This window comes from Oreochromis aureus, linkage group 6, assembly GCF_013358895.1.
Source record: "Oreochromis aureus strain Israel breed Guangdong linkage group 6, ZZ_aureus, whole genome shotgun sequence".
Taxonomy (NCBI): Eukaryota; Metazoa; Chordata; class Actinopteri; order Cichliformes; family Cichlidae; genus Oreochromis; species Oreochromis aureus.
The window spans coordinates 19975982-20118806 of NC_052947.1; the positions used below are offsets into that span (position 1 = coordinate 19975982).

At 39.7% G+C, this 142825-nt stretch overlaps 11 protein-coding genes across 13 annotated transcripts; 5 read left to right on the forward strand and 6 right to left on the reverse strand.

Moving 5' to 3' along the window:
- Positions 1-3042: 3042 nt before the first annotated feature.
- Positions 3043-7342, reverse strand: myoz2b (myozenin 2b). 2 transcript variants are annotated; one of them, XM_031752260.2, is made up of 6 exons: positions 7124-7342; positions 6047-6163; positions 4992-5158; positions 4532-4625; positions 3670-3832; positions 3043-3587 (listed from the first exon to the last, which is right to left on the reverse strand). In XM_031752260.2, the coding sequence occupies exons 2-6, from the start codon at positions 6126-6128 to the stop codon at positions 3362-3364; spliced, it is 732 nt and encodes a 243-aa protein (XP_031608120.1). In that variant the 5' UTR covers positions 6129-6163; positions 7124-7342; the 3' UTR covers positions 3043-3361. The 2 variants fall into 2 exon arrangements, with proteins under 2 accessions (XP_031608120.1, XP_031608121.1); XM_031752261.2 differs by lacking the exon at positions 6047-6163.
- An 837-nt stretch (positions 7343-8179) lies between these two features.
- Positions 8180-17850, reverse strand: synpo2b (synaptopodin 2b). The gene is made up of 3 exons (XM_031752295.2): positions 17181-17850; positions 14267-16341; positions 8180-9482 (listed from the first exon to the last, which is right to left on the reverse strand). Exons 1-3 carry the CDS (start codon positions 17848-17850, stop codon positions 8973-8975), a joined length of 3255 nt encoding a protein of 1084 aa, XP_031608155.1. The 3' UTR covers positions 8180-8972.
- Positions 17851-24725: 6875 nt separating this feature from the next.
- LOC116330097 (solute carrier family 22 member 7-like) lies at positions 24726-29642 on the forward strand. The gene is made up of 10 exons (XM_031752294.2): positions 24726-25156; positions 25400-25503; positions 26699-26853; positions 26990-27158; positions 27250-27373; positions 27499-27608; positions 28088-28302; positions 28486-28594; positions 28681-28887; positions 29101-29642. Exons 1-10 carry the CDS (start codon positions 24776-24778, stop codon positions 29129-29131), a joined length of 1605 nt encoding a protein of 534 aa, XP_031608154.1. The 5' UTR covers positions 24726-24775; the 3' UTR covers positions 29132-29642.
- Positions 29643-44916: 15274 nt separating this feature from the next.
- Positions 44917-52924, forward strand: LOC116334492 (solute carrier family 22 member 7-like). The gene is made up of 10 exons (XM_031757922.2): positions 44917-45406; positions 45498-45601; positions 46904-47058; positions 47240-47408; positions 47520-47643; positions 47735-47844; positions 48718-48932; positions 51935-52043; positions 52132-52338; positions 52449-52924. The coding sequence occupies exons 1-10, from the start codon at positions 45026-45028 to the stop codon at positions 52522-52524; spliced, it is 1650 nt and encodes a 549-aa protein (XP_031613782.1). The 5' UTR covers positions 44917-45025; the 3' UTR covers positions 52525-52924.
- A 1583-nt stretch (positions 52925-54507) lies between these two features.
- Positions 54508-60001, forward strand: LOC116334489 (solute carrier family 22 member 7-like). Its single transcript, XM_031757917.2, has 9 exons — positions 54508-55089; positions 55207-55310; positions 55392-55546; positions 56259-56427; positions 57374-57497; positions 57712-57821; positions 57925-58139; positions 58807-58915; positions 59027-60001. Exons 1-9 carry the CDS (start codon positions 54709-54711, stop codon positions 59235-59237), a joined length of 1578 nt encoding a protein of 525 aa, XP_031613777.1. The 5' UTR covers positions 54508-54708; the 3' UTR covers positions 59238-60001.
- LOC116334494 (pre-mRNA-splicing factor ATP-dependent RNA helicase DHX15) lies at positions 59806-69876 on the reverse strand. The gene is made up of 14 exons (XM_031757925.2): positions 69688-69876; positions 67391-67733; positions 67021-67214; positions 66761-66920; positions 65671-65889; positions 65393-65560; positions 64652-64738; positions 64326-64475; positions 63514-63622; positions 63228-63419; positions 61631-61753; positions 60717-60907; positions 60384-60553; positions 59806-60284 (listed from the first exon to the last, which is right to left on the reverse strand). The coding sequence occupies exons 1-14, from the start codon at positions 69750-69752 to the stop codon at positions 60167-60169; spliced, it is 2289 nt and encodes a 762-aa protein (XP_031613785.1). The 5' UTR covers positions 69753-69876; the 3' UTR covers positions 59806-60166.
- A 1614-nt stretch (positions 69877-71490) lies between these two features.
- LOC116334485 (extracellular superoxide dismutase [Cu-Zn]-like) lies at positions 71491-73380 on the forward strand. The gene is made up of 2 exons (XM_031757914.2): positions 71491-71641; positions 72184-73380. The coding sequence occupies exons 1-2, from the start codon at positions 71622-71624 to the stop codon at positions 72815-72817; spliced, it is 654 nt and encodes a 217-aa protein (XP_031613774.1). The 5' UTR covers positions 71491-71621; the 3' UTR covers positions 72818-73380.
- Positions 73376-82532, reverse strand: LOC116334491 (coiled-coil domain-containing protein 149-like). The gene is made up of 12 exons (XM_031757921.2): positions 82342-82532; positions 80986-81147; positions 80833-80871; positions 79485-79592; positions 79151-79267; positions 77812-77984; positions 77119-77191; positions 76931-77015; positions 76637-76784; positions 76067-76143; positions 75676-75750; positions 73376-75580 (listed from the first exon to the last, which is right to left on the reverse strand). The coding sequence occupies exons 1-12, from the start codon at positions 82390-82392 to the stop codon at positions 75036-75038; spliced, it is 1653 nt and encodes a 550-aa protein (XP_031613781.1). The 5' UTR covers positions 82393-82532; the 3' UTR covers positions 73376-75035.
- A 2659-nt stretch (positions 82533-85191) lies between these two features.
- Positions 85192-89480, reverse strand: LOC116334481 (leucine-rich repeat LGI family member 2-like). Its single transcript, XM_031757910.2, has 8 exons — positions 89156-89480; positions 88910-88981; positions 88630-88701; positions 88351-88422; positions 88147-88218; positions 87684-87853; positions 87059-87223; positions 85192-86048 (listed from the first exon to the last, which is right to left on the reverse strand). Exons 1-8 carry the CDS (start codon positions 89326-89328, stop codon positions 85213-85215), a joined length of 1632 nt encoding a protein of 543 aa, XP_031613770.1. The 5' UTR covers positions 89329-89480; the 3' UTR covers positions 85192-85212.
- Positions 89481-98303: 8823 nt separating this feature from the next.
- LOC116334488 (uncharacterized protein C4orf54 homolog) lies at positions 98304-111314 on the forward strand. Of its 2 annotated transcripts, XM_031757916.2 has the most exons (3): positions 98304-102180; positions 102271-102661; positions 107122-111314. In XM_031757916.2, the coding sequence occupies exons 1-2, from the start codon at positions 98355-98357 to the stop codon at positions 102639-102641; spliced, it is 4197 nt and encodes a 1398-aa protein (XP_031613776.2). In that variant the 5' UTR covers positions 98304-98354; the 3' UTR covers positions 102642-102661; positions 107122-111314. The 2 variants fall into 2 exon arrangements, with proteins under 2 accessions (XP_031613776.2, XP_039468913.1); XM_039612979.1 differs by having other exon boundaries at positions 98304-102661.
- Positions 111315-122984: 11670 nt separating this feature from the next.
- Positions 122985-137751, reverse strand: LOC116334484 (microsomal triglyceride transfer protein). The gene is made up of 18 exons (XM_031757913.2): positions 137691-137751; positions 136245-136432; positions 135921-136064; positions 133412-133519; positions 133206-133322; positions 132969-133108; positions 132738-132888; positions 131972-132129; positions 130909-131077; positions 130610-130717; positions 130246-130458; positions 129954-130165; positions 129747-129844; positions 129470-129591; positions 129154-129381; positions 127877-128001; positions 124635-124805; positions 122985-124547 (listed from the first exon to the last, which is right to left on the reverse strand). The coding sequence occupies exons 1-18, from the start codon at positions 137749-137751 to the stop codon at positions 124400-124402; spliced, it is 2661 nt and encodes an 886-aa protein (XP_031613773.1). The 3' UTR covers positions 122985-124399.
- Positions 137752-142825: the final 5074 nt, after the last annotated feature.

Below are 142825 nucleotides of genomic sequence, written 5' to 3' on the forward strand. Positions count from 1 at the left end.
CAGCACATGCAGTCGCTAAAAGAAATCGGGGCAGATGGAGGGCCTGGCAGGGGAAAAACTGCCCAGCTGAGCAGGTTATAAGTGTACACAGGAAGACTCAAAGAGACTGATGGTGCATGTAAGCTGGAGTCAGCAAAAGTGCCACTAATTGGTTGTGTCTTTCCCACATAGGTTACAGTGCATCTTTCCTGCACAGGAGAAAGTTTTGGCGCTTAACTGTAAAGCAAACTAAAGGAGAAAAAAACTGACTTAAAATCTTGCCAAGTGCTCATGCTGTTTTCCTACTCTGAATATTTACATTTGTGTATGTGAGTGTATACATGTTTGTGTGTGCGCGCTTGTGTATCCACAGCATGAGGTGCCAGCCTGTGGAAAAACAAGTGAATCACTGTTTATGAGCTGTTACACTGAGGAGTCCTTGTTGATTCTGAGTCCAAGAATGAAATCTGTTCAGGAATATTAAACAGGCACTTTGTCCTGTGGCTCGCAGTCACACGCAGAACTATCCCAGTGACTCACTGTAACGCTCACTGTAAGAATCGACACCTTCGGCAGTGATATTTCAAGTTTGACCCTGGATGCTGTGACGCAAATCAGGCATTACTACTTTTTACACATGATCCTGAATATATTTAGCTCCATAGTCCTAAACAGATATATAGATAGAGTTGTGCAATCTTATCTGAAAATACCTTTAAGACATTATGTGTATTCTTCCAGTGAAATAAATTCTGCTGTTAGTCTTTTCCAACATTAGCACTGAAACCTCCCATGGGAGACATGAAAAAGTGTTATTTATAAATACATCTGAAAAAAACCCAACAACATAGGCTTCAAATTTATCCTGCTGAATGTTAGTTTGCTGATTTCGGCTCAGATGTGCAGTCAAACACATCTTAAATGTTCTTAAGGTTATTTTTGGAGTTGGATGAACCCATTTTTCTTTCTTTTTCTGTTTTCTGCATGTGGTGTTATAACGCAGCCTTCCTGCAGCTCTTAACTCTGTAGCATTGCCACCACAATGAGTGGTTATTAGAGGGAGTTGCGTTTTTGCAATACTTGTAGTTTTTTCCCATGACAGTCAGGTTTTGAGAAACAAAGACTGGTCAGCTGAACCAGATTTATAATTTCTAATCAACGTCACGCATGCTTACACGTGTGTAACACTTTTTGTTTTGTTTGTACATGTACATACATGCTCAACCATGACAACAAAACATCACTTTTATTTAAAACACAAAACATGCACAGCGTGTGTCATTTCAGGAATGAAACAAGATTTCAAAACTTGCTTTAACAAATTCATTAGACCACCATCCAATCTAATTACCATTACCAAAACCATTTTTATGTTTCTTAATAATTACTGTTGTTATCCATTGATTTTCAATTTTATTGTTTTACAAAAGAAAAGAAAAGAAAATAATATAAAGCCCATTTTTTCTGATGTTATTAAGATGCCAAATCACAGTTATTTGCTTGCATTTCTGGACAGAAACATTTTAGTGGTTGAATGTTATCTTTGATTAATGTGTGAGCTCTCATAGAAATCCAGTGATATAAAAATGTGAAATCACAATTTTTTTGTTGTAAACAAGTTTTTGATAGACTTCTAAAATATTTGTATTTTCTTGTTTTTTTTATAAGAAGTGGTCTAATAACTTTGTTAAGCACTGTAAGTAAAAGATTCTGATGTGATGAACTGCTCGCACATCATTCTGCAGAGACCATTCGACCTACTCTGGAGTTCTGAGATTTTAGAGAAATCTTGTGTGATGTTTCTTCTTGTTTTCTCACCTCGCTCTCTTCCATATATTTTGCAGTTGTCTGGAAGACACCGCTTGTTTCTGTTTCTTTTCCACTTTGAAATTAATTAATAGCACACAATAATATTCTTTGGAGTAGTTAATAACTATAGAATAAATAAGGAATAATGGTACATGTCTGATTCTTCGGCTCAGTATCAAACACCTGTACAGTGATTCATTGCATTACTATATGTATTTGTACAGTATATGTTACGATGCTGTAAAGTTACAACTTCTGTCTCTTCTTTCTATGATGAGAAACAATAAAACACAACAAATACATTTTTTCCTTTAGTGTTTTTTGTTTTTTCCCTTCAGGCAAGGTAGATGTAACTATGGTTGTTTGTGTGTGTGTGTGTGTGTGTGTGTGTGTGTGTGTGTGTGTGTGTGTGTGTGTGTGTGTGTGTGTGTGTGAAAGAAAAGTGTAACTTTTATACAGTAGTTACAATCACAGAAAAAAATATGGAATTCAAACAGCTTAAATATTTTTATACATACACTCAGTACTTTTTTTTTTGGATGAAACTTTTGGATGAATTTGGATTAGACCTCAGTTTATTTATAACTGTTGATTTATAATTGTTTCCCTAGTGGTTTTTTTTTTAATCTAAATTTACACTCACTCTGGCCTTTAAACAATGCTCAACTGATACTAAGGAACCCAAAGTATGACAACAAATCTCCCACCATTACCATCCTGATCCTAACCCTGGTCCTCATAGTGTTCACACCAAATTCTGACCCTACTATTCACATGTGGAAGCAGACTCATACGTACCTTGGATGCAACTTTGAGTTGACTATTTGAGTTATCGTTGCTTCCTATCATCTTGAAGCAGTCTGTCCATTCTCCCTTGACCTCTGGCATCAGCAAGTTATTTTTCCCAGAGAACTGATAGATATTTTCTCATTTCTGGACAGTTCGCTGTGAACCCTAGAGATGGTTGTGTGGGAAAATCTCAGTAGATCGGCAGTTTCTGAAATACTCAGACCAGCTCATATGGCACCAATAACCATGTCACATTCAAAGTCACCTTTCTTCTCCATTCTGTTGCTCAGTTTGAGCTTCACCAGGTTGTCTTCACCATGTCTATGTGCTCATGTGTGACGAGTCGCTGCCATGTGATTGGCCATTTAGATATTTGTGTTAAAAAACAAATGAACAGGTGTACCTAACAAGAAGAATTATGAATATTACCTAAATAACTTGTTACATGGCCATTTTTTTCTTGCACCACCAATAAATATATTTTTTTTATTTACAATTTATATTCATCACTTCATTCATTTTTCAAAATCTTTGTAATTTACAGATATATTTTCAGTATCTCTAGAGACTCCAGAACATGTAGGGGTACATTCCTTTTACTATTTACATTGTTTTCTTTGACACATGTCTTTAAAGGCAGTAAACATTCTAGTTAAAAGGGTGTCAAACACATGAAACCCTCTCTGTCCATTAAAATCTCTTTTAAAAAAAAAATCAGTGTTACTAATTGGCTGTTTTCTTGTCACAGGCAGCACCAAGCTGGCATCATTTTGCATAAAATCATCTACAGGTCATCAGACTCTGGCACTGAGATGGGCTCCAGGGTAATAGTGGGTAAAATCAGATGGGTGCCCTCAGATATCCATCCTTGGGCTGTCCTGTTGAAGGTGGGTCGCTTCAACCCCGCGTCCTGGAGCTCTGGGTATCTGGGGGGGTTCAGGTCCACCTCAGGTAGTTTAAATGTGATTCCTCTGGAAACTTTCTCAAATCCACCAAATGGAGTGGCAACCCTGTAATTAAGATCAGTTTATGAATGTCAGTCTTTGTTGTGCTCAGCTCTAATTGATTAAAACAGACTTGTAGTTTTCTCACCGGTTGAAGCATTTGTATTCAGGAAGCTCTGGCCGTGGGTCTGCAGCCGGCATTTTTAGTTTGAGAGTTTCAGCGAGGGAAGGGTCACGGAGCAGGGCCTCCTCCCATGGGGAGTGATAGGACTTGTGCGTAGCTGTGGGATTTAACTTCTCAGTAGTCGTTACTGTGAAGGAGGAAACCAGAATCAGTCAAGGGCGATCATAACCTGGGCTATTGTTTGAACAGAATGATCCGTCAGCCTGCTTTGCTTTTACGTGTTAACTCTGAGCTGTTTTCTTGAGCCTTAACGTTTTAGAGTGGACAGGCTTATGAATAGATACTGTGCTTAGACAACACTTAACACAGGCACACTGAGTTGTCCATCAATATGATCTGAGGGCTTAAAAATAGCACATAGTTGAAGCGTGTGCTCATCATGTAATGTGTCGACATGAGATGATATTGTGCTCAAGGGTTTTTAGAGGAGGCACAGGACTCTGTTTGCTATCAAAATAATAAAATTAAATAACGCTTTTAAAGCTGCCCATAATTAATCATAGTTACATTTAGTACATGGTGTCCTGTTCTGGAAATCGGTTGCCATAAGATAAGACCAGCTGTTATGAATCTATGATACCAGTTGTTATTATTATGACATCATTACATAATCAGTAGCTTATATTTGACTGTGCAGTCTTATCGACTGAATTTCAGACTCATGTACAGCGGAGGAAATGTAAAACAGAGTAATCCATCTCAAAACTACATCTTTGATTATGATTGTTTTATTTATTAATTTTTTTGCATTACCATATTTAGAACCTTATTTAATTCACTGTTGGATAAAACAAGAACAGCCTCACTTACTAAGCTGAATAATTACCTGAATCTTTTTTTTCAGCATTAGCAATATTTCCATTGGCTGGTGGCTCCACTTTTATTTCCACAGTGTGTGTATTCACATTCAAAATATCATTCTGCAAAACAGAATAAAGTGCATCACTGGGTTAAGATATCAGTTGTGTAGCTACATGTTGAACTGCTAACATCTATTGCTGCTTTTTGTGTCACGCACATTAACACACACTAACATGCACTGAAATAAAGGGAAGCAGCTCCTCAGTAAAGTGCCCGAGCAGCCTCTCAGAAGACTTGCCCGCAGGATGCAAAAGGCACGAGGCACATGTCTCTGTTATCATCCATGTCTTACTACACTCTTTGTTAAGAGCAAATATCCTGATAAATGTGTGCAGGCACCTTTACAGATTTTCTTTAAACCAAATCCCGGAACTTCAGAGAGAGATAATGAATAAAATGTAAGTAAAACAAACAAGTCGACTTACACTGAGCAGCGCATTTGCTTCGTTTTGAATACTTTCAAACGTGTATTTGTCAGATCTTCTCTGGCGCATTTTGAAAAGCCGAGAACCTCTGTTGGAAAGCAGAGATAACTCCTCCAACATGATGTCTTTAGGAGTGCTGAGCTTCTTTCCAAGGTCCATAACGTAACCTGCCCAACAACAAAGTTGAAAAGATGGGAAAAAAAGCAGTCTGTTATGTAGTTAAATGTATTCATTACATTTTGCATAATAGTGATGAGGCAATACTTGATATTTGATATTTCAGTATTTTACTGTATGTACTTTAAGTTTCAACTTTGAATTTTAATTTTCACTGATAACTGATGTTTTGCTATAAATGAGGGAGTGCAGGCAAAGGTTCCTGGTTTATGTCAATGCCACAATAAAAACTACATTCATGAGTACATAAATAACAATATTAGTTTGTATCTATGTTAGATGCATATTCCTGCAGACATCTGTGTACTAAAGTGGGAATGGGTGGGATTAACAGTGGCCACTAGCTCGTTTTCCCATAAACCCGTCCAGTAGATCATTGCAGCACTGGTTTTAAAGGTGAAAATCTGGGACCAAAAGTATAAATATACACAACGTAATGTCATGCGGTATCAGTTTATCGGCCTGGCTAGGTTTAGGCAAGCTCATAAGATAACATTATATGAGTCACAAAATGTATAATTTCAATTCTGTGAGCTCTGCCATGGAAAACGAGTGGTCCCCATTGTGCTTGTACTTGTACAATAGTTTTGGCTGTACGTGATGCTCCGTCATCCACGTGTACAGACAGAATGTACCCCAGCTGTCACAGACCTTCACGTTTCCCAAGCAGCAGTTGGCCCTCACAACCTCCCTCCCCTCTGACACCCACCCAAAAATAGACCTTTGGAAATGACAAAGACATAGCCACCATAGGTATAAATCATCCCATTAGCTGATTTATGGCAGTCGCTGGAGAGCAGCCTTGACATTTTGAACTCTGATAACAACGAATTTTCTCTTGTGTTTTTGTCTGCCGAGCCTCAGCTCTAATATCATACCGCTGGTACCCTGGACCTCTCGGCATATAGCTGTGGCACACTTCTTCCTCTCTCCAGCAGGCATTGTACAGAATTGTGACATTGTGGCTTTGGCGAGATGGGAAGAACTCAGGAGGACTGGAAACACATACAGGACACAGGATGTAGTTGTTCTGCCAGAATCATAAAGTTTTATTTTTTGCTCATAGGTTGATGAGTTTATAAATATAAGGCCACGTATGAAATGGAGAGTATTTAAAGATCTCTAAATAAAACTCAAAATATATTCATTCAGTGTTCGTTCTGTTCCTGTTTTGGTACATAATAAAATTCACAGACATGAGACGTGTATAGTTTTTGAGTCTCTAACGTCTGTGTCCCATTTGCTGTTTGCATATCGATGATTTGAACAGTATACTGCACATGTCATTTTATAATAAACTCTGAAGGTCTCACATTTAAAGATTACAGCATATTGCATAAGCTATAAAGCTCCATTGTACATCCATTAGTGCCATACACGCAATTCTTAAATCTCTGGTGGTCACTGCACCAGTTTTTCAGTATGTGAGCTAACATTAGTGGCATCCCTTTTAATGCTGCGTAAAGGTCAAGGATGAATATGTGTCCTAAGTTTGCATGCGTAGCTGGACACAATCATTGTCCCGCAGAGCCAAATAAAACTGCTCAAACATGAGACCAAAAATATTTTTCTCTGTAGCTCGTGTTTTGTGTATTTTTAGGTTTACTTTGTTGTTAAATTCAGAATGAGATCAAAGATGGTACAGCTCTAAAAATACTTTTTAGAAACTCTGAAATGTTGAATAACTCCGCTGTGCCCTATGCTGTTGACTTTGGAAGAACTGTATTAAAACAAAATGTTAAAAGTAAAAAGAAAGACGATCAATGGGATTCTCAATGCAAAGATATATCCAATGCTCTGATAAACTCATAAACACACATGCAGCCATTTAGAAAACATAAATGTTAGATGGTGTCAAATTTAATTTTCCAAGAAGTGCTGTGTTAATGTTATTACAGCATAATTAAAAATACATCACATATTCACAAAATAAGCTTGATAAGGCTTGTCCATACCTGTGATGGTCGTCCTGTATCCTTGAAGAGGAGACACGGAGGCTCAGGGGTCAACCTACAGTAGGTAGTTTGATCTTCCCTGATCTTCACACTCCTGGACACTAAAGCCAAACTGTGAGTGTGTCTCTGGGTCTGTTGTGACTGGAATGCAGCTTACATCAATAGGCTAAATTTAACCTGCCAAACACTCAAAACCAATCTCAAACACCATGGGGCAAGGATCGCTATCATAGAGAGAGGGGGGAGGATGGACAGCACACACACACCCACTCAGTGAGATTTTGTTTGGTGCATCTCCTGTCTCTCGACGCCTTATATTCGACATGTCTCTGTGGGCTGACATAACCTCTGAGGTACCATGCCTTCATGTTAGGGAAGCTGTTAATGCTGCGTGTGCACTTCTGTCTCCAAACTGAGTTGTGTTACTATCATTATGTGTAATTACTGACTCTGGATAATGATAAACAGATAAGAGAGGGGAGTTAAAGGGGTGATGGTGTTTTGCCAAGAAGGGTTTTATATCAAAGTCATTATTCTGGCAGTTGAAGCTGTTGCAGTGCTGCAGATATACTGACCGTTAAATCTTTTGCAAAGTCTGTGAAGTTTAAAATAGGAATAAGGCTGAAACCCTGTCAACTCTGTATTTTAACCCTTTAAAGCCTGAACCATGAAATAATTGCCAGAAAATTCTAATCTAAAAATGGAGAGTTTATTGAACCATCTGACAAAATTGTTTAAAAAATTAATTACATTTTATTTTCCATATATAAATTTGTATCATATTTGCTAGATCTGGCTTTAAAAAAAAAAATGCTTAAAAATGTATCTTGCAATTTATACCATTTTTTCAGGGGGAAAACCAGCATCAGCTGCGTGTGATATTATCCTATAATCTGAACTTAAAAAGGCAAAACAGAGAAATGAAAAATACTATATCTATTCTTCAAGAGTCAAATTTTACAATAAAAGATTGATATCAGAAACTACAATCTTCTCAGAAACGAATTAAATTCAAATAACGACACTTAAAGTGTGTTTTTAATCTGTTTTATTTCTTGTGTTTCAAAAGTGAAAACAATGACATTGTACATGGTAAGAGCCCAACTTTAAATTTGCACGCGTCACGTGGAAACTCTGGCACTCAAGGACAGCATCTGCTTCTGTTAACACTTAAACACCACACAGTGTCTGATCAAAGGTGGGAAACTTTGTGAATTTATTCATGCATGCAGGATTCATTCCTATTAAAAGATCAACAAAATAAAAGCAAATAAGCCAACACACAGTTTGTCACTTTAAATAACACTTTCCTTAAGGCACACACACTGATTGTAAGCTTACTACTTTTCTGGCAATGCATGGCAAAAGATAAAATAGGAACCATATGACATCTGAAAAACACACACGTCAATAAAAAGTGAATGAAATAATTGGAAATGTTCACTTGTGTAATTGCCACTGCATTACTACTGAGAAAAAATCTGATTATTATAGGATGAGTGATATAATACTGTTTGGATGACACTCTGGTGGCACAATAGCAAAATTTCCCATGGAAGCTGAGCTCATATCTCACACAATCGTCACAGTACGTTCTTGCTTTAAACCAAATGATTTTTTCATGCAGTCAACATAATTATCCATCCTGTCATAAATGCAAAACCAACATAACAAATGGCTTAAACTGTGCCAAAGCCTTACCCTCATTTTTCGACATACAGTACTCCATCTCCTAGTGACAAATACAATTCTCTCCATTTCATGTTTCCTATACTCTGAAGGAAAATCTGTGCCTTACAATGTTAATATCGTTTATTACTTCTCTTTCTCTGATATCTGACTTCATCTATTAACTTCGCTGAAATGCACTGTACACAGGAGAGCACTTTGTTGGACTGAAGCCTTGTGCCATTTGCCCAATACTGGCCCTAAGAGGCTGGGCAGGTCTGAAGGGAGGCCCATAGAAGGCTGGTTTCTCAGGTGAGAATGTCCTGCTCTTGGTAAGAATGTGAAAAGCTGGGGCCTCATGATGATAATGACTCTTACTGACAGGTGCAGGATCAAGAGACACCCTGCGTTTCCATTCTTCTGGAGGCTCTGGCAGAGATCCCCGGTGCTTTGCAGCTTTGGCATTAGTAGCTGCAGATGAGGGGAGAAACAAAAAGGCGTCATCCACAGAGCCAATAGGGCTTCTTGATGCTGCCTCCCATGGTGTAAGTGGTTTGCGGACTTTTTCTTGGAATGATGTTTGCCTCTGTATTGGCAGTACCCCGGGTGTGCTCACTGGTGACAGATGTCCAGGAGAAGGCATTGAATTCAGTCTCTGAGGCAGGCTCAGCGAACGACTTCTACCAAATCCCTAAAAGAAAAGCACAAACTTGTTGGCTGGAGTAACAGCAGTATGCAGACTCTGCTGCCACCCTCTGGCTTCTCTGAAACCTGGAGAGCTAATACTTTTGAAGTGTATTCATATTTTAAGTTTAATAAAATGTATAATATCTTTTTTTTCAGTTTTAATTGTTTTTCAATTTTATTTTGAAAGCCTTTAATGCTTTCCAATTCCAAATTAAATATGGCAAAAAATATCCAAATCCAGGGACTTAAGCTAGATTTGGAAACATAATAAAAGCCCTTATTTTACTGGTCCAAAAACACTGAAAATACTGTGTTGAACGCAGTGGTGGTTGTTCCTATGTAGAGCTTACTGAATAAAGATTATCCTTGAATTGTCCTATGACAAAACATTACCATTATGTGAATGTTTGAGCCCTAAGAGTGTCAGGTATTGAAACTATTAGTTTCGATGCTAGAGGTGGGAATACTATCAAATGCCTCAAATAAAGAACATCATGTAGGATTGAGTTGCACCAGTTACCCTGGTATAAAAGTCTAAATAAGGACTTAGACCTCTGATATTTCTTAAGTCACTACCTTTGCTCGAAATTAGGAACCCCGTTTTTGTGATTCACTTGAGTTGACCTATAACGCTGTCTTTCATTGTTGTATATTTGATATTGTTGTGGCTTCACTCTAGCTGTTCTGTTCTGAGTCGTTTTAAACCTTTATATTTCTTGCGTCTGTCCTTGCTTAGAAAAGTGTTTTAACAGCCCATGACAGCACTTTGTACTTCGTGGGTGATGCCTCAACAGAAATTGTTTACTCAATATTGCCTGTAGAGGCTAAAGAAAGCAATGCATGTATTTGATGTTGCACACCTGTGGTAAGTGTAGCTATAATTGCTCTGCTGGTATGTTTGTGTCTCTGCACACAGAAGAAGGAATACATTGATGCATTTGAAATCTTGTTCATGTTAATGTCTTTATCTCTGTGAAATAAATAAAATAAAGATCCTTTATTACTTTACCAAATCCATCTTGACTGCCAGTTCTTTGATTTTGATTTTGATTTTTTATGTCATTTTTTTGTCATTTTATTTCATTTTCCTTTTTACACTTCCACAGAGCAAGGGCAGATGGAGGGCAGAAGTAGTGTTGATGTTTTGGGGGGGGTTTTTTCCCATTTTTTCCATCTTGTTTTGATTGATTAAATATGCCTTACATTGTCTTTTGAAAAGTGCAGATTCCACATTACAAAGCAATTTCAGATTTGTAGAATATTTTGAGGTTTTATTTTTTTTTTCTGTGAATCCTGTTAAAATGTTTTAGTAAAAACAAATGGACATGGAAAATATCAATATCAGTAGCAAATTGACAATTTCCCTTGTGTGAAAGTCATTTATCTGAATTTTAGGAATTATTCAGACTAAATGAAGAAGATTTCCGAACTTACCTGCTGCTGGTTCAAGCACCTTGAAACAAGTACAGTGTTAATGCCATTGAAAAGACGGGGAAAAAACTTGGAACTACTGGAACTATTTCCTCTGCCTCTAGAATTTGCATAAGAATTGCAATTTTTTTTAACTACTTATTTTATGTTTTTATTTTATTTTTTTTTAGTTTGAACAAGTATTTATGTTATGGGTCTATTTCTAAAGGCACTCTAAGAGCATTTTTAATGCAATAAAAATAAACAAAACATTTAGCTACATGTAAGTATTTCAAAATTTCCATTTACTAACTTTTCTGGGAAAAAAAACAACAACTTGAAACTGAGAAAATAACTTGAAATTTTAAGTTATGAAATCAAAATTTTGAGACGATAACCTGTAATTTTGACTATAATTTTTTTTTTTTGAAAAAAAGTAAAACTACTTTGTTTTTGCTTTTTTCAGTGGCAGAAACAAACTTCTATATGGCTCCCATCAGATTAAAGGTAGACAGAGTCATGCTGTAAACTGTGTGACTGGATAACTCTCTAACTCTCTTTTTCATTGTCACAAACTCCTGAAGTCAATTGAATGTAGCATTTTTCATATTGCCTGTAATCTGCATACTATAGTATTTAGCAAGTTTGCGAGCTTATCCCAATACACTTTCCCTCTCACACACACAGGACAAGGAAAAAGAAAATTCTTAAGAGAAAGAAATGTAAACTTAAATGTGCAATTTTACATGTGACCTGTAGAGGTCCACAGAATTGGGATGAGCTTGGAAGCACTTTAAAAACATCAATATTTTTCAGTATGTAAACAAACTTATATACAACAGCTGCTACTAAAAAATGTTTGTTTCTGAACCTTGTATAGCAAGGATCTTTAAAAATCTGCAATAGCACTATATTTTAAGTTCATACTTTAATAAACTACTTACTTTATATACTTTAATACCATTATCATGTGCGACTGTCTACGTGTGTTAGATTAGTGTTACTAATATGACGATATTTGAATTAATAAGACATTGTATGTTAGAAGGTCGTGTTTGCTTTTCATGATCTTTTATTTATCCAGGTAAAAGTTTCATTGAGATTAAAATTTCTTTTCCAAGTGAGACTTGGCCAAGAGGACAAATGTATATTTTTCATGCATATCATCTGATGCCTGGGCCACTATTTAGTCCAATTTCATAAATAACTATTTTACATGTTGTCTTTTTTTTACTTATATTTTAAGCTGACTTGTGAATAAACTAAACTGAATTTAATTTAATTGAACTGGTAACTATAATAAAGGTGTTTGTTGCATAATTATGGCTGTAACTAGACTAAGTGAGAGAGAGAGAGTGATGTCAGTCAAATGTTATTTCTACATGAAATAAGCAAAAAGAGTTTATTAATGTGTATAGTTTCTCAATAGAAAAAAGGGAACACTAAAAAGGTAAGGAAATGTTTTGTGATTGCTGTATCTTTGAATACGTTATCATTCCAGTGATAAAAAGTTAGGGGTATATGAAACCGCTGAAAATGCTCAAAGCTTTAGTTAATTCTACTCTGTCTCTAGTTATACATTTGAAAAAAATGCCTCTTTGCTGTATACAGATAATATATTATTTATCATGACGGAAGCTAATGACTTGCTGTCCATGAATGTTTAGAATAGCAAAATTGAATTCTGCTTCCAAAAGTGTGCAAAAAATATTTTTGGGGCTGAGATTATAGTTCCAGACTTTCAACATTCAGAGCTTAAGATGGAAAAGCTGTGACACACAAATACAGTTAAGTTTGAAAGATGAGGCCGTGATTGCTAAAAGTGCAACAAGATTGAGCCACTTATGTGCGAAAGTGTGAGGCAGTGAGAAAGACAAAGGAGAAAGGAAATAGGGAAATTGTTCACAACACACATATGAAGTACACAAGTAGGAGGAAAGAGAAATTTAATAGCATGATAGTGCCGAGTACAAGAAGTGCAAACACTGACATGTCAGAAAGATGAAGGGATAAAGATTTGCAGTAGATGGTTTCATGAAACCGTAGCAGAACATTCAAATTTCTATGATATTTTGCGCATTTTTTCCATCAAGGATGAGGATATAGAATTTCTGATGAAATTTCTGACAGTTGAATAACTGGCCATAATGAAAAATATCCACATAAAAACATTTTTAGAACATTTTAGTCATCAGATCACAACCAAAATTAATGCTTTTTGCTGCTCTTATACCATCAAAGTCTGGAATGAGGCTGAAGCAAATGCAAATTGTTTCCCCAAACACACAAAAGTATTATAAGTATAAGTTGTACAAGTCAGTTATCATTATCTTGAATAAAAGATGAAACAATCTAATTTGATAAGGGTAAACGTATCTATCTAGATAGATAGATAGATAGATAGATAGATAGATAGATAGATAGATAGATAGATAGATAGATAGATAGATAGATAGATAGATAGATAGATAGATAGATAGATAGATAGATAGATAGATAGATAGATAGATAGATAGATAGATAGATAGATAGATAGATAGATAGATAGATAGATAGATATAATAAACATTATGTGTTTGTTTTGTATTGTCTGGGGTTTTATGGGTTACAATCTCAACATACAAATTTGCAGGTGATATATTTGCTTAAAAAAACAAAAACAAAAAAAACTAGATATTGTGGCAGAACAGGCCTCTCTGCACACATTATTGCACATGACATAGCACATCACGAGAATCTACATTATTTTGTTTTGCTTTTCCTTTTTTCTCCAGTTGTCAGGGGCATTATGTCATGTGCTAATGTGTTTATTTGTTGTACTTTATGTTGAATTTATCTCTCACAGTTTTAAAAGAGCTTAACTGTACCTTGAGTTGTTTCCTTACATTGCCAGCTAAACAGATCTCTATAGCTGCAAATTATTCCAGTTGAGGCCTACATTTAGTGCAAAAGACTCTATATTTCCACCTGTTAAGACACATTAGAGGCTGCCAAGTTGCAGATAACTATGTAATTACTGTCTCAGTCAGTGTTGACTATACCAAAAGAAGACCATATACAGTATAAGAATTAATGTAGCATGGCTACAGGCTTCCAGTGCTTGCTTGTCACCACTGGCTTCTTAGCAGAAAATTTTGGCCAAGGAGCCAATTGACGTGCGCCTCTAGCAATAAGAGATGCAGGAGAGAAAGCTGAAGCTATGCTGTCAGCAGCAGATGGCTGCTGGGAGGATGTGCTTGCAGGTCTGGCGCTGTGTGCTGGCTTTTTGGTTAAGTGATGGGCTGCAGGTGCTGCAGTGTGCTTTTCATCCACGTGCTTGTCAATTGCAAGAGGTTCAGCCGATCTTGTGTTTTGGGCAGAAGAACTTTGGGAACTTACCGATCCAGGTGACTTAGTTGGGACTTCTGCCTTGCTTTCAACAGCAAGCTCAGAGGAATTATAAGGAGAAGTGGCAGAGGCAACTCTAAGTTTAAGGTTTTTGGTAACCTCAAACTTTGACACTGGGGCTGGTTTGGGACTGGGGCTGGGGCTGGGGGTGGGGCTTTTGGTTCCAGGGACCACATTATATTTGAACAATGATGAGTTCAACTGGTAAGGCTGATGTTTCATTATATCTAAAGAGTTGAGTTGCTTGGGAGCTGATTTAGATTTCTCTTTGGTCTTGACTTTTGGGCTTGTGGAAGGGGGTTGTTTGGCTGCAGCATAGAAAGGAGAAAGAAGGGGATTGTAGGATAATGGAGGCGGGGCACGAATATTCGATGAATACCTCCAAGAGTTGGGGAGGGACGAGGTCGGGGAGGGGGATCTGGTTTTGTTTGCTTGCACTGTTTCAGCATCAACAACGAACTTCTCCATACGGGACTGTCTTTTGGCAAACAATTCTGCACCTTTTCCAGTCATAGCTGGACCATCACCAGCCCAACTGGTACCTCTGTCTGAGACCCGACCCTTTGGAGAAAACTGTGGTGCTTTTGACAAGTGGATATATGACTTCCCTGCTTGTGGTGGGCAAGAGGCAATTGAGTGTGAAGTGCTGTCTGCCTTGTTCTTTGAGCGTGAAGTTGGATACTGTGGTCTGTAAGTAGGACTGTGGGCCTGCATACTCACAGGGGATCGTTGCTGCTGTTGACTCCAGCTATTTGTGGTTGGCTGCAGATGAAGCTGAGAAGAGCTGTCCGGAGCCCAGGCATTAGTAGGTGTTTGAAGTGTTGCCTGAGTTTGATCTGGTGCCCAGCGGTTGGCCATCTGTTGAAGCTGAGCCCAGTCTTGTCGCTGTAAGTAATTCTGACTATGAGGACCCACGGGACTGTGCGAAGGTTGTGAAACCGGACTTCTTGGCGGAATATTGGGCTCGCTGGAGGGGCTCCTTCTCATCCACGGTGGACAGTTTGGGTTGATGGTGGGTTTTGGGGCTACTGGAGGGGGATTCTTGAGTTTTATTGTTCTGGGTTGCATGAAATTACAAGCTTCAGCACCTAGACTAAAACAGTCCTCCTCCGACTCAATATAAGACCTCCTTTCCCCCTTGTTTTGAGTGTGAAGATCTGAATATTGTGCCGGCACAGATGACTGTTTATTAGTGGCTTTCCGTTTTGATTCTGGTAGGATGCCAGTTTTGATGGCTGGCACAGATATTCGCTCATCTCTTGAGGCTATGATGTCTCCAGTTGGAGACCAAACCTGTGGGTTAGTGTTAATAGGCACAGGTACTTTAAATCTTGTTTCATGTTTCTTTGTAACTGGAACAACACTCCCAGGTATGGGGGTAGAACTTGGGCTATCTTGAAATCCTAGAAAAGGCCTTGCAGTTCTGTTTGGTACCAAGGGTTTTGGCACATTGGACACATGGTTCATGTCCTGGAAATCTTCTTGGTATTCTCCATGCTGCTTGAGATTTGCATTCATATAACTCTGATCTGCCTGATCAGCATGCACGTACATTTCCTTAGTGTTGTAAATATTCTGTGCTTGTCCACATTCAGGTTCTGTTAATACTTCCACAGGTAATCCTTTACTCCTCAGTTTTTCATGCTCGGACACAATTTCATCTATTCGTTTGCGCCGCTGAGCAAACATCAAAACTCCCTTCCCTTTTGTCTCTGGTAGAGCATCCATTTCTCGAACACTTCCCCAATTCAGACTCAAATTGTGCTGCTGCTGATAAAGAGAATACTGCTCCTCTAACTCTGAATCACTGGTGGCCACAAAGTTATACCCGGCTGATCTAACTTCTTCAGTCCCCTCCTCTATTTGGTCTTCACTGTCAACCTTGTTGTCACCAGTTCCGTAACTCACAAGCGTAAACTTCTTGACTCTCTGCCGGCGTTTTTTGAACAGCAGGGCTCCCTTATTTTGGGGGTTTGGTGCATCGGTTAGAAGCCGAGCAATTCTCTTGCATTTAGACTTGGTCTCCTTGACATGCCTTTCTGACTGGCTCTCGCTGCGACTGAGCCCTGAGACAAAGAAAAAAATGGAGGGAGGGACAGAAAGAGAATGAGGGTGAGAGGAGAAGGAGGAGGAGGAAGGAGAGAGATTAAAACAAGAACTGAAGCATAAAACATAGGAAAATGTGGATTGTAATGTTTTTAGTTTACACGGTACTTAATTGGTCAATTTTCAGTAAAGTAAAAAAAACTATGGGACTGATAATGCCATTAGTATAAGCAACTAATGCAAGCATGACAGGTAAGACACAATTTCAGATCCCCCTGCTGAAGCAAGCACACTAATAAAAGCATCATATTTACTTACAGCTAACTTAGGGGGCATCCATAAGGCAAGAAAAGTGAGGAGCTCATTTTCCACTGCAGTCAAGGCTTACGATCGGAAAAGGGATCGGGTGACAGGCCAGGGTGACACATGCTGGTGTCTGTCAAATTTGTTTCTGCCAGCCTCATCATATGGTCATATTTTATTCTTATCCTGCTCTGACTAATAAAGCCATGGGTATTCTCCCTGTAAGTCCACTTCAAATAGACCCTGTGTTACAGCATGAAAAAACAGCAGCACCCATTGTGCTTTGTCAAAGTTATTTATCAATTAAGTTAGGTCTTTTGATTCACATACCAACTACAGTAAATACAGCCAAAGGTAACTTTTTAAAAACTTTATTCACTGACTGTAACGTGTGCCTCAGCTGGCTGAATTTAAAGTAACAAAAGTATATCTTAACTGTTCACAAATCTTGTTAAATCAATTTAAATCTTGGACAAAAACAACCCTTCTGCTGCTGTGCAGTTTGCAGTACTACCTTGACTGACACATAAAAGGAGGGTAGAAGATCGATACTTACGTGTGTACCTTGCCCTCTGCCTGTCTGGTCTGCACAGATCTGTGTCAGACTCCGAGTTCCACTTCTCTGCCTGCTCAGCACCCTCATCTGAAATTCCAAAGGAGACAGAAGCAGGAGGTGCTTCACTGCTCCCTCCTTCCTCTGAAGATTCAAGCTTGCTGTTTCCAGTCTCCGGGCCTTTTCTATTACTGGCTCCCATGGGCTGTCCTGTGGTCAGGGTCAAGGCCATGGTCATATCAGCAGCACAGCCAAGAGAGGAGAAAGAAGACTGGGAATGTGGCCGTGATATCTTGCCAGCATGATCCTCTGAGTCTGTGCACTCTGGATGCAGGGATGTTTGTGAGGTTTGGATGTGAGGAGACTCTCTCGACTCACTAAGGTAGATGTCATCCTCTTCCTGATATGAAACTTCTTCTTCACTTCCACTAAGTTCAGGCGGGGACTGTTGCTCACCTGCAGCTTCCCATTCTTGAAGGTGTTCTGGGGAGTCAGGGTCATACTTGGAGATATAAGTACTTTCTGGCTCTAACGGGTACTCTGCTTCGCTGACTTCATCTTCATTGTGGGACTCTACCACAGACCCAGACACATAAATCTCCTGGGACCCATCTGAACCTGACCAGGGGGCCAAGTTACCACTCTGCTCTTGGTCTTCCATTTCTGGTTCCATCTCTAGTAGTGTTTCACAATATCCCAGGTTTCACCAGCAATACCTTCATTAAGACAAGGACAAACAACTTAAGGCTAATTAATCTTTTCCCTTTAGGTATATATATCTCAATATAACAAACTATTTCAGCACACATATAACTATATAGCATGCCCCTGAAGGTCAACCCTTGGCTACAATTCATGTTTTCTGTTCAGCTCAAGAGATTTTTAGCATTCAGTGACCTTTGTGACATTAGTGGTTACCATGTTATTTCCTAAATTATTCCTATCCCCAATAGGAAGTGCAGCTCTGCTTTGGCAGTTTCAACAGGGCTGCCATTGCTGTAAATGGAATGGTATGTATTATCATGAGGGAAACAGCATTCACATCCAAGAGCATAAGCAAAACAATTGGTGGCTGTTTTCCGTACTTGTGTTTATACAGAGATTTCTTTTCCCTCTGCTGCCGTCATCTGTCACAACAACCGAAATCTCTGTCAGCCTCTCCATGTAAGAACTAAATCCAAGACACCAGTCCTCCTTCCCTTCCTTCAAAGACATTGTTTATTTTGTCACATGCTTTTTTTGTTTGTTTGTTAGCTTGTTTTTTGGTAATCAGTTGTTATATCACAACTGAGAAAATGACTATGAAGAAAAATCTGTCCTTTTCAAAACAGCTGTAAAAGACAGTCAGAGCAGGGCTCAGACAGGGGGAGAGCTGTTTGTAGAGCAGGAGGGAGCACTAAAAATAGTTTTTACTGAGAATATAAATCTTTTATTGTAAATTAAAACATTTCCTGACATCCACCAAGAGGTGGCACTCTAACACTGTGACTCAACATCCATACTCTTCAATAAGCCTTTGTTTATTCAAATTAAAGTCAGTACGAGCTGTAGAAACTTCACACTGTGTAGTCCCACGCTGTACACTATGCATCCAGTAAGTGGAGTGTTCATCTAAAACAAACAAACAAACAAAAACCACCCAGGTTCACTGATAATAATCTCGTTACCATATATGTCACTATAAGGAACCCAACTTTCTCTTATACACAGGAAGAGTTTATATGAAAGGGTATAAGGCTATAGAGTACTGCTTTGTTTATGTACATTTAAGTGGACCAGGCAAACCAGAGTTTTTGCCATTATTAAAATATGGTGTTAGAGGAGATAGATGTCTTGCTTAGTACAAGAGATGGTTCTCCCAGGAGGATAAGGTCAGTAAATCTTACATCAGTCAGTTAATATTACCATAATGACCCAAGGATGACACCAGAGAAAAAAATATGTGGTCTCCAAAAAGAATTAACTCTTTAATCTTTTTTGGTTTTCTGGGTTCTTTGCTTGTTTGTTTTTCAAACACTTCTCTACACTTTTGATTTTAAATAAATGTATATTTTGGTTTGATAGCAGCTGTGGAGAAATGATCAGGTCATCACTAAAAAACACATCAGTATCAAAAGATAATAAATGTCCAACTCAAAGCCTTTTGGAGCTGGCTAAGAGGACAGGTAAGTCTATTACCTGATGTGATAATGACAATGACATTAAACCGCAGCTGTGTTTGAATTGTGTTTGCATATGGTGTTTCAACTTTAACTCATTTTCATAGTGATGTGACAGAGATCATATCTTTTGATTTTTCAGCTGATTAGCTTTGAATTGCTTTAAACATATTTCAGGTACACCCTCTCCTATGAAGACAATACAAGCTGAAAATTGATGATTCACTACTGTCATTAATTATTACTTTTTCTTGGGTATTTGCATGTGTTAGGGGGGACCTTTATCGTTTCTTCTGTTTACTATAACATTTTATTGCTTGTGGTTGCTAGTAAGTACAAATGGAAATTCTGGAGGAGGCTCCAAAACATGCTGGAAATTATGTTTCCCAAATGGCTTGGGAACACCTCTGTGACCGACTCGATGAGCTAAGGGAGGTGGCTATGGAGAAGGGAGGTCTGGGTATCTCTGTTTAAACAGTCGCCTCCATGACTCAGACCTGAAGCAGAAAAAAGGCAGACAGATGGATGGAACTGCACCATCCATCCATCCACAACTGGTTCTATCAGAGTTTAGTTTAATTTTCAGATACAGTACACATACACTAATCATTGCTTTAAACTTACTTAAACTTTAAACTTACTTACTTTGTAAGTTTAAAGCAATTATTTAAAAACTAAAAATTTGGTGCACAAGCTTGAATTTATTTTGTTTTTTTCTCCAATTCATACAGGCTCAAATATATACATATACTCACTTAAATCTGCTTTAACCTTGACATGACCAAGGCCTCCTAAATTCTCAGCAGTCATCAAGATTGATGACAACTTGTAGTTTCTCTTTGCCAGCATAAAAGCTGCAAGCAGGAATTCAGTGAAGGTCTGGGAAGGGATTGTAGCTTTACATTTACTTCAAACAGTTGTACATTAGTACCAATTATTCAGATGTGTCTACACTTTGCCAACTTCTCTAAGAGGACCCAAACTGTCACCTTCAGATGAGACGAAATTGATTCAGATGTTCAGGAAAAACCTAGCAACAACCAAGACTGAAGCGTGCCATGAACTGGAAACTGCTGGAACACCAGTGTCACTGTTCACATGTTTTACATCGCCATGGACTGAAAGTGTGCCAACCAAGAAACACCCCCTGTTCCAAAATCAACACCTTCAGTCTCAACTGAGATTTATTTTAGCTGCCCACCTGGATGAGCCAGAGGCTTTCTGGAGAAAAGCTTTATGATCCAATGAGACAAAGATTAAGCTATTTGTTCACACTGACAAGAGGAATAATTGGATGAGTAAAGGTGAGGCTTTCAAACCTAAGAACACTGTACAAGCTTTCAGGCATGGTGGTGGTAGCATCAAGCTCTGGGACTGTTTTGCTGCCGGTGGTAATGGTGCATTTCATAAAGTGGATGAAACAATGAAGAATAAATACCTGCAATTTCTTCAACTTCACCTTAAATCAACTTGCATGAAAACTGGAACCTTGGAATGATAAAGCAAGATAACTTTAGGGTCTGCAATGACATTCCCAAGGCCCCGACTTTAAACTCCCTTTTTTGTCCATGATTGAAAGCTGGCTCTGCAAATACGACTGGTCAAATATCGAGCTAGAACAGTTCAAAGAAATCATTAAAAGCCCCAAATTATTACAACATTCACGCTCATAATGAGTGGATGTAAACCTCTGACCACATATGCAGCTGGGGGATTACTAAAACTGAAAGACCTCTTGCACACTAGCCACGTTTTGTACAAACACTGTCGCATGCCACTGGCTTATCTTCACACTTGGTTCCACTCTACCACCAGCAAATCTGACTGTGCTGCAGCAGGGGTTTCTTTTTCCAAGTATGGCAGTAACCTCAGTCTATTGACTTATTGCCATGGAAACAGAGAGTCAGCATCCTTGACAAAGGAGTGAACTCTTGTTCTGAAGGGCAACCCCCATGAGGACTGAGCTCTAGCGGATTAGATGTTTCCATGTTCTTACATAATTAGACAGTGTAAGCTCAACCATAAGAAACATGTGGACACATTTTCAGCAATCTCTGCACACAAAGTTTTATTGCTCATTCCAGGGGCCTTGTGACAGAACAAAACCCACAGAACCCACAAAAATCAAAATCAACCTGAAAATATATATTTATTAATTCACATATATATTTTAAACTCATGCCACTGCATTTAGGAAACTGTAGGTTTCTCGAGCAGTTTCTGGTGCAGAAAAGCACAGAAATTCAAGCAAAAGGTAAAACACTACATGACATGATAATAAATTACACTTTTTGTATTGTTATCAATAGAGATGTTAATCAAAGTCAAAGCTAAAAATGAAATGAATGAAATCGAATCAGTAAGAGTTAAACATCTGTAAGAGACCCTAAAAGAAGATAATTTGCCAAACATCAGGTACTTACATTATATATCTCTGCACTTGATATCCAGCACAGGCAGCTTCACATCCTGTCTGCTAAAACAAAATGATCCTGAGTGTTATCCCACTAACTGCTCATATGTAGCCTTGGTCATTCATGTATGCAGCTGTATTTAAAGAGGGAGAAGAAGAGGTGTTCCTAACCCATCCCCATGTGCCACCTACACAGTTCAGCTGATGCAGGGGCAGTGAGTTGATAATGAACATGTCCTTTGAGAAGCTTCAAAACATTTTTAGATTCATTTGAAACAAGCTTTGAATTTAGTATCTGTGCTTGGTTTTGATTAATTACATAATTAAAATACTTCACCACTTGAAAGAAACTAACTGCAATAATAGTAACAGACTCTTATATTCAGATTCGAGCAGATATATACTACATAGTGCTTTAAAATACCTATACCTTTATGGTGATTTGCTCATCATAATGTACCTTTAATTAGGGTTAATATAATTAAAAAATTTGGAGGAAACTTGCTTATCTCAGCAGAATGGTAAACCGGTTATGTAAGACTGCTGTTCTCTTTGAGGGGATGACCGTAAATGGAATTCAGTCTGGTTTTGAAAGTGCGGTTTGCTGAAGTAAAGTGAAAAGGGATAACGTATCACTCGGTTAATCTTTAAGAAAACAATGTTTATTATTAGGAGTAAAAAAAAACATATTAAGGTCTTAAACTCTGTTGGAAAGCAATTCAGGTATCACAGTATCTTTTTTTGTGTTTGTTTTTTGTTTATTTTACAGTCATGGTGACAGTTTCTCCATATATACTGTCATGTGGGAAAAAAAGAGTTTTAACACAAAACTATGTAGCCCTGTGAAGTTATCATGTTAAATGTTTTGGAAGGGTTGCCAGGAGAAAGCCTCTTCTTTCTAAAAAAAAAAAAATTAAAAATGGGGCAGCAGGAAAAGGGGTTACAGACATTTTTATATGCAGTCCCCATTTTGGGAGGCTCAAACAAATTGGACAAACTACTGTAATATAAATTTAAATATAAGACTTTTTAAAAAATACTTGGATACTGAAAATTCTTTACAGTTGTTTGTGGGCTTTTCTGCCCACAGTTTTGTATTTAATAACTGAAACACATCCTCTGTTCGATTGATATCAGATGAGTAACTTGGTCATTGAAGAGTATCCCATGTCTTTGCCTTGAGAAACTCTTAAGTTGCTTTTGCAGTTTGCTCTGGGTGATTGTCCATTTGCACAGTGAAGCACTGTCCAAGCAGTTTTGCAGCATTTGGCTGAATCTGATCAGAAAGTATACCCCAGCACACATCACCAATATTCCTGCTACTTCTATCAGCAGTAACATCATCATGTGACCCATTGCCTCCACCATGTTTGACCATGATGATGTTGCATATTTTGTGCTCCATTGTATTTTTTCTTCGCATCATTAGCATTAACTTTAGCAATGACACAACTACTTCCTTGAATTAAAACCGAAAGTCTGCATTCTCCCTCTTTTAAAATCCACTGCGGTGGTATGTAGAGGAAAATTTACAAAAAAATGTTTTCCTAGTGTGTCACACTCACTTATGGTTCATTTTTGTGCTACTCAGCATACTCTTTGTTTCTTGTCTCCATTAAAACACAAACACTGAAGTCTTATGTGTCACTTGGTGTCACGGTTAGCGCTGGCAGACCGTGGGGATGTGGGGAAAGGAGGACCTAAATGCTGGACTCTGTGTGGTGAACAGTGCGTTTATTTACAGTGCAGTAAATATTCACACAAACAATCCCCGTGCACTCCCCTGACTCCCGTGCCGTGTCTTCCTTAAATAGCTCCCCCGACGAGCCTGATCAGCAGCAGGTGTGTGGCAATGGTCTTCAGGTGTGGCCAGCCCCCTTGCAGGGCCAAACCCACCAGGCCTGAAGGTACCTGTCACTTGGCCTACAGGAAACAGCTGCACATACACGCACACCTGCCTACATACAAATGTGGACACAGAACAGCAGCACAGTGCAGCTAAAACACATATAATATAATAAGAGTTCATACTGCTCATGGACCCTGGGTCCCCACACCCAGGTCCCCAACACTTGGTAGTTCTTTTTTTTATTTCCACACAGCATGTCATTTTAAGTGCTGTCCAGTGGGAGGACGTGCTGAGCTTGGCAGACATCTGTAAATGACTTTAACTAACATCGTCATTGTGCCAAGGGAAGCCACCTCAGTGCTACCTGTTTCCATAGCACAGCTTTGCCAAATATTAAACCATATATATCTGCAAAAGGTTTGTTAATGATAAAATCAGTTTAGTTTTTTGTGGGGGTTTTGTATTGAAAAATGTTGTAATTATGTTGGTTCTGTTGTAAAGGGAGCTCTTGCTTCTGTCTGCCAAATTTTCAGAAATGCTTTTATTTGTTATGTTCTCATCCAAGTTTTTATTGTGCAGATTGTAGCAGATTGGTTTAGTCTTCCTATAGTTCATCTCATCTTTGTGGCTGTTTATCTTGGTGCAGTTGCTACATGAAGAAATCCTGCGTGACTGTATATTTCTCTGGGCTGTGTACATGATACGGTGCTAAAATGTTAAGTTGCCTGTGGGTGTGATGTGTTTGTTATTAAATTTAAGTCCTGCCAGAGCTGATGTCTTAGAACTTTACATTTGTAAAATAAAACATTACAAAACCATCTGATTCCTTTGCATGTTGCACTGCAGCTGCATTGTGGGATAAGAGTGCTTTCTTGAGAACTGAGATCAATTTTAGATCACATTCTTGCTTTCTCTACTATGAGTGCTAATTTTCAATTATAAATCCTGACTATTAGAGCATTTGAATAAACATATCAGCCTTATAACTGATCAAAGCAAAACCAGTGTTTGATTGAGTAACTGGGTACAGTTAAGTTACATTATTAATACATTCTTTTGGTATTCATTTTAATTATTAACATTGTGCTGGTGAATGTGTCCTTTATAGTGAGTGATACTCTACTTCACTTGACTTTTAGAGCATTTGTCCTCCCGGAGATACAGGAAGCACAGCAAAATGAAATTTGACAACATTCTTGCAGAAATCAATGGATTTGGAAAATTCCAAATTGCTCTATTCTTGATTCAGATCCTGTCTCGAATTACTCTGCCATGTCACTTTCTGCTGAATAATTTCATGGCAGCTGTTCCTTTGCATCACTGCAACATCGATGCTCTGGATAATGGAGCTGTCTTTGGAAATTTAACTTTAGATCAGAAATTAGCCGTTGGTATTCCAGCAGAGCGGGATGGGACTCCAAGCTCCTGTCAGATGTTTTCAGAGCCCCAATATGAATATCTGTCAGGCTCAAACAGTAGCAAAGGCTCACTTACAGTTCAGTGTCAAAACGGCTGGGTGTATGACAAAAGCACCTTCAAATCTACTTTGGCAACAGAGGTATGTGAGAATCAGTTATGTTGATCAGAGACATTTTACACAGTCATTTGGATTTTTTTTATGAGAACAAATTTTCTTTTGCTAACATTAAGGATATAATTTTCTATCCAGTTTATTATCTACAGAAAATAATCCAACTAGCTAAATGTAATTTCCCAGGCATCATTCATTTAATTATTATTTATTTTCCAGAAGATGCTGCTGTAAAATCACATATTGTAATATTTTAACGATTATTTGCAGTGGGATCTGGTGTGCAGCAGAAAAGGTATGAACAAGGCAACTGCAACCATTTTCTTTATTGGTGTTATGGTTGGAGCCCCAGTTTTTGGGTTTCTCAGTGACAGGTAAGGGTTAAATGGTTAAAAATACTAGTTCTTCTCATATACACTGTACATTGTGAAATATTTGAAACCATTTATGTAATAATTTTGATGATTAAGGCTTAAATCTCATGAAAATCACTTATCCAGTAAGTCTGAGAAAATTAGTATTAAATCAGTATAAACACAGTGCATTTCTCGAATTAGTTCAGTACAGAGATTCACAATGAGTCGACTGAGGCTGTTACAAGTGCATATAGAAAATGATTTTCAGATTTCATCTGTAAATCAATGAATCTGAAGAAAAACTGGAGGAGCTCAGATTTCAAGATGTTTGAAGTCCTTAGTCTGTTGATTTGGGACGCTGTATCATCGGCTCGTGCTGGTGCTGCTTGGTCATCTGCAAGCAGATTTTAGAGTACTGCATGCTTCCTTCTACTGAGAAGCTTTATAGAGATGACAATTTTCCTTTTTCCAGCAGGACATAGACACTGCACCTGCTACGCACTCTGATTGGGCAACCAATTTACTGATTGATCTGAACCCCACATATAATCTGTGAGGTACTGTCAAGACGAAGTTGAGAAATACTCAATTCAAAAAAACTAAAGCAAAGTAATCTAAACTTCAATAACATCTCAGTAATGCCACAAGCCGATCACGTCCATGCCAAAAGTTGGGCATTCCTGTCTTGTCAGTCCTTTTTTGTGGTTGGTAGTAAATATGAGATACTAGATTCATCATTTTCATTAGATAATAAGCTATAATATCACACCTTTAAAAAAAATAAAGAAAAGAGGAAGACTTGAAATATTTCCCATCACCTGTAATGGATATAGAACATGGTTGATTTAATTCAAAAATTTTCCTGCTTTAAATGAAATTATATTCCATAATATTCCAGTTTTTTTTTTTAATGTACTAGTATAGTGAACAAAATGACCTGAAATTTATTATTTTCTTTTTATTTTCCAGGTCTGACTTGTTTCAATCTCTACCAGTACCAATGCCAACAGACATTATATAGATAGATAGATAGATAGATAGATAGATAGATAGATAGATAGATAGATAGATAGATAGATAGATAGATAGATAGATAGATAGATAGATAGATAGATAGATAGATAGATAGATAGATAGATAGATAGATAGATAACTGGAAAAAAAATAACAATGAGAAAAAATAAAATAAGATGCTTTTTCTGTTCATGACCAGGTTTGGGCGACGTCCTCTTCTGCTCGTGTCTTATCTGTCATCCTTGATATTTGCAGTGCTGAGTGCATTCTCCACCTCGTATGTAATGTTTGTCATCTTGAGATTTTTTACGGGCATGTCACTCGCAGGAATAAGCATCATCTCCATTGTTTTGAGTAAGCAGGATATTGTTAAAACTATGCTAACCTATGACTGAGACATTATAGCCTGGTTCATGTTTACAGGCATATTCTGTTTCTCTCTCAAGAATTTGCTCAATTTTTTTTTTAACCTGTGCTAATGTTTCTGCAGATGTTGAATGGTTTAGCATTGAACACAGGACTTTCTCTGGTGTGATCATAAGCCTGGATTGGACAATTGGGAACTGGATCCTGGTTGGCATTGCATATTTTGTAAACGAGTGGAGGAAGCTGATTCTAGCAGTTACCTCCCCCCTGATTCTGTCTATCATTGCTTGGAGGTATTTAAGTTTTATTTGCTGACTTTGCAAGATATCCTTAATCTCATTGGATTTTGATCAGATGCTAAACTCACCATGTTTGTTGATTTAGGTGGCTTCCAGAGTCTGCTAGGTGGCTTGTAGCCAAAGGAAAGACAGATGCTGCTCATCATTACATAATGAAATGTGCCAAGATGAACAACAGATCCAAGTGCATGTCCACCATCACACCAGCGGTACATCTCAAAATGTTTTTGTTTCTTTTGTTTTTTTTATTAGCCGACAGTCTTACTGTAAAATAAGACAAAAAGGGTTCTTTGTAAATGAACATTCACATTATGTTTCCCTGGCTTTCTCACAGACATTACTGGAATCTGCAGAAACTGAACATGGCGCTAAGAAGTACACTTTTGTAGATCTTTTCAGAACCCCAAATATTAGAAAACTTGCTATAAACTCAGGAATGCTATGGTAAGTTTCGGTTTAATGGTTTGGTGTTAGGAGATAGTCAACTTTCTGGGAAAAGGCAAATTGATTTCTTCCAGATATTCATCATATGTGTGCATTTTCTACCAAAAGCACTTTAAAAAGAAATAACTGATTTTTCTCTGTGTGTGTGTTTGTGTGTGTATTTTTGCTATCTTAAGTGACAGTTATGGGTGGATTATTAAATAGACAAATGGGCCAAATTGTATTTGGGACAAAGATGTTAAAGCCTTTGAGCTATCTCACGGATATAAAGCAATTGTTATTTTTATAGCTATCATTTTTGACACTGGGAAATTTACACAGCTTTTGATTTTGTTCTAGCATATAATGTGAAAAATCCTCTCATGTGATATGATATTTAAATGAGAGTTGCAATCATGTTTGGGGTTTTTTGAGGAAATTTGTATTTACCCCTTTATTTATCAGCCTAAGTTTAAGTGTTTCTTCTCCCCCTTTTCTAGGTTTGGTGTTGCATTTACATACTATGGAATAAGTCTGAATATCACAGGATTTGGACTGAACCCATACCTAACACAGTTCATATTTGCATCCATTGAAATGCCCATGAAGATTGGCGTCTATTACTTCCTGGAGAAAGTTGGGAGAAAGCATGGCCAGATGGGTTCCATGCTATTAACTGGTCTCTGTCTCTTCATCAACATCTTTGTTCCAAAAGGTCATTTCTCTTACATTTCTCGTACATCTAGCAGTTTATTTCTGTCACCGAGAGTTGATATGAATGAATGCGTTCATTTCTGGTGGTAAGCAGGATCACTCTTTAGAAATTATAAGATACAGCATTGGTCTTTGGTGGATGTGTTCTCTCACCTGAAAATTTTCTTTATCCTGTTCTCCTTAGATAAATGGACTGTTCGTACTGTTGTGGCAGTTCTTGGAAAATCTATGTCAGAGGCCTCGTTCACTATCATGTATCTTTACACAACTGAGCTTTACCCTACGGTCGTACGGTTAGTCCACAAAAAACTTTCTTCTGCCTCGTTTTGATTATTCGTATGAAAGGTTTGCATTAACCTCAGTGGTTTGATCTTTTTAGACAAAATGGCTTAGGCTACACCTCATTTCTGGCACGACTGGGCGTGTCCATTTCTCCACTCATTGTACTATTGGAAGATCTGTGGCATCTCCTCCCTGCAGCCACTTACTGTGCAGTGGCAGTTGGAACTGGTTTAGTTGCTTCACTTCTGCCCGAAACATTAAACACCCGACTGCCAGAGTTCATCGAAGATATTGAGAAACCAAGGTAAAGAGAAGAGAGTGTTAAAGCATCACAGCATGTAATTCAGTATCCAAACTAAAGCTAAAGGATTAACCATTAACAGAAACTCCCCACGAAACAATAATCCAGTAAACTGCAGTTTACTGTTTATCAAAGTCCAAAATACACATTACATTCTATGTCCTGATGTCTGCATGTGAGGTCAAATGACTAACTGAAGTCTTATTTATATTGCAGGAGACAGTCACCAAGGAAGGAGATTCAGTAAGAAAAACACAGTCATCAATAAAAAGACTGTTATAATGACTGGATCATTATAACACTGATTAACTGATTTTTAAATAGTAAAGTTACCATGTTACAACTTCAAAGATCACCATCGTTGAAATGCTCAACGAGTGTCAATAAACATAATGTTAACATCACTATTACTCACTTGATTTTTGTTTTGTTTTTTCATTTTTGTAATGAGACAGCTCGTAGCAAAATGCTTTCTAGTCTTGTCATGTTTCACTGTATACGACACATTTCATTAGCAAATGAAAAGATAGGCTGGTATTGATAGTGAATCGATGGTGATGCTTACTTTACTTTATTAAGTTTATTTACTTCCACGGGTGTCAGGAGTTTTCCTGTTATGCAACTCAGGTCAGAATAAAACGCTCAGACAGGTTTAACGTGTACACGGTCGAGGCTCAGGGAGAGACTCGCCTCTGCAGCAAAAAGAAGCAGTCTTTTATTAAAAGCACATACAGGAAGAGATAAAATAGCTGCTGCGTGCAGGCTTCCTGTGGAGTACAGAGTGTAACTTCCCCATTTAGGAGTCTGCACAAAGTGTGACTTACTGAAAGAGCAAACATAAACATAAAGAGCAACAGATAAAGTAATAAAATAAAATAATAATAAAAATCCCAAAATCCTGAAATCTTTTGACAACGGGCATGCTTTTTTTTTTTTTTTAATTTGGATATTTCCATCCTACCATCCTCAGCATGAAGTAAATGTTTGGCCTGTTAGGTGCACACAAGTTATTGGTTTCCACCACCTTCAAATCTACTCTGGCTACAGAGGTGAGGTTCAATATTTCCATTTAAAAAACAGGAAATGAATACCAGTCCTAAACAGTGTTGGGACTAACGCGTTATTAAGTAACGCGTTACAGTAACTACGTTATTATTGTGGTAACGAGCACGGTAACTAGTTATTATGCCAAAACCAGGAACGCGTTACTCGTTACTGGGATTTAGATAGGCTCGTTACTCGTTACTTCGTGTGGTGGATATCGCGGAGCTTCCACAGATTCAATAACATTAGCAAGTGGTGGAAGCCAGCAGGTGGATGAAGGAAAGGGGAGGCAAGAGCAGAGACCCGAAGCGGCCGCCGGTCCGAGTGTCAGGTGAACTGAACTTCAGGTAAGAAGTTATGACCTGCAGTCTATCAGTCAGATATAAACCAAGTTTAGGTGGAGTTTATTTTCGGTATGCTGACATTTTCGGTATCTGCGTGCTAGCTAGCATGACGGAGTTTCTATACAGCTGGGTGGGTGCTATGTTACTGATGTTGAACTTTATTTTGTTCATACGGTTAATTATTAGAGTTGCCAACCGTCCCCTAAAAAACAGAATCGTCTGGTATTCAGAGAAAATATTACGCGTTTCGTACTGAGGTGAAAAGGAACACAGCTTGTCCCGGACTTCAGCTACAATGAAAAAGACACAAAGCTGAAGCTGCACAGCTGCCTCTTCTTCTCTCATTCTCTCCTCTCCTGTTTCTACTTCAATCACGAAACTGATCAATGATCAGCTGATCGGCTTTTCTCTCTTGTTTATTTATCGCCCACTTTGCGCCAGAAAGAGGAAACCAGCGGATGTCGCGTTAAACAACAGCAGCAAGTTTAAGCTTGATCAGCTGTTGTTAGAATTTATTTAATATTAATTTCTAGTATCAGCTGATGTTTGCTGGAGCCACAGCTGTAAAAGCTGCTGGTCATGATATCGGTTTGTATATCTGGTGAGAGGGAAACATGCAGATGAAACCAGGAGATGTCCTTACTGAATCATCAGAGCTGAACTGGTGATGGAGAAACAGGTTTACCTTTTAGGTGACATGGATGAGTTGAAGGGAAGTTATGAACTGTTTCTGAGAGACAAATAACACCAGGATCCTTTTCTATGTAGCTGACAGCTGGTAACTGTGCAGGGGCGGATCTAGCAAAGTGTTGCCAGGGGGGCAGGTAGGGCATTAACAGGGAAGGGGGGGCACAAGGAAATATTTTTCTTTATTATTCTCATTTAAAATGTCTCGCTATAAAAAAAAATAATTATCTGAGTCTTACAACAAACAATTGATAGATTGATACATATATACCATCAGAACAGTGTACATCACTGTCACAACAGTGTTTATTTTCATTCAAAGGCTTTATGATTTTTCCTATAATGCCCGGGACGATTTTTTTGTCCCAGTCCAGCTCTGTATGCAGTTCATCTGCAGTCTGGTGTTACCTACATCTTCCGATTCAGAAGGCAGAATTTCCAAGTTCTGAGTACTGTGAGATTATTCGGTTATCATATGTTACCTTATATATGTAATCAAAGTAGTTGAATTATGATACTGCTGTAGATCATATTATACCCCTTAATATAGAGTGTGTGATCAGTATGTAGTTTTAGTTTGCATTATACTTCTGACTTAAAAGAGTGTGAAAACCATTAGATCTTTTGGATTGACCTGTACTACTCGACACTGTTGAACGTGTTACATGGTTTCTTGACATTGCATACTGCTGAATCATGAAGAGAATGTTGGGTGCAGAAGGCCTTGTTGTTCTGATAGCAGAAGAGACAGACCACATTCCATACCCCCACCTTTACAGAGAGCAGAAAGACAGGGAGCCGAGGTCATAACTTAGGCGCCGTGTGAGAGAAAGAATGTGAATGTTTAGGCTTTTACGACTAGGTGGGGGCCACTAGAGGCTATAAGAAGCTGAGTAACCCGTCACCATTTTGAGACTTGCTGTGACCCTCTGCAGGCAGGTCTCCCCATCATGATGGTTCTTATGCTCTTAAGTGTTGAATTGTATGGAAATAAAGTATTGTTGATTGAGCATTTATACACCAAGTATTGTCCTTCCTTCAGCCCAAAGATTAAAAGAATTGGGAGATTTTAACAGTACAATCAAAAGCACCACGACTGCAGTTTTTGTGTTGGATGTAAAAAGCAGGCTAGAATCATGGCGGCGGTCAACGACGGTCCAGGCGTGGGATTTCTCTCATGGAAATGTGCACATTATTTTTTCCTTTCTATTGGTAGGTGGCACAGTGCACTTGTGGCAAGTAAGCAAGATAGAAGACTGGCAGTCTGGCTGGGTATCCAGTTACAGAAGCAACACATTAACAAGAGAATTCTGAGTAAAACCAAAGTTACTTTCCCTAGTAACTAGTTACTTTGAAAGTAACGAGTAACTTGAAGTAACTGAGTTACTTTTTTAGAGTAAGTTACTAATTTAAAGTAACTTACCCAACACTGGTCCTAAATCAGCTAAAGTTCTTCTTTTGGCCATCCTTCCTTCATAGTGGGATCTGGTTTGTGATAAGACACACACAGCTACCATTGTCTTCTTTGGGGTCATGGTTGGAGCAGCAGTTTTTGACCGTCTTACTGACAAAATAGGTTGAAGATGGATTCGAGGTGGGTTGTTCCTGGTGACTGGGATGTTCATATTCTGCAGCATGTTTATCCATCCAGTTATATGATCCTTTCAAGTACCTTTGATGAAATTAAGAAGTATTATTTTTAGTTTTCTATTATTATTATTATTATTATATTTTTGTTTTGTTTTTGCTTCTGTTTAGCTTTATTGGTTGTCTAAATATATTCTAATATTAGGTCATTTTTCAGGTCATGTGTGTTTTGGAAGTCATGTAGGTATTGCAATATCCAGCTCAATACACAAACAGTACATAAGTTGATGTGAACAAACTAACAAAGAATAGAGATAAAATTATGTGTTAGTACACAGCATCATTTCATAGTCATTTTAATTCATGTCTAGTCCAGTTCCTTTTATTATATCAGTGCTGTTACATCATTTTTTCATACTTTTTAGATACATGCAATAACCTTGCAAAAACTTTAGGTAAAAAACGACATACATTTCTATAGTTCATTTCTAAGAAGAATGAAGTACATTTCAAAGCAACATTAACTCTGCTCTACTTAGATGCTACATTTTAAACCACACTTGTTAGAATTATAGTTTCTATGTTATACAGCTTTTTGTCAGTTCATCTACAGAACTGAAGAAGACTCTCCAGGTGGGTAAAGTCTGCACATAAGCATATTAGGTCATGATAGGTGCACTGCTACAAATGCCTACATGCCTAAGAATTATCTGTATGTCACAAGTAATTTGTGTTATCACAAACTATTCATTGTCAGCTGGCCTTAGATTGTAACCAGTCATTCTCATTATAATTAATAACATGACTTCACATCTGTATATGTGTGCAAGTGTCATTTTGGCAACTTTCACTGATTGAGTTGCTGAATAATTCATCAGTCTAGAAGAAAGAGGCCTACAAGCAGCTGGAAGCAAACAAAATGTCAGCTCTGTATCAAGTTTTGTCAAAAGCATATATGTAATTTTAGACCTTCTGTTCTGTGAGTTTGTTGAGAAGGGTTAGGGAATGTATGTATACCTATATACAAGCCCTGGTATCTGTCAATTTGTAAAAATATGAGCTAATCAAAAAAACAAAAAAAACGAGGCATTAAATAATGCAGATTTGCGGGCTTTTTAAATGAAAATTCTAGTTTGGCTTTATATCATTTAGGAAAAATATGATGTATCTACTCTGGTCAAAAGAATCCACGCTTCGTACTGATGTCCACAATACTTTTATTCCGCTCACAATCATGGAGCACCGTGAAAACTAGAAACAAGTAAAATAATGTCAATAGCACATATGACATACAACTCAGCCACTTATTTCCTTTCACAAAGTGCACAAGTGTTAAACGAATAACAGATGTTTTTACCGTGTACACCTCATAAACCAGCAGTAGAAAAGATGTATATTCCGAAAAGTCCGCCGTGTTACCGCTCTGTCTTGTCTCTCCACAAGACAACTTCCGGTTCCCCGCGACTCACAGGAAGTGACTACTTCACAATAATTTTATCAGAAACATTTCTTATAAGAAAGGTGTATCACTGGATTCACAGGTTATCTTTTTCCTACTGCAAATGTACACAAACATCAATACCAAATAAAGAAAACAACGAGAAAACAACATAACGATCTCAGATGCGCTACTGGTGTTGTCATGGCAACCAACACAAACATTTCAGCGTCAGCTACACTCCCACCAATTACCTTTGATTATTACAATTGTGAATGTAAATACACTTGCATTGTTCATTAAATCAATGGTAATTCTCAAGCACCATGTTGTTGTTTTAAACACTCTTGCATTGACATAAGCAATATTCTTTTCTCAACAATGAATTCAACAATTTGAACAGTAGAATTTACATCTCCATAACATGTGCATGAACTACAGCATAACAACAAGTTCTATTTTGGAAGGAAAATGTAATCAATCAATGACATTTTTCCCAATTTTAGCTGTTTTTTACCAGGACCACTAACTTCTGAATGGGTCTTTGAATGATGGAGGGTTGGACGAGGCGTTCGCCTCCTTTTCCTAACCTCCGATCACCAGTCTGGATTGTCACCTTCCGAACAAGTCCATCATCATCCTCATGTGCTTCCACAACCCTAGCGAAGTTTCCATTCATTACGAGGAACATCTTCCTCTTTGAGAATCACAATGTCACCCACCTCCACATTACGTCTTGGTGTATGCCATCGCTGTCTCAGAGCAATATTGGCCAGGTATTCCTTTCTCCATCTGTGCCAAAATTGCTCAGTCAGATACTGGACCCTTCTCCACCGTTTCTTAGCATACAGGTCCTCCTTGACAAATTTACCTGGAGGTGGAAGTGGGATTGAGGATTTCATGGTGATCAAGTGGTTCGGTGTGAGTGGCTCCAAGCTTTTGGGGTCGTTGATGTTATCAACAGTGAGTGGGCGGTTATTCACGATGCACATAGCTTCATAAAGGAATGTCCTCAATGAGGCATCATCCAACCTTCCCACACTGCAGGCAAGGACCGTGCTCAGTACGCTTCTCACTGTCCGGTTTGACGCCCCATGCACCTCCAGCATGACTAGAGTGGGCGTATTCATCTGGAAGTCGCACTGATTTTCTGCTAGGTATGCAGTCACTCTTTCCTTATCAAGTTCTTTCAGAGCTTTTGCCATCTCGTTTCTTGCCCCATGAAGTTAGTTCCCTGATCGGACCTAATGTGCCTAACAGCTCCACGAAGGGCAATGAAGCAGCGCAAAGCATTGATGAACGCGTCAGTCGTCAAATCCTCCAACATCTCTATATGCACTGCCCTTGAGCAAAAACATGTGAAGAGGAGGCCGTGCCGTTTTGATCTTTGCGACCTTGTTTGGTGTGAAAAGGACCAAAGCAGTCCATACCACAATAAGTGAATGGTGGTGTGGGATCAACACGGTCACTAGGTAGATCTGACATCCGTTGCTCCTCTGGTGGTGCGTGGGCTCTCCTGCACTGTACGCACTGCCTGATGTATTGGGCTACAGCCTTACTTCCACCAGCAATCCAGTAACCACTGGCTCTCAGTGCATTGAGGGTTTGTCCTCTCCTTGGTGTTGTATCTTGCTATGATGGTGTGCAATGATGAGGTTTGTAACAGCACCATCCTTAGGAAGGATCACTGGGTGTCTTAACTCGAGAGGCACAGATGCCTTCCTCAACCTTCCTCCTACTCTCATTATGCCATCTTGGAGGTATGGGTCAAGCTGAAAGAGTTGGTGGTTGCAAGGCAGCCTTCCTGGTTTCTGGCTGAATGTGTTTAACTCCTCTTGAAAGGCATCTTGTTGTGCCAGCTTGACGAGAGTCTGTGCAGCTTGTTTTCTCTCTTCCACGCTTAAAGGCTCAGCGGTCCTGATCCTCTTTGCCAGCCGCTGGATACGAGCAATGACGTTGACAGCTGTAGTCCATCTTGAGAACCGCAGCAGATGCTTCTGGATATCAAACTGCCTTGCTACATCAACCTTCAACACCTGAGTATTCCTCACCTCTGGGTCTCCCACCAGCAAATCTGAAGTAGCCTGTTTTGTGGCTATCTCTCTTTCCCATAGAAAGCTGGGACCAGAGAACCAATTTGACTTGATGAGGTCAGCTACTTTGAGGCCTCTAGAGGCATGATCAGCAGGGTTTTCTCCTGTGTCAACATAATACCATTTCCGTGCATCGGTGGTTTCTCGAATTCTCTGAACGCGGTTTGCCACGAACACATGGAACCTTCTTGCTTCATTATTAATGTAACCAAGCACGACCTTTGAGTCTGTCCAGAAATATTAGTCGTCAATCTTGAGCTCCAGCTCCTCCCTTAACATGCTACTCACAGCTGCCGAGGTTACTGCAGCAGTTAACTCAAGTCTCGGTATGGTAACTATTTTGGTTGGTGCAACCCTTGCCTTGCCCATGACCAAGGAGCAGCATATCCTTTCTCTGCTTACCACTCTGATGTAAGAGCACTGGCCATACCCTTGACTGCTTGCATCAGAGAAATGATGAAGCTCGGCTCTCTGAATCTCACCAAGGCTGTCAGGTATGAAGCATCTTGGAATTTCAATTCTTTCCAGGTTCTCCAAATCCTTCATCCAAGTCTCCCACCTTAACTTCAGGTCCTTGGGTAGTGGCTCATCCCACCCTGTGCCTCTCTGACACATCTCTTGCAGCACTCTTTTCCTTCAAGAATGACTGGGGCTAGAAACCCTAAAGGGTCATACAAGGAGGCCACAATTGAGAGAATCCTCGACGCGTTGCTGGTTTCTCCTCAAGCGACACCTTGAAGGAGAAGCTATCATTTTCGACGCTCCATCTTATACCTAGCACTCTTTGGACTGGTAAATCATCGTGATTAAGGTCAACATTCTTTACCTCTGTAGCACGCTCTGCAACATCAACGGAGTCAAGGACCTCTCGGCTGTTGGAGAGAAATTTGTGAAGGTGCAGCTTTCCTTTAGCACACACAGCTTGGGCTTCTTTGACCAGTTCAATTGCCTTACCCACCGACTCCACACTTATGAGACCATCATCGACGTAGAAATGTTTCCGGACGAAAACTAGCTGCGGAGGGTACTCTTTCTCACATTGACTGGCAAGGTGTTTCATCCCATAATTGGCGCAGCCAGGGAGGATGATGCTCCAAACAGGTGAACCTTCATGCGGTACTCTCTGGGTTCAGAGTTTGTGTCTCCATTTTCCCACCAGAGAAACCGCAGTAGTCTCTATCATCCTCACTCACATGAAACCTGTGGAACATTTTCTCCACATCACACATGATTGCGATGGGATACTTACGGAAGCGGCACAGCACAGCTGTTAGGCTATTTGTGAGGTCAGGTCCTGTTAGTAGATGGTCGCTTTAAGGAGGTGCCATCATACCTTGCAGAGCAGTCGAAAACCACTCTGATTTTGCCTGGTTTTCTGGGGTGGTAAACTCCTTGATGTGGGATATACCAGACTTTCCCCAGCTCTGCTTGGTTTTCCACTTTCTCTGCGTCACCATCCTTGAAGACACCTTCCATAAATCTCACGTAGTCTATTTTGAATTGTGGATCTCTGTCCAGCTTCCTCTTTAGGTGCTTCAGCCGTACTAACGCCAGCTTTTTGTTGTCTGGGAGATGCGGACGTGCTTTGAAAGGGAGAGGCATCTCCAGGTGACCATCCTTATTTTGTTGGATTCTGTCTTTCAAGATCTGCAGGAAGCAAATATCTTCTTGAGATATGCTTCTGTCACCAGGTTTTGTGTCTGCAAAATCGGACTCGAGGGCCTCGATGACAGCAAACGGTGTTATGGGTGGCACCTCTCTGACAGACACTCGATGGCAAAACCAGTCACATCTTTAGCCTGCATACGCTGTGGTGCGCTTCCCACAATGCTCCAACCAAGGTCCGTCTCAATAGCATAAGGCTCATAGTCGCCCCCAGTGATGACCCTTCTTGGAATTAACGCTCTGGAGCAGTCGTATCCAATCAACAATCCAACACCACAGTCCATCAACGGAGGTATCTCCCGGGCTATGCTGACAAGGTGTTTCCATTTGTTGGCTGTCTGACAAGTGGGAATATGTGCGGGTCAAGAGGAATGAAGTCCCTTGTGTAGGCTGGAGGCAAGCTGATGGAAATGTTAGAGGAAAATCCTCTAACTTTGAGCTCGCATACTCTTTGACTCTTCACAACGCAGTCTCTCCCCATCATGGTGGAAAGTTTAAGTTTCACCGGTTCCATTGTTGCCTGCAGCTTTTCGCACACCTCCTGATCAATAAATGTGTGACTGCTTTGAGTGTCCAATAGTGCATATACTAGAGTTTCGGTGTCCGGAGCACTAAGTGTTGAGATCCACACTGGGACTATCATCGATGTACTCCCACCTTCACCGCCACTCACACAACATGATAATGACGACGTACTTTCTTCCACTGCGCCTTGTGTTGATGCTGCTGTAGAACGATCTTCATGCAATGGCGTTGGGTGACTCTTTCTGCATATGCCACACATGGCCCTGTTCCTACAGTCTTTAGAATTGTGACCCTTTCTTAGACATGCAAAACACAACTTCTTTTCAAGTATGCATTTTTCTTATCCTCTACAGACATGTCCATAAGCCTCTTGCATTTATGTATGGAATGGTTCTCACCACAGCAAACGCACTGGCTATTATTGGAATTTTGTGTTGGTGTGTTCCATTTCTTTGGTTTCTCCGCATCTCTCAACTTGAATTCACCAAGGTCAGATTTGGCGGTGGAGTTTGATGGAATTGGGAGGTTCACATTTGTGGCAAACGTGTTTGCTTTCGAACGCTTCATCTCTCTTGATGGTGCCTCTGCAGAGTGCCTTAAGGCATGTAAGGATGACACTGGATTGCATGCTATGCGTGACTCCTTAGAGATAAAGGAAGCAAACTCATTAAAGCTTGGATAGTCGTTGCCCGATCCAGCTGCTCTGTGACATAACGGTTCCACCTAGATGACACCCAATCAGGAAGCTTGACTAGTATTTTCTGATTCTCCTCGCAGTCGTTAAGAACCTGTAAGCCCTTTATGTGAGGCATGGCATTACTACATGTTTGGAGGAAATCACTGAACTCTCTTAGCTTGAGATATTCCTTTCCACCAATCTTGACCACCCATTTAGCTTCTCTCTGAAAGCCCGCTGCACTACAAAGGAATGGCCATATCTAGCATTTAACCTATCCCAGGCTTGTTGATAGGCTTCTTCATCTTTTCTGTAGAAGCTGCCTTCAAGAGAGGATTTTGCCTCACCTGCTATGTACTTTTGCAGGTAGAATAGCCTGTCAGCAGGGTCAGAGCATCGTCTCTCTATGAGGGCTTTGAAGCTTATGCTCCATTCTGTAAACTTCAGAGGATCGCCTGAGAATACAGAAGGTTCTGGAGTTGGCAAGCGAGTGAGAGCTAATGACTCTTGTAGCGATTGGACCAATGATGTCTCGTTTTGCACAACCTGCCGTTCTTGATCTGGGATGTGGTGAGCGAAGGGTGTGCATCACTCACTTTGCTGAATGGAGGACTGCGTGTCCCATCCCTTCCCTCTTCTTCCGTGTAGACATTTAGCTTTGCCTGAATTACATCAATGTCCCTCTGATTTTCAAGTTTTCTCAGCTGCTGACGTTGAGCTTCGATGGCAGCTTCCATATCAATTTCGGCTCTCTTTGCAGCCAGCTGAGCAGCCGCTTCGCCCTCATAGCTGAAATGCTAGGTGACTCTGAGAGATGGTTAGAATTGTGACAGCTGGGTGCAGTAACTCTGGAGGCTGTGGATCCATATATGGACCTAGCATATTCATTATCAAGTAGCATGCGTAACCTTGATCTTTCTGCCACCGTGTCAAACTCACCTTCATCTTCAGTTAGACGTACTCTCATCAGCTGCAGCAAGTCGGCCGTCACGGCTGAGCACGCATCGATCTTTCTTCGAATTTCTTGACTTGGTGAGGTTTGGAGTCGAATTCTGTCATACTGTTCCTTTAATTCAGACTCTAGCTTCTCAGCCTCATCCATCATCTTATACATGTCACTCTCAGAGCATACTTGCTTTAACCTTGTGCGAATGTCTCTTATGTTGCTTTTCCATTTCTCATATGTTGCTTTGAACCTCTTCTCCTTTTGAGTTAACTCTTGATCTTTCAGTTCCTGCATTTTTGGCGTTAATCGCCTTTCACGAGAGGATTTTCTTGTTTTTGTCTCAGATTTCTCAGACACTACACTTTTCCCTCTTCCAAATCCCCTGCATCTTGTACTTCTGACATAACATCAGGGTGACTATGACCATCTTTAGACATTTTAGACTTTAAAGGGGGTATCTTATGAAGAGGACAAGATATCTAAGGTAATTACAAGAATGGAATGGATATAATAGGCGGACAATTATTAAAATTAACACAAAGGCACCTTAGCTTAGATTCTTACGTATGACAGCAAATAAAACTTCAGTTTCAGCCTTTTTAAAGCTTGCAAACAATAGGTAAGAAAACAACAATAATTTTCAGAACTTCAACAGATTGTCCTTTTTTTTTTTTTTTTTTTTTTTTTACACAGTCTGAAATTTGAACACTATTAATTTCTTGTCCATTATAGCAAATTTGCAGCTCATGTTCTATCCATCAACACAGGAGGCATAATAACTGCGTAATGAGGACTCACGCTTCTTGAAACCGCTTCTTGGGCGTCCGCTGAATCTGCAGCTCCTGATTGGTTGTTACAAAATGCAAAGCAAGTGTCCACTGAAGCCTGTAGCTCACTGCAGGATGAGAAGCAACCAAGACCTGTAGCTTGCTGCAGGATGAGAAGCGCGTTGTAAACCGAGACCTGTAGCTTGCTGCAGGATGAGAAGAGCTTTGCACACGAAGCCTCCAGATGGATTGGGACACGCCACTGTATCTACTCTGGTCAAAAGAATCCACGCTTCGTACTGATGTCCACAATACTTTTATTCCGCTCACAATCATGGAGCACCGTGAAAACTAGAAACAAGTAAAATTAAAGCTGCAAGCAGCGATATGAGGGCCCTCGCACCCCCGGCACGTCGAGCCAAGCCCAACACCTAAAACCAGCGCTTCCGATCTGATGTCACATTGATGGAATTCATGCATTTAACCACCAGCTAAAATTTCATCTCATTCAACCATCATTATAGTCGTCCCACTAGGTGGCGCTCTAACCATTACTGACAAATGGCATAACAAACATTTCCGAGCTCGAGTCTCATCACGCCTGCGACCTTTGGGAGAGATTGGACATTGTGTTTTTGAGCGACAGCAGGTTACTGCTTTTGGCGAGTGATTGAAACTCCACGTGCCGCCATGACCACCCCTGCTTTCCCTGAACGTAAAAGCTTCGCAATTTAACATCACAAAGGTCTTTAGATTCCACACACAGGAGATCGCGTAAATCTAATGAAATCCCTTGGAGGAGTTCGTCAAAGTATGAGGCCTGAAAAGAGGGAAAATGTCGCCAAATTTACACATTAATTTTAAAATGGCTGACTTCCTGTTGGATTTGGGATATTGCTCCAAGAGACTTTTTGTACATCTTGATATCTCCAATAAGCTTGCCAGGTTTCAAACTCATACATAAAACACAGAGCAGGGGCTGTTGTTTTGAAATTTTGTAGGGGCGCTGTGGAGCCATTTTGCGCTGTTCAAGGAAAATGAACATATAAAAGAAATCCTCATGACATTAGAGGGTGCGCCAAATTTCAAGACTTTTAAACTTTTCAAGCCCCTCAAAAGCCACTTCATCTTTCATGGTGAACTGCGTTGCCACCAGGGTGCGCCGTTCAGTTTATAGTCACAATTTTCTCACTGAAGCATCAAGAGGGACTGATGGTGATATTCACCGCTTTTGAGGTGGCCACGATGAACCTGTGAAAATCAGTACAACAAAATGAAAGACATGACATTTCCTGGTGCCACTAGGTGGCGCTCTACGTATTCCTGACAATGGGCATATCAATCTGTTCAGGGCGGGTCTGACATCATCCCTGTAAAATCTGGTACTGATCACATTGGATTTCATTGAGTTACACTAATTTGTTTCTTCATGGCGAGACCTCAATGTTCGCCATGCTGCTGGGGTCACACCCTTCAGCGAAAACTCACAGTTTTCTCTGTAACCCAAGACCAACTCCTTAAGGCTTTCCTGGAGAAATTTGAGGCTGCAGATGTCACCCATTACAATACTGTACCCCAAAGTGTAAAACATGACATTTCCTGTTCCCACTAGGTGGCGCTGTCCCTGATGTCAAATATGGCAGTTGAAATATGTTCAGGGGTGGAGCCTTATCATATGTGTCCACTTTGGTCAAGGTCGGACAATGTATGACAGAACGAGAGGCAATAAGATTTTCATGGCGAGTCATCGAAATTCGCCGTGGCGCCACGGCCTCACAGTAACCCGAAAACTCAAAAGCTCCGCAATTTAACATGGCCCAGGTGTGTAGTTGACACTGACCAAATATGAAGCTTGTACGATGAAATTCCAATGAGGAGTTCGCAAAAGTTCGAGGCATGGAAATGGCAAAATTAGAGCCAAAATGTCACCTTCACTTCCAAATGGCGGACTTCCTGTTGGGTTTAGGACATGGCCATAACAGACTTTTTGTGCGTCTCCGAACGTTAGATATGTGTTCCGAGTTTTATACATGTAGGTCATACCCATCTCGGGGGCTCGCGTTTCTCATTTTTCTAGGTGGCGCTACTGAGCCAATTTTCCCTGGACATGTCTACGGACATTAAAATACGTAAATTTTCACCAGACCTGACGCGTCTGCAAAATTTCATGAGTTTTCGAGCATGTTTAGGCCCTCAAAAGGCCGATTCATTTGCCGAAATAATAATAATAATAATAATAATAATAATAATAATAATAATAATAATAAGAAACAGAGCAGATACAATAGGGCCTTCGCACTTTTGTGCTCGGGCCCTAATAATGTCAATAGCACATATGACATACAACTCAGCCACTTATTTCCTTTCACAAAGTGCACAAGTGTTAAACGAATAACAGCATAATGTTTTTACCGTGTACACCTCATAAACCAGCAGTAGAAAAGATGTATATTCCGAAAAGTCCGCCGTGTTACCGCTCTGTCTTGTCTCTCCCGCGCACAACTTCCGGTTCCCGCGACTCACAGGAAGTGACTACTTCACAATAATTTTATCAGAAACATTTCTTATAAGAAAGGTGTATCACTGGATTCACAGGTTATCTTTTTCCTACTGCAAATGTACACAAACATCAATACCAAATAAAGAAAACAACGAGAAAACAACATAACGATCTCAGATGCGCTACTGGTGTTGTCATGGCAACCAACACAAACATTTCAGCGTCAGCTACATATGATTTGTGGATATAAAAATTATATAATCACAAATATTAGCCTTGCTGTGTTTGGTAATTAAACTATGTCTCAATAAATGACTGAAACATTAATGAGCCTTTGTTTCATATATCTCTGTTCACATTAAATTAAGAGGTCTCTTAGGCATCCTCTCTTGTAATTTCTTTCAATAATCTTCAGGAATAGTTCTCCAGGCTTCCTGAAGGACATTTCAAGGCTTTTCCTTGGAAATTGGCTTCATTCTGTTTCATTCTCTGTTAATTCAATTCAATATAGTGTTATTTATATAGCGCCAAATCACAACAACAGTTGCCTCAAGGCATCTTATACTGTAAGGTAAAGACCCTACAATAATACAAAGAAAAGAGAAAAAAAAAACAATAATCATATGACCCCCTGTTGATGAGCAAGCGATTTGACAACAGTAGGAAGGAAAAACTCCCTTTTAACAGAAAGAAAAACATCAAACAGTTGATTAAGACAGGGAATAAGGCATGCTGTGGGAGGAAGGCAGAGATTAATAATAATTCATGATTAAATGCAGAGTGGCATATAACACAGAAAAAAGGTGAGTGAAGAAGAAACACTTCATCATGGGAATCTCCCAGCAGCCTAAACCTATTCCACCGTAACTAAGGGAGGATCCAGGGTCATCTGATCCAGCCCTAACTATATGCTTTAGCAAAAAGGAAAGTTTTAAGCCTAATGTTAAATGTGGAGATAGTGTCTGTCTCCCAAATCCAAACTGGGAGCTGGTTCCATAGAAGAACCTGAAAAAAAGCCTGAAAACTGAAGGCTCTGCCTTCCATTCTACCTTTAAATACTGTAGGAACCACAAGTAAGCCTGCAGTCTAATGGGGTGAAACAGTACCATGAGGTCATTAAGATGTGATGGGGCAAGATTATTCAAGACCTTGTATGTGAGGAGCAGGATTTTAAATTAAATTCTGGATTTAACAGGGAGCCAATGACTCAAGTCAATATAGCAAAAATATGCTTTCTCTTTCTAGCCCCTGTCGGTACTCTTCCTTCAGTTTGGATCAACTGAAGTGTTTATCAGGACATCCTGATAATAACGAATTACAGTAGTCCAGTCTAGAAGTAACAAATGTATGAACTAGTTTTTCAGGGTCACTCTGAGACAGCATGTTTCTAATTTTAGAGCTATTGTGCAAAGAAATGTGCTCCGCTCACATCATTTTTTCTCCTGATCCAAACAAATTCACTTCTTAACTTTAAATGCTGGTTAAGAAATAGAAATTTTCTTAAAAGCTAGATCAACAGACATAAAGATGTTACAGGTATTGACCAAAAGGGAAAAAATAGAATGACATTTTCATTTTGTATTAAACTCAGCCAATACACATTTCTTTAAACTTTGGACCTCGGTACTTTATCACTAAAGTTACAGCTTTCTTTGAAAATTATTTATTTACTTCTACGGTTCACTGAGTTCAGTTTATTTTTTTCATACTGCCTAACAACAAATAACACATTGAACATCAGCTGACCATTAACCAAGAACACTTAATGGAATAAAAGCAGCTTGTGGCTCACTATGAAAATATATTTTGTGCTCCCGAAGGTATTTGCTTCAGGTTATTCTCTAGTTTGTGTCTCTTTTGTTTTCCAAGATGAAGTTTGACAATGTGCTGGCAGAGATCAATGGCTTTGGAAGATTCCAACTAAGAACACTTTTCTTGTTAGTAATTCCACGGCTGACTTTACCATTTAACTTCCTGCTGAATAATTTTATTACATTTATTCCCTCTCACCACTGTGACATCAGGTCTCAGAATAATGGAGGTGTTTTCAGGAATTTATCTTTGGAAGAGAGGCTCAATGTTAGCATTCCTTTTGAGCAGGATGGGAGTTTGAGCTCCTGTCGGATGTTTGCAGAGCCTCAGTATCAACTGCTGTCAAACTCTTCCAACTTAACCTACATACCCACAGTGCCATGCCAGAATGGTTGGATATATGACACCACCATCTTCAGATCTACTCTGGCTACAGAGGTGAGGATCAATATTTCCATTTAAAAAGCAGGAAATTAATACCAGTGCTGAATTAGCCAATGTTTTCCTTTTGTCTCTGTTCCCTTTATAGTGGGATCTGGTTTGTGACAAGAAAAAAATGAACAGAGCCACAGCCACCATCTTCTTTGTGGGGGTCATGTTAGGATCAGGAATATTTGGCTTCCTTAGTGACAGGTGAGTCCACGTCATCACCTTTAAAATCGAGCACAAATACACTGAATAATAAAATCAACTATGCTTAACATTTTCTTGTACAAGTACAACTATGGTGACAAGTCTGTATTGATCTGGGTGTGCATTGCCAAATATTACAATGAGTCCTAGATAGTAAAGAACAAAGTTGTATTGCCAAAAGTAATCATTCACAGGTACTTTGCAAGTAGGGTGGAGTAAGCCCCTCTATTAGGTGAACAGTGCAGAACATTACTGAGGTCCTTTATCTAGAGTACTGTTTATATTTAAAACAACCTTCTTTGAAATACTTCAGGTCACAGGGATTTCACTTTTTTCTTTATAAGAAATATTTCAGTTATGTAAAAGTACACTATACTGACAAGGCATTAAGCCCACCCAAACATTACCCATACAGGAACTGCCCAAAAAGCAAAGCCGTAAAGTTCCAGCTCCAGGTTGATGCTGGAGAAAGTTTGGAGCTTTGCAGTTCTTCTATCAGTAGTGTCCCTTTTTTCATGTGCTATGGCCCTCAGCACTTGGTGCTCTGGAACCTTATGCGATGTGTGGTCACTTCACGGTTGACTTGTTGCAACAGTGGCATCCTATTACGTCACACTCAAAATCAAAGAGGTCTTCTGAATGACCCATTCATTCACAAATGTTTGAAAAGGCAGACAGCATGGCTAGGTCTGCCTTTTTGATACATCTGTGACAATGGGACCAGAATTATTTTAACTTTTTTTATTTTCTCAGTAATTTTTATTTTATTTCATTTTGACATTTAGTTTTTAATTCAATGTATTTTCAGTTCATTTCTAGAGAGGATTTTTTTTTTTGTTTCAGTTTAGTTTGCCTTGTTGAAAAATGTTTAGTTTTAGTCTTTTTCATTATTACTATATGGGTGGTACAAGCCAAAGGCAAGATTTAGGATAGCCATTACAGGTAGTACAATTAAAATGACACAATTTTTTGAAAGCAGTTGACTCACAGTCTGGTAGACATTTAGAGTCTTAATAAAAAATGTCCATCGATACCTCATTGGTATGTAATAATAGTTTTGCCAAATTAACAAATACTAAAACAAATATTATTTGCTTACTTCCCTCCTTTATTTTATTTTAGTTATTTTTCCAAGTGCACAGGATTTTGTTTTGTTTTTTATTTTAGTTAGTTAAAAAAAACATTCAACTTCAAAAATAAAGAGAAAACAAAGTGTTCTTAACAGTTGTTAACAATTGTTTCATTTAATTAAGTGTTCCGTAGATTCTTTGACTGTCATTTTTTTTTAAATTTGTTTTACAGGTTTGGCCGGAAAAAAACACTTCTGTTGTCATACATGGCAACTTCCGTTTTTGGGATAGCGACCGCTTTGTCCTATAATTTCCTAATGTTTGCTACAATGAGATTTTGTACTGGACTCGGACTCTCAGGAATAAGTATAAACTCCTTCGTCCTCTGTGAGTTGCCTGTCATTCTCATCGAACAAAAAATACATTAAACAACACACTGACACAATTACATTTTTTTGAGATGATGCCCATACAGGTGTGCTTTGCTCAAAATCCTTATTTTTATCAGTAATCTCAATCAGTGTCATTATTAATAAAAAAGAAAAATACATAAAATTCATCCAAATAGGTCTTGAATGGGTGGATATCAGGCATCGGACTACAGTGGCTGTTTTAATGAGCTTGGACTGGAGTGTTGGTTGTGTTATTCTACCTGGAGTGGCCTATTTGATCAATGATTGGAGATTCCTGACTGCTGCTGTAATCTCCCCACTGTTTCTAGCTATGCTCTGTTGGCGGTAAAGACAAATTAATATTATTATTCAGTTTTCATGCAGGGAAAACTAGTTCCTGTCTTTTCAAAAGTGTTTAAAAGACCTTCTCAACCTTCTCATCGCTCTTTCTCATAGGTGGCTCCCCGAGTCTGCCAGGTGGCTGATGAGTAATGGAAAAACAGATGACGCTCATTTTTACCTGAGTAAATGTGCAACAGTTAACAGCAGAGAGGAGGTCATGGCTGACTTAAAACCTGAGGTACAACATTTTCATAATCAGCTAACTTCAAGACAGAACTGTGCACTTCACAGCTCCTTTCTTTGAATAAAGTTTCCTTTTTACTCTACAGGTTCTGTCGACAGTAATACTTGTAGAAGATGAAAACAGAAAGTATTCCTATTTGGACCTCGTGAAGACCCCCAAAATGAGAAGGCGGGCTCTACTTTGTGGCATTGTGTGGTATTTATCTTGAACATTTAAAACATATTACGTAAGTGTATAAACTATTTCCTCATTAGTACTCATTTGATGGTTAAAACTGTGGACAAAGGTTTCCATGTCCGTGATTGGGAGGTTCATTGAATAATTATTAATAACCGAGAAATGCATATTTGATCTTCAACCTGAGAAGATCCTCCTTTAAAATTTGGAGAGAGCTGTCTATATCCATGATAGGGATACACCAGTATGTTTATTCAGTCCAAAAATTAAAACTATGCCCAGTTAGGCCCACTTAACAATGCAGTGTCTCTTAGCTACAACCAGTAAACTTGGTTGAAATGGTGGCATTATCCCCCAAGGTTAAAATCACTGGCCGTTATGATGGCAAAAACGGAACTGTAGAAGGCCAGATGTTGATGTTGCTTTCTTCTTCTCTGAGATGCATTTAGAAAAAGTAAAAAATATCACCACCATAATTTTGTATTAAGGAAATTTAGCTGTTTTTCATGACATTTGATGGACAGCTACATTGAGAACATCTATTCCAACGACAACACTGCATCTAAATTATTTCTGGAGTCTTCATTTTTGAGCAATTCAGCTCTTGAAGTTATTAAACCTCAGCCTAGTTGGTTAGCTCAGTGGCGGAAGCACTGTGCCCCACTGTGTTTAGACATGGCCCAAATCTCATGTCTAAACAATTATTTAACTGACTAGAACAAACTGTCAAGAACAGGTTATTCAGCATCATGTTTGCTGAACCCTAACACTGTTTCGATAAAAATGGGTTTACTATTATCCATGTCAGATACCAGGTAGCTAATGAGAAACTACTGCTCTTTGGGGCAACTGTTTAACTTTAAAATAACAAAAGTGTGGTCTTGCTCGCAGGTTTGGAGTGGCCTTCGCTTATTATGGAATCAGCTTGAATATCAGCGGATTTGGTGTGAACATTTATCTCACACAGTTCATCTATGGGGTCATAGAGATTCCAGCCAAAGGATTCGTCTTTTTCACAGTAGACAAAATAGGTCGAAGGTGGAATCAAGCCGGGATGCTCATTTTGACCGGGCTGCTTATATTCAGCAGTGTGTTTATCCATGCAGGTATATGATCCATTCAAATGTGTAGATGTATTCATTTTAGTTTATTAGTTTACTTTCTAGTATTATATTATTTGTCAAGGGCAAATGTTATGAAGTCAGGAACTTCTGAAGGCACACAGCCATATAAACATCCCAGTCTGGAGAAACACATGCACCAAGCCATGATTATTTGACTGACAAAGACTACACATAGTTCACTTTTGTTCTGGAGTAGTTTTAAATGATTCAAGCTGCTAGTTCATCAAAATCCCTTGTACTAGTCTTGGTGCAGTCCAGTTCATCCAGTGTCTGAAGTAAACCATGTTAGCTCCTCTTCAATGTAGTTCTTCCCGTGAAACAGTTTTCTTTAAACAGTACAGGGTGGGCCATTTATATGGATACACCGTAATAACATGGGAATGGTTGGTGATATTAAAGTCTTGTTTGTGGCACATTAGTATATGTGAGGGGGAAAACTCCTCAAGATGGGTGGTGATCATGGTGGCCATTTAGAAGTCGGCCATCTTGGATACAACTTTTGTTTTTTCAATAGGAAGAGGGCCATGTGACACATCAAACTTATTGGTAATGTCACAAGAAAAACAATGGTGTGCTTGGTTTCAACGTAACTTTATTCTTTCATGAGTTATTTACAAGTTTCTGACCACTTATAAAATGTGTTCAATGTGCTGCCCATTGTGTTGGATTGTCAATGCAACCCTCTTCTCCCACTCTTCACACACTGATAGCAACACCGCAGGAGAAATGCCAGCACAGGCATCCAGTATCCGTAGTTTCAGGTGCTGCACATCTCGTATCTTCACACCATAGACAATTGCCTTCAGATGACCCCAAAGATAAAAGTCTAAGGGGGTCAGATCGGGAGACCTTGGGGGCCATTCAGCTGGTCCACAACGACCAATCCACTTTCCAGGAAACTGTTCATCTAGGAATGCTCGGACCTGGCACCCATAATGTGGTGGTGCACCATCTTGCTGGAAAAACTCAGGGAACGTGCCAGCTTCAGTGCATAAAGAGGAAACACATCATCATGTAGCAATTTCAAATATCCAGTGGCCTTGAGGTTTCCATTGATGAAGAATGGACCCACTATCGTTGTACCCCATATGCCACACCAAACCATCACTTTTGTTGTTCCAACAGTCTTGGAGGGATCCATCCAATGTGGGTTAGTGTCAGACCAATAGCGGTGGTTTTGTTTGTTAACTTCACCATTCACATAAAAGTTTGCCTCATCACTGAACAAAATCTTCTGCGTGAACTGAGGGTCCTGTTCCAATTTTTATTTTGCCCATTCTGCAAATTCTGTGCGCCGATCTGGGTCATCCTCGTTGAGATGCTGCAGTAGCTGGAGTTTGTAAGGGTGCCATTTGTGAGTAGCTAATATCCGCCGAAGGGATGTTCGACTAATGCCACTCTCCAGTGACATGCAGCGAGTGCTACGCTGTGAGCTCTTGCTGAATGAAGCTAGGACAGCCACTGATGTTTCTTCATTGGTGACAGTTTTCTTGCGTCCACATTTTGGTAAATCCAACACTGAACCAATTTCACGAAACTTAGCAAGCAGTTTGCTAACTGTAGCATGGGAGATGGGTGGTCTCGTAGGGTGACTTGCATTGAAATCTGCTGCAATGACCCGGTTACTGCGTTCACCAGATATCAACACAATTTCGATCCGCTCCTCACGTGTTAACCTCTTCGACATGTCAATGGCTGTGAACAAAGAGAAACTTGTAAATAACTCATGAAAGAATAAAGTTACGTTGAAACCAAGCACACCATTGTTTTTCTTGTGACATTACCAATAAGTTTGATGTGTCACATGGCCCTCTTCCTATTGAAAAAACAAAAGTTGTATCCAAGATGGCCGACTTCTAAATGGCCACCATGGTCACCACCCATCTTTTTTTTCTTTTTTTCTTTTTTTTTTTAACCTGTCCCGTTTGGTTCTTTTGCCATCAGAATTATTGTCTAAAGGCGAAGAAAGATGCCCAACGGATTTACTTTACCAAATTGACCATCCCAGCCTTGCCGTAATGGTCCATTTGATTCACCTTTTATTGTTTATTTTATTTTCACTTGCTGAATACGGGACAGACTTGACTGGGGGAAGGAAAGGGGAGAAAGAAAGAGGGAAAGAAAAACAGCGGGGAAGAGGGACGGGGAAAAGGGGCAAAAAACCAAAAACCAACAGCATAAGCAGACAAAAAATACATATATCGATCACCTGGATCACCTGTTGAGAAAGAAAGAAGAAAGCAAGCAGAAGAAAACGAGAGTAATAAACATCATCACAATGATCTATGGGAATATGACAGTAAATACTAAATATTAAACATTATTGTGCAGCACGTAAGATCGACAGCGCACAGTGTGCTTTGAGGTAGGAGCCAAAAAGGGTGTAGTTTGTGTGTGTGATCACCCGTGTGTACACCTGTGAGCATGGACGCGCTTGTTTTTTTTTTTTAAAAGGTTCCTTCATGTAATGATCGGCTAGAGGGTGTGGGGGGCCACTGCCCCGTCCTCCAGGGCATGACACCACCCATCTTGAGGAGTTTGCCCCCTCACATATACTAATGTGCCACAAACAGGACTTTAATATCACCAACCATTCCCATGTTATTACGGTGTATCCATATAAATGGCCCACCGTGTAGATTGTTGAATTAGTAATTACCCCCGTCTCTGACATAGTAAATTAGAAACAAAACATCTAAGATGTTCAGTGTTTAGTCTGAAGGTTGAACTTTTAGCTCATTATAATTAGTTGAATATGTGATGACCCCATTATCTGTATGAGCTGTTAAATTTGAGCATCTGCCATTAAAAGTAAGGAAAATCCTAATAGGTCTGCTTTCAGTTCACAGCAACAGTATCAGCTGCAGCTTTAAACAACTGCAAGATTAAATGTCTTTATACATTTCTAGTATTTAATCTTCTAATAAATTCAGTGAAAAGTCTTAACTAGAACACAAGGTGAAATTTCCGCGTTTTCTTTTCAGATATGGGGAATCTTCGGACAGCTGTGGGAGCTTTGGGCAAGATGTTTTCAGAGGGCTCTTTTACAATAGTTTTTCTGTACACAACGGAGCTTTATCCCACAGTAATGAGGTCAGTAAAATGCACATTGTCTTTTATTTTGCTGCCTGATAATCAGAGCACAACATTTGTTGTATTTTTTCTTCTTTTTGTAATTCAGGCAAAATGGATTGGGATACTGTTCCTTTATGGCCCGTGTAGGTGTTGCTGTATCCCCCTTGATCATGCTCCTTGAAGACGTGTGGGTGAATCTGCCAAGTTTTGTTTTTTCCCTGGTGGCTTTAGGCGCCGGACTGTCAGCTTCTTTGCTCCCTGAGACGAACAATGTGCGTCTACCGGAGACTATCGAGGACGTGGAACAGACAAGGTACTGGGCTTTAATGTCAAAAAATCATCCAAACATGAGACATTATAAACATTCTAAAATGTATATAAAATTATATACATTATAAAATGAAAATGTCTTTTGTATTTCAGAAGACGATCAGTCTCCGCCTCTGATGAGAAATCTCCTGCCTATGCGTTTTTGTCATTGCAATCAAAATCCCCATAGGACTACACTAAGTCAACACAGCAACTTGATGGGAGCAAACAGTTTAAACATATGTAAAAACAGTGTCTTTTACACATGTTCAATGCATGTTGAATATGAAGTCTTTTTACCTCCTCATGGCGGAAATATCCAAATTTAGCTGTAGTAGTATTCTTCTTTGTTGTTGCAGAGGGTACAAATGATGCATGTGCCTAACTACATACCGCTGTGTAGCTATAAATCTATAAAAACACAAATATCTCAGTCCTTTCATTAGATTGAGTATGCTAGGAAATTAGAGCTAATGAAGAAGCATGGTTTGTTAGATTCAGTTATTATTTTATTTTTTTGCTCTAAATCTGATTGTCTTGTGAGTCATGTGTCTGTGTTCTTTAGTAAAAATAAATCTTGAAACCCTATTTCAAATACTGTATGACATATTTGTGTTTGAGGTGTTGATTTTATGCACGATAAATGAGGAGATCCACAGTTATTATAAGTTAAGAATAGAATAGAATAGAATAGAATGCCTTTATTGTCACTATACAGTTGCACAATGAGATACAGAGCATCTCCTACTCAGTGCAAACATGCTGGGGGTGTACAGTTCTGCAGCGCTATATACATATGGACAGTATTAACAGAGGAAAAACATATATATATATAAAATGTACAAATATACAAGCCGGTTTAAAAAAAAAAGTAATATGTAATAAATAGTGTTGTGTATATACAGTTGGGTTATTGCACATAGAATTGGTATTGCACAGTGGTGGTCCATAGAGGAAGTGGGGGGGAAAAAAAAAAAAAAAATCTATCTATAGGTGCAAGAGCGAGTGTGGTAACTTGCTGTAAACAGAGGCAAACTGATACATGATAGCTGCCATGAATCCTGTGGTTTAAAATACAATAAGAATAACCACATTTCTATTCCTCTGACAAACTGCCCTTTGACCTTGAAGGTCCTCATATAAGAAAAACACATCAGTCCTACAGCACTAAATAATAAAAACACACAAGATTTACAATTTCCTCATTCCTCAATGTATGGACAAAAGTGTGTCTTTTGCCACAACTCTTAATCTTTGAATTCAGATGTTTTCACCAGTTGCCACAGGTGTGGAAAATCAAGAACCTAGCCATGTGGTCTGTCTTTAAAAACATGACCATGTGGTCTTTCCTCCTAGATTTTCCACAATCAGCTGTAAGCGGCATTATTGTAAAGTGGAAGCGTTTATGAACCACAGTAACTCACAGCCATAAAGTGGCAGACCATGTAAAGTTACAGAGCAGGGTCGCCAAGTTGGCATAAAAATCACCTGCACTCTGTGATTGACTCATTATCATCAGCACAAAAATTGCATACTGGGAGCTTGGTGGCATGGGGTTCCATTTCCAAGCAGCTCCTGTATGTGGCCCACATTTGCCACATTTTGAATTTACTTCAAATCATCTTAAAAGTTTCAGATATCACCAGCAAGAACTGGTCATACCATACGGTGTAGTTAGTAATTTATTAGGTGACATTTTGGTCTCAAAAATATATATGCTATTATTTGGCGTGCCTTCAACAGATCACAGTATTACCTCATAGAACTTTAGTCTAAGCGCATTGATCAGTCCTAACTGCTGCTGGTCCCTTACAAAATAAGAAGCAGAGATGCTATCCAAAAAAAAAGATAGATGAAATGATGTAATAGAGCTTGATGTCTTTGAAATGACTAAGGCTTTCCAGCAGCTTTTTTCATTTATTTCTATTGTTTTTGCTCATGTCCTGTTGTAACATGACTCTTTTATGGCATTGAACCCTGTCTCGCATTTTTGTAACAGCAACAGTCATTTTCTTTTCATTGCTTCTTTTGCTGTTTTGTTATATTATTTAAAGGAAGTAAATAAAAAGTGTTCAAAAACCACTACATGTAAACTGCCCTTTGCCGATGTTTGCCCATGAATTTCCACTGTGAATTGCAGTTTCTTGGTTATTGCTGAGTCATTCCGCTGTGTCAACAATGGAGACCCTGCAGTAGACTAGTGGAAGCAGGAAGGCAGGTAAAACATTGACTTATTACAGCTAGTCCAGAAGCCCTTAAAATAGTCAAACAAACAAAGATTTGCTACTTTCCGATATAGGCTACAAGCAACTGAGGACTTTCCTTTTCTTTTTAACCCTAAAGGAAGACATTTCGCTCACAGCAGGAGGCCACAATGAAGTTTGAGAATGTTCTTGCTGATATTAACGGATTTGGAAGATTTCAGATAATGATCATTGTGATCAGTTTCATCGGTCGCTTCACTCTGCCTTGCCACTTCATGCTCAACAATTTCATTGCAGCTGTTCCCTCTCATCACTGTGACATCAGCTCTCTGGATGATGAAGGTATTTTTATGAATTTATCCCGGACAGAGAGGCTTCTTGTTACTATTCCAGTTCAGCAGGATGGGACTCCAAGCTCCTGTCAGATGTTCCAGGAGCCTCAGTATCATCTGCTGGTTAACACTTCCCACATCACTGATGCGCATACAGTGCCGTGCCAGAACGGATGGGTGTACGACAACACTACTTTCAAGTCTACTCTGACCTCAGAGGTGATTCTTTTGTACTTTTTTTTCCTATTGTGAAATAAATTAAAATGTATTTGTTCCTAATTATTAAATAATCCCACAACCAAATGAGGAATAGCATCTTTTTTTTCTTTGTACAAGTGGGACTTGGTGTGTGATAGAAGAGGGAAAAACAAAGCAACTGCTACCATCTTCTTTGTTGGAGTCATGTTTGGAGCGATGGCCTTTGGCAGTCTGAGTGACAGGTATCAGTGATTAGGCAGTGATTAGGCAGTGTTCCAGCTACTAAAAAAAACAAATGTTGAGACTTTCTGATTTTTCCATAGGTATGGCAGAAGGATCATGCTGCTGGTATCATACGTGTCTGGGATGGTGTTTGCTGTTGCAAGTGCCTTTTCTACTTCCTACGTGATGTTCACGGTGCTGAGGTTCCTCACTGGCTTCTGCATCACAGGCATCGTCATCGTTTCAGCAGTCCTCAGTAATTATTTCATTTCATCATCTAAACATACACTGTATCCGTTCTTATATCATCTTCACTTCAGAAGCCACAGAGGAGAAAATATATGAATATGTACTATTTCAATGCCATGTTGACTGGTGTGAGCACACTGAAGCTTTAATGAGCATGGGACACAATTTGTTCTTGTACTTTGATTCATTCGTTGGGATATTTCAAATTATTTACCATGCATGACATAAATGTAAACACCCCCCAAAAAATCTTAAATCTATTTGTTTTTCTAGAACAGAGGAGCTTTGCACACATTGATTACACGTAACAGGTCATGATGGCAGGCAGTGTTTAGTCAGTAGTCCTGTGAACTTTTGACTTGCAGTTCGAGTAGCGCAGTATGCTTAGTAATGTCATTTAAAAGGGAAAAAAAAGATCAAAATGAGCTGCTGCAGATGCCTGTTCAGCTTCTACTCGGCGCGGGGGGGGGGACGCAGAGAGAGCACAATGTATTGCAAATTTTTGCATAAAATACAGAAATGCTTTCCCAAATTAGAATATTACATTGCTTTATAGAGGCACCCACTCTCTTTTGGCTTGTGTGCACGCAACAACATTTTTTTAGCTCATGTAAAAGTTCTTTAAATTGTGTCCCCTCTAAGGCTGCTGGTAGAGTCATACTAAAGGCTTTCTTTAATTAAGCTACATAAGAAATTAATCAACTGCTTGTTTATTTCAGGTGTGGAGTGGGTGGACATTGAACACAGGAAGATTGTGGGAGTGATCGACAGCTTATCCTGGACGTTTGGAAATATAGTGTTTTCACTTATTGCCTATTTTGTGAATGATTGGAGGAGGCTGATAATCAGTGTTACATTACCTTTAATCTTGGCCATCTTTACTTGGAGGTATGACTAAGGCATGTCATCAAACAGAGGCTCATTTCAATATACTTTAATCACGTTCACCTGGAAGTCTGTGACTGGTTAACATCCAGCATCAATCTAGTCATGCATGAGTTGAAGGACAAACACAGATTAAAAATATTATGCGCACCGATCTAATAACATAATACTAATGTTGTAATAGTAAAATTTTAAGCACCCCAATTTCTGCCTTTTACAACAAAACTTAATTTAGAAAATTTAAGCATTAAAACAATTTGATGATTCCTCCTTAACTAAACACTAGCTTGCTACTGCATATATGAAACAAAAAATGGCGTGCATATCCTTGCTTGTCCTTGTCCTGATAGATTAGTTATGAAATTAGTTATGAAATTTTAACAAAACTCTGGGATTGTGGCCTTCGAAGGAAGTGATTTTGGGTAAGTGTAGACACTTGATCTTGAAGGAAGAATAATTAACTGAATACAAAGACTACGTATCTGATGCTTTACAAAACTTGGGACTCAAGGATAAACTGAATAGATCCTGGTGGTCAAAGGTCAAGCTCCCTGAAACCTCACAAGTGAAGTTTGATCTCCTGAAAACTGTGACAAAACTTGACAAAAATTTTAAATGAAGTGGTGTGATGACCACAGGGACAGTGAACTGATAACTTTTGGCCGAACCATAATTCTTTATAGTCTGTGACATTTAGATTCTGAATGTATGGTTTCTTCTTCTTATCATCCATGTTTGAACCATTGTCTGTTGTCATGGCTTCTGCAATCTGTTTTGTTAAAACCAGCTTCATTGGTCAACTATTAGCTCAAAATCTTCTATCAAGTCTTCACTATGTCTCTCAATCTGAACAGATATTTGAGATTTGTTTTTATTTTAAATGCTGCATTGCAATAGGCCTACATATGGGTTAAAAATGATAATAATAATAATTCCCCCCTAACATTAGGTGGATGCCAGAGTCGGCTAGGTGGCTGATTGCCAATGGAAAGCTGGAGCAAGCTCAGATGTATTTGAAAAAATGTGCCAACATGAATCGGAGAGAAGAGTCGATCCACACACTTAAAACAGAGGTTTGTAAGCTCCAGATGATGAAGTCAAGGGAGCCAAGTAGAATCCATTATGGTGTTATTATAGGCACTAATTATACACAAAGAAGGTGAACAAAGAAACTAAAGAATACAGTGTATCCTTATTTAAATGTAATCGTAGGTTTTGTTCTGATCTTCACAGCATCGTTGCAAATGGGAGCTTGCCCTCAAATGACTCTGCTTTGAATTCTTTCAGACACTATCCACCATTGTTACGACGGAGAAACGAGATCGAACCTACTCTTACCTCGACCTGATTCGGACACCTGAGATGAGGAAACTGGCCATGCGTACTGGTATATTATGGTCTGCATTTCCAGGGCTTTACAATGTATTGCATCTTGTGTAGAAATTGTAAGCCAACAGATTGTTCACTAATTTAATGAGCCGCTTCCTTCTCTGTCCCTAGGTTTTGCATTGCAACTACATTTTACGGCATCAGCTTCAAGATCACCGGTTTCGGGCTCAACATCTATCTCACTCAGTTTACCTATGCATTAATTGAACTTCCTGCCAAACTGGCAGTCCTCTACTTGCTGGAAAAGATAGGCAGGCGACGCACTGTGGTGGGAACTTTGCTGCTGGCTGCCATTTGTCTTGGAATCAATATTGTGATACCAAAAGGTAGGCACTTATTGATCACAGGCTTGATCTAAGATTTGGGTTGTTTAAAAAAAAAATCTTTTTCAAGAAGAGACTGCAGTCACTATCAACTTAGGGAATGGTGGTAATGTTGTATGTTTTACATCTTTGAAATAAACTACAACTAACCCCCCCATGCTGTTTGTTCCCATTTCTTTAATTGGCTTTATGAAAAACACCAAAGAAAACACAGCCTTAAATTGTATCATTTCCTCAGCAAGATGACTCCCAAATCAGTGTAAAACTTGGCATATCTCAGCATGGTGTGCAGTGGGTCCTTAAAAGAAATTTGAGGAAACTGAACAAGTGGAGGACAAAAGAAGCACAAGAACAGAATGTCATGTCCTTAAGATAGCCAAGACCTTTTACAGGACCTGAAAGATTTATATCAGTCTACCGAAGCCTGATCCAAAACGGTCTTAGTGGAAGGGTGGATATCAAGAAGCCATTGTGCACCGAAAACACGTCTCATGGAGTGATAACTCGAAAGAAAATGGAAAATCAAAAAGAAATGAGGGATCACTCAATACAGTTGCACAGTATTTTAAATCTTTTTTTTCGTTTTTGTACCACTGTTTGCACCGTTACACTAACACACTCTCTTTGTGTTCAAATTTGGCGGTAATCATGATTCTGATGTTCTTTGTAGAAATGTCAGTCGCCACGACTGTGGTAGCCATCATTGGAAAAGGGTTTTCTTCAGCATCCTTTGCCACTCTAGTGCTATACAGCTCTGAGCTGTACCCAACTGTAGTAAGGTAACTCTACAAGCCTAATTCCAAACTTTTGTTTTTGAATAAACTCTTCAGGACATCGCTTTTTCTGCAAGGTCTTCTGTTTGATTAAGACTAATATGTTTATGTTTTCAGGCAGAACGGTATGGGTTACAACTCGTTCATGGCTCGGTTTGGCGTAGCTGTGGCTCCTATGATCCTCTTACTGGATGACGTCTGGACGGAGCTGCCACAGGTCGTTTTGTGCTTTGTGGCTGTACTCGGGGGAATAGTGGCAAGGACACTTTCAGAGACCCGCAACAGGTGCCTGCCAGAGACCATAGAGGACATTGAACAGAAGCAGTAGTAAAGAATCGCTGACGTGAACTCGTTTGGCCCATCAGATATTCTACAGCCAAAGTGCAGTCTATTCTGTGAACTCAAGTGCAGTTTACTCTAGAAACTGCATAACTTTAAAGGATTTCAAATAACCAAATCAATTAATTACACTACCACTAGCACTGCTACTATGACTGCATAAAGCAGCAGTTTCCTTAAAATGCGCACAACTTTTACATTTTTCTGTTTTAGTCCTACTAATGTCCACTTTGAGAACCATTTCCAGGTGAGAAATTATTGTTACAGTGTTATATTTCCAATAAACTGAGTTTCATTAAATCTGTTACATTTTACCTTCCTTTTGTTCTTAAAAAATATATTGTGGCTGAGTCGAAGTCCAGCAAACCGTTTAGAAATTCAGGGAAAATCCAATAAAGTCATGTTATGCATAAACACATAATGCTGCACTGAAGTAGATCATTCTTTTTTAAACAGCAGGTGTTCAAGTACTGATTCACTTTACCCAAGACTCATTTCCATATTTAGTAAACCAAAAGCATCTAGACAAAAGCACAAAAACCACGGATCAAACTGTCTTTCGGATAACAGACTTTACTAATTAATTTATACAGAGAAATGAAGTCAAAGCTCATTGTTTTAAAGAAACAAAGCAAGCACAAATGTTTATGACTCAGCAGTTTCCTAAACAAAATTCAACCACATCTAAATAACACGTTTGTTATTCCGTTTGAGTAGTTACGACCGGGTCTAACCACTGTTGTTGACATTTTATCTGACGTTACACGTAGTTACAGAATTAACATTGATGGGGGGGGGCAAAGAAAATATTTAAAAAAATAATCAAAAAGTCAAATTTGAAACATTAAAGATACAATGAGAGAAAGATCTAAAACTAAAGTAAGCAGTTGTTTTTCCAGGACACTTGTTGGCTGTTGTTCAGTACTGGGAATACTCTTTGCTCTCTAGTTTGGCAATGATTCGCTCCAGCTGTCGCTTAGCTTCACATTGTGGGAAGTTACTCATTTCGTAGTATTGAGGTGCAATCTTCACCAGCCTGTAACAGAGACAGGAGAACATGGATGACCCCGTCACTCAGCTAACGCAACACATGTAAAAACAGCTTTTAGTGAGATCTTATTGTCTGTACACGTACCACTCTGGCTTGATGTCTGTGCATGTGCGGATGTAGTTCTTGGTGGTGAGGACAAACTCGTTGTAGAGCACCCACTCTGGTTTGTGGTCCAGGACTGTAGATGGGTGCAGCTGGACCACTTGGTTGTCTTTCACTGTGAGGTAATGGCCTGTGCGCTCCAAATGAGCCACCTGCAGGGAGGTTCAAAAGAATAATTTAAAAATGATAACAGTAAAATCCTTTTCAGTTCAAAGAGAATACTAAGCCCACTAACAGGCTGATAGCAGACTTCAGTTTACTGCTACCAAAGCTCCTTCCTCTTCCTCCTCCTCCGAATCTATTAGGTCTGCTCACCTGCATGAAGAAGCCGGTGCAGAGCGCCCGTCGGATGTTGATGTAGTAATCTCTGCTTGTGAACTCTGTGCTCCGACGAGGCAGGTTGAAGCGGTCCATGATCCTGGACAGCTGCTGCCGCACATTGTCGGCAGACATCAGCGAGCGGTAGTTGACAAAGTTGTCGTAGCACCACTGGTTAGACTCATGGTCTAGAAAAAGGCATGAGAGACATTCAAGTCTAAGGTGCTAACTAGATCATCAAAATTTTACTAATCCCAAAAAAAGTTGTTAATAAAAAATAGATCATGGCTCTTTATCTTTAAAATATGTTAGATGAAACATGTTTTCAAGCATAAATGTCTACAAATCATGTACTGAATTTGTCATTTTAAACAGAAATGATGCATGAGGACACAAAAACGCATATTCCTGTCACCTCAGTGGCTCTCAATAGGTTATACATTTGAGTCTTGTCACACAACACATCAAACCTCTCTGTTGCATACTAGCCTGTATGTAACAGAGAGGTTCCCAGGAACATTCAGTGAGATCCCTGAAGCTTTGGAATAAACTGCCTGAGGAAATCTGGTCAGCAGAGTCAGTGCTGTCTTTGAAATCTCTGCTCATGTTGGTTATCCAGAAGCCACCTGTGACTGTTTTAACAAATCTCATTGTATTCATCTATTGTATTTCTCTGTACGAATGCTCACCTATCATATAACATTCAACCATTCTACTGCTCCATTATAAAAACATCTTTCTCCAGCACGTTTTCTTTAGCTTTAAAGAGCCGCATGTTGCATTTTTATCTTATTCTGCTGATCACAAAGTGTGTGTATTAAAAAAACACAAAAAAAAACCACACAAAACAAATTAATGCAGGTTTAACTTCATCATGCAAAAATCCAAATAAAACGTGGACTGATGCTCACTTTGTTTGAAGGCGTGATAGACGTTGAGCAGCGTCAAGTGGTCTCCGTCAATGTGAGCAAACCTCATCTTGGACTCGTCTGCTGCCTTCTTAGCCTCCGTAGGACGGACAAAACACTGTGGGACTAAACAAGGTTGGTATGGGCCCCAACAAAGCCGCCCATAGGGATGAGTCAAACATTCACAGAAAAATGCAGCAAAGCCTATGATGCTAGGGCACTCGACACTGCTTGGGACAGGGCAGGACCACAAGCTCTATAAGAGGGAGCTGCAGTCTTTTCTCATGGTCATTCCCAACTGTAATGGTTATTAGCTCGTAGAGAGGAGTCATTTAACCACATCTGTAAAACAAGAGTTTTCACACAGCTGCAGAGTGTTAGGGACACCAACAAAGTTGAACCTTTCCAGAACTCACAGATCTTACTTTAGCTACATGAGTGTTAGGCCTTTTAGTAGGTGGAAGACTGAAACACATCTGAGCTAAATGTTACTCTACAATACAACATTAATTTTAAAAGTGTTGCTTCAAAAAAGATAATTCAATAGATATGAAAAACTTCCAAGTGGTGCCTGCCCTATCCACTTTCTTTAATGATGAAAAACTCACTTTCTATTAACAAAACAAAAACCTGAGATTTAAAGTTAAGAGTTAATATATGAAGTCGTATTGACCTACATGTGGCAAAAAAACAAAACAAAAACATGAGTATATATTGTCTTTTTCCAGCTGAATCATTATTTACATTCTTTCCTTATTTGTACTAAAATCAAAAATAAGTGTGACTAACACCGGCATGAAATGTGTCATGTGTGTATTGACAAAAATCTGAAATATCAGCTTGTTCAGTTGTCATAATCCTGGACAAGGTACTACAAACGATCTGCACTTGTTTTCTGAGAACTTTGTAAACATTAATTCAGCGCTTAGTTGTTAAATCTTAAAAGGGGCAAATTTGTGCCCCCAGATCTCTTTTTTTGTCTCTACAAGAGCAGCTTTGCATGAGTCAGTTTATTATTCATTCTTTACCCCTCAATTCTGATGGGGGCTGATGTCCTCACAGCCAGAGCTACGTGGCTTAGATAATCATATTAACGATATCTGCTCTCATTGACATCAAACAAAGCCAGGAGTAGGGGAAAAAACCTCAGAAATCAAGAGGAAATCATTTAGAGCAGTCTGAAGTTCAAGATTGTGTCTCACAAGGTTTGTTCACACAAATGTGGATCTCTGCTTTTAAAACTTTAGCCTATTCAATATGAGCATCCCTCAGTTTAACAGTACATTTTATACATGAGACAGAATAGGAAAAAGGATAATAGCACCTCTTTAAAAAGCTTTCTATACATCCCATCATTATTCAGTAAATGTATTATGCAAGACTTATATAAGACTTGGTGGGCCCCATGGGATATTCTGTGTTTTAAGTGGGTCGCAGCATTCTTGACTTTGGGAATGGCTGGCTTAGAGGAGTAGAAAATGTGCACAAACTGGACGTAAATTGGGATTATTTTTAACACTACCTGTAATCAGAAGTGTTAACCCAAAGAGACTTGGCCTACAACAGGCAAGTAAGACGTCAGCCCAGTCCTGGGCATTACCTGACAACATGGCAGTAATGGAAAGGATCTCGTTGGAGCAGTTAAACTCGCAGCTTGCAATGACCATCTTTGCCAGTTGGGGGTCCAGAGGAAATTCTGCCATCATGGAGCCCAGCTCTGTCAGGTCACCATCATCATTGAGAGCTGCCAGGTAGTTCAGCAGCTCAAGGGCCCTCATCAACGTCTCAGGAGCTGCATGGAGGAGAGACAGTGAGATCAGCTAGCCACGGCTAACTAGCATAAAAGGACCATTTACAGTTCACAATAAGACTGCAGGCTGACTTACCAGGTGGATCCATGAAGTCAAAGTGGACGAGGTCATCAATACCCAGCTTTTTAAGCTGAAGCACTACAGATCCCAAGTTTGAGCGAAGAATCTCAGGGTATGTGTTATCCTAAAAAGGGACGATAATAAAGTCAAATATAATGGATGTTGTTATCCTGAAGGAGCGAGCAGCACAAAGATGAACCTCATGCGGTGAAGTGAGGGGATATGAGGGGCTAACAAGGGCATAGGTCTTAGTATAATGTCTGAGAGGCTTTGTCACACAACATGAGAAACCTATATACAAGGGCAAACTGTGGAGAAGACATAACGCTGAATTTATACAGCAGATTGTTCACTTCAAGGGCAGCAAAGAGTTTAAATCTTTGTGCTTGACTGATCACCATTCAAGCAATCTGCATGATCTACAAATGATCATGAATGTGAAGTGACTTCTGCAGTATTTACGCTGTATAAAATCTTACTTCTTTAGACTGCTGCATCCATAAAAAGGCAGCAGTCTGATGGCATGCCTCTTAGGAAAGTTTACTACAATATAACTTTATTTCAATATTACAGGAATTAGGCTAGTCCAGCATAACTCAGTATTCGGTATAAAGTTTCCTTTCATTTGCTGAGCTGTTGTCATTTTGGGCTTCTGTGACTCACGCCGCCACTTCTCTGCAGTAACCTCCAAAACAAAATTTCAGGTGCATTTGAAAATCTGTGTGTCCCAGGCCCCTCCTGTGAAGGACATGCAAGGTCCTTCACAGTTTATTATGCCTTTATCCAAACCTCAACGACAACAACAACAACAACAAAAAATCACTTGCCTGCATCTCTGTTTTGTAGGCCTTCTCTGTGTAGAGACGGAAGCATTTCCCTGGACGTGTTCTTCCAGCTCGTCCTGCCCTCTGCTGGGCAGAAGCTTTACTGATGGCTGTGACGAGCAGAGACTCCACTCTGATTCGAGGATTGTACACCTAGACACACGTGGCAAAGCATGTTTAGGTACAACAACTCTCATGACAGATTACTACAATGTGACGAAAAAACAAAACAAAATCATAAACATCTCCATTTACACCAACATCACTTAAGACCAAACTAATAATAAAGCTGTGCAATCAGTGCAATCAGGTCAGTCACTTTTGTCTACCTTTTGTTTGGCAAATCCAGGGTCAATGACAAACACCACGCCATCAATTGTTAGAGAAGTCTCAGCGATGTTTGTCGACACCACAACCTGAGGGAAGAAGCAAAGTGATGTAAAATATTTGAAACCTGATAGGTGAGAATCTGTTTGTTTGTTTAAAAGGGATTTCTGCTGCACACAAAAGCAAAACTCATCCATTATATTTAGGCCACAACACAGTATTGACACTTTTTCTTTGCCACAAATGGCCTAAATGTGCATTTTTCTTAAAGACATAAGCTCCAACTTTAACTTGGCTGTGTCTTATCAATTTACTGTAGGAGCCAAATTACTTTTTGGAATGAATATTTTTTATTTAAATTAGTCTTTTTATCTTCTGTTATATATTATCCCTGGTCTGAGCTACTGTGCATGATCAGAATTCATATTCTTTTCTTTCCATTTGTAATACATACAAAGTTACATTCGTGTCCCAGAATCAGACTTCAGGAATACTTTAGTGCCCCCTAGTGTCAGTCAAAAAAAAACCTACATCTTACAATGCAGGCTATTGTGATATTAAAGACAACTATGTAAATGACATGAAACTGCAACAACTTTAAAACTGATTTAAAAATGAATGTTATTGGTCATCATTACTCTCCACTAGCCTTAAAAACCATCTGCAAATGTAATATCTTCAGTAAATTTACAGGAAATGCATTTTAAGACCTTAATCTCCTTGACTTTATTTCAAACTTGTACCTTTCTTCCTATTGCACCATTTGGCTTCCTTGGAGGAGGCGGCTCAAAGATTCTTTGTTGCTGCTGTGGAGGCAACGTGGAATACAGTGGAATGATTTTGATGTCTCCAACCTCAGGACCCAGGTCATCTACCTCACGCTTGATCCGTTTGCATGCCTCATCAATTTCCTGAAAGAAAAAAAAAAAAGTATTATAACTTTGCATTTTGAATCAGTGGAGAGTGTGCTGCTTCAAACTAATGTCTACTGGAACTGTAACCTGAGCATTATGAGCTTTACCTCTTGACCAGTGAGGAAGAGAAGACAGTCACCTTCATCTTCCTCACACATATGAATCTGGATGACAGTGCGGATTGCCGCCTCAAGGTAGTCCCGCTCTGGCTCCGGAGTGTAAAAGATCTCAACAGGATGTGTACGTCCAGGAATAGTCAGAAGAGGACAGCTGTCAAAGTACACCTGGAACTTCCCAGCATCTAGTGTGGCACTCATGACAATCACCTGCACACAAAGTTTATATGTGGGTATATAAAATACTTAAATCTTACAGACATGTGCAATGGTATCATCTCTGTATGACATTAGTTGCATCTTAATGTTATTACATGGTAACAAAAGATGGAGCTTTTATGAAAATTCCTATGTATGCAATCATCCTTCTCTATACATTAAATATCCCATCTGCACTTTCTTCTGTCATTCACACAACTTCAAATCACACCAGAAATCTCCAAAAGTGGAGGTTTTAGTCTACCCCAGGTTTCTTTTTTGTTTTTGTTTTTTTAAATTGACCAGATTCTCCACACTGTCCCAATTTCTGACTTCCTGTCTCTTTTGGTCTTTGTCTCTGGTTGGAATTCTAACCAGCGTCTTTAGTGGCCACATCCAATCCAGTTTTGTGTACAAAATTACATTTTCTGGGGATAACTAGAGTGATAACAAATTACAACCATGGCAAGCATCAAAAACCACCTCCAGTAGACACTGCTTAATTTAACATGGCTAATGACCATTGACATGCTCCATTAGTGATATTTCCTACTGAACTGTCCATTTCCTACTGATGCATGAATGGCTAAACAAATCCTGCTGCTCTTTGCGCTTTTTAACTTTACTACTGGAACATACTCAACTTGTGAGTGGTGTCACTCCTAACTCCAACATCCAACTTCTGAGGCAACTAGAAAGAAGCATAATTCACCTGGCACACCTGCTTTTGTTTTCCTTACAATTTTTTTTTTAATATTCTGAGTAGAAATTAAATTTTGTTTTTAAATCAGCTAGATTAGTTTTTTTTTTATTAAGGAAGCACCTGTTTTTAAAGACATAAATACATTAAAATTATATCCCACTTGGGTGAAGAGAAAAATACCTTCAGATCTGATCTCTGACGAACCACTTCTTTCAGTACTCCCATCAGGATGTCTGTGGCCAGAGTTCTCTCGTGAGCCTCATCCAGAATGATCACACCATATCGCTCCAGTAGTGGGTCATTCATGGCCTCTCTTAACAACATACCGTCTGTCATGTACCTGAAGAAACAACAATGCTTTGTTAGGCTGGGCTGCTCTGTGCCGGTGAAAAGCAGATTCTCTGAATCAAACCACCTCATTCACTCACAGCACCACTTACTTTAATATAGTCTTGGCGGAGCTACAATCCTCAAATCGGATGGAGTAGCCAACTTCCTGTCCAAGCATGACGTCCATTTCGTCCGCCACCCTCTGAGCCACACTCATGGCTGCTACTCTCCTGGGCTGAGTACAGGCTACAGCCCGCTTAGGACCAGGCAAGCCTCTAACCATATCCACACACCACTGTGGGATCTGTAAATTGAATCAAAGGTTGCAGAGAATCTAATAAAAGCAATTCAAGAGAATATCATTTTTTTTTTTTAATGATATGCATTTACACTGTGCCATCACACTGTTGGCTTCTTTCAGCAAGGGCAGCACAAAATTACTGACACATAAGAGACACACCAATCTGCTTGACTTCATACCTGTGTTGTCTTGCCGGAGCCAGTCTCTCCAACAAGCACAAAGCTTTGATGACGTGTGATGATGTCAGTGAAGCTTTCCTTGTACTCCCACACTGGAAGCTGTAGCCTCTTCTTCAGGATCTCATAGTAGCGGGGAGTATGGGGCAGGCTGGTGAATGGGTTGATCTGCTGGTTTAGGACCATTTGCTTGAGCGGTGGTAAGCCTGGAGCAGCGGGTGTGCTGTTAGATGGGGCACTAGATGGCTTTGGTTCTCTGTCCCGGTCTCTGTCCCGATCACGGTCTCTGTCTCGGTCCCTGTCCCTCGAACGGTCTTCGCGGTCTCTGTCACGGTCCCGGTCTCGTCTGTCAACATTAGAACAGCACATCATTGTCAACATTCTAATTGTAAAAGAAATAATCAGGCTACAGTTTGCCATCTCAGGCCAATGAGAGTAAAGTTGGGACATTGTCCCATGTTCCCATATTCAAGCATGCTTGATGCATTCAACATGTTTAAACTGTGTACTGACCTTTTCACCACTTTAATTGATAGGCACTAAATGGCAACCTATTGCAAATTTATTTGCCATAGTGAGCCTCCATCTCACCCTATCCCTTGCATCCTCCTCTATTGCACCCACTACACTACCCATGGATGTAGTGAAGTCCTCCTTCACTACATCCATGAACCTCGTCTGGGGTCTTCCTCGTTTCCTCCTGCTTGGAAACATCATACTCAACATCATTTGTGCGATATATACTATCCCTCCTCTGTCTGCCTCTCTAACTTTGTCTCCAAACTGCTTAACCTGAGCTGTCCCTCTAATGCACTATCTATTCTGGTCACACTTAATAAAAACCTGACATCACCAGCTCAGCCACCTACCTTTCTGTCAGTGCCACCATCTCCAAATCAGAGTCATAGCAGGTCACACAACTGTCTCATAAACATCCCCTTTCACTCTTGCTGCCATCCTTCTGTCTCACACCACCCCTGACACTGGTCTCCACTCGCACCACTCTACCTGCACTCTCTTCTTCACGTTTCTTTTCCTCAGTTCATAGCTATTTAAACTCATCCATCTTCACCATCTCTACTACTTGTAACTCCACCTTTCCACTTGTCTCCCTCTCATTCACACACAATGTATTCTGTCTTAGTTCTACTGACTTTCATTCTTTTTCTCTCCAGACTCTCCTCCACCTGCTCTCTCTGCAGATCCATCCTCTGTTATCATAGTGCACAGAGGATCCTGCCTGAACTCATCTGTCAGTCTGTCCATCACCATGGCAATCAAGCAGGGGCTCAGAACCGATCCCTGGTGTAATCCCACGCCCACCTTGAACCCATCTGTCACTCCTTTGCATTCTTCATCGCTGTCTTGATACTTCTGATTTTGTGTTGTGATATTTTAATGTTGTAAAATGAACCTGACACTAGTCTGATTAAATTATGATCTTATAGCAGTGCCACTTCTAAACTACCTGACGTTTATTTTTGCATTTAAATAGATACTGACATATCTGCAGTTCCAGTGGGTGCACACTGTCAGTTTAATAAGTACACATAGTTACAGCAAATGTTTCAAAGCATTTGATGTGATATTAGAAGGCTTTAAAGTTTATATGTTTATTTATTTTCATACAAATTGTTTACTATTGATGGGTCACAATATACTTATTTGCAAACTGTCAATATTTAGCCTACTTTTACTGGTAGTTTGAACAGTCAATCTCAATGAAATCCTGCAAATTTAAAAAGAATTGCCACAATTTCTTTTGCATCTGTAAGTCTGTTTTGGAGGTTTTCACTGAGATAAACACACACGAGCACAACGTAAAACACGTGAGTGCTAAGAGACGCTAAAGTTCCTGCTAGCTTACTCGGCACCAAGGACAATTTTAGTTCGCAGCTAGTATTGTACAACATTAGATGACTATTTTAAGAACCAAATCACAGTCTTTTAAATCGCAGCCACGGCTGGCTAGCTGAACCAACACGGGTTAGATAAGCAGCTATGTTAACGTTAGCCAAACACACGTGCCGCCGCTACAATGAAGGTAACGTTGATGTTTCGTTTGTTAGCACAACGTCTACGGTATTTTTTAAATCCAAGTAGTTAGCACGTTTCTGTTCGCGCTGCACGATCATTCAGGTGCTATCAAGAAACAGCGAATAAAGCAGAGCTACAGCACGAGCAGCTTAGGGTTATATTTTCTCAGCTCCTGTCTTCCATCCATGGTGACCGAGAGCGGCAGCTAGCAGTTAGCTTATACCCGACTAGTTTGAGAGCGATAACTGTGGGACTTCACTCACCCGTCAGACCTCTTCTTACTGGAGGAGTAGTCATCACCCAAATCCAAACGATGTCTTTTTGACATCTTAAAGGTAAAATGTGGCTTTTTATGAAACAATTAACGCGGGCACAGTTCTACCCGGCAGGTTATATTTCCTGATTCCTGTGCTGCAAGTTCTCCGACCGGAGTGTTTTCTTCTTTTCGTATTTGTGTAACAGATTTCAGCAAGCGCCACCTGCTGTTGTGGAGTGCTCACTGGTGTTTTCACGGCAAGTTCTTTCAAATGGATTTTCACTTATTATCAAAGCTCTATATAGTCATATAACCAGATAATACTTTTTATTTTCTATTGGATTTCCAAGAAATTTGGCACATTAAAAAACAAGCAAATAAAAAACACGTTTTTTGTCCATTTGTTTGAGCTACCGGCCCTTAAACAAATGAATTTGATAATCGTACCACACAGAAAATCAGGCACATCTATTTATTATTACGCAAACAGATGTTTTAGAAGTGGTGGTAGGGGCTTATAGTGTGTCACTGGGGGAAAATTCTAGGCCTAATCTATTACAGTTAACAAAATGATAATTTTTTTTACTGTTCATATGGACATAACGTTTTCAGTGGGAGAAACATTTTGTCACTCATCCACTGAAACCTTATAAACAGTACAGATTTACTTACCTGGATGATTGAGCATGCATGAAAATATTTTTTTTACTCTACTTTAAAGTCATGTGAAAGGTTTTCCCATGGGTTCTATAAAGTCCTGTAAAAAAAAAAAAAAAAAGACAAAGAAATAGTATACACTACATTTAATTCGCTTGTAGAACCTTCTTTAGCTGCATTTGGCTTTATCAGTGTCATTTATCACTGTGGAGGAATTATGGCCCACTCTGCTTTGCAGAGTGCTTCATTTCATTGAGGTTTGCATTCATTGGTTCATGCACAGCTCTCATAACGCCCCACCACATCGCCCATTGCAACACTATGATTCTTTAATTTTTCAGACACTCTGCTGTAGATTTGCAGGTCTCCTTGGGTTCATTGTCCTGTTGCATGATCAGTTTTTTTGGCTAAGATGGGCTAACATTTGACTACTGAATACTTTGGTATACAGAGGACTTTATGGTCAACTGACTGTAAGGTGCCCAGGCCCTGTGGCTGCAAACTAGTGCAAATCATCACCCCTCATCACCCCTGAAGTGTTTGTGCTGATATGCTATGTTTGGTTTTCAGCAAATGTGGCACTTTGCACAATTGCATTATCTCCACTCTGGTCCAATCTGTCCAAAGGACATTGTTCTACAGGAGTTGTGGTTTGTTCAGCTTTGTAAAACTAAATTGTGCTGTCATGTTTTTCCTGGAAAGAAGACACTTTGTCCTTGACACCCTTCCAAACAAGCCATACTTGTTCAGGCTTTTTCTATTTGTACTGGCATGAATGTAAACATTTAACATGCTAACTGCTCTTGTTTTATTTAGCTATTTATTTTTTAATACATTTATGAACTTATGTATACATTGTTACCCACAAACCGAACGGTAATGTAACGATTCTCATCTTTCACCTTTTCACAAAAGTAAAACATCCTTACTTCCACGTCTACTCAAAAGCCTTTTTTTCCGACTTTGTCAAAGTAAATCAACAATAAACTACCTAACTACCGATATATATATATTGCTGTTTTTCATGAGATTATTGTTCTGAAATCAACCATGTTTTTGTTAGTCTCAACTGTGGGGTTGAATATTTCGAGGTTTACTCATCAAATGATCAAAAGACGTGTCAAGTCCCTTGCTCCACCCTCGCCAAACAGCAACGCCCACCCGCTCACAAGACTTTATACAACATTGTTTGGAAACGCTTTGCATCCTCACCCTGCAGACTGCAGCGCTCGGCTTGTGAAAACAGTTACGTTTAATTTACAGCCTTTTCTGCGCCTTTTACAGATGACCATGCATCGATACGCGTAAGTGGACTTTGTTTGGCACTGTGTACTTAACTTTATTTGCATTCCTGCGACATTTAGTCTGTCTAGTTAACCACTTGTACTTCTGGGCGATGTTGTGTGCGCCTAAAAACATCGTCAGAAACCATTAACTGATATGCTTTTGAGTGCCACTTTGTTCTCAGACTTAGAAACACTGAAGTTTTACATTAAAGTAAATTAAAGTACACCTTATACCTAGATGCAGATGAAGATTTTAAATAAAAATTATGTAAAATTGTCCTATGATATAAGAGAGCTTCGTTTAAACCCTGTGTAGAGTTGAGCTTCAGCAGTTACATAACATGCCAGTCATAATAATTACATAATTATAGCTTCCCCAGTGTGGATTCTTAACAATAGCAATATTTCTGAATGTACTGCTGTATTGTGAAATGCAATAGCAGGACATTTTTTTTTTACCAAGGTGAACAATCTAGATATTGCCTTAATTGGTCTATAGTCACTAACTGTCCTTCATGCCAGAGGGGTCTTGTCCTAATATTTTTTTTAATATCTTACAGGACAGTGGGTATACTGGAAGCTGCTTTGTTGGTTTTGCTGGCAGGCTGTCAACAATGTGTCTTAGCATCCAGCGACACATTGGCTCCAGAGGTCTTGCAGAACAACGGCACCCTGTATGCAGTCTGCAAGGTGAGACCCAGCACCTCTCTCCCGGAGGACCTGCCCAAAGTGTACGGCCATGTGCTGTTCAAGCAGGATCATCCTCAGGAGAAAGTCAAGGTCCTCCTCCGGTTTAGTGGCTTCCCCAGGGATGGCAGTCCGGAGCCCAGAGCGGTGCACATCCATCAATATGGAGACCTGAGCCGGGGATGTGACTCCACCGGTGGCCACTACAATCCATATGGTGTAAATCACCCTAACCACCCTGGAGACTTTGGAAACTTTGAGCCTCAGCAAGGGAAGATTAATACAATGCTAGAATCTGATGCAACACTGTTTGGAAGCCTGTCTGTGTTTGGGAGAGCAGTGGTAATTCATGAAAAGATAGACGACTTAGGGCGCGGTGGAGACGCTGGGAGCCTGCTGCATGGAAACGCAGGCCGAAGGCTCGCATGCTGCATTATTGGGGTTTCGTCCCCCAATCTCTGGAATATGAACTTAAAGCAGTACTCCAGGCAGCTGAGGAGGAATTAACGTACAGTAGCGTGCTATACTGTACTTCCAGTTTGATACCAAGAAAAAAATAACGAGGTGGTTAAACCCACATCCTGCCAAAATGCAGAGTAGCTTCTTAGAAGTATTAGAAACATGCTTTAATAATAATTACTACAAATTAGCATAATTATGGTGTTCAATATTAGTAATGGTAAAGTTGGTTCGTTGGAGTATCAACAAACCAAATATATGATTGGACTGCTTTTCCTTTCGCTCCATCATCAGATTCACCTCCCAGCTTATCCTGGTCTTTAAGTTGTGACCAAAATTATTGAAATAAATTTCAGTACCATCAGCCTCAGCTGTGCTGTCTTTGTAGCTCTAAGTTAGCTAGTCGTAGCTGTGGTCTTGTGTAAAAAAAAATAAATACAGAATACATACAAATACAATGGTTTTTAAAGTCAAAAACAAAAAGTAAATTACACAAATTTTCTGATTAAAAAAAAAATAAAATCAAGATATCAGTGTGTTATATTTCAGGAGCTTCGAGAAATGACTCTTGTAATTATCAAATGTCTGTCAATAAATGAAGTCGGATCAAAGAAACAACTGAGACTGTCTTTATTCACTCAGTAGCATGCTGTCATATAGCATTTAACACATATTTGAAAGAATAAAAGGAAGGAAATCTTTATTTCCAACATATAAGTAACAAATGTTAATAAATATTAAAAAATGGGTATGAAATAAAGAAAGCCATTATATTAAACTCCACAGACTGACATCCCATAAAATACTGACCATTTCCTGTTCGAAAAGGAGTGGAAGGAAGCAAATGCTTTCCAATTCCCACTTCCTGTTTAAATGATATTTCTGTTTTTGGTTATAGAGCATAATATATACCTGTATCTATAAATAAATATACCTATACAACAATCTAAAAATATTTTTATATCTTTATGCACAGTATAACCATCATATCACCTCACAGTATTCAACCCAAATATCCAGGCAGAGTTTAATACTTAATACTCTGCTTCCATATACTGCTTTATAAGTGGTTTTTTTCCATGTATAATTTCTTAAAACTGATTTATATTTGTGCACATTTTCAGAACCCTTCTCCATATTATTCCACAAATTCACTGCACAGGTTAATTTGAACAAGCTCTTCTTTGTTGTCCATCCTTTTTTTTTTTTTTTTAGCTCTCCTCTCAGATCATAACCCCATTTTTTATTATACTTTCTGATAACATATTGGTTGTTCTGTACATTACCTGCCATTTCATAATATTTGATGTGATAAAATAAAGCACCACTAGAACATGTAGTCTCTGAACGTTAACCATTTGAGTTAGCTTTTACATTGTTGACATATCACATCATCATACGGTCTCATGAACTCCGTGTTGTCATATGCGGCTTTGCTACACGGCTGATTATACGCTGCGAATGTTAAGTAAAGCATAAGGTGGGTTTGCGCTTGGTTCACATAGGGCACGTCGTGTTTAGAACAAGCGTACTGTACTTCCTGACATCTTTGTCAAATTGCTTTTATCCTCGTGATGACTGAATTAAATCATGCCAAGGCTGAATCTTGACAGTAAGGAACCGGTTCATGACCTAACAAAGGTCATTATAAAGATCATCATTAACTCCTTTTTATTATGTGATTTAATCAGCAAAATAATTCTCACACCTAAAGCAGACAACTCTGTAAATGTTACCTTCAAAAGCAGAAAGAAACCTTTAAGTATAACACATACAGCACTGATGCATGCATCTTTTTTGCTACTTATTTAATAAGGAGAAATCACTGTTTTGCCACATTAGATATGCAGACTACATGAAACGTGTGAGTGAATGAATGAGCCATGTTTTAAAAATCTAATAGAAACTCTCACAGGAGTGAATATTATTACTCCTGTGAGTATGGTTTGGGGGATGACGAATCACAGGTGTCCAGTTACTTTTGGTCACATTGACATCAGTTCCAAAAGGTGGTGCAGAACTCGGACAATGGAGCGAGTGAAAGCAGAGAAACATTAGAGCATCTGAAGAGTATCGTTAATACTCTTCAGTTTGGTAGGAGTCACTGTTGATTCATTCGCACTCATCTGAAATCTAATATGCTGTTTTCCAAAGATTAGTTTACCAGTTTTTTTTATTTTTGAATTATTCAAAAAATAATTAAAGAGCTTTGTGGATTTTGTACATACTTTAATTAGTTTTGTCTTTTTCTTAATGCTGTGCGACATCACACCTCCTCCTGACTACTGCAAACATCCGCGGTAGTCAGGACGTCCTCCTGCTGCTCTTGGGAGGCTGTAGTAGACACAGTAGTAGATGATGTAATGTGACTATTTCTCTCTATTACATTACACTCTGTTTCAACACTTTCCCCCCCTACAGTGCATTCATAGGACTCCTCCTCTCCTCCAGCTGTTGGGACTGAGTTCTCTGAGAGTTGCTGTGAGTGGCCGGGGTCTGAGGGATCAGGTCTGTTCAAGTATTTCACATCAGCACTGGAGTCACTCAGACCCTCCTCTTCTGTTGTGAAACTGGTAAAAACTGCAGTGCTTTGTGATTGGCCACTTTCCTGGCACTCCTCACTAGCTGGCGTTTCTGTTTGAGGCCTTGAGGACTCTTGCTCATCCAACTGTGGTGAGCAGTTTTGGTTCGAGGCCTCGACACACGATGATGGTGTTGGTGCGTCATCTTGAAAATCTGACGCAGCTGGTGTTACACTGTCTTCTGGGGAGCTCTCGTGCTCAGCTAGTTTGTTTTCTGACCTCTTGTCACCTTTAAGAACAAATCAGAAAAACAACATTCAAGAAATGCAGCTCCTATTTTGACTGCTGTTGACCAATAGAGGAATAATTGCACTGAATAATCACCGTTCTGTCCCGGAGAATCAGACGGATCGGTCAAATCAACTTGCTGCGTGTTCAGGATGATGGCGTCTCTTCCCCCTGTTATCACATAACAGTCAAAGTAAGCTTTCAGAAAAGTGGTTTACATAAACAGCTACTTAAAAAATGTTGGATTAGATAGCGATAAGCAGTGTTGGTAGATATGAGAAGAAGATTAAGTTGAGAGTTTATGACGTAGATGACATTGTTTTTGGAGAAACATACTTCCGCATATTCCCAGAGACACATTATAAGTCAGGCCTCCAGGTAGCAAGAAGCAAAAGGGCAGAAAAAGGAAGAGGAATTATTGTAAAAACAGTATTCTTAGCACAGATTAGAGTGATATGCACGTGTCTCAATAGACAATTATAATAACCTGGAAGGCTCCATAATCCGGACATCTCCAGTGTTTTTAGTTTCTTCTCCAGCTCGGCTACTCGATTTCCAAGAATCCTAATGGGGAAAAAAGGATATTGCAGTTGACCCATCATTACATCAAGAAGTGAATTGGCTAAAAATCTACAGCTGGTGTGTCAAATAAAAGGCCTGGGGGGCAGAATCAGCCTGGCAAAGACTCAGTTTGGAGCTTTGGAAAATGTGAAGGAGGGCATACATTTTGGACTATTAACTTCATTTTCATAAAGTTTGCAGGCTTTACTACTAACAAAGACTCCTCCAAGGCCATTTATACTAAACCAAGGTAAAGAACAAAACAAAACAAAGTTTTCTGTGACTTAACAATAACGTTCTGCAGGACAGTCTGGGCAACGGCACGCCAGAGCTTTCTCTGTAATTTTACACATTTATTTCTTACAATTTAAGCCCAACAACTCATGCTGACAGATTTCTTTCATTTACTACAGGAGCATTTATTTATAATGCAGTTTGACACCCGTGATCTATGGAGCACATAATAAGAGTGCGAGTGAAGTCTGAATTTTAGTACTTGTTGATTTGGCGCTGGTGCTGAATCACCATGTTTTTCTCGTGGATGGTTTCCAGCAGAGCTGTGGCGAGAGATTTGAGGTCTGAGATGGACTGAGGAGTCACCGGCAAACTGCAGCCGTTTTCTTCAGACAGCAGTAGTTCCTTCACTGCAAGCACGTCAAGAGCCACGGTTAAAAGAAACAGCAGTCCTCATTTCCCGTGAGACACCGAATAAAACTGAACTCACACATTTAAAGGGTAATATGTGCATAATAGAAAGTGTAGATGTTTGAACTAACATGATTCCTCTGACCTTGTTTAGCAGAAAGCACCCCAGTCAGAGCACTGCTGTTGGGCTTTCCACTGATTTTAGAGGTCTTCCTACACTCCAGGGCACTCTGACATCAGCAGGAAACAGTTTAGAGAAAAGAAAGAGTTAAAAAAAAAAAGATAACATACAATAAATATATATGAAATTACAGAAAAAAAAACTGCAGCTACCTTGTACTTCAGCAAATTTGTCTTGAGCAAGTTGACCTCTTCTTGAAGTTGATTAAGTCGCTCATGCAAATACCTGAAATGTTGGAAACCGCAAATGCTGTTCAGTTTAACCTGTTTTAACAGTAGAGAAGAGTTTCAACTGCAACTCAGTAAATTTTCATCTAAATTCTGTATATATAGATCAGGCACAGCATTATGACCCCATTTGTCCCTGGACTCTCATTATTTGTCCAGCACAACCCACAGATGCTTGATTGGATTGAGATCTGGGGAATATGGAGACCAAGTCAACACTTTAAACTTGTTGTTGTGATCCTCAAACCTCAAACCATTCCTGAACTATTTTTGCTTTGTGTCAGGGTGCATCATCCTGGTGAAAGAGGCCAGAGCCTTCAGGGAATACCCTGAACTATCCTTATGCTTGCCTATTTTTCCTGCTTCCAACACATCAACTCTGTGGACGAAATGTTCACTTGCTTCCTAATATGTCCCACTCACTAACAGGTACCACGATGAAGAGATAATTAGCCTTGTTCATTTGATCTGTCATAATGTTAGGTCTAATCAGTGTACGTAACTATATATTGCAAGACAGCATGTGTACATGAACAGACTTTTGAAAATCACTGCTTCAACATGCCAGCCAATCACAGAGGTACTACTTAAAATGATCTTTTTAAAAGAGCAACAAACCTGTTCTCCATGCAGAGCGCGTCGATGTCTAAGATGCGGACATCATCATTCCCCACTATGTGGTTCATCTCCACATTGAGACGATGAGCCTTCTGTTGAAACACGTCCCGCTCTGCTCGAACATCCTGCAGCTCGTCCGTGAGCGACTTCACGCTGTTCTCCAGCACCTCGTTCTGCACCCAAACAAGATTCAAGAAGTATAACAATTTGATCTAGCAATACAAGTTTCTCCTTGTCAAATATATATCATCTTATCATTAAAAGTGGAACTCTAACTAATGCGAGGACCTCCTTGAAACTCCAAATTTTATTATTATTTCCTGAAATTAATCCATTGTTGAGGGATTTGACGTACTCAAAAAACAAATTAAATTTTGCACAACCAGCAGAATTGCTTAAAGTTGACAACAGTTTTGCTTGTGGCTATGCCTAAAAGGTTACTAGCACCCCTTTCCTGCATTTTTGTGTTCTCTTTTCCCCATTTACAGTTGTTGTACACTAAATAATGCCGATCCTACAGAATCAATCAAACTGGCTTTTTATTTGGTCAGTCAAATCAAAATGCTAAGTAATGTGAATTTTGATATTTTGTCAGCCATTTCATCTATAACTCACACGAACATCATCAGATCTCCCCCAAGCTTTACGTTTTTGCTAAGAGAAGAGGTCTGCAAGCAAATATTCAGTTACAATCCTAGCGCCACCTTCTGGCAACACGAAATCTGACTTAAGGGACAGATTCAATCCAATTTGGATGAACTTTACATGTTGTGCTTGACATATATTTACATCTATCTGAAGTATAATTACTGGTTGTTCTGCAATGTCACATAGCAGACATAGAAAGGGAACCGCAACCTTGCAGCACAGCATCTAATAAGTGTCACAGCTTAAAGAAATCTAATTGCCCCCAGTGTTAGCAGCTTTAATATTCACCTACATTTTTGACTATTTAAAGAAAACCGCTAATCGGTTCCATTTTTTTCCTGCACAGCACTTTTATTTCTCATGTGATATTTTAAACTATCATACTTTTTTAATCATATTCGTCTGATACTGAAATGGTGACCTTGTGACAGCTAACAAAGGGTGAAAACACTGGGTTAGATTTCACTGAAATGGAAACGGGGTTCATGTGATTGCTTTTAAAATAAATAAAAAAAATACTTACAAATAAAATTAAAATAAATATAAACTTTCTTTTTCTAATGCAAGAATCAATTAGAACTATTAAATGCCAGTATATAATGTATATAATAAATGTAAATGTATATCATAAAAAAGTAAACCATTATGTGAATATCAGCTGAATAGTCACAATCAAGCAGGGGGCTCTCACCTGCTCTCTCGCTCTTTCTAACTGTTTGACCAGATCTTCTCGCTCATGCGCGGGAAAGTGTCGGGCGCCGACCTCTTCGTCTCCCAGCCTCTGTTTGGTGATGGTCATCCGTAGAAGCTGTGACAGCACAAAGTAAGAAAAGTCTCAACTAAGCTACAATTATACACCTTTGGTGTGTTTGTACAATACAATTTGAAACCTGCCCTTAAAATAAACAACACTCATCCACTTGATCGGTTACTTAGACTGACAAATAAATGTACAAAGGTATGTTGGAAATGTATTTATGAATAATGAGAGGCAAAGATTCAGCAAATATACATTAGAAACATACCTTGTTATCACCCTGAGCTTCCAGTAGTCGCTGTTTCAGCTCCTTCACCTCCTCAGACAGCTGAGAGTTTCGCTCTCTGGAGTCTCTCAGTAGCTGGGCTAAATTCACCTGATCATGAAGTAAATACAGAGACATGTTAGCCCCATGTGTCAAGTTGTTTGTGAACATATATATATAGAATAGAAGTCTTCCAGGTACAGCGTCCACCAGATAATGTACTTGAAAAAATTTGCTTCTATCATTCCAATTTGAAACATTAGGTTCAAACAAGCAAACGTAAAATTCTTAAAAAGTTTGTGGTTAAATATGTTTCCCAAATCTTTTTCCTCATCTGTGTAATCTTTGAGAGAAAACAGGTTAAATTCTTTTAAGGTTTTATTTTCTTGTTCTTCTTGTTTTTTCAGTTTTTATTGTTTATATTAAGCACACTGAGTTTGAATGTAAACAAAAATACACCATAAAAATAAAATTGTCATTACATTTTTTTTTTTTTTTAAATCTGTGATTCATTCAGTGGTGACTTTGTTACTGTGTCATTAACCACCAGTTTTATATCAGAGAGCAACTTGTGAGAACATTGTGTGTGTCATGCTATGACACATTATGATAACTAGTACACACCCATGCTCCAGCACTGTTTGGGCTGTTCATGCTGTTGACTGTGAAATGAAAATGATACCATCCTTTTAGAAGGTGCTCTACTGTAGGCACATAAACACTAAAACTGGGTGATTTGAGCTTGTTGCTAAGTGGTTTCTAAGTAACACGATGAATATATAATACATAACTCAACTTTTGTTGATATAAATCAGATGTTACTGTTGTAAAAATAAAATGATACAATGACTTTATAAAGTTTTAGAGGAACATAGCTAGAAATGGATCATTTTAGGATGTTGGCACTTCATGCTAGGAAGCATGATGAGATCATAATATCCGATACAGATAACGACCTTCAGATACACATAATAAGTTTGTGGACAAACAGACAGACAGAGACCTGGTGTATTATTCTAAGATAAAGCTGCTGTAATTGTTAAACAAAGAGCGCCGTGGAGATGTTAGTAGTTGGCAATAAATATTAGTAGTAAAGCTTTAAGCATCCCATCCAAAGAGATAGTCAAACAACCTCAGTGTGACTCTAGGAATACATGCAGTGGGTTTTACTGATTACAGCCTGTGATTAGTAAAAACTGTATTTAGAACAGACTCCATCAGAACTGTCTCCAACTTGTGACCACATTACTGACTCTGCTGAAAGTCTCCAGCATCTCTGTGAAATGCAAGTGTATCAAAGTACAGTTAAGTCAGTTCTGCGTGCAGTGATTAGCATTTTTAAATCTCTTACTTGATTCCTTTTCTCTGGAGGCAGAGAAGGATCTCCATCCTGTCAGCGACACAAAGACAAAGGAAGTTGTCATTAGATGCCACAAAGTTTAATAGCAGTAGTTTTTATCCTCTGCTCTGATGCATCTTTCAAAACGGCGTCAGATCAGCTTACAATGAGTTCTCTGTACTTCTTCTTTAGTCCCTGGTGTCGCTCACGAAGCTGGTTGGCCATCAGTTTGTACTGATCCCTCTCCTGCTGACAGGTGTCCAGCTCTTTAGACAGAATCAGAAGAGCTTCTTTCTTACTCTCCAACTTCCGCTTACAAACCAGGAACTGCAGAGAAAGAAAGGTTTTGATGAAAAAAAAAAAAAGGTTCTGGCATGTAGTCAATATAACATTATTTGATTATTTGAGAGCTGAAGAGTTCTCTAGTCATCATTAAAGATCAAATGCACTGTGAAATATGTAAAAAAAGAAAAAAGAAAAAAGAAAGAAGAAAACACATGTATACTACTATAGTGACACGAAAACTTTTTCTGATGGTAAAAAATAGCAATGGTTTGCGTTGCAGCTTCTTGTTATTTTAACTACTTGTCCATCTGATGCTTTTGGTTAAACATTTTCAAATGCAGAAGAGCATCTCTGAATGCACAATACATCAGATCTTGAAGCAGATGGGATACAGCCGCAGAAGACCACACAGGCTGCTACTCCTGTCAACTAAGAACAGGAACCCGAGGCTACAATGCCCTCTGACCCGTTGTGAAAACTAGTTTCTTGAGCAGGAGTTCACTGTACTCAAATGGTCTCCACATTCACCGGATTTAAGTCAAATAGAGAGAGATGGTGGGACAGGAGCTTTACATCATGGATGTGTGATGCTAGCATGTAAATATGGACCAAAATGTTTCCAGTACTCTGTCGAATCAATGTCATGAAGAATTAAGGCACTTCTGAAAGGGGGTTCAACCCAGTGCAGGGTGTATCTAATAAAGTGGCTAATGAGTGTATGTCTGCGAGGTATTGCACAACCAAAGCTGTGGACAAAAATAGTAGCATAAACTAGGATAAAACTACTCCAGTAGCTTAAATACAAAGCAGTTCAACACTGACTGCACTCAACTGAAATACTCGAGCAAACGCGTTTATATGCAGCCATCTGAACGTGTTTCTTCACTAAAGCTGCAACTTGCGGTGTGGTGGAAGTCAGTAACTTTACAAGGTAAAGGGCTCTGCAGGCACAAGGAAACTAATCTGCTTCCTCATACATGTGCAGTCCTTGCAGGTAAGAGAAACCACAGCAGCTGAGATTTAATCCCGTGAGCTCGGATTAATCTGGACACAAGTGTTTCCGTGGATCCGAACAAGCGATAGCAGAGAGAACTCAAACACAGTGAAACGATCATGTGCGTCACAGTATTTTAGCCGGACAGGACACCTGTGCCACAGTTAGTGTGCATCAGTGAAGGCTTTTTTTTTTAACGCTCTTTCCTCATTCTCGTCCTCTCTGCGTCTTCGCAGTCTCACCTCACTGACCAGCCCCTGCCAGTCACTTTCGCTCCTCCTGGACGGATCCATCGCGTCCTGCAGCGGAACAAAGGTTACCCAAGCGGAGTGAGTTTCACAGAAGCATCACCCCTCTGCTTCTGCAGAAATCAGAGCCAAAACCGATTAAAGTGATCGAGAAACGCGATTTGCATCACTTCCGTCCGTGTCGACGTCAGAAAAGCGTCACGACGCATTTACAGAACCTCGTAAAACAGAAAGAGACTAGAACAAAATAGCCTGTTTATTATAGTAATCACCCCTAAACAAGTAAGATAGCGTGACAAATGATGTATTAGGCAATAAATTTCCGTCTATTTTTTAAAATAGTCAATAAGAATTGGGGTAAAAATACTTGTTTCTCTGTTTTGTTTGTTTGTTTGTTTCTTTATAGATTAACTAGTGCCAAATCATGAAAAAAGATGGTTTTACTGTATTAAAATGAAGGCAGACATTAACAACGTCAGCATACAGCTGATCTCTATATTTTATTTCAAAATGTGTCATCTTATCAGATGTCGATCAAGATTTTATTATTGTTGTTGTTGTTGTTGATGATGATGATGATGATGATTTTGATGATGATGATGCTGTAAGACTAAAACTAACTGCACTGTTGAACTGAATAAATATGCAACAGCCATTTGATCTTCCTGTGTCCCAAAATTCTACCATACAGGTCAAATCAACAGTATTTTTGAGCCTGATGTGATTTACTGTGGAAAACCTTTAAATTACTTTTTCTTTTTCTTTGTTAAATGTGACTAAACCTTTTTATACTAGTGCTGTTGTTGTTATGTGGTGGTTTGGTGTGGGTTTTCCCTTTTTTTGACGTTGTATTTGTGACACTCTTGTGTAAAGCACAAACCCCTGAGATTGGTCAGCGAATAATCATTTATACAGTTGATAGCATGCTATAGACAAGTAGAGAGCAATTAAAGTCAAGGTTATAAGAGGAACCTCAGTCATATCAATGCACACTGAGTAATAACAATAGCAGATTATAATGATGCTCTCTATGATCACCTTAATTTTCTGTAATGGTCTAAATCACTACTACTAGGAAAAACTGTCCTACACTATCACAATACTTTATCCATCTTCTTGTTTCCTAAAATCAACAAAACATTAGATTCTGTCTTTGTCCTAGTTGCTAATCAAAAAACACGGACAGTACATTCAGTTTTAGACATGCTGTCTGCAGCACTTTATCTTTGCTTTAATGGTTTCATGTCTACATCAGCGAAACATGGTGGAAAAACAATTTAATATAACATGTGTGGTTAAATGTTCTTTAATGCATTTCCACAAACTGTTCTTACATGAAAAACATGATTATTTTTCAGCATTACTTTTTGATGACATGGGAAAAAATATGTATACATCACTGTTGGTAGTGCATTAGGAGTGATTAAAGGACAAACTTGTTATCAAAGCTATCAAAACACATTGATTATACTAGTTGGCATTTTGTCATTTTTATCTAACTGTTAATTTTCAAAAATCAGGCTCTAATATTGTTTAATGTGTGAAAAAAAAAATCTTTACAATAAATGACAAATATCAAACGTTCTGTAAAGAAAAGGGCACACTTGTTTTTTGACTGAATGAAAATGCCTCCTACAAAGGCTTTAAAGGTACATAGTAGCACACAATAGACATTATGGTTATTATTCCGTATTAACACTTAGTATCATACATTTTGCATAGGAATCAAAAATAAATTATGTATGTTGTGTCGCTATTAAATAGGCACTCAGTAGCATAGTCATAAAGTAGCTTGATATAAATCTATTGGAGTTAGGTTTAAGCTAGTAATATTTATCTAATACATTCCTCTGTGTTTTCAGGTAAGGAAGAAAACTGTGCATCATGCACTTTTATCTTTGCAGTCATAATGTTTACTGCAATGAAATGGCTTCAAAATTTCTGATGGCTTCTCAGAGAAAGTGTCCATTTTCTTACTCGCCATGACTTTCTGACTAACATTCAGCATTTTACTTCCAAGCGTGAACCCACAAAAATGCACACTTTTTTCAAACACCAAAATTTTGAGGGCTACATGTCACAGTTTTTGTAATTTTTTGAAACTACAAAAACCGTGACATCTGTGCAATACCAATGTCTATAACGGTGGCCATTTTTTCCTTCAGACATGGCAGATTACACAGAGTATACAACGCCATACAACATGATTTGCTTTTGCCAGTGTTCACTTTGACGTGACATAGAAAGTTTGTTTTGTTCGCACAACTAAACCATCAGCTGTAGGGTGTAAATGGTCAAACTTCGCGCTAACTTCCTGTGTGGGGCGGGAGGGTAATACTCTGTTATATCTTTGGCTAGTGTGGACAGTGTCTGGCTTGTTGGCTTGACAGAATTATGATAAAAGCCAAGCCTTTTTAAGGATGTACTGGTATTGCCATAACATTTTCTTAATGCAATTGCATTGTTATATTATATTTCTGTCAGCCTTTAGTTACTTTGGTCTAACATTACCTTACCTTCATAATTTTCTGAATCCATACACATCATTTGCAGAAAACTTGACTAAATTTAGTTTCAAACCAAGAACAATAAATCTAGTTGCATAAGTACAATACACAGCATTTGACACTTCTTTGACAGCATACACACATTATGAAGTAACTAACCAACATGCAGTGCTTAACAAATTTATTTGACCACCACCATGAGGTTAGCTGTCCTAAATTAACCGTACTGGTAATTGCCAAGTCATTTTTTTAATGTTTCTGCAATGTTAAATCTGCCAGCATTTACAAGCTCTTTAATTAATGGTCTCATAATTTTTTTAAGCACTGTATATTGTGATCAGTACTGCTTTTGTAGTTATTATAAGCTTAAATCTACAAATATATGCTCAAAGACCATTGATTTCCCCTTGAAGCTGGAGGAGAAAATAAAACTCCTTCGGTCAGTGGTCACCACAGTAAATGACCGGGGTGACTGCACGTAAATGTCCTTGAACTTGTGAAATGTTTTTGTCTCTGCATCCCAGAGGTAGATCTGTGTGAAAGAGTAATCGCTGCCAAGAGCAAGATAGTGCCTGTCTGCGAAGGTGAACGGCTGGAGGATCATCGCCCCTCGAGAGGGAAGAGGCAGCACGTCAATGAACTGCTTGTTGGTCCACTTGAGGACTTTGGAGTCACCGATGTAGCAAGCCATGGCCAGATACAAGTCACCCTCTACCCGGAAAGCTTTGACAGCCACTACATCATCAACATTTGTGATTTCACTATGAAGTATAAACTTTAAGGTACTCTTGTTCCACAGGTAGATGATTGGTGACTGAGAGCGACTGGCTAAGATCAGGTAGGACTTCCCGTCCACCTCAACATATTCAGCATCTGTATCACGAAACCATTCATGGAGAAACTGGTAGGAGTAGAAACCAGTTTCATTGCGTTCTGGTTGGTCAGTCCACTTGTAGAGAGTAGACATGCCTGCCTTGGAGCTGTCCACAATCACAAAGTACCAGTGACCTTCCATCTGAAAGACTTCAATATCATTTGGCTTCGAGATGTTGAACACCTCAATAGTTTGAAAGTTGATGAATTTGTTTTGTTGACCATCAAACTTGTAAATGTGGGAACCCCCAAAGAGCTGGGTGACTATTATTAGGACATGGTTTTCAATTAGGACCGACTTGCATCCAACAACAGACTTCCCTGTGAAGAAAAGTTGGTCATTAGTAATACAACACAGAAAATGAAAGTATTAGTTGAAAATTAACGCACTCTGAAGGATCTGTGATTTCTATCTGTGAATTCTATGATTTCTATAATGACAGTATTAAAATCATTGTGATCAAGAATGAAAAGACCAAAGTTCAGACCAAGACAAGACCAATGACAAAACTGTGTTTTTGTTTCTTTCAGCTTTTGATGAATGTAAAGGACTTTAGGGATTCTGGCCTCACTTTTTTTTATACAACTAGTGTTTAGTTATCAGCTAACTTTAGCACCAGGCTCCCCTGGTTACCTTCTTTCTTTTTATGCAGGAGGTTGCTGGGAGATAATGTTTGATCAGACACTTCCTGTCTTACTGCAATAAAGTGTTCAGTGAGGATCAGTGGGGTGCACGGTTAAAAGCTTCACACAGAGTTGGTGGAAGAACTGTATCTGATTACCCACATGTAACAGAGACTACAGCTGCTGGGGGAATTTACTTTTATATACCAAAAAAGTATTTTGCACAAAAATATTATTTAAATATTCTTCTGTAAAGTTGGGTATTTTAAATATATGGCAACTGTCTCAAATTTTCAGATCAAGTCTCAGTTGGCCATTTGATTATCTACTGTTACTTCATTTTTCAGACCTGGAGGATGCCAGTTAGTCAATATCCATCCATCCATCCATCCATCCATGGATGATCGGAGAAGGTCGGAGTACCCGGAGAGAAACCACACAGATATGGGGAGAACATGCAAACTCTCCACATAAAGGTCCCAACCAGACGGGGGATTGGAACCCTTGCTGTGAAGCACCAGTGCTAACCACCATGCTGCTCAATTTATGAATACAAAATACACAAAACCCTGTGAATGCCAGTGGAGGATTTGGATGTGCAGTTAAAATGTATACAGGACCATTCATTGATCTATTTTGGTCTTTTCATGAAATCTACTGACACTGAAAAAAAAATAACATTACCAGCTTCATGGATGTTATCAAACCTGTTATATTATCAAATTTTCTGAAGTTCAGTTCAATGTGATCCCACTCCATGACTACGCAGCTGTTGGAGTTTGGGGCGGCCATCGCTACAAAGATGTCGTCTTTGAAGGAGAAGATGTCCGCTGACATGGACTGAATGGGGATGGACTGATGACGCAAAAAGTCTGTGAGATGCAGACAAAAACAGAAACTGCTGGTTTGCTGATTAAGTGAAAACACAGAAATTTACATACTCGCAGCTTCAGTTACATTTCAGTGCTTTGAGAAGCCTCATTCGTATTCATATTGTATGTTTTTTAACAGTCATTTGCAGTGACCATAAGGTTTTGGACAACCCTCAGCAACTGCTGTGTGGATTGTTGTGAGATTTGGAACAGGCATTTGGCTCTCAGTTTCATTCTTATGTCTGCAAATATAAACGTATTGTGGGTTTTTTTGTTTGTTTGTTTGTTTGTTTTTTTGCAAAGGTTATGCAGCATGCGTGGATATGTGGATGTTTTCGGGAGGAAACATGTTAGCAAACCTTGAATCTGTTTCTTTTTGAGAGCAAATGATTAATTATTCAACTCTTTTATTGATTTTAGCATGACAGAAATGCCTTTCATCATGCCCTTGTTATTTCACCTGTGGAAATACATTCGCCTGGTGGAATAGGAAGGTCATTGAGGCGCTTGCTCTTCATGTCACTGGGGCCTGCGCAGAAGACATCTGATACTGTGGCATTTGTGTTTTTCAGCCATGTCATCAGCCACTTGTTCTCACAGCCACACTGGAAAGAGTTGCCTCGCAGATCTCTGATGCATCACAGAGGGAATGATCAACAACAAAGGGTTAAGACAAGAGAAAAAAATGACAAAGGACTGGAAAACTAGATAGATAGATAGATAGATAGATAGATAGAGAGAGAGAGAGAGAGAGAGAGAGAGAGAGAGAGAGAGAGAGAGATCATACCACTTGGAGGATTTAATGCTGAACACTGCCAAGTGCAGTCTGAGTCAGCTTCAGTTAGAAAAACACACACTCTCTCTCTGGCTCTCTCTTAAACACACCCACATACACACTGCTGACACAACAACTGCTTACTCACATTTCCAGCAACGAATCCAAGTCAAAAAAGAGACCCCTCGGCAGAAACCTTATCTTGTTATTTGCAAGTGAGCTAAACCAGAAACAAAGAATGGGAATGAAACAATCCCCACAATTCTGTTTTTGTTTTGTTTTTTCACTTTAAATGTGAAATGTTGCGGTTGCGGTTGTCATGATTAGGAGAGAAGATGACAGCAAAACTTACAGATAAGTCAGCCCTCGTAGACCACGAAAGGCATTTTTGGTGATGGTTTCTATCTTGTTCCCTTCAATGAACCTGTTCCATGAATAATAACAGAACAGATTTATCATTGATGAGAGTCAGATAAATTTATTTTGTCATGTCTGAAATGCACATGTGCACTATTTATTATTTTTTGATTTTCTGCTCCACTGGTGAGGGCATTGGGTATTGGGATAAGTTTAAAAGTTGTTGGTGACAGATTTTTTTAGATTATGAAAACAGTTGTTTAATAATACTCACAAATATTCTAGATGAGGCAGACCAGAGAAAGCATCATCTTTGATTGCGGTCAAAGAATTTGCATTAAGAAGCCTGTAAAGGTAAAAAAAAAACAACAACAAAAAAACTTTACAACTTAAAATATTAAAACTTTCCTTTAAACAAACACCTCTTAGTTGTTTGATTCCCAGTATAAAGCAACCAAAAACAACTTAACCAATAATAAATCCGTGTGCTTTATTTGTTTGGGTGTGACTGCTCTAAGACGTCAATAATCACCAAGTAATCAGTGGGTACTTACAGCAGCTGAAGAGAAGGCATAAGTGAAAACATCCCCTCTGTAATTTCCGCAATTGATCCATTAACCATGCTTCTGTTGAGTGAAAGACATTAGGGACATGTTAACAGTCTGTACCAGACACGTCAGGCACGAAATCCCACTACAGGCAGTCAATTATTCTTCTGAATGCGGTATTAATATTTATAAATCTTGTGACTCACTGAAGGATTTTAATAATCCTCTTCATAGCCAAAGAAATGTACTTACAGGGAGTTGATCTCTTTCGGTATAGTGTGGGGGATCTGTGAAGTGCCGACGCAGATGATGGTCTCCTTTGTGCAGGAGCATCCTGAAGGGCATTTGAAATTCTTTTTCGATTCAGCTGCAACATAAAAGCACAGGAGCGCGAATCCGGCCAGCCACTGCTTAGCAAGTGTCATGATGCTTCGTACACATTAAAAACAGCGACTGAACGCGAGGTCTGAGCGTGTCGTTTGTGTATCCGCTGGGCGACATCAGAATGCAGCACTACAGTGGAAAGCCCTGACACAGGCTGATACGGCTGCAGCTGCGTCCTGGAGGGCTGCTGCTTTGGTGTCGGACGTCAGTGATCAGAGGCGATTTGTAGCGAAAGACTTCACAGCAGAGTTTGTGTATATATGCATTTAATAAGTACTCGACTTAAAGACGCATTCAAAGTGGGGCAATCAATAGAAAACACAAACAGACCTCGGTTTTTCAGCACCATGGAGAGCATTAATACTGTCATAATAGTTGCCCGCGTCTGTCGTGGATTTCATCACGTGACACATTCTGCATAACTATGCAGAAAGTACCAATGAAAATAGCCCAATAAAGTCCCTCCACATACCAGGAAGAGATTTAATTGCACTTTTTAACCTGGTAGTTGAATTTTCCTCTCAGCTGTAGTTACCAACTGGTACAGAGGCATTTCAGAGGCTCAATTCATTTTCTATATTAAAAAAGAAACAGAAAAGTCATCAGTTCACCAAATGCACTCTTCTGGTGATTGTTTTTTTTTTTTTTTTTTTTTTTTTTTAATTACTATTCTCATAAGCTTTGTTTAAAAAGATAAAGTCTGAGACTAAAAGTCTGTTTTTAATAATAAGCTAACTAAAAAAATACAAAAACACAAAAATGAGGGTAAAATTAAAGAAGTCAAAGTAACAAATGGAAGTTTGTTTATCATATTAAAATTAACTAAACTCCACCCGGGAGCAAAGGCAAGTGACTTTATACATAATTTTTGCTAATATAGTTCTGACTCTGGAGAGCAAAGGGGTGAAAAAAACCCAAAACGTCAGGCCATGAACCAGTTTATGAATTTCAGCCCTCTAACTGTTCAAGATTACTGTATGTGATTTTCTCCAAGTACGTCATGGTGGATTTGAGATATTATTTGGATCATGTTAGTTTGTAGGAGCTTTTTTTTTTCATTTGCGTTATTATAAGTTTTCTTCTTTGTTGTTTTTTTTTTTCTTGGAGTACTTTCATGTCCCCATGTAATCCTATTATTTGCTTTGTTAGTTGTTTTTAATGTGGTGTCGCGAAAATGAGATAACCGGGGACGGTTACTAAAGTAGTGACAACGCCACCTGGGGGAGGGCGCTACAACCCCAGGAAAGATTTCTCTAGCCAATGAGAAGATTGTATTGGCTACCAAAGCCCACAGACTCGTTATTTAAAGGCAGAGGTGAGACAAAGGGAGTTTATAATGCAAAGTTTATTAAGAGAAACTACTAAAACATAACTAAAAGATTAAAAAGACACCTGGGGTAGCAGGGGTAAGAGAGTAAAATAAATTAAAACCCTTTATTACCAAACGATAATTAAAACAACATACTCCCTGCCACAATGCTACCCTAAAACAAGCACAATATATTTAAAAAGAAGCAACTAAACAAAATGGTGGAGACCGGCCACTTGAGGAGGCAACCTACAGGGAGGAGTGCCCAAGGGTGCCACCAATTACTCACCCGTGTGATTTCACAGCAAACCTCACTCACACTAAACTCTAAAGGGTGCAATCTGCCTATGCCCGGTGTGTACACTCGCATGCATCGGGGAGGGGATTCCACCTCATGTGCCTAGCCTCTGAACAAGCGGCCGCACCTCCACTAAAACAATAAAAGAAAAGATAAAACGTTAAACAATCAATAAAAGATCTACATAAAACCACATCCCAAATCACTATACTTTATAAAAGTAGTGCATAACAAACAAAACGGCATCTGACAAGACAGCAGCAGTCTAATGCACACCACTCTCTAAGGGCAACTGAGTAGCTTTCCTTAAGAGATATGTGGAGCTCAACTGCCTAGTGCTGCAGCCACCTTAGATTGCCAAGACTGCCAAATGCCTTCTCTCAGTAGTGAAGCGCAGCTGTTTCTTATAGCCAGGTAATTGTCGGCTGAAAGGTGTGGATGTCAGTGGTGCGTTTAGGGACATCATGTAACATCCTAACCCCAGAATCTACTTCACTACATTAAGTTACTTAGGTGAGTCTCTGGTTGTCAGTGACTTTTCCCACATATCTTGAGTGCTAATAAGGTAAGTAAGACTTACAGACCCCTGTCATGTTGCACACACAATGCCTGACCTTTAATATTAAGTTTGTAGGACAAAAGGCAGTACAAAGCTTTAACATGAGAAGACATTTTTTAATCATGTTTCCTTTTTTCAGAAATAAACAAAGTGTGATTTGCCTCAGGGTGACCAAACTTCTGTTTACCAGTCAGTAGTGTAGTGTGTCAGTGCAGAAAGTGCACCACTAGAGGGAAGCTGCTGATAAAGAAAGAGGAACCACACTGCGGCAACTGTTTTGCTAACATGGAGGGAAAGCAACTGTCGTCCTGCTATAGTTGTTCTGTTTAATTTTTGATATTTTAACATCCAAAATCTAATAGAAAGTGTTAATTTTATTTGGGTTGGTGAAGCAAAAACTGACACAGTATCAGGTTTGTAAAGTTTGTTCATTCATTCTTGTTTCTGTCTTGAGTGAAAATGACTTCAAGGTTTTCAAAATGAGTTTTTTAATAGAAGGTTTTGAGAATTTCTGAGAACTGTGATTGCCCCGAGTCTTTATTTACTATTTCCTGATGATTTTATCATATTCTTCTCCTCCTTTTTTCTTTACAACCATCTGATTTAAAATATACAGACTTTATTAGGTACACCTGTTCTTCTGCTCCTTAACACAAATATCTAATCAGCAGCAGCTCAGTGCATTTAGGTATGCAGACGTGGTCAAGATGACCTGCTGAAATTTAAAACAAACATCAGAATGGGGAAGAAAGGTGATTTGAGAGCCTTTGAACAACTCATTACAACCAAGGTATGTAGAAAAGCATTTCTGAAGACAGAACACTTCAAGTCCTGAAGCAGATGAATATGCCACATACTGAGGCTGCAAGTTACACTGCATCACCAAAACTGGGAAACACAAGATTGAAAAAAGATTGCCCCGTTTGATAGTGTTGTTGCTGACCATGTCCATCCACAGGTACCCATCTTCTGATGGCTTTCAGCAGGATGACATGTCATGCTATAAAGCTCAGATCATCTAAACTTGGTTTGCTAAACATAAGAATGAGTTCACAGTCACCATCTCAATCCAGTAAAGCACCTATAGGATGTGGTGGTAGTGGGATGCTATCAGGTCAATATGGACCAAAATATTTGCAGAATGTTTAAAGCACCATGTTGTATCTATGACCAGAAGAGTTCATCCAAGGTGTACCTAATTAAATGACTGGTGAGTGTATATCTGCTGTCCTAAAGATACTCTAATGCTTAAATTATTAAATGTATAGTTAAATACATTTAACATATTAAACTGATTGTAGGCTTATTATACCAGTTATTAGGTTTAGGGGCTAATTGCCATGTCACATATTGCTTTTTTACTTTAATAAATGAAATCATAATTTCAAAATTGCATTCTTTGTCTGTTATTAAATGTCTGATGATCTGAAACATGCAAGGATGACAAAAAACAACGAAATCAGGAAAGGGACAAATACTTTTTGACAAAACTGTATTTAATGAAGTAATAATAGTCATTACATCATTACATTAAGAGACATAAACCAAGATTGTCCATCGTATGCAGCTACTTATAAGAATTTATTATGATTTTTATGATTATAGACACTGCTCTTCACAAGTTTTTTCAGACGCAGGTTTGTGTCATTATTCATTTAAAGGAGCACAACAATAGGGCTGTAAGTTGTCCCACCAGGTCCTAACAAGGGGCTGACCTTTGCTGGTAGCCTAGCAGTCTGGCAGCATGAGTGAAACCGAATAGCCACTGCCAGAAGGGAGCAACCGTACATGTCTGCCATTGCTGGCATAATTCACGACAGCTCTCACTGTTGCATTGCTGTTTTTAGGCTAGAGTACTCCTAAACACTCAGGACCACCAGATGATACAGAGCAAACATCTTTTAGTTATTTCTTTCTAAACAGTGATTAAGATGGAATTAGAGAACTGGAAATACAAGTTGAGAGATGCATTTTTATATTTCATTTATTTTTACATGTGTTTTAATCTACACAAACATGAAGGGGTGTCTGAGTTTTGGGAACCCTGACACACTAAAAACATCATTATTTGTTTATATTTTAGATATCTCTGCAACTTGAATACAACAAATTGCACTTTTTTCCATTTGGTAACTAAAACAGCTTTGTCTTCTTCTGTCCTCGTTCACAGGTGTGTAACTGGTTGTGTCAGATGAAGGATGAAGGATGAAACATTTTCTGACAGACACAAAGATATCACAGAAATGAATAACTTTTTCTCTTTTGACTCATATCAGGCAAAATGCCACTTTCAATCAGGGGAGTGAACAGATTTTGATCCTGAAGAGAACAAAGTGGGACAAAGTAATAAATGCATATATTGAGAGACAGCAGAGATAGTCCTGTTAATGTGGGATTTGTTTTTGTGTTGTTTTCTCTCTACTGACATCCAATCTTACAATCAAAAAGATTTTGTAAAGAAAATTAATACCACTTCATAATGTCTCCTTGTAAAAAATAAGTATGTCGGTAGTTAATAACTACTGTCAACATTTTTTTTAATGTAGTAAATACTAAAACAAGTTTAAAAATACCTTTGATGTTAATAATGTTGTTACAATGCATTGCTGAATATACATAACAATGACATGTAAATCACTTTTAGTCCAGAAGCTCTGGAATACCAACAGCTGCATGTAGAATGTAAAATGCAATTATTTGCAAAGCAATGACAACAATAACAAATGACAAACATGAAATTTTGTGAGTGAGGAAAATATATATATATTTATAGAAAAAAAATATAATATATTTTAACATCCCTTTATTAGTCTGCAGCAACTTTCTCCTCTATCATATTCAAAAGTCTTTTTATTTATTTTTATTAATTATCGTTATTTTTATTTAGTTATTATTTTCATACCTTACCATTTTTCAGCCAGGGTTTTATTGAACTGATAACATTACTAAAAAATAACCAAATAGCTTGTTTTCTATTGTTATGCCTTTATAATAAAGTACTTACATAGGAAGTAGGTGATATATGTTGCAAAGTATTTTTTAAAATATGTTTTGTGATCAACTTTTTTCATTTTTAGATGAATATGTCACTTTCCCCAATTGTGATATTTTTACTTTTCTTTTCTTTTCTTTTCTTTTCTTTTCTTTTCTTTTCTTTTCTTTTCTTTTCTTCTCTTCTCTTCTCTTCTCTTCTCTTTTCTGTTTCTTTTCCTCCTTTGAGAGTCAAATCTCTTTTGTGGGAGACCTGGCCAAGAAGGTACACCATTACAAAGTCACATAAAATATAAACTCAAATAAAACAAAGATGGGAGAAATGAAGCAAATGTAATTTACCCAGTAAGACTTTGTAAGTAAAAGTTACATACCACTGCTGTTTCCTTGGGTTTCAAGAGGGCCAGTAAACCAATTAAGAAGTCACTCAGTGACTTGTACTGAACAATGAGTTTGATATAAAACATAAAGAACTGTGATACTCAGAGTCTTGAATGAAGTGTAGAAGAGAGAGGACGCATGTAAGTGATGTCACCATAATGAGGAAGGTAACCCATACAAGTTTTTTCTTAACTGCTAAATTAAGGCAGGCCATATTTTGATAATAAACCCAGTATAGCCTTTACCTTGATTGCTAGTGAAGGGAATTCTATCATTCACCTGAGATCTGGAAGTTATATTTAGGTATTTAGATACTGGTAAACACACTCATTGAACCCATTCACCGGGAATGACACTGTCAGAGTGATCACTTTTCCTCTTTAAGTAAACTGTCAATATCACTGGTTTAGGGTAACTCTCTAATCCATAACATCCTCTAAACTAACTTCCATACAACACTTGCAAATCCAAAGGTGACCTTTGAACCTTTGAACCATGAAACCTTTGAAGGATAGGGAACTTAACCTAGAGAAGTGCAGTGTCTGGCTAGTGACTGCTTCACAGCAGGTGTTCAGGCTCTCTGACTTCTAATGTTCCCACTTAGAAGCTGCAGAGGGCTCAGGAGTGAGTGTCAGAAGGTCACCAGTACTGCCGCATGGTACCTAAAACATAAACATGTCACGACAGCATGCTGTGTACCAGTTTGTGTTAAATATGAGCAATATACGTCACACAAATTCTCATGTTTTAAATGGATTTTGTGTGAGAGTGATGTCGCGGTTGTGCCACATCTATTTTAGTAAATGAGCTGTAGTTCTCTTTTACATCTGGCAGTCGCGGACCTACTGTCACATCAGGGAGCTGTAAGGTTAATCTACCAGTAAAGCTTAAATGCTTTCAGTGCTCCTAAACATATTAAAAAAATGATGTTTATTAGAAACTTCTTCATTTTGTGTGTAAGTAGATATTTAAAGTAGAATTTAAAACATTGCTTTAATTATCTCCAGTTCCACACTGGTGAACACAAACAGTCATAGAAATGGAAATGTTTAGCTCAAGTCATTAATTTAGGTAAGAAATTACAAAAAGAAAAAAATCTTACTATGACAGTACCTTAAAAAAAATGAAAAGGAAGTAGAGCATCTAGATAAGGATGTGAAAAAAGCATTTGGATGATTAAATACTGGATATTGATGTAAATCAACAAACAGTTTACATTGCAGTATTATAGTGCAAATATTATATTCTACACATCACAGTGTTGTATTATCTGTACAGTATAGACTGCTACTATATTAATGTAGAGTGAGGCTTTGTTCAGCTTATCTTTCCCTGTGAAATGGTTCTTGCCAGTGCGGTGCACGTATTGGGTATCAATCCTCTCTGTTCTGCATCAACATTTGAGGTGCGAGGGTGAAAATTAGGCTCGAAAAAAGTCTTCGCATGGACCGTTCAAAGCTTTGATTAATGGTGCTCATGATTTAGCACCTGCTGTTTTAATGTGGCCAGTGTAAGAAACTGATCTCAACTTGCTTGCGTGAGCGGTGTCCCCATTTTAAATAGCTACCTAAATTTATCAGCTTTGTGGAGTTCACTTCAACCTGCGTGTGTTGTGAAATGCTTAATAGCTCACATTTGAGTTATATGAAGGGGGGCGAGGAAGCGGTGGGGGTTGGGGCAGTCATATGTGATATGTCTCACGGGATGACATTCATTACCCTTGTTTAGTGTAATGAATGTGAAATTATGGATTTTCATTTTTTATTTCTCTTTCTTTTGTGCTAATGAATTGTGACCCTTAATCCATTCATCTATTAGGCGAATGCGTCAACAACAGCAATGGGAGAAGATCTCAGTTTACCTATAGGCTACTTATACTCTAGACCCCTGATGAGTAATATTTATTTTGCTATTCCATTCTGTCTTAATAGGGTAATATTTTACTAATATCACCAGTTGAGGTGAAGCTATACTACTTTATATACAATTATATTTTACTCCAGGTGTTCCCAATCGGATGCCAGTGTAAAGCATAGTCCATGGAATCCCAAAATACACTTTAGTACACCCCTTAAATAAATATGCAAAAGTTGTTTTCACCGCTGCCCTACACCACATTAGTGGCACTGAGAGCAGAAGTGGGATTTGAGGGTGACAAAAGCTTTATGCCGGTGGCCTCTGTCCTTGATATTGCTGTCAGTGTGCCCTCCACATGCAGCAACTGTCGGCCCACCCCCTCCTAGCTGCATACCACCAAACTGGGGCCGAGTCCAGAAACAACACTTGTGTCTTCAACACTTAGACAGACCTCTCATAACTATATTATTATTATTATTATTATTATTATTATTATTATTATTATTTTTATTATTATTAGGCAAGACATAAGGATTCTGTATTGTCTCTGCTAGCAAATAATCATCATGAAAATATTCCTTCATGCAGTTTAACCAAACTTTTTGCCAAGCCCCAAATGGCTCGGGGTGTGATGTGGAATGAGCTCAACACGTGTAAAAAAAAAAAAAAAAAAATGTCGTTCTCCACCAGCTGATGGTGAAAGTTTCTCTCCATCATGTTCACAGCTGTTTCGGTGAGTGGGTTAAGCACTGAGCACATTCACGTGTCCACAAATGTTACATCTGGTATTCATGCTACAGCAACTTTTGTTTTCCTTTCTCTAGATTATTTGCTTTTTATTTCAACGCACTTACATTTTCATGCACGAACATGGATATGGTTTTTTATGGTTTGACAAACGTTTTCCTGGTTTTTATATCTTCTTTTAGCTTTTGATGGGGCAGCCTTCTTTCCTTACTGGGTATAAATCTTGCTTCAATTCTTTATGTTTGACCACACTTTGAATATCTTGCTATATTTCATGGTCTTATATTTATGCACAATTAGAAAACAAAGTGTAACTGTTGTTGGAAAGAAAATAATACTAATGTTGAAAATGACTTGTTTAAAATGTGCCACTTTTTCATTTAAAAAAAATACTACTTTCCAAAACCAAATAAGTAAATAATAAAAAAATAGAAATGTATAGTAATAATAATAATAATAATAATAATAATGATAATAATAATAATAATAATAATAATAATAATAATAATAATAATAATAATAAATTACATTTAAAAAATACACCTACTTTTTTTTAATGAGTAAAATGTAAAGAATATTGAGCAATGCTTGTATTGTTTATGTAAGTGAAACTAATAACTTAATGGACTCTGGAGGAGCTGTTCTTCGAGAAAAGGTGCTGAAAATGAACTTTTTGGATGTTAATTTCAGAAGACCGATCTGTTGCTACAAAAATAAAGTAGCTGCTCGAGCCTGAGAGAGACCATTAGAGAAACCATCGTGGGACTTTCCTCTCTCTCTCTTTCCTACCCCCCCTCTCGCTCTCTCTCTTTCTCTCTCTCTCTTGGCTCTCTGTCCCCCTCCGTCCCTCCAGCCTGCAGAGTTTTCCGTCCTGTGTCAGGATAACATCGTAAACGAGGACCACCTGACGGTAAGACCGGACTAAATGGAAGCAGCGGAGAAAACTCTCACTTACCAAGATGACACCGGACTTCACAGGAAGCTGCTCACAGATGACAAGGATAAGGACAAGACCGGCGGTAAGGACCACGCCACCGAGACAAACAGCGACGAGTCCAATTATGTGGATCTGGACGTAAAACCTGACTGTCCCAAAACGGTTAAAGTGACTTTCACGGGTGTAGGGAACCAGCTGTCTGTTATCAAATGCGACAGTTCAAAACAGGGGGAGCAGGAACGAAAGAGTAAAATCATTTCGAGCAAGGACAAGCAGGACACCGTCCCCGGGCTCGGATCGGGTGAGCCCCGGTCGGAAACTCTGACCAAACTTCCCAACACTGATCAGGACTCCGAGAATGAGAATCAGCGCCAGGCCGAGCTCAACCCGAGTGACTGCAGCGACCATGTGTGCAGTGAAAGTGATGAGCTCCGGTACACGGACATGTATCTGAACAGCAAGACAGAGTCCGATGACGGCGCCAGCGCCGTGCTGTCCGACCATTGCGGCTCCGACACCGTGGAGGACGAGTCCCACTATATCACCACACACGAAATCCAGCTGACCGAGCTCGACCACGACGTAGATTACGACTTAGGCCGCGGGACCTGTTGGGAGTTTGAAGACGACAACCTGGTCTATTCCTTTGTGGATTACGCCTCTTTTGAAAGCGATGATACTCAGGAGGGCACTCTGATACTAGAGGGCAGGGGCCAGGCGAAAGTGCAGTCAAATCTCGGTGAAACAGTTGTCAGCACTGAGCAGGAGGAGAGCGATCTTTGTGATTCGGACAAATCCGCCAGCTCGGACGAAAGCGTGTGTAAAAATCCAAGTGAAGACCTTAGTGCGGGGAAAATCCACCTGTCGATAAAAACCTCCTCTAGAGCAGTAAACGACCCAGTTAATGTATTTGACAACAACTTCTCTGGGTACACGAAACACTGTGGAGACAAGAGCAATTTCTCTTTTGTGAGCCCTGGCGCCAGTGCGGGGCCCCTGTGCGACAGAGCCCCATATTTCATCCCTGCTCCGGGCCGTCAGCACCTTGCAACCAAACTGAGACGGAAAGATATTAATGAGTATTCCAGCGGAGCGTCCAGCTCGATCAGTGAGCTGGATGACGCTGATAAAGAGGTGCGTAATTTAACCGCCAAGTCTTTCCGGAGCCTGGCATGTCCATACTTCGATGCTATTAATCTTAGCACCTCTAGTGAATCTTCTGTCTCGGAATATGGCCTCAATAAGTGGTCGGCTTATGTAGACTGGAATTACGGAAACATAACGCGAGGCAGAGAGCGCAGCGTAATTGCGCACAAGACTTCCAGGGCAACGCTGGAAATGAATAAGACCGTGGAAAGTAAGAAGCATGGTAAGTCTGTTACCGGCACGAAAACCCCGCAAAACAAAACATACGCGCTAAATAAAAGAATAACTTCACAGCAAGCATCATCTTCCAGCAAAAAGATCCAAGTGAAAGACCACGTTCAGCCAGTGCAGCGCGGTGTCACGTTGAATTTCCGCTGTAAAGTTGAATCACATGAAACAGCCGATTCAAAGTGCCCCAAAAAGGCACGACCCAATGGGGCTACCGGGGCTGTGCTGGCCAGGTCCGGGTGTGAGATGCAGTATCATCACACAGATAACCTAGGAGATACCCACAAAAGGGCAATTTTTGCATCAAGTCTTTTGAAAAATGTGATTTCCAAAAAGATGCAATTTGAGCAGGAGCGCAAAATGGAGAGGGGTGAAATCTGTGACACATCCCCCTGTTTTCAGATAAAAGATCCAGAGGTGATGAGAGAAAGGAGTCCGGGACGAGGCCTACAAAGGCAAACATCAGAATCGGGCTCAGGATTCACTGTGAATTCTGCTGATGATCAGCGTCCGGAGGTTGGCAGAGAGAGTTCCTGTGGTGATGGAGAGGAAACAAAAGGCAGCAAAGCACCAGATGATTCAGAAAAGGGACAGGATGAACTCCAAAAGGATCCAACCATCCACAGTGAAAGCACTTCATCTAAATCATTAAAAGAAGATGATCCAGAACCTGTAAAACAGGCCGAACCTCCATCTGTAAGCGGCACACAGACTGCAGCAAAGGAAGGATTAGACACCAGCAGCATGCTGTCAAAACTTCTTTTTGTTCCAAGTTGCCAGCTACACTCAAAGGAGAGGAACTTTTCAGATTTACTAAGACACGCACCTGACTCTGTCACACCTGCTGCTTCACAGAAAAGTGAAAAGGAGCTGAAAGCGAGTAATAATGGAAACAAAGAAGAAAATGAGAAGGGAGGGAAGAAACCTGAGATAAAAATATGTCTGAGAAGCGTGAAAGAAAATAAAGGCTGCACGCTGAATATTGCCAATCTCCTAACCCCTAAAATAAGTTACAATGTCAACACGTTCAGGACAGCAGATGATACCAGAGTCCCCATTTTGTCAGCAGCCGACAGGGTTCCAAATTTCACTGTTAGAGACATAAGAGACACCAAATGCAAGCTTCAAACACCAATATATCACGTAAGGGATGTACGCAAGTTGGTAAAAAGCTCATATCGCTTTGTTTCCTTGAATAATAGTGGCAGTAAATGTTCCACAGCAGCTGATAAACTCGAGGAAAAGGCAAAAACACAGCCTGTTAAACATTTATTACCGTCTCCTATTGTGATCAAATGCAACTCTGTTAAAACAAATGTCAAGTCAGAGAAAACTGCAGCACAGAAACAAGCAGCGACATCTGAAAATCCCCAGAGTGAAACTGTACCTTCTGCTTGTGTGGCTAACAGGGCACCACCAGTCGTAACCAAGCAGGGGTGCCCTGACCAATCAGACATTCAAACAACTCAACTGGTGAAACAGAGGCAGGAGAAGTTTGCAGGTGAGACGGCAGAAAGGAGAAATGAGGCGGCAGCTCCAAAACAGGATGCAGTGGAGAAAATAAAAGCTGCTGTAAAAACGATGGAGCAGCTTTATTTTTTTGACAAGAATGAGTGGAAGCGCAAGAGTCAGGCTCCACGCCCCATCACAGATAGCCATGTGCTGTCGCTTATTGCCAGGGAGGAGCAGGGAGCAGACGTGCCAGAGGCGGCAAGCACCGAAAGGACTCCTCAGCCAGAAATGGGGAGGCTGCATGAAGACAAAAGAGCCCTCAACGTCATCCATGTTCCATATGACAGTGATGCTTTTAAAACACAACAAAGCAAAACATTTACTAACAAAAGCGTCCTCCATTTTGGCAGCAAGGCTTGCGTCAGTGTTAACTCAGACAGCAGCTCTGCGGTTCAAGTGCCACCAACTGTGAAAAGCTCCAAAACTCCAGCGGCTCCACTGTCGGTGAAAATAGAGAAGCCAAAACATTGCCAGGTGGAGAGTGGAAAGGTCAAAATCAGCCCCACTAATCCTTCTGTTACACAGGGCTGCTCGGACTCTGAGAACTATTTAACCATACCAGGGATGGCCTACACAGATGAAATCAAACTTTCGAACCCAGAGCACGATTCGAAGGAGGGCAATTCAAATAACAGTAAAGTCAATGCAGCTGACCTCAAGGCACCTGAGCAGAAAACTTCTCCGTTAATCATGGAGTACCCAGGCACGAGCATCTACCATCACTCAACAGCAGCAACAGGGCCTCAGAAACAACAGCAGGTGCTCTGTTTCTCTCCCTACCTCCCAAATGTGTCGCCTACACCTTCTACTGGAGAGCCAGCACAACAAACCCAGCGCAAGATGCTTGTGGACCCCACAACTGGACATTATTACTTGGTGGACACTCCCATTAAAGCCACCTCTAAGAGACTGTTTGACCCTGAAACAGGTCAGTATGTGGATGTACCCATGCCTCATTCACCTGTGGCACCTGTAACCCCGATGCCTCTTTCTGTGTCTCCCATGGCACTTAACCCAGGAGGATATGCCCCCACCTACATGATCTACCCAGGCTTCATCTCCTCACCCACTTTAGCAGCCCAGACGGTATTGCCACAGTCCCCATGTCATTCTGAAGATGCAGGTGGAGAAAATATCAAAAAGACCAGAAGTCCTCAGCCAGAAAGTAAGACAGCAGGCACAGAGAGTGCGTATTACAGTTCAACAGGAGAAACTTCACAGGCGCAGCTGCAGTTACCTGTGAGTTTGGGACTTTTGACCACCAGGGGAAGTGGCGGGAGCTCAGAGAGAAAGCCAGTCATCAGCATCACAACGCAGCAAGGTCCAAGAATCATTGCCCCTCCCTCCTTTGATGGCACAACGATGAGCTTCGTAGTGGAGCATCGGTGACCAAGAGAACGTCTCGTGATGTAAGTTTTTCACCTGCTCATTCAGACTGGCAGCTTGTATGACTCAGTATTTACCTGATTTCACCTCACTCCAGCCGCTCTTCTTGCCTGCGTCTGAGTGAAACAAAAAGCATCCTGTAAATTTTGAATCTATTCTGTTGGAAGCAGATAAAAGATATTTATTTTTTTGTAAGTTTTGCTCAGAATCTTAATATCAATATGAATGCTCAAAATCTCCTGTGTGTGATGTCATAGTGTATATTTGCAGTCAATTCCTGATTAGAAACAAAGGGTGGAAGGAATAATAGTGCATTTAAATAAATAGCATTTAAAAACAGCAAACACACACACACACACACACACACACACACACACACACACACACACACACACACACACACACACACACACACACACACACACACACACACACACACACAAAGCAAAATGTTTTCCCAATCTGAAAAAAGAGCGATAAAAAGCATAAACAATTGGATTTGAAATTTCTGTAGAACAATAATTTTTTTTCTGAAATATGGAAAAATAATTGCTCAGTACACTCAGCACATAAATCTAGCTTTTCAGGCAAATTCTCATTAAGATTTGTCCTGATCATGATCTATAATACTTTTTGATATACATGTATTGCTCATCTACAGTGCTTTTTGGTGTACAAAGCCCCACCTCGGATTTAGGCAGGGGCAAAAGACTGGAAAAGTTGTACAAAGGCTAAAATAAAAATACCTCCAAATTAAATTGCTTAATTAGTAACAGGGTTTTAATCATGTAAAGTGTTGACTGGACACAGTTAAACAACAGATATTCTTGATGGTATTGGTGGTGTTGGAGGTTGGGTGAGGGGTTGGCTTTGGCACCTATAAAGGCCCAATTAATGCTAACTGATACATACAGATCTTCAAGCAACATATGCTGTCAAGGCTTTGTTTATTTCATTAATAATTGTAAACCAGGCTGTGCACATATTTGGAAACTAACTGAGGCCAAAAACCATCTAGGAGATGGTTTTGTAACAAGCAAGAATGGGAAAACGTTTGGCTTTCAAAACTGCAGAAATTGCTTCAGCACTTTTCAAACACCTGTTAAAAGACGATACCATAGAAGACAGTGAGAGATATGCCCTGAACCAACATTTCAGAAGCATGTTGCTGGCATCATATTCAAAATAAGCACGTATTTAAAACACATTTTTCAGTTTTAATATATGATAAGGTGCCTCTGCACTTATTTCAAATTAATAAAGATATCATTGTGAACCAATTTGTTCTGGTTCAGCACTTAACCTAATTACGCCACCACCAAATAATATAAGGTTTATGCAGCAGCTACATTAAATAGAGGGTTAGGGTAATCACCAAGATCTTTCTTAGGTTACTGTAATGGTTAATCTGCCAGCGTATTTAAGGTCTTTATTTAAAATGATAACTTTAATGCTCAAATCTAATTATTGTTGTTTAATTATGATTTTTCAAACGTACTATTTTACAAAAAAAGCTGAAAAAATACACATTAAAAAGCACATTATTATGATTTTTTTTATTCAGACACCAAAAGACAGAGAAGTCCAGTGTGCTCAAATCTGGATATAAAAACATTAATTCTGTTCAGTGAATTCAGTCATTTTTAGTCTTAAGCAAGGTTTTGACAGATTACTGAAATATTTGTGTTTTGTTGTTTTTATTGCATGTGAATAATACAATTCTTAAGCGCTGCACATTTTGCAAGTGCCTCTTTACAAATGTGGTTGTAGCCAAATTCAGTACATAAAATCTCAACAGAGTTTAATGCTGTCACTTTCAAGGAATCTCCTGAAGTCCGTACCAAGACTTATAGAGTTTCACATTCCGAGGCTGCTCGTGTGTTAAATTCAGATGACCTCACCAACTCGTGTTTTTTCATTATTTTGTGCCATAAATGTGGTCAAAGCAGCAGTCCAGCTTGGATGCTATAACAGTGACATGTTAATAGACAGGCAGCAGCTTCATGACAGGTAACCCGAGTCCACTGAGCTCGGCTGGACTTGCAGTGAGATTGGATTTTCAGCCATGGCTCAGAGCTTTTCTCTGCATTACACATCGTCGGGCTATTTTGATAGTGTGAGACGACTTTGTTTACATGGTTTATTCTCAGGGTTGGAAAGTGTCACAGGAAACTATTCCAGTTAGTGACACCTCACATCAAGTTATTCTTAATCCGTTATAAATGTTTTAATTACTCGTATAACTTTACAGTTTATTAGTGTGTTCGTTCCTTGTTTGTGACATTTCACAAATCCAACAAATATCTTGAGAAATAATCAGTTCACAGATTACAAAATAATTAACTCCTAGGTGCAAAATGTTTATTATGCAGTGAAGGTGGACACAATGTAGCCAATATAATGTTAATTTATTTTAAGCAAGTAAGCCAAGCAGTGGGTTCAGAGAGATACATGGACTTGGGGAGGCTAAAATAATCTGATCGCTAATTTCACAGAATAATTGACTATGTAGTTTAAATGTAAAGCTTATGCAAATCAGGAAATAATTGTAAATAATTTTATATAATAAACAAAAACCTGAGTTCACAGTACTGCGAAAATCAAATTTAAAAAAAGAGATCTTTGTGGTGGTAAATGGTACTGCAGCGTATTTTCCTTACAAATAGTTTAAGTTTTATTTGCAATGGTTTTAAAGTTTTCACTTCAAAAGTTTTACAGTAATAGAATAATAAGGAGTTATATTTGTAGTTCACCAATAAATTGTGATAAACTACAGACTACAGTCAGTAGTTGTCTTAGATTTCATTTTCAAAATAATACAAGGTTTCTGAAATATGGCTGGATACAGAAACTTCTGTCTGAAAATACATTATGCATCATTTTAAAGATAAAGAAAGAAAGAAAGAAAAAAATAAGTAAATAATCTGAAGTAAGTAGTATAAGCATCACAAAGCTTCAAAACCATGGACAGGAAATCTTGGTTCTATGGACCCGGTGTCGCAGCAATGTTAAGAAATGCCACATTAATCTCAGCCTTATATTTTCACATTTATGTAACTTCAAAGCAAAGGCACATTCATCACGCAAATTACTAAGTTTATATTGAATTCAAGTGAAGTCTCACATTCCCCTAAATTTGAAAAATATTTCAGTTCACTGACAAACAAATTCATTCTAACACTCAAAACTACTAAAACAAACGCACAATATTTAACATTGTTTTGTGTCTAACTTACACTCCAACCTTACTTCTCAGGCCATTTTAAACTGCATACATTTTGACCTGTAACACCAGCTATGACTTTGTACCATTGAACCACGGACCTAAATACTGATCTAAATTTGAACTTTGGAACTTGCTAATTACTAATGATGCGATTGTAGCTATGAATTAAAATTGAATAATTTGAATTCATTAATATAATCAGAAAAAGTTAAGAATAGTAAGTAAGATCAAAGAGATGTAAATCCAGGAAGCTATTTTTTTTTTTTTATTTGGTTGGTTGACACTTTTTAAGAAAATCCTAAAGAGCTCTACAACAGAGGTGTAGTAGTAACGAATAAACAGCTTGTCAAAAGGTCACACAATGTGTTATGTTTGTGCTATGCTTGTTTTATCAGCAGATGTTTATGGGAACACAGGTTGACAGGTTACCAAAGCAATAATTTGAGCTGACAAACATCAACAGCAGTTCTCCAAATGAACAATTAAGAAGGGCATAAAAAAAAAACCACCAGCAAAACAGACAAAATATAAATGCAAAATTATAAAAAGAAATCTTTTTAGTGTCATATTCTTTCTTTTCTTTTACATATACACATTTACAACTAGCCACAGTCCATTCTCAGCTAATGTGTCAGAGCAATAATACATCCCCATGAGCATGAGGGATTCATGTCAGCTGGGTGCGTGTCAGGCAGAGGCCTAGCACGGGGTTGAGTAGTTGTGTGAAGGGAAACCAGGGCGTGTGCATGTGTGTCTGCGTACGTGTGTGTGTAACTGGTGTCGGTGGGGCAGAGGGACATGTGTGGGGGGGATTGCTGGGATAGTGATGCAGGAGGAAAAGGTCAGGCAATGCAAAGTATTTGTTGTGCTGATGCAGGGAGAGGACAGCTGCTCGGAGAGATCAGATGCTGTTGCAGCTCCAGCTTGGAGGCGATTCTGCGGGACTCTGATGGGGTCAACTTTTTATAGCCCCCTCCCCCTCTGCCTATTCCTAAATGGGGAGAAGGAGGTGGAGGGCACTGCTGTCCTTCTATGTAAACAAATCTAGTAGCGTGCCCTCAGCAGTGATTTGGCCGAATCTGATCAGCTGGTTAAGGTTGAGGAAATCTGAAGAGTGAATGCGTTTCAGTGGCTCGTAAAAGTGGCTCTTTCACAAACTGCACCACACAGTAACTTTTCTCCTCTATGTTTTCAACTTGTTTCCACTGCATCCATCTGACTTTAACACCCACGTTTTGTCTTCTTTATCACCTTTAGATGTTTCTGCTGAGGATTCTGCCTTCAGTCACTGTAAGTTCAGTTTTCACCTGTCACCCACCCCGTGATCTACTCCCAGGACAACTTCCACCACCATCGTCTGCCCCCAGTTCTGTGTTGTTTAAACTTGCAGCAGACATTACTGTATACGCACTGCAGTGCTACATAGGGTCAGCTCAACATTTTTGCCACGCTGTCCTGCTGAAGTTCTGATGTGAATCGGCTTGTAATACTTTCCATTCAGCTGCTGTCTAGATCTGTTGAAATGCTGTTTGTGCCCTGCAGCATGCCTATTCAAAAGGAAACATGGCAAGTCTTCGCTTCCTGCTCAGTGTTATTCATTACTGGCCAAAAGCAACTGGTTTACTGATATTTTACTGTCGCCAAGTATTTTAAGCAAGACTATGTAACTTTTGAAAAAACATATTTAACCTAAAAAAGGTTTAATATGTGCAAAATAAAATTCAACTTTATTAAAGTCCGCATACCCAGGATTTGTTTTCTATAACCTCTTGTGATCATTACACTGTACCTGACCTTACTGAGTGTGTGTGCAATTCATTAACACTACTGTGTAAGGATGTCACAGGTCCCTGTGGTTTTATCAGAAAAGTAAAACAAGAAGTAAAGATGTGCCTGACAAGAGCACATGTTGGTTGTCTGCTGCAGTTGATGCTTGGTCACACTCATTCTAAGCGTATGACAACAGCTAGGTATTGTACATTGCGGTCTTGTAGCCACTTTATCCCAGTGGGCAAATGCAGTGCAGCACTAGAGACAAATATGAGATTCTGGTGTATCAGCAGGTATCAAAAGAGGTGCTTTGCATTTGCTGTTTTCATCTGCACACATCAGTTAATTGGTAGGACGGAGGATGTCTTACTCAGGTCCTGGGCATTGTAGGGATTATTTGACTGACAGTCCTGAATGCCATGTGAATGTTGGGGACAGTGCAGGTAGCAAGTGGTGGGTCCCATTTTTATTTATTTTTTGGGTATCACATTGCTACATAAAGTTTACATCATTTTGCGTTAAAGCTTCTAACTTTAGGTCCATCCTGTTAGTGTATCAGGGCCATTTTAAAGAGGTCAACCACTGAGCAACTTCTAGCCACAGCAAAGGCTCTGACTTCCTGTGGACACTGGGGATGCTTAGTAGCCAGGTAACATGTAGAAGATCCCGAGACCACAGTACACAGATCTTCTTTGGAATTCTGAGTGAATTAATACTCCAAGTGTCTTCATCCATGAGAGGATGGACAGAGAGGTTGAAAGCACATATTAGTACCACATCAGCAGTAATGCAGTGTGGAGTGGAAGCGCTGAAGTGAAAGCTGAGCCTGGCATCAAACTTCTTGACTTACTGGTGAATCTGCTTTCTAACCCTAACCATTAGTCATTGGAAGAATGAGGTTGTAGATGCAAGCATCTGAAACAAATTTCATTCGCAGGGTGATGCAAAGGGAGGGTGATCTGAGACATTTGAAAGAGACTCTGCTCTTCAGACATCTGATTTCTCTGGAGGTATTCCAGACAGATCCAACTGGAAAGAGATCACAGCACAGAGTCAGAATACCCTGGAGGGATTACATAGGATGTGGCTAGGGAGAAAGACATATGGGCAACTTTGTTTAGCCTGCTGTCACCAAGATCAGCCACAGAAAATGAATGTATGGGCTCCAGTAAAATAATTAACAAGATAACATAGATACCAAGCAAGTCAATTCTGTATCATATGTTATTCATTTTCACACTTAAAAGTTTAGGTTTGTAATCTTATTTAACCAAGAAAAATAGCCAGATGGGTGTAATGATGATGGTATCTTTCATTCAAGTGACTTTGTACAGCTTTCCTTCATTTGATGTTTGGGCCACAGTGGTTGCTGTTCAGTGGAGGCTGCATAGTCTTGGTTTTAATAAACAAACAAAACATTTTTGCTGTACATCATATGATCCACATTTTACACAGGGACCATTTGTCTGCACTTAATTAAAATAAACACGACAGATTAAGACCTCACTATCAGTATATATTTTTATTCTTTTGCAGTAAGTTCAGTCAAAAAAGGAAATCATTTATTGTTGGATTTAAAATAAATATATTGTAAAGAATTCCCAAGTAAATATATGTTAAAGAATAATCGGCTGGCATTACTATGTGCCGTGTTACAACTCACCAACATATTTTTCACATGCACAGCAGCATTTCCATGTTTTTGAGCAGTCCATGCTCATGCATGTCTTGAAGTCTATGTAATCGTCCTGTCATGACTCACGAAATGATGCTCAAACCTGCTGCATAACTGATATATTGTATGAAGTGGTCTGCATTTATATTTTTAAAGCATGCTCAGGAGAAGAGTAATACACTATGTGTGTATGTCAGATGAAACAAAGCTGGGACTCTGGTTTATTAGTTTATTAGTTTACTTAGGTAACTAAGTAGCGTTGGGACTAATGCGTCAGAGCCAGCTGGGACATTTAGAGGATGACTTCCTCTATTTGCTTTGGTTCAGTTTACACTTTTGTGTACTGAGATGGGAGCTGATGTGTGTCTGTGTCTGTGTTTGTGCCTGTGAGTTATGTGCGGCATTTGAGCATTATGTGAGTACAACGAGAAGTTATGTTACTTCGCTGCAGACGTGAGCATAGACTGGTCATGTGTTTGGTTTGAGTGTTTTTGCATAGCATACGTAGAAATGCCAGTTTAAAACTAAATCAATCACTGAGCAAATATGTTCAAATATTTTTATTTGAATATTTTTTTCTTTTTTCTTACCTGTTTCCATTTGAATATGCAGGGGCATCATGTGTCATCGTGCTTGATTTTACTCAGTTATACAAGCATACATGTAGTAATACTGCAACATGTAGTTTGCTATTTTTATCACGTTTCCTAGTTACACAAATTAAAGGTATCTGGACATGCTGGACAGTCTATGTACCTTAATGTAAAATGCAATTTTTGCAACTTTTATTCTTATGAATTGATTTCATTATAACTGATTCATGTGCACGAGCTGCTCTTTGGAGCATGTTAATGTTGCCCAATTTAATTCATTTTGAGGTAAATGTAACTGAGATATGTAACTGTAACTAATAACACTTCCTTTAAAATTCTAGGTTTGCTATTGAATGAAATCAGTTTACTCCACTGTAAAATGAGAGCAGTGCAAATAAAGCAACTGATGCTACTGAACATTTATTTATTTTAAATTTGTACAAAATGGCAGAAATGACCTAAGAGATGAAGAAAAAAACATTTTTAAATAAATAAATAACACATTTTTTATTTTGAAGTAAAAAAAAACGATAACACTGCCTCCCAGTATTGAACTTTTATGTGTTTCCCCAGGTGTCCAAAGTGATATTTTCCTAAGTCTAGATGATTTTATTTTTACCACATTAACATATCATTTTTAAACCCTGTGAAATTTAAATAAGTAATATATTACAAATTGCAGGCTCCAGTAAACCAGCTATTCTAATGTTGTTATGAATGTAAAGCATAATTTCTCCCATGCATTTTATGAACATCATGTATGATTTTTATCTGTGAATAATAATAATGTACTTAATGCACCTGTCATCAACATTGTCAGCAATGAATGGCTGTAAACACTGGTGGTAGCAGCACAATGTAGATTTGTTTAATTTTGTTAAAATCTGATTTTATTTGAAAATGACATTTTTCATGTTTTCAGGTGAATTTTGCCCAATATTGCACTGTAACGTAGAGATAATGTAATTTCTTTGAAAACTTTCTTGAAAATGTTTGTCAAACAACAAACAAACACAACACCTGCTGATTTTGAGGTTTAATGTAAGAAAGTGATTGCATCAATGCTTGATTTTGTATTAAATAAGAGGGATATGGTGAAGTGACCGTGGCTCGAGATAAGTGCAAAGACTGTGTGAACGGTTAAAGAAAAGGGGCACACGTTTCAATGAAATGTCCTCTAATGTGATACAGCTGTGTATTACGCACAGCCTTTTCTATGCATGATGTCAACTGTGTTGCGAGGCTGCCCCAGAAACAGGAAGAGGTCAGGACGACAGCTGAGAGATACCTTGAAAAGAGAAGTGAGTGCTGTGTTTGCACTTACAACTTGGAAAGTATAGGAACACGATTAATGACTGTTATGTAGACTGACAAGCCTACATATGTTTGCAATAAATTCAAAATACAAGCTACTGAACATGTGTCCATTTTAATCACTTTAAGGCCTCCTTGTGTTTGAATGAAACGCATTTACTGCCACTTTCAAAACAGCTGTGCTAATATCAAACATTTGTTTAACTTAATAAATTAATGTTTATTCAATTAAGCTTTGATAGGTGGTATCGTCAACAAGGAAATGATGTGAATAAACAGATTGTGGTTATTCATCAAGGTACTCTAAAGTGAAACCCAATACATGTTTTTTTGTATTTTAGTTTTACAGCAAGAAGCAGCTTTATTAGTGAATAATTACTAATTCATTAATGCTTTGAGCCACCACCAAAACAATGTTAGGATATCATATTGTGTAACGTGCCTAGTGAGACAGTCAATGCATGTAGAAGCGAGCATGGTAATGGCAATAACTGATCTGAACATGATTAATAATAAATAAATCAAATGAAGGCTATTATGATTGGAACTTACATTTTCCTTCTGAATGTTATTGAAAAGTAAATGAGGTAAATAGGAGCAATAAAAAATGTGCCACAGCAAAGTGATATATAAACTTTCTTTTATTTTTTTATTTTACTTTCTTTTATTTTCCCTGTGCGTTTACCATAGTTGTACACTCAGTTTCACTGACCTAATTACTGTAAAGTTTCACCACTGAGCAAAAAAAAAAAGAAAAACGAGGGTGAAAGGCAGTCAAACAGATTTATGCCAACATAAGTACACATTTGGCATCTAGCAGCGTGCGAGGTTAGCTTTCGGGTGACACTGAAACATCACCCGGCCAGGCTTAAGTTTAACCTGACAGTTTGCTGCTGTGTTTACTTGGTTGCCATGGATGCAGGGAGACTGGCAGACACTGGTTTGCACCCAGCTGTTCTCAGTGGTTTCTAAAGAATCTACATTAAGGACCAGTTGTTGTCCTCGGATGCCAGCAGGGGCTCTGATGGCACAGTTGTACCACGGGAAAACACAAGATTTATTAGCTCACCTGGATCACCGAGTGTGAGTTGCACTTAAGCCACTAAGGTATATCATCACTGCAAAACAATGATCTATCAAAGGTCCATGCTAATGCTGGTACAGCCTTCACAGATAGGAACATAGCCTGGACTCTTCATTTTAAAGCCTTAACGTCATCATTTTTGATTGCTCGGGCCTTCTGGAACCAGAAGGGACCCTGTTTGTACAACTATTATCAGCTAAGACTAGCATGCCGTCTTTACATAATGCACCCCCGCATGCAAAACACCCAGACATGCATCTGCTAATTACTGCTGCTAATAACTATCTGCTCTGTGAGTGGGAAGACAGAGGTACTTTACAGCTGTAAATGAAAACACTGCAAATTACAATGCGTGTTTGTACTGTGGCTGTACCTCCAACTTAAACAAAGTCATGAAAGATCACGGTAGAGTAAAAGCTTTTTCCAGGAAGCAGCAAAAGAAACAAAGAGAGGAGGAAAGAAATCCCCCAGACAGACCCATGAAAACCATGAAATTCTCCTCTGAATGAACCCAGAGTTTACATTTTGTCCCTTTCTTGTTTAGAAACATAAGAACCAGCTCATCATCACTTAATGTCTAACTCATTTTTTTACAGCACATTTTCTTGAGGACAAATTTTCCAGAAAAACACCGCGTGTTCAGTGTTTATATATTTTACAGATTAAGTTTGGAATTTTGTGTTGCTTTTTTGCAATGCGCTTGGTGTGTAAGGGCCGTTAGGGGTTGCTACCTGGGAATATGAAGAAAACATCAATTCTTTATATGCTCTAAAGGATCAAATAATGTTATATGAAGAGTATGCCATCTTGAATTGATGAATGGATTTAGTTCTTTATTCTGTACTTTAGGTGCTGTTGGCAGCATATGTCCTGAGTAGGGCGGTTTAAAAAATTAATACTTGGATACTAACATTTACATTTACATTTGTAGCAGGTGTCTTTGCCTCTTTCAGCTGTTAGCACCTGCAGACACAGCTCCTCCCCCCACTAGCAGCTGAACATGTGGATAGTAGAACAACAAACTTGGCAAAGCATCTTAAAGACTGACACCCTGGAAGAATTTTGTGAAGTGAGTATAGCTCCTATTTCAACAACATGTAAGCATTAAACAGTTATAAATATTAATCTGGCTGGCACACACATTAATGTTAGCAATTTAACGATTAGCAGGTACTCACATTAGCTGTCTGCTATCATTGTCATGGCTGGACGGTCCCCAATGGCCGACCTGCCTGTGTGTGTTTTCCAGAATATTCCCACCAGACATGGATCCAGCGGATGCAGCCCCGGTCCAGCGAGAGATCTCGGTCCAAGGAGGAAGGAATGAGCTGAACTGCGACAGGTAGTTCTTGACCTTAAAGGTATGTTGCTCACCGCACCCGGAGTCATGGCTAATGTTCAGTCTCCTGATCCGTCACTTAGCGCTGCCGCTGCCTGTCCTCTGCCTCCTTCTCCACCCTCTCTGCGGCATCAACACTCGCTACCTGTACCAGAGAAATTTGATGGGGAGTTAAGTAAAAGCAGAGGGTTTCTCACACAGTGCTCGCTAATTTTCAGGCAGCAGACCCAAGCTGTCACACATTTCTCGGCTAGTTGTTATCTTACCCGAAACGCCAACTTTAAAAACAAATTAACTGTCACCGTGGGGACGAGGAAAGTAGGACCCAAAACGCGGGACTCTTCGATGCCACAGTGCACTTTATTTACAGTGAACAGACAGGTAAGTCCAATAATTAACCCAAAGGTGCAATTTGCCAATGGTGCTCGTCTCCTGCTCCCAGTGCGTCCCGTGCTGTAGCTCCCTTAGTGCATGTGCTCCCCAACTCGCTTCTCCGCTCGGCTATCCTGGAGGAAGAAGGAAAGTCCACAATTAGCCACACGCTAGCCGACAAACACGCTCACGCTGCTCGCACGGACTATTCCAGTTCGAAGTAATAATCCCACGTCGACTGTCGCCGCGAGTCCAGGTTAAATACCTCTCTCCAGCCGGGAGGGATGATTACCAACAGCTGGTCAGGTAATCAGCTGCAGGTGGGCCGGTAACAGTGAAGAGGGACTCCCAATGACGACAGTCGCCAGGACACGCCTCTCCCACGGCGTGCACTTCTGTAAACAGCCCGAGGACCGGGGAGAGAGAGAGGGAGAAGCAAACCCACACGCAAACACACACTACACATTCAACTGTGGACCAAACAGTAGACGACACAGCCCCTAAATAATAATAATAACAACAGTCCATAACTGCTCACGGACCCCCGAGTCCTCCAGAGCCGGGTCCGTGACACAAGCATATGCTACTGATGAATCAAAAATTGCTTTTATGGTTGCAATAATGACAGGTCGAGCATTACAGTGGGCATTGTGTTCAACCCACAATCTCATACCGTGACTTTTTGTGCAAATTTCGCTCTGTGTTTGACAAGGGATCCAATCCAGACAGCGCTGCGCACCATATGTACACCCTGAAGCAGGGAAAGAAGAGTGTGGCATATTTTTCGGTGGACTTCTGGATCCTGGCGGAGGAGACTGGTTGGAAAGAGAACGCGCTCCGTGGAGCCTTCCTCAATTACCTCAATGACAACATCAAACGTGAGTTAGCCACAAAAGAACTGCCCAAAACGTTAAGTGCACTGATAAATATGTGTATCCGACTCGACGACCACATGAGGGAATTTGGAAAGCGGTCTGGTGAGGGGCGATGGGCCATGGGGGGCTTCGGCACACCTACCGATCTTCCCCCCCTCGAGTGGTGGAATCCGGAGGAAAAAATGTCAGAGGAGGGAGAGGCGCCCATGCAACTGGGTTGGACCAGATTCGGCTCCTCCAATCGGAAGAGAGACCAGCGTGGGGGTGAGTGCTTCAAGTGTGGAAAGAAGGGACATTTTGCAGACAAGTGCTACACACCAGTAAAAGAGTCCGCCCGTCAGTAAGTGTGGGGATACTGACGGGCACTACCGCTAACACTGTTCCTCACCTAAGTTTTTCGGCAAAGCTAATCTTTCAGTCTCTGACTCACCCATGCAGTGCTTTGATTGACTCTGGCGCAGAACAAAGTTTCCTGGACAAGACACTAGCCAGTGAGCTAGGCCTCTCGGTGGTGCCCCTACCAGAGACACTTCAAGTAGCTGGACTCAATGGTAGCCTGCTAGCTACAGTCACAAACCACACTGAGGACATCACTTTAGAATCATGGGTTGGAGTGCTTTGTGCCATGAACAGTTTTTGCGTTCTGCTATGCCTAATAAAATGCCCATTGGCCCTACTGAACCTGCCTTTTCCCCAGACCTGTCAGCAGTTCCGGAGGAGTATCATGATTTAGCTCCAGTTTTTTGCAAAGAAAAGGCTCGATCCCTTCCCCCTCACCGGCCTTACGACTGTGGGATTGATTTGATCACAGGCACCCCCTTGCCCACCAGTCGTCTGCATAGTATCTCCAAACCCGAGCGCAGGACAATGGAGCACTATATCACAGACTCCCTGGCTGCCGGCATCATCCGGCCATCCACATCTCCCTTGGGCACTGGATTTTTCTTTGTAGAGAAGAAGGATAAGTCTCTTCGTCCCTGCATTGATTTTCGTGGCCTGAATAAAATCACCATAAAAAACAAGTATCCCCTTCTGTTGCTTGCCTCTAAGTTTGAACTCCTTCAGGGGGCGACCATCTTCTCTAAACTTGATCTTCGCAATGCTTACCATCTGGTGCGGATCCGTGAAGGGGATGAGTGGAAGACTGCGTTTAATACTCACCTGGGACATTTAGAGTATTTGGTGATGCCCTTCGGGCTCACTAACGCCCCTGCAGTGTTTCAGGCCCTGATTAAAGATGTGTTATGAGACTTTTTTAATCGTTTCGTTTTTGTCTATCTAGATGACATCCTCATCTTCTACCGGAACCAGGCAGAGCACGTCAAGCATGTGAGGCTTGTGCTGCAGCGCTTGCTGGAGAATCAGCTGTTCATCAAGGCGGAAAAATTTGAGTTTCACGTCCAAACTGTTTCCTTCCTGGGGTTCATCATCGAGCAGGAGCAATTGAAAGCAGACTCTGCTAAGGTAAAAGCTGTTGTGGAATGGCCAAGACCCGTAAGGAGTTACAGAACTTCCTTGGATTTGCTCATTTCTACAAACGTTTTATCAAGGACTTCAGTAAGATTGCTCTGCCTCTGACAAAACTTACCTCACCTAAACTCTCATTTCAGTGGTCCTCGAGCGCCCAGCAGGCATTCACCCAACTAAAGTCTCTGTTTTCTTCAGCTCCGGTGTTGGTGCAGGCTGACATTAACCGTCATTTTTTCGTTGAGGTGGATGCTTCAGACTCTGGGGTCGGCGCCATCCTCTCCCAACAGGTTAATGGCAAATTACATCCATGTGCTTTCTTTTCCCGGCGCCTGTCTCCAGCTGAACGGAATTACGATGTTGGGGACCGGGAGCTCCTCGCCATCAAGTTGGCCCTGGAGGAGTGGCGGCACTGGCTGGAGGGCAGCAAGCACCCGGTGGTGGTTTGGACAGATCATAAGATCGTAGCATATCTCCAAGCTGCTAAACGTCTCAACGCTCGGCAAGCCAGGTGGGCTCTGTTCTTTACACATTTCAATCTCATTATTACTTACAGGCCCAGCTCTCTCTTGTTCCTGCGTTGGCCCGAAGCAAGGTCATCCACTGGGCCCACTCCGCCAAGTTAGCCTGCCACCCTGATAAGAACCGCACCATCGCTTTGCTCTGACGCCAGTTTTGGTGGCCTTCTCTGTTTCAGGATATCCAGGAGTATGTGGCGGCCTGTGCCGTTCGTGCCCGGAACAAGGCACCTAACCTGCCTCCCGCTGGCCTCCTGCGACCGCGGCCAGTCCCTAGATGCCCCTGGTCGCACATCGCCCTGGACTTCATCACTGGTCTCATCAATTCAATTCAATTCAATTTTATTTATATAGCGCCAAATCACAACAAAAGTCGCCTCAAGGCGCTTTATATTGTACAATAGATCGCACAATAATAAATACAGAGAAAACCCCAACAATCATATCATATGACCCCCTATGAGCAAGCACTTTGGCGACAGTGGGAAGGAAAAACTCCCTTTTAACAGGAAGAAACCTCCGGCAGAACCAGGCTCAGGGAGGGGCGGCCATCTGCTGCGACCGGTTGGGGTGAAGAAGGAAAACAGGATGAAAGACATGCTGTGGAAGAGAGACAGAGATTAATAACAGATATGATTCGATGCAGAGAGGTCTATTAACACATAGTGAGTGGCTGGAAAGGAAAAACTCAATGCATCATGGGAATCCCCAGCAGCCTACGTCTATTGCAGCATAACTAAGGGAGGATTCAGGGTCACCTGGTCCAGCCCTAACTATATGCTTTAGAAAAAAGGAAAGTTTTAAGCCTAATCTTGAAAGTAGAGATAGTGTCTGTCTCCCGAATCCAAACTGGAAGCTGGTTCCACAGAAGAGGGGCCTGAAAACTGAAGGCTCTCCCTCCCATTCTACTTTTAAATACTCTAGGGACAGCAAGTAGGCCTGCAGAGCGAGAGCGAAGTGCTCTAATAGGGTGATATGGTACTACAAGGTCATTAAGATAAGATGGGGCCTGATTATTTAAGACCTTGTATGTGAGGAGCAGGATTTTGAATTCAATTCTGGATTTAACAGGAAGCCAATGAAGGAAGCCAAAACAGGAGAAATATGTTCTCTCTTCCTAGTCCCTGTCAGTACTCTTGCTGCAGCATTTTGGATTAGCTGAAGACTTTTCAGGGAGTTTTTAGGACATCCTGATAATAAAGAATTACAGTAGTCCAGCCTGGAAGTAATAAATGCATGAACTAGTTTTTCAGCATCACTCTGAGACAGGATATTTCTAATTTTAGAGATGTTGCGCAAATGGAAGAAAGCAGTCTTACATATTTGTTTAATATGTGCGTTAAAGGACATGTCCTGGTCAAAAATGACTCCAAGGTTCCTCACAGTGTTACTGGAGGCCAAGGTAATGCCATCCAGAGTAAGAATCTGGTTAGATACCATATTTCTAAGATTTTCAGGGCCGAGTACAATAACCTCAGTTTTATCTGAATTAAGAAGCAGAAAGTTAGCGGCCATCCAGGTCTTTATGTCTTTAAGACATTCCTGCAGTTTAACTAATTGGTGTGTGTTACCTGGCTTCATGGATAGATAGAGCTGCGTGTCATCTGCATAGCAGTGAAAATTTATGCTATGTCTTCTAATGATGCTGCCTAAGGAAGCATGTATAATGTAAATAGAATTGGTCCTAGCACTGAACCCTGTGGAACACCATAATTGACCTTAGTGGGTGAAGAGGACTCTCCATTTACTTGAACAAATTGGAGTCTATTAGATAGATATGATACAAACCACTGCAGCGCAGTACCTGTAACACCTACAGCATGTTCTAATCGCTCTAATAGGATATTATGATCAACAGTATCAAACGCAGCACTAAGGTCTAGCAGGACAAGCACAGAGACGAGTCCACTGTCAGAGGCCATAAGAAGATCATTTGTAACCTTCACTAAAGCTGTTTCTGTGCTGTGATGAGCTCTGAAACCTGACTGAAACTCTTCAAATAAGCCATTCCTCTGCAGATGATCTGTTAGCTGTTTGACAACTACTCTTTCAAGGATTTTGATATGAAAGGAAGGTTGGAGATTGGCCTGTAATTAGCTAAGACAGCTGGGTCTAGAGATGGCTTTTTGAGTAAAGGTTTAACTACAGCCAGCTTGAAGGCCTGTGGTACATAGCCGATTATTAGAGATAGGTTGATCATACTTAAGATCGAAGAATTAATTAATGGCAGGACTTCTTTGAGCAGTTTTGTAGGAATGGGGTCTAAAAGACACGTTGATGGTTTGGAGGAATTAATTATTGAAGTTAACTCAGAAAGATCAATTGGAGAAAAGAGTCTAACTTAACATTGATGGTACTAAAAGTAGCTGTAGATAATGTTACATCTGTGGGATGATTATTGGTAATTTTTCTCTAATGATAAAAATTTTATTTGTGAAGAAGTTCATGAAGTCATTACTAGTTAACGTTAAAGGGATTGTTGGCTCAAAAGAGCTCTGACTTTTTGTCAGCCTGGCTACAGTGCTGAAGAGAAACCTGGGGTTGTTCTTATTTTCTTCAATCAGTGACGAATAGTAAGATGTTCTGGCTTTGCGGAGGGCTTTCTTATAAAGCAGCAAACTATTTCTCCAGGCTAAATGATGATCCTCTAAATTTGTGACACGCCATTTCCTCTCCAGCTTACGAGTTATCTGCTTTAGGCTACGTGTTTGAGAATTATACCACGGAGTCAGGGACTTTGGATTTGAGGCCTTAGTTTTCACAGGAGCTACAGTATCCAGAGTCGTACGTAGTGAGGAGGTAAAATTATTAACAAGATAATCGACCTCTGTTGGAGTAGCGTTCAGATAGCTGCTCTGCTCTATGTTGGTAGAGGGCATTGAAGATGATAACAGTGGGTGGATTATATTCTTAAACTTAGTTACAGCACTTTCAGAAAGACATCTACTTTGATAAAGTCTACTCTCCATTGCTGTGTAATCAATTATTGTAAATGTGAATGTTATCAGGAAATGATCAGACAGCAGAGGGTTTTCAGGAAACAGTTAAATGTTCAGTTTCTATGCCATATGTTAAAACAAGATCTAGAGTGTGATTAAAGTGGTGGGTGGGTTCTTTTACATTTTGAGAGAAGCCAATTGAGTCTAATAACAGATTAAATGCGATGTTGAGGCTGTCATTTTTAGCATCTACATGGATGTTAAAATCACCCACAATAATTATTTTATCTGAGCTGAGCACTAAATCAGATAAAAGTCTGAGAAATCAGAGAGAAACTCTGTGTAAGGCCCAGGTGGACGATAGATAATAACAAGTAAGACTGGTTTCTGAGTTTTACAGCTGGGGTGGACGAGGCTAAGCATCAGGCTTTCAAATGAATTAAAAGTCTGTCTTGGTCTTTCGTTAATTAATAGGCTGGTGTGAAAAATTGCTGCCACACCGCCCCTCGGCCTGTGCTTCGAGGTTTCTGGTAGTTAGAATGACTCGGGGTGTTGATTCATTTAAACTAACATAATCATCCTGCTGCAACCAGGTTTCTGTAAGGCAGAGTAAATCGATTTGTTGATCAATTATTAAGTCATGTACTAACAGAGACTTGGAGGAGAGAGACCTAATATTTAATAATCCACATTTCATTGTTTTACTCTTTGGTTCAGATGTGGATACTGTATTGTTCTTTCTTTGTGATTTTCTATGTTTAAGTTGTTTGTTGCTGGTTTTTGGTTTGTTTTTTGTCATTTTGGGAGCTGACACAGTCTCAATGGAGATGGGTTTTGGGGGGTAGCAGGAGGAGAGAAGCTGCAGAGAGGCGTGTAAGACTGCAACTCTGCTTCCTGGTCCCAACTCTGGATATAGTCATATTTTGGGAGTTTAATAAATTGGTCCATATTTCTAGAAATGAGAGCTGCTCCATCCAAAGTGGGATGGATGCCGTCTCTCCTAACAAGACCAGGTTTCCTCCAGAAGGTTTGCCAATTATCTATGAAGCCCACATCGTTTCTGGGACACCATCATCAGGTAACACAGTCATCCTAACCATTGTTGATCGTTTTTTCAAAGCTGCCCATTTCGTTGCTCTGCCCAAGCCTCCGTCTGCCCTGGAAAATGCCCAGCTTCTCACGCAGGATGTTCTTCGCCTGAGCTGCATCCCTCTGGACATTGTCCAGAGTGTGGAAGGAGTTCTGCACATTCCTTTAAGAACTTAATCTAAGAAACTTGCTCCACGGTTTATTGGTCCTTTTCCAGTACAGGCGACCTAATCCCCGTTACTGTTTGTCTGACTCTGCCTCATAACATGAAGGTGCATAATGTTTTTCATGTCTCCCAGGTGAGGCCGGTCCGGACCAGCCCTTTGTGAGCGCCCTCCAGGACCCATCACCCGCCCGGGTTATCGACGGCGCTCTGGCGTATTCCATTACGCGTATAATGGATGACAGGCACCACCGTAGGGGCTTTCAATTTTTGGTGGATTGGGATGGGTACGGTCTGGAAGAGCGTTCTTGGGTGCCGCAGTCTGTAATTCTGGATGATGGCATGGTGAGAGAATTCCGCCGCAGGCACCCTGACAAGTTTGGTAGGTCGCCGGGTGGCTCCCATTAGAGGGGGGGTACTGTCATGGTTGGCCGGTCCCCGCCAGCCGACCTGCCTTTGTGTGTTTTCCGTGTGTTGTCCTCCTTTTTTTCTCCCTCTCCGTCTCCGGGGGTTTGTTTACAGAAGTCGTCTTCAGACGCCGGGTGGCATCCGACCCGGAAGCACTTCATCACGGGAGTCGCCACACTGGCAACTGATACGGTGCTCAGCTGTTCCCAATTATCCACCATCTTATGAGGGCTAATTAACTGCGGAGTCAGGCGACACTCGGCGTGGGAATATTTCCCAAGCCTGGTAGTAGCTTTGAGTGTCTTGTTATATGAGGACTGTGAAGAGAAGTGAACTTACCTTCGTTGTACTTATCTCCTTAGGATTAAGGACGGAGAGGAGATTGCTGGGAAGGAAGTCACGAGCACAGATTCACTTTGGAGGAAGACACGGACGCACTATCACACATGTTTGGGACACGGGGAGGAACACACGGAGGATGGCTTGCACATTGAACTGTTATTTGAATCCTTTTTCACTGTAAATAAACACACTATCTATTCATTCCACAAGCTCCGCTTTTGGGTCCCTCATTCTACACACCGTGACAATCATTGAGGTAGCGACAAGTGGCTGTGCCTAATAACAAAATGACAATGTTAATGGGAGCAAACATTATCAGTCTTGCCCATCTATAACATTAATGTAGTGTTAATTTAACATGATAACACAATTATTTGCATCTAAAAAGTTTTATTTTTCTTTTAAAGTTCCACACTGAAGCTGAGCAAAGTCCACCAGCACAGAAACAGTGGCATCTTCCCTCACCAACTCTATCTAATCAGCAATAAAAACATGGTGCCAAGTCACCAGAAGCACAGGAAATAAATTGGGCTTTGGCTGAATACATCTAGATGAACCAGAATTGCTATAATCTTTATTTTAAGAAAATTATGCCTCTTAATAGAGTCAAATATTTCCTTGTGGTATCTAAAACTGCAAATATTTTCCTGGGTGTCAGTATCAAGTTTTAAATTCTAGTGTCGTTACAGCCCTAGCCCAGTACTATAGCTACATTCCTCCTCATTTAACATCTTTGAATCAATTTCATTCCGCTTATCTAATTTTTAAAAAATGGATATATAAATAGATTTTTTTTAAATGGTAGTATCATGCTTACTTAAGTAGCATAACTCTAAAGGTGTGTTTAATCAGGTGGCCGCAAACTTGATGACAAGCCCTGGGGCAGTGTTGTATTCATTTTTGTAATGATGAGGAGACTAATAAGACAAATTATTAAAGAACAGTCAATACTGAGCTCGGTTTTTGTTATGCAAGCTCAGTGGTGTTAACATGTAGGCTTTCTGAAAATATAAGTAAGTGATGTTACTTGAGGGTCTTTATCAAATTTAGCCATATTTTGTGTAAGTTAGATTTTTATTTATCATGCAGTACCAACAGAGGAAATGAAGCAGTCCCACATTTATTCTGAAGCAACCGCAGCAAACAGAAAACTGGGAGTGCTGCAGATGTTACAGCTCCCAAAGAGCACTGGATTTTGAATACAGATTAACGTATTGAACTCTGAGTCAGTATTGGATAGCATAAAGAAACAGAAGACTACTTAAATTAACTAACTGCTGCTAGTTCTCCAAGATACCTGGAACTACATACTAGTTGCCAAATACTCAAGGAAGCTAAAGTTAATTTATGAAAAAGTTGCAATATTATTTTAGATTGTGCTTTCAACTTGACTCCATTGCAAAACTTTGCAGGTGTGTGATTAAGATCTAATTGAAAGACAAATTCAAACAAAGCATCCTAACCGAATCCACCAACATGTTGTCGGGTGTTGTAGTTGGTGCAATCACATCACAAGACAGTCCTATTTTATTTCTATTTGTGTTACTTTCCATGAACATAAGGACAAAAATTAAAACATAAAATAGTTTTTAGAAGCATCCTGAGTTTATTTTTGTCTCTAAAATGTTTGCGCAGCACTGTACATGCATACATTCAATCGCTTTCATGGGGTAAGTAGACAAATATAGCCACTTTAACATGTAAAACTGGTGGAGCACGGGCACAACAGATCAGAAATGTTGTGCATTATGTAAATTTGCTTCACTGAAAACTGAGTCAAAAAGCAACATATTTTCAGTGTGTACACTTTTTGTCAACCAATCTGTTTCCTTAACATGGAATCAAGTTCATGTTGTACCCAAACATTTTCAGACAAACATCAATTATATTCCTATACAAAAAAAAAATAAAAATAAATTATGGTAATGTATTCACTTTTATGGATTCAGTTTTCATCTGATAATTCATAAAGTAATGACAAGGCTAACAAATCTGTTAACTTTGTAGGAGCAACTTAAATCTTCAACAAGATTGTAAAAGACTGAATTAATTGAGAGCATTACCCTGAAGTTATTTCAAGCCTGTCAAGGGTTATACAGTGATGTAAAACAATAAACTGCTCCTCTTTAAAATACATTTAATTAAAAAAAAAAGAAAAGAAGAATTGGTTCAGGAAAAGAGCACACGTGTTCTGAGTTAAATTGCGCTCTGAAGTCTGATATTTACACGTTCCTCTTTGCTGTAACTGTGTTGGAGAAGATTACAGTGGCACTATTCATGCTGAGTATTTCACATCATATAAAACATACATCTTGTATGTGCCCATCATAAATACATTTTCAAATAAATCCATAAAAACACAAAGAAAGGATCCCTGATTGGAAACAAAAGGTTGAATTACAATGACTTAAATACTCACAGGAATGTAAACATTGCATGTGTTGTTAATAAAAAATAATGCACCACTTTTCTTTTCTTATGGTCTTTTACTGCTTTTTCACAACCTACTTTGTCACACCAGAGGTGTGGCTGCTGTCCCTGAATGCAGTGAAGCACTTGGGCATTTTGAAATCTGACGGCTTCTTTTTTACCAGTTGGAGTCGAAAACCCTCTTGCACATGTTCGAGTTCTCCTGGTGAAGAGGGAATTCGGAACCAGGAACGAGTGTCTTTTTGCTTTTGCGAGATACAACACTCTTCCCTGATGGCAGGCTCTCATACTTGGTCAGGTATTCACTGAAGGAAGAGCATTACAAAAAAAAAAGTTAAGTAATATAAGAGATTATTCAAAGATGGCAACAATTCTTTTTTTTTCTTTAATACCTGACTGGGAAGGTAGATTTGTCCATCTGCATGCACACCAGGAAGGGGTATTCTGAGAACTGGACGGTGGTGATGAAGTCCAGTGATGCCTCTGTATCAAAGCTGACCTCCACACCTGCTCTTAAAAAGTCCATGTCCACAGTAACGTTGCCAGTGATGACTAATGCTCCTCTGAAAACACAGCCAAATCAAAACAATGTGTTCAACAGACAATGCTGGGACTCTGGGCTTTGCAAGTCTGAAGTGGGAATTTGGATGGACTTTCTCATTTTATTTTTTTTTTACTACTTTCTACATTGTAGATACATACTGAAGACATCTAATATATGAAGCAAGATATATAGAATTATGTAGCAAAGGGAAATCCTTAAAGGTCTCCATGATCCTTAAGGGAGATCCTTAAAGTAGCCACCCCCTGCTTTGTTGAAAGCACTGCAAACCCTTGGCCTTCTCTCAGTGAGCTTCAGGATGTAGTCACCTGAAATGGTTTCACTTCACAGGTGTGCCTTGTTCATTTGTGGAATTTCTTGCCTTCTTAATGGGGTTGGGACAATTAGTTGTGTTGTGCAGAAGTCAGGTTGGTACACAGCTGATTGTCCCAATTTGACAACTTTTAGAATTCATATTATGGCAAGAACCAATCAGTTAAGTAAAGAGAAACGACAGTCCATCATTACTTTAAGAACTGAAGCTCAGTCAGTCCAGAAAATTATCAAAACTTTGAATGTGTCCTCAGGCGCAGTCACCGCACCCCATCTCTACATCAGCTGTTCAGAGGAGTCAGGGCTTTATGGTCAAATAGCTGCTAAGAAACCACTACTAAGGAAAAGCAACAAGTAGAAGATTTGTTTGGGCCAAGAAACACAAGGAATGGACATTAGACCGTTCAAAATCTGTGCTTTGGTCTGGTGAGTATTTGTGCGATGTAGAAAAAGTGAACGGATGGTGTCTAGATGCAAGGTTCCCACTGTGAAGCATGGAGGAGGAGGTGTGATGATGTAGGGGTGCTTTGCTGGTGACATTATTCAAAATTGAAGGCACACTGAATCAGCATGGCTACCACAGCATCCTGTAGCGACATGCCATCTGGTTTGTGTTAAGTTGGACCATCATTTATTTACAAAAGGACAATGACTTCAAACACACCTCCAGGCTGTGTAAGGGCTATTTGACGAAGAAGGAGAGGGATGTAGTGCTGCACCAGATGGTCTGTCCTCCACAGTCACCTGACCTTAACTCAATCGAGATGGTTTGGGATGAGATGGACCCAAAAGGGTCAACCAGTGCTCAGCATCTCTGGGAACTCCTTCAAGACTGTTGGAAAACCATTTCAGGTGACTACCTTATGAAGCTCATCGAGAGAATGCCAAGAGCGTGCAAAGCAGTAATCAAAGCAAAGGGTGGCTATTTTGAAGAATTTAAAAAATAAAATGTGTTTTGAGTTATTTCACATTTTTTTGTTTACTGAAATTGAAATTTCATATGTGTTCCTTCATAATTTCGATGCCTCAAGTGAGAATCTACAATGTAAATAGTCATGAAAATAAAGAAAAACCATTAAATCAGAACATGTGTCCAAACTTTTTACTGGTAGTGTATGTGCAATGATTTCTGTGTAAACTTCTTCTCTGCATCAGAAAATATTTTCCTTGTAGAAAAAGTTAAAAAAAATACATTTTTTCATATAAAATTTCAGTGTCATAAGGCAGGGCAGGAAAACTCTTGGAGCCCCACTCCATGGAATGGAAAACTTTAAACCACAGTAGTTGCAATGTGCAAAGTTTGCAGTGACAGTAGGAGAGACCTGACCTCGTTTAGTGGGGCCCCCATCTGACTCCACTCCCTCCCACTGGAAGTGGAGTGCATGATTCTGTTAAAACAAACCTAATGACAGCGAGGAAAACCATTTAGTAAAAAAAGCAGTTAACCTTCTGAGAGTGAAAAAAAATAGCGAAACTTTGGTGAGTGTAGCTGATAATTAAATATAATGCTAAATAACTAAAAGCTGTCTAGTCTATCATTTACTGTTTGGCAGAGGTGCTTCTATTACATAACTTCCACTAGCATCTCAATATTTTATTTTCTCTACTTTGACTTTAACGTTCGTGAAATTTGTTAGTTAGATTAGCCACCTCTGTTGGCCATGACACGTCACAGTCGAGTGAGAATTGTTTTCTTCATGTCAGATTATTTATAACACAGTGGTGATGAATGCTTGTTGGAGGTGAACCCTGTGAACAGACTATAGAACCACCACTGACTACAATCTGCTTCTCCTTCTAAGATGCTATCAACGCACTGGTCATACCACCAGTATAAGCCTACTTCTTGGTGTGGTTTATCACATGAATGAGGATAAAGTGAACAGAAGTCAAGCAAGTTTCAGTTAAGAAGACAGTCACAGAGGGGAAAGGTACATACATAAGCCCAATCCCAATGTCTACCCTAATGCCTGGGCACTAAATAGTCAAAACTTTGCTCATGTAGACATGGTGAGATGCCAATGTGGTTTGCTCTGTTTCTATAGATAGTCTGCCACTCTATTATCAGAGTGGAAGAGGTACAGCTATGCTGATCCATTCACCTGCCTCTGCCATTCCCCTGCGCACACAAACAGTCCTGAAGTCCAACTTCAAGTTGCGAACACCCCTCCAAACAATGGTCTACAAACCAAGGCATTGTTTCTGACATCATCATCACAGTGAATCACTCTGAAGCTTCTCTTTATTCACTTAATTAATTAATCAACCAGCTCTGGGACTCAAGTTTAAACATACGCAGGCCAAGAGCACTGATGTGCAGCCCATCAAACCACATGTGAATATTAAAAATCTGTAGCATTACTCTTTCATCACCGGATGCCGAGAGCTAACTGATACCAACCTGATGATGTGCAGTTACTGTTGTGCATTGACTGTAATGTTTTTAAAATAGAGAACCAGACAGACCTGATGTCATAGCCACACAACCCTACCAGTGAGACAGGAGTGAAGCACAATACTGGAGCAAATCCAAAGTGCAGATGGAACAAATGAATCAGGCAACACTTATAGACCGTCTAAAGTTCATGTAAATCCAACATCAACAGAAATCTATTTGCAGTGGAGTGATGTGGTTTAGAATCGACGTTCAGTTGCAGAGAGTGTTTTCTAAGAACTGTCTGTCTATCAAAAGGCTCTTTGTGCTGTGTTGTATGCTGTTTTATGGTAAAAGTTGTTTATTTCAATGGTTTGGGGATGTACCTGTTGTTAACACTGGTCTTGGACTCTCTGTACCACAGACTGATCTCCATGCCTCCAGAAATGTCAATGGCGAGACCTCCTTGAAACTCCGCACTTGCCTTCAGACCAGACTGGAGCTGGATGACCTGAAGGACAACAAATAAGAGGAAATCCCACAATGGATGCTTAATTGAAATTAAGATAGTTTGCAAAAAAAAAGAAGAAAGAAATGTGAGTCTTTCTAGATATTAAGTGCTGTAAGCATGTGGAAATTAACCCTAGGAAAACAAGAAAATTGTTTTCTAGTTTAAACTTCATATCACATTTATTCTTTGTGTATATTAGGCCAGAAAATGAGAAAAAATACACCAAACCATATTAACTCTAAGTCTTCATCACATTCTGACAAACATATAATTATATATCTGAATTATATATCAGTCATGAATGAGAATGAATCACTTCTACTACCCAAACTAACAATAGTTTATTAAGTCGACAACATAAATACTCATAAGCTGAAAAAAATAAAATGATCAATGATTGAATTCAGTCCAAAACAGAAAATAATAATGATCAACTTAGCTTTTGTATACATAGAAATATTCTAGATTTAAATCTTCTTTTGTAGGAACTAATGAGCTTGTCACAGCCACAGACAGGAAGTAACCCTGAAGTCAGAATCGATTCCATGTATTTCCACCGAAAAGCTAATACTACAGGTCCAAAAGGGATAGAGTAACACAAACCTTATGTGATATGAAAGTAAAATTTAAAAAAGCACTGTTTTTAAAATAGCACCTGTTTCACAATACCTCATCCTTGTATCAGCTTCACACATTTAGACCCTATTCGCACTTGCGTCATTCACCTCAACAGCTGGAGTTATTAAGTGTGACCCGTTCCTCTCTGTGTCTGTGTACACATACTCGTTGCATCTGACCAAGTGAAAAAGACGTGTGTTGCCCAGCATGACTCATGTGAGCTTTTTCTGCCCTGCCTCCTCTATGCTTTCTTAACATTTACGTTAAGTTTGACTTCAGCGTTAAGCCTCTCCAGCCTCCGTCTCCAGTGTCAAAGTCTGCTTATTGCACTCTTAGTCATCCACGTGGCAACGTGATGTAGCAACAATGACGGCACTTCTGACTTCACACAGAGTGTACACGTGTATATTTTTAAGTTGTGATCAGTGCTGCTTTTCCTTGAACAGAGTGAACTACAATCTGCAAATCTGACACTGTTTTTGAAGGAGAAGAAAGACTTCTGGGAACAGCTGATGAGTGTGATTGGGATCTTACCTCAGAATGATCCAAGAGCAGGATGAGACCCTTCACGACATTCATGGGGTCTCCGGTCATGGAGAACATTTTAGACATGAGGTCACTGTAACCCTTGAAGAAGGTGACGGGTCGCAGCTGGATGTCAAAAAGCAGAGCCGACATCCCGGCAAATGACTCCAGGTCTTCCTCCCCCTCATCAGGTGTGGCAGCAATCAGAGACTCCAGACCCTGGGCCTCGATCGCCACCTGGAAGAGAAATGTTCCCATTTATCTCAGTAATTCGCTCTGTTTTTGAGGATTCTGTGATTTTATGAAACTCTTTGAGTTGGTTCACCTGTAATCCATGTAGCATTGCTTCGTTAGTAGCACCAAAAATATTCATGTTGCTTCTTCTGAGGATCCCAGAGCCTGAATATAAGATGTCCAAACTGTATGTGGAGGTCAGATCGGAGGACTCTGTAGGGAGCAAGACATTAGAAATACTCAGTTAGTATGCATGTAACTGTGTTTGCTTAAAAAAATAGTCAAAGATGGATTTTTTCTTTAATTAAGATGACTTACTTTTTATATTTCATCACAATTAAAAAATATGTAATTTTTTTGTCACTTACGAGCCATGAATCCTGAAAATGCAGATGATGATCCAACCTTTGCAAAGCGGTCATAGTTATGAGAAATCATGTCCTTCATAGCTTGCCGTAGCACTTTGCTGAAAAAAAATGGGAAACATATTTAACAGTTTTAACATATCGTCATCATGTAACTGTCAAGTCCTTTTGAGCTATGATGCACAGACAGGTTATTTTCCTGTAACACACCTGGCAGGCATCTGGAAGCGGAGGATGTCCTGGATCTTTGACAGCATGTACTTGTTCATTTCATGTGGCAGGTTTCCGATGGACAGAAGCAGATTCTTCACCTCCATGTATGTGGGGTTGCTACTGAGAATGACGTCAGCAGCGGCAGCTCTCACATTTTTCTCATAGATGCGGCGATTCTGGTGATAAACCCTGTTGACTGTTTGCTTGACCTAAAAAAAAAAAAGATTAGCTGGCAGGAAAGTATTTTGGTGTGTAATTATTTAACCACAGAGTAACATTCGATTCGTACCTCACTGGTCATGAGATTCACATCATATCTCTGCAGGGCAGTGAGGGCAATGGTGCTATAGGCTCCCACTTCTGATTCAGCATATTTTGTGAAGATAGGAATGGCCTCAGGCAGGAGAGAGTTTTTTAGGGCCAAAAGGTACATCTGGACCTCCGACTCAACCGTCGTGCTGTCGGGACCGTTCAATATCATCTTCTTGACCTGCTCCACGGTCTGAGGGACAAAGATGTAGCAGAAAAATCATCAGTTAGCTGTTGATCATTTTTATTGCATTTGTAGTATATTCCAGTATGTAGGGTACACTTTCTGGTCCTTAAGAAATGCTGGGTTTTGTTCAGTGTCACTTCTTCTTTAGATGACTCACAGGTAACTTGCAGCCTCCTTTCTGGCACAGTTTGTGGACCAGGGCTCCCATAATGATCACCACAGATTCTTTGATGTCAGTACTGCCGATCTTCCCTTTAGAAATATCCTGAAAGGGAAATGTTCCTTATAACAATTTGCTGAAAACTCTGACTGCTGGCAGGTAACTTAAGCAAAATTATTCTTTGTTTACAACCAACTGGGAGTGAATCCTGCATTATTATCTTATTACCTAGAGGTCACCTGTTTCTTACAATACGTTCTAAGTGGGAGAAATTCTTACACTTTGCTTTAACTCACCAGCAGGGCCTGGAGCATTCTCTCATTGGGATGTGAAGCAAAGCCACATGCATAGAGAAACCTCTCCTGCAGAACCAAACCTTTGGCATCAGTGAAGTTAAGGAATTCAAGCATGGCATCCAGGGATTCAGAGGTCTGGGAGGATGTTACAGCATCAACAACCTGAGGTCTGATACCAGCAGAAAGAAGTTAAACAGAGCAGTTAATAAAGAGGAAATAAGATGCAAAAAAAAAGAAAGAAAGATGAGCCAGATGCTTTCAAAAGATTAGGCACTGGAAATCGTGTGGCGACTTTTTTAAACTACATGAGTGATGTTGAGGCAGGAGGTGCCACAGTCTTCCCTGACTTTGGAGCAGCAATCTGGCCTAGAAAGGGAATATCGGTGTTCTGGTTTAATTTGTTCAGGAGCGGAGAGGGAGACTATAGGACCAGACATGCAGCCTGTCCTGTCCTAGTAGGAAGCAAATGGGTCTCAAATAAGTGGATTCATGAGCGAGGTCAAGAGTTCAGAAGACCCTGTGGCCTGACAGAAGTGGACTGAAACTGACTTTACGCCTACACAGCACCCCGTGCTATCTTGCATAGATAGAGCGCTTTAGGTTGAAGTTGTAAAATGTTGCTTTTTTTGTTTCTTTCTTTGGGTTTTGTTTGGGCAGCACGGTGGCACAGTGGTTAGCACTGTTGCCGCACAGCAAGAAGGTCCTGAATTCAATTCCACCATCAGGCCGCGGTCTTTCTGTGTGGAGTTCTCCCCGTGTTTGCGTGGGTTCCCTCCGGGTACTCCGGCTTCCTCCCACCATCCAAAGACATGCAGCTTGTGGGGATAGGTTAATTGGATAATTCAAATTGCCACTAGGTGTGAATGTGAGTGCGAATGGTTGTCTGTTCCTGTGTGTTGGCCCTGCGACAGACTGGCGACCTGTCCAGGGTGTACCCCGCCTCTCGCCCTATGACAGCTGGGATAGGCTCCAGCGCCCCCCGCGACCCTGAAAAGGATAAGCGGAAGCGAATGGATGGAGCGAATGGATGGAAAAAAAAAGATGGAGCAAGGCTCTCACTTACAGAGACGTCTTGCTGGCACTCTTCAGCACTTTGAGGATCTCGTCCTTGGGCGCCTTCCTAATGGTCTGGATGAGGGCCAGGAAGCTCCGAGGAGCCCTGGCTTTGGACAGGCTCTCTGGCTCCAGCTGCTTCTTCTCAGCCTGCCAATGTTCGAACAGCTAAGAGGAAGAACACAGGGGAGAGGGGATTAGAACACAGATCATCTTCACTTAGTAATTCACCAAGACTGTACTATTACAAGTCATTTTGTTTTAATGACTTGAACAGCTCAACTTGAAACCACTTTTCCTATTCAGAACAAGGTTTAAATGCATGGAAAGTGCTCCTGGAGAGGAAACACTAGTACAATACCTTTCCCTGTCCTGTTAGTACAAATTTAAAGAGACATGTTATTTATGTGAATAGAAATGCATAATAGTGAATTAATTCTCAGAGCCAGATAAGATATATTAGCTACACATGGGTCATAATAATATAACAAAAGAAATGAAAAAAGATGAAATATTCAGATCAATTACATTTTATTTACAGTATATAGCACCAAATCAAAACAACAGTTGCCTGAAGGCATTTTACAGGGAGAGAGCCCCAATAATCAGGCGACTCCTCTTATAAGGGGAGAGGAAGGAACAACTGCCTTTTGACAGGAGGAACCCTCTGGCAGAACCAGGGTCAGGGAGGAGCCGCCATCATCAACTATAGCATCCATGAGAACAAAGCTGTGTGACAGTGAAGATTTGGTGCCTGTAAGTAAACAGTTACTCACCGATGGGCAGCCTTTGCACTCAGATTTGACCTTCTCAGCCGCAATACCAACAGCTGCCAGTTTGGTATCCATTGACTTGACAACCGCAGCAGCATCTTTCCCAGCAGCCTCCAGTGGTCCTGCCTCTGTACCAACCAATTTCAGGCTTTGCCTGGCACAGAAGGAAGTACAATTTGAAGTGTGCAGTTATAAAACATGGAAGCTCAGATGAATTCCAGTCAGAGTACTTACTTGGACACGACTTTAGCTGCAACAGATCTGCGAGCATTAACAGCCAGGGAGTGTGTTTCTTCAGCCTCAGCTGAGCGTATGAAACTATTTTCAAGTGTGAACACTGTAACAGAACTGGCCTTCCTACTCACACCCAGGACCTGGAGGGGGCGGGATTCAGAAATACTTCAGAAATCAGCTTGCAAAAGTTAATGTTTAGTATGGTTAGAGTTGGAGTTGTTCTGGATATTGACTGACCTTACTGTGAGTGGTAAATCCAGTCTCTTCTGTCTTACATGTCTCTAGATTCTTGGTTCTTGTTACTTGACCTTTTACTGCCTTGTACTCAACAGTACACCTCCCAGACACATCATTCTGTTGAAACAGACAGCTTGTTTTTATTAGTAACGTGCATGGATGTAAGTTAAAAATGATTGTGAAATGGTGATTAGTTTGTTACTAACCTCTACAACCTTCCCAGTACTGAGCTGCACTTGCAGCAGGCTGGCCAGGCCTCGTTTTAGATTCTTGACTGTTGCAGGTTCTGACCGGTAGGAATAAAATGCTTTTGCCTACAGTGTAGATGTAAAAAGAAAGCAACATGTCAGAGCAGAATTTTATGCTCTCAAACAATGCATATCAAACTGCACCAGCAGTTAAAATAGCAACTGAGGCAAACAACCTTCTGTTTTGTGCATGCTGCAACTGACAATGGCTTTACAGGTGTCAGTTTTCCTTTGCACACTCGTGTACAGAAACATGTGTGCATAGTTGTGACATCAGGGACTATTTACATTACGTGCAGGCAGAAGCGCTGTTCTTAGAAGTGCAGATAAAAAATTTTAAAAACTTAGAATGACTTTAGCATTAGCACATAAAATAATTAAAAGAGCTGAAGGAGAAATAGTATAATGCGATGTTATAATACATTTTCAAATCATTCTAGTTTAAAATATATCACACATCATACATCTACTTTCAACATAAACAAACATACTAGAAGTCTGGAAGTTACTTAAAAGTTGAGTATGTTGAATCAATTGAAAAAGAAAAATGTCAGGTCTTTGAGGGGCACGCTGAGCGATCCAGGCTGTTTTTAAATCACCTCAAATGTATTATTGATGTTGTAGATACATGCAACACATGGCACACGGTGCTCTCAGATATGTTGTGAATCATGTGGCTGTATCACTCTCAGGCTTTTTGGTAAACAGACTTGAAATGATTTAGATCAGCCTGACCATATATTTAAATTTATCACACCACAAATTTCTCCAATGAGGCTTCAGTTTGGCTCAATAATGGACTTTGACTCTTAGTCATGAGTTTAGGGATCAGCCAGTTACATCACCCTACAGTGTCTCCTTTACAGTATGTAATTTATTTGTGGCCCCCAACCACAATATCAGATAGGACCACCATAAATAGACGCTCCACCGCTACTCTGTGTATTTTTCCTGCCACAGCTTGCCATCAGTAAAAATAAACTAACAACACCAAGGGAGACACTCTTCTATCGTATTTCAGACACACTTAAAACTTTACTCCAAACTGGATCTGAGGTGATATTTTAGTTAACATGTGTGAGGCTTTCTTGAATCCTGTTATAGAAGTTACAGATCAGTACAAGACACAAATTTAAATATGTTCGGATGAAGTATGGCATCCATGTCTACCAGTGAAGGCAATGTCTGAAACCAGTATGAACAACACACAAAAAACTCTTCACTGACTGCACCACACACTGGGTGTGAGAAATAACTGCATCACTATTTTTTTTTTATTTATATTTTTTTTGCTTTTTTTAAAGAGGTCCTTCAAAATGTTTTAATGTGTTAATGGTGTAATTTTTTTCAAGACGAAAAATGCAAAAATACTAGAATTTAAAAAATAAATTATTACAAATATGTTAAAACATATGAAAAGTTAAAAGAATTGTTAAAAATTATTATCAGCAAAAAAATCAAAAATAAATATGAACATATTATAAAATATTAAAATTAAAAATGTAAAAGTTATAAAGATATAAAAAATATTGAAAAGAGCAAATATAATCATGCCAGATAGTTACATTAAAAAAAACTTTTAGTTTTGTTTTGTCTGCAAATTTTATATTTTGGATTGTCTCAGTTTTCACATATTAAAAAATGTGTTAAAAACAAATCAAAATTTAAAACATTTGAAAAATACAGAAAAAACCCCACAAAAATCATTTTTTATTATATTATCATCTATCTTTTCTATTTGTCTATCTAGTCAGGTTTTTCTAGATGAGCAGTTTTTATATATTTTGTATAATTTATTTCATTGACATTTATTTAACTTTCAACCTTTTTTTTGCAGGTTGCTCTCTCTTCTTATCTGTAGAACACACTGCTTCAAACAAGTTATCTCATTGGATTATTGCAGGTCTTTGTATTATACTGTATTGCATTGCAGTGTATACATTTTAATACATTGTTAAATTTGACAATTATTCCAAATGAAAACTGGTTACAAAGTCTTATTAGATTTGTTTTAACAAACTGGCAACATGAAAGTTCAACCAGTCTCATTACGCTTCCTGAGCCTTGCAATTTATGTGCTCGTCTAAAGTATAAAGCTTTGAAACCGACATATAATAATTATTAAAGTTTTAAGCCCAAAGTCCCTGTTTTAGTCAGGCCCCATCATTCATTCATTTATTGACCCTTTGAACCAGCTGACCTTTGCACATGCACGCACACATCTGTCTGGTATTTCCGCTGCCAGCATCATCACTTCAGTATAATGAAAGTATGCTCATTAACTCTCTGATGACAGCAACAGTGCTGTGAGTTCTGCAAGGACAGCACTGACTTTCTATCACTGCCTATATCAGCATGCCTTCCATTTAAAAGAAAAGAAGAAAATAATGATTGTCATTTCAAAAATGCTGACAATTACATTAGATCAGAGATTCCTTTAAAGGTACAACAGTGGCAGTTTTCTTACCTTTCCATTTTTTAGATGCACCAAGAAAGGCTTTGTTAGAGCTGCTAGTTTATTTTTTCCCAAAATACTTTCGGTTGTGGATCCATGTAGGATGTTCTTTTTCTCTGATCTGGGCGACACAGGCTCTATCCTCAAATTTGAGATCTGTTAAAGAGAGATTGATTAATTATAACAAAAAGCTGGCATCCTTTTCTTTTCTTCTTTTTTTATCACAAGTTAGCTTGAGTAAGACTTTTTATTCAAATGAATTTGGAGTTAACATTAAATTAATGTACGACATAATCGCATCACGTCCTCTCTCAGCATAGATTCGGGTCAACATACTGCCAGTTGAATCAGCTGGTCATCCTTGTTGGTCTGATCTCTCCAAACCAGGTTAACATTCACATCACTTGAGATCTTGTAGCCAGCACTGCCCTCTTTTGACCCCCTGACTCTGTCTACCAGAACCTCAGTGGTGTAGCTGAATTTGTACAGCTGGTTGTTGTTCAGTCGAGGTCCAGCAGCAGCACCTGAAGAAACACAGGAAGCACAGCTGGTGAACAAACATCGGGTTACGATCATCTATGAAAAGACTTTTAGCTCAGACAATGTGTCATTATTATGATTATGATTACTATTATTATCATGAGAGTGAAATAGTAATCCACCACTTCAAAAATCAAGTGTTTGTCATTTTTAAGAGAATACAGCTGTGTGTAGTTAAATCATTGAAGCTCCAAATTCTAACATTTGAGGAATAGTTGCTGATAAGCTGATACTGTTTCTCAGAAAATCACATCAATAACACAACAGCTCAAGTTTGTAGAAAGTCTAAGACATAATTTGGTCATTTATTTCATTTGAAAAGTTTCTGCTTAGTAGAAAACTTTAAATGCCATCAAATCAATGGCTTTTAGAGTGATTATTAAAACACTTAGAGGAAGTGATGTGCAGATTTGAAAGTTTAGAGCTTTTAATTTAACTTCAGAGCAATGTGGAGCTGAACTGAGGTGCTGCATACACTGCCACTTATATCAAAGTAACATGTTCATGTCAACAAAATATATTTTGCAACAAATTCCCTGTTATAAATGGACAAACTGAGATGAGATGCCTCTCTTTGCTCAAACAAATGCATAGTGGGTACATTTGTAGAGCTGTTGTGATTCAATCAGCGGTCATTTAACTGGGTGTGCTCCAAGTGAGAGAAGATAAAACTCTCTCCCGGGCTCTATTAGTGACACCCTTTATGAGATTTCTCCACAGGGGAAGACAGACTGACGTGTCAGTATTTGATTTCATCATGGGTCACTGTGCACCCTGAAGCTGATTCGATCAGTTTGTGGATCTTTTTGTTCCCTGGGAAACCTCATAGGATTTTTCAGAGAGATCTGAAGCCAGTCATCATTACAAATGGCACATATTACATGCTTTTATGTTATGTCTCCTTTACGTCTTATCAGCTGGTGATTTCAACAAACAGCACTATATTGGAAGCCACTCCACAAATGAATGAATGTGGTGGCTGTTTTCCTGCCAGCATTCATTCATTTTTGTGCCTTTGAAAGTTTCAGCGTCTCAGAGGCAAAAAGCAAGGAACAACTTAGAAAGCCCATCAGTAACTTACAAACATTTCTTTTCTGTAGAAAGCAGCAAAGCGCCAGAGTTTTGACCATTTCCTACAAATTAAGATATCTATCTTCTAGTTCCAAATAAACTCAATCAGGCTTCACTTTAGCTTTCCTCTAAACATCCCCAAAGTCCCCTCAGAAAAACGCATCAACTCACCTTTGGCAGAAGCTGAGACAGATGAGGCTGCACAAATCAAGAACACAACAAAAGTCAGCATTGTGTGTCCTCTCTCTGCAGCCAGATGAATTTAAAAATAGGAGTCAGTGGATGAGGTGGCACCACAGGGCCAAAAAAAAGAAAGCAAAGTAGCTCCAAGCTTCTTCTGCTTTGTTTTATCGGAGCGGAGGGCAGACTCCAAACTCCACGCTCAAGTACTAAGTACGAGATAACCAGCAAATCATTAACCTCAGCAGCACAGGTTTGACAGGAACATCTGCTATCCACAGACGCAGCCATGTGTCCCCTTTTTAATGCGGCGGTGCAGCGTCTGAGTCTGCGCGAGGGCTTAATCAATGAGACGGGGTTATCTGATTGACTCAAGTCATCAAGTAAGTGAGACATGCCGTCTGATTTATTTCAGCTCCCCAGTTTATTCCCCTCACTGATCAGCAGAGTAAAGTTACTTTAAAAAAATAAAAGTGCGAAAATATCAGAATGAGCCCGACAATGAGTTTAAGAGAAAGAGGGAGAGGGAGAGGTCCTCGCGTTAAACACCTTTCACCTCATTTCATCTGCAGTGAACAGTCAAGACTTTGTCGTCGAGTCTTGGTTGGAGGAAATGGGCAGTCTGTCGGAGAAACCAGCCCCGTAGCTCAGATTACAGCATCTCAGTGTGGGCTGTAAAAACGCAAATTTCTGCTGTGGGCCCGAATATTTCGTGTGTGGGTTATTGCAGCGATATATAACTGTACATGTGTAGTTTCCCTTGTGCAGATGCATTCATTGGTGCAAATCTCAGTCTGTTTAATGAAAGCCGCTGTTGATTAAGGACCTACCAATTGGAATGGCTCCTGTAGGCCAGACTGTGTTTCAGCTGAGATCCGTTTAGATATTTACTGTTTATTTGGCTGTTTGTTTCCTAGCAGAGCCTGAACACTAAAAAAAATATCGGTTGAATTAAAAAAATAATAGTTTCTAGTCATTGTATGAAAACACATCTGACACTTTGTGACTGTAAAGGGTTTTTTCTTTTAATTTTACAGCCTTGTTGTCTCTTGAACTTTCTCTTTATTGACAACAACAATAATAATAATAATAATAATAATAATAATAATAATAATAATAATAATAATAATAACAATAATAATGATAACAGGTTAATAAAAGTAATTTTATCACATATATCAATGTCAGAAGAAAAAAACTTCATAATCAAAAAAGCAAAACTCAAAATGAAAAATTAGCGCATTATTTGCTAGGCAGATGTGTTGTTGTGGAGAGAAAATGCAAGTATGAAAAATGTCCTTGTAGAAAATCATGCTGTGAAACAAGCCATGCCATTGTTATAACATTTACTACGTGGCTCCATTGGTAGTGGTTTACACATCTGCTAACAAGTCAAAGATCCCAGGTTTAATTCTGGAGACACACATCAGCAGGAGGTGGGTGCACAGTCACCCATATTTATTGTATTAATAAAAATAAAATAAAATCTGTCATGCGGAGCTACCTGCTGTGGTGACCTCTTGTGAATAAGGGAGCAGCTGGAAGTAGCCTTACTGAGATGAACCCCAAAATGTCTTTTCTTTAACCAGTAATAATAAAATATCTCATGGCTATTTTCAAATAAACAAGTGAATCCTGTTGCATCAACACTGGATGCAGCAGTTCCAGTGTAGCAGTGGGGATGATGGTGATGATGATCAGTATGATGTATGATTTCTATAAAATTAGATTTAAAAAATTACCTCTTTTTATTTCATAATTTACTGATAACAAACTCCAACAACTGGAAAGTAAATACTGTGAACTCTTGTCAGCAGCCAAAAAAGCTGTTAGGCTTTTCTGGTGGACTCAACATCTGTCACAGATTATCTGCAGATAAGTGAGAAGGATGTGTGTTATGGCCTGTGGCATACTGGCTAAAAGCAACAGTACAAACACATGTACAGAACAAACAAAACGAGTTCAGATACCTTAGATAAAGCAGGAAAAATTACAATAACAAGACCAAATAGGGCGGCTCTTTCAGACACAGATTTGACTAATGTCTTAATATCTCTTAATATTGCATACATATTCATTGTTAAAATTTAAACCTACACATTATTTAAATGTATTGGCTTGTTTTTCAAGTGAAAAAAAAATGATGTCTTGCCATAAGAATCCATCTATTTTCTTCAACTTATCCGGTTCAGTGTTGTGGGGATGGCTATCCCAGCAGTTATAGGGCAAGAGACAGGGTAAAACCTTGTACTGGTCACCAGTTTACTGCAGGAACAGCACAGAGAGACAGACCCTTCATGCTAATATTCACACCTATGAATTTTGACTTGCCAGTTAACCTAACCTGTGTGTGTTTTAGGATGGGGAGAACATGTAAACTCCAAACAGAAAGTCCCCAGCAAACTGGTGGATTCAAATACATCCACTTTCAACAGGTCAGCAGTCTATCATAGTGCTAACACAGAGATTTATAATCACATGTACGGGAATCACGAGTAAACCTAACAAGTAAACCTCCCTGTGGTAGGGAGCAGCGTACCCAGGGTGAACCCACGCAGAGAAAACAAGAACATGCAAACTCTGATTGATGCAAGATATTTTTATTAATAACAAACAGCAATTCCACTTATAGTTGTTACAGCTGGAGTTTATAGTTTCAGTTGCTGCATTTTTGTGACATAGACATGAGTTTTAATTATTCAGTGACTTCTTTCACAACAAATTTCAGATGCTGGTGTCCTCACAATGCATAAAGGAGTTACGATTATGGTATTCATAGAAGAAGAATTATAGCCTTAGCATTTTTCCATCCACCAAGATTAGTTTAACGATTTATTGGTCAAAAACTGACAAAAAAGTCTTATAACTTTAAATCTTTATATGGTACTTTCTGTATATTGACAATACACACCACACTTGTAGCAATAATACTTTTTAATTGTCATGTGATTTGACATCTGACCTCTCCTTCAAGGTCAAAATGATGATACGATAGAGAGTTATTTAAAGCTACGTTTCTTACTGCCATTGTTTATAGTGATAATTTCCAGGCTGAGTGCAGAGGAGACATCCCCCCCCTCTGTCCCCTTCTGGCTGCCTCTGCCTCAATTTTATCCCACAACTTAGACATTCACATTACTCACACTCTCATTACACATACATATAGGATCTTGGGGGTGGGCACGCTACACGGATTCCAAATTACCATCAGGGTGTACACCTCACCCCTGGCGTCGTTGCCCACCTCTCAATTTTAAATACACGTAGACATTGAGGGCTAGCAGGAGGGGCTATACGCCTACCTGCTGCTCTGGCAGGTAGCTCCATGCCCTCCTGGGTTTTAAATGCACCTTAGAACACACATACATCAACACTACATATGAGCGGGTGGAGGGAGGTTTGGAGTCTTCCCACACCCCCGTTCTCTGCGGCCTGCTGGAGCGGGGGGGCTAGGAGGAGGAGTTGGCCGTCCGACTGGGGTCTGGAATGTGGGGCCTCCCTGCTGCTGCGGAGTCGGGGCAGTCTGCTTCTCCCCACCGCAGGGAAAAGGGTAACATCACCTGGGTCTGGGCGCAGTTTCCCCCTCCAGGGGCAAGGGTACCTAGACCCGGGGCTTAGAGTACGCTTGGGGAGTGTGATTGTGTGTACAGCGTCTCTTTATGTCCGTCTCCACGTTGGGTGAGTGTTGAGTAATTGTATATGAGAGCATGAGGGTGGGAATAGATGTTTGTATCTGTGTGTGCCTGTATGTCTGTGTCTATATGTCAGGTTGGGTATCAGACGCCACCTCTCTGGGGACATCTCAGGCCCTCCAAGGTTTGGAGGCCCATCTCCCCCCACCACTTCCCCTGCCGGTGGCAGACGCCCTCAGACATCGGTGCGTTGGTGGTTCTTTGTGTCCGGGGGTGGGCGCCCAGGTACCCACCGGCTCACTCCTTGGCGGCTGCTTATCGGGGCCTGGAGCCTGGGGCTCGCTCGGGCCACTTCGGGGATGGGGTGCCGGCCGGCCTCTCGGCCCGGGGCTCGGTCACTCAGGCACAGCTGGCTGCCGGCGGAGCTCACGGGCACGTCACTGCAACCCCCCCCGGCTTCTGCTCCGCGGCTGCTGAGTGACCCCTCATCTGGGACTCTCCTCAGCTCTTTCTGGGATAGTGGCGCGGCTGCCCCTCTGTTGGTCTTCCTTGGTCTCTTGTGTTCTGGGGGCCTCTGGATGTCTGGAGTTTTGATCTCCTCCATACCTGCTTCATGCCCTGGAGGACGGGGCAGTGGCCCCCACACCCTCTAGCAGATCATTACATGAAGGAACCTTTTTAAAAACAAGCGCGTTCATGCTCACAGGTGCACACACGGGTGATCACACACACAAACTACACCCTTTTTGGCTCCTACCTCAAAGCACACTGTGCGCTGTCGATCTCACGTGCTGCACAATAATGTTTAATATTTAGTATTTACTGTCATATTCCCATATATCATTGTGATGTTGTTTATTACTCTCGTTTTCTTCTGCTTGCTTTCTTTTTTTTCTTTCTCAACAGGTGATCCAGGTGATCGATATATGTATTTTTGTCTGCTTATTCTGTTGGTTTTTGGTTTTGCCCTTCTCCCCGTCCCTCTTCTCAGCTGTTTTTCTTTCCTCTTTCTTTCTCCCCTTTCTTTCCACCAGTCAAGTCTGTCCCGTATTCAGCAAGTGAAAATAAAATAAACAATAAAAGGTGAATCAAATGGACCATTACGGCAAGGCTGGGATGGTCCATTTGGTAAAGTAAATCCGTTGGGCATCTTTCTCCGCCTTTAGACAATAATTCTGATGGCAAAAGAACCAAACGGGACAGGTTAAAAAGAAAAAAAAAAAAAAAAAAAAAAAAAGATAATTTCCAGGCTTATAGGAACGATATATGGGGATTCTAAATGTCACATTACTCTGGAGCTCTGACCTTTTCTTCAAGGTCAGATAAGGTCAAACTTTCACAAAATAAATATACTGTAATCTTTATATAAGTTATTCAATTCCAGTTATTTACAAATCAATACCTCTTTTCCATCGCCCACTCCTACATAACATTAATCTAAAAAATCAAACAACATTCAAGTAAAAGTAAATACTGCCCAGAGTCTGAGCTGCC

Coding starts and splice junctions, on each gene's coding strand:
- LOC116334485 (XM_031757914.2), top strand. CDS start 71,622: ATGACCATGCATCGATACGC. Junction 71,642..72,183: donor ATGACCATGCATCGATACGC/GTAAGTGGACTT, acceptor AATATCTTACAG/GACAGTGGGTATACTGGAAG.
- LOC116330097 (XM_031752294.2), top strand. CDS start 24,776: ATGAAATTTGACAACATTCTTGCAGAAATCAATGGATTTGGAAAATTC. Junction 25,157..25,399: donor AATCTACTTTGGCAACAGAG/GTATGTGAGAAT, acceptor GATTATTTGCAG/TGGGATCTGGTGTGCAGCAG. Junction 27,609..28,087: donor ATAAACTCAGGAATGCTATG/GTAAGTTTCGGT, acceptor CCCCTTTTCTAG/GTTTGGTGTTGCATTTACAT.
- LOC116334492 (XM_031757922.2), top strand. CDS start 45,026: ATGAAGTTTGACAATGTGCTGGCAGAGATCAATGGCTTTGGAAGATTC. Junction 45,407..45,497: donor GATCTACTCTGGCTACAGAG/GTGAGGATCAAT, acceptor TTCCCTTTATAG/TGGGATCTGGTTTGTGACAA. Junction 45,602..46,903: donor TTTGGCTTCCTTAGTGACAG/GTGAGTCCACGT, acceptor TTTGTTTTACAG/GTTTGGCCGGAAAAAAACAC.
- LOC116334488 (XM_039612979.1), top strand. CDS start 98,355: ATGGAAGCAGCGGAGAAAACTCTCACTTACCAAGATGACACCGGACTT.
- LOC116334494 (XM_031757925.2), bottom strand. CDS start 69,752: ATGTCAAAAAGACATCGTTTGGATTTGGGTGATGACTACTCCTCCAGT. Junction 60,554..60,716: donor GCACCGGCTTCTTCATGCAG/GTGAGCAGACCT, acceptor ACCTCCCTGCAG/GTGGCTCATTTGGAGCGCAC. Junction 60,285..60,383: donor ACAGACATCAAGCCAGAGTG/GTACGTGTACAG, acceptor TCTCTGTTACAG/GCTGGTGAAGATTGCACCTC.
- LOC116334481 (XM_031757910.2), bottom strand. CDS start 89,328: ATGACACTTGCTAAGCAGTGGCTGGCCGGATTCGCGCTCCTGTGCTTT. Junction 88,982..89,155: donor CCGAAAGAGATCAACTCCCT/GTAAGTACATTT, acceptor TTCACTCAACAG/AAGCATGGTTAATGGATCAA. Junction 88,702..88,909: donor ATGCCTTCTCTTCAGCTGCT/GTAAGTACCCAC, acceptor TTACCTTTACAG/GCTTCTTAATGCAAATTCTT.
- myoz2b (XM_031752260.2), bottom strand. CDS start 6,128: ATGTCACAATTCTGTACAATGCCTGCTGGAGAGAGGAAGAAGTGTGCC. Junction 5,159..6,046: donor AGAGGTCCAGGGTACCAGCG/GTATGATATTAG, acceptor GTTGTTGGGCAG/GTTACGTTATGGACCTTGGA. Junction 3,588..3,669: donor GAATACAAATGCTTCAACCG/GTGAGAAAACTA, acceptor TCTTAATTACAG/GGTTGCCACTCCATTTGGTG.
- LOC116334491 (XM_031757921.2), bottom strand. CDS start 82,392: ATGGATCCGTCCAGGAGGAGCGAAAGTGACTGGCAGGGGCTGGTCAGT. Junction 77,192..77,811: donor GCGCTCTGCATGGAGAACAG/GTTTGTTGCTCT, acceptor CCAACATTTCAG/GTATTTGCATGAGCGACTTA. Junction 75,581..75,675: donor TGATTCTCCGGGACAGAACG/GTGATTATTCAG, acceptor TTGTTCTTAAAG/GTGACAAGAGGTCAGAAAAC.
- synpo2b (XM_031752295.2), bottom strand. CDS start 17,850: ATGGAACCAGAAATGGAAGACCAAGAGCAGAGTGGTAACTTGGCCCCC. Junction 16,342..17,180: donor GCAGAGGGCAAGGTACACAC/GTAAGTATCGAT, acceptor TCTTTGTCTCAG/GGCTCAGTCGCAGCGAGAGC. Junction 9,483..14,266: donor CAACTAAGTCACCTGGATCG/GTAAGTTCCCAA, acceptor CTTTTCTTTTAG/GGATTTGGTAGAAGTCGTTC.
- LOC116334489 (XM_031757917.2), top strand. CDS start 54,709: ATGAAGTTTGAGAATGTTCTTGCTGATATTAACGGATTTGGAAGATTT. Junction 56,428..57,373: donor TTGGCCATCTTTACTTGGAG/GTATGACTAAGG, acceptor CCCTAACATTAG/GTGGATGCCAGAGTCGGCTA. Junction 57,498..57,711: donor TCCACACACTTAAAACAGAG/GTTTGTAAGCTC, acceptor GAATTCTTTCAG/ACACTATCCACCATTGTTAC.
- LOC116334484 (XM_031757913.2), bottom strand. CDS start 137,751: ATGCTGACTTTTGTTGTGTTCTTGATTTGTGCAGCCTCATCTGTCTCA. Junction 136,065..136,244: donor ACCAGCTGATTCAACTGGCA/GTATGTTGACCC, acceptor TCTCTTTAACAG/ATCTCAAATTTGAGGATAGA. Junction 130,166..130,245: donor TGAATCTCATGACCAGTGAG/GTACGAATCGAA, acceptor TTTTTTTTTTAG/GTCAAGCAAACAGTCAACAG.